Raw genomic sequence first — 140,736 nt, 5'->3', positions numbered from 1 at the left:
CTCATCCCCCTCCTGGGATGTGATCACTTGCTCTTTCTCCCGTGCCTCATTTTCCCCAGCCCCAGGCTGAGCACAGGAGGCCTGATATAGATTTAGAGATTTGGAACCCCAGAACTAGATGCCTGGGGGCCTCAAACTCCCAGAGGCCAGGCTGGTAATGGAAACGAGAGAAGCAGGCCGGGTAGGGACCGTGGGCAACCAGAGTCTCCATTCCTGGCTCGTTTTTGACACGTGGAAATGTAGGCCCTGTGTGGCCAGATCAGATTTTTCCAAGAGAAACCAGAAATCCAGATTTCTGTGTGATTTGTAAAAATTGGCAACTGATTCACATCTTTTTAAAACTGCTGAGCAGGCCAAATAAGCCATTTTGTTGCCGGGTTTGCAGCCCCTGTGTGTGCTCCAGCCTCTGCTCTTACTGATAGGCTCCGCGAGGGGGGTTGCTGGGCGGGGGTTGGGGGACGGGCTTGGGACATCTTCGGTGGCTGGGCTCACACCACCCCCTTGACCCTCTCCATATCCAGCCTGGGTGGTTAAATATCCCCCTCCTCAACCCCGGTGGGTGCCCTCCACCCACCACAGGGTGAAGGAGTCCTAAGATGCATGCCTGAGTGACAGCACAGAACAGGCTGCTTCAGGGACACAGGCGTGAGTCACTGCCAAGCTCCCTTTTGAGGAGAAAAATAAACTGCCTCAGAATTGTCACCCAGGCTCGAGGAAAGAAGGGACTTCCAAGACCTGGCAGTCACTTTCTGGGGTGTAGCCTCTCCCTGGGCCCCTTCAGGGATTGGCTCTGGCTGGCACCTGGTGAGCAGTGGTGTCCTGGTGATAGGCTGTGGCTCAGATGCCAGGGTCCCCGAGGGTGTGGCCAGGGAAGAGGGTTCAGCATGTTTGTTCCGTTATGACTTTTATAATTTTTTTATGTTTATTTATTTTGAGAGAGAGAGAGAGAGAGAGAGAGGGAGGGAGCACGAGCAGGAGAGGGGCAGAGAGAGCAGGAGAGAGAGAATCCCAAGCAGGCTCTGTGCTGTCAGCGCAGAGCCCGACATGGGGTTTGATCTCACAACTGTGAGATCGTGACCTGAGCCAAAACCAAGAGTCAGATGCTTAACCGACTGAGCCACCCAGGACCCCCTATGACATTTATGAATAACTCAGGAACTCTTTTATAAAAATGCCTGTGTTACCAAAATCAACGTATTTTAATAGGACACTCAATTAGAGCAAGATTTCCAAGAAGCTGACACCCCCACGTAAGCTGGCATCCTTTTCCCCAGTCGCTGGCTCCCATCCGTCACTGTCTGATGGGGTCTCCTGTTCCAGCGGGGCATGAGATGAAAGCTGCTTTCAGCCTTCCCTGCACTTGTGAAATTAGGGGAGGGCATTGGTGGGAAGGGGATGCTTGGTGAGTACCTACTGTGTACCAGGCACTGGGGCCTTGTGAAGTTGGTGTAATTGGCTCCATTTTTTTCAGGAGGGGAACTTGAGGGTCTGAGGGTGACTTGGCCATGGCCCGGGGCCCCAGGCCCCCTTGGGCCAAGTTGGCTCTGGCAGTATGGGGTTAACAGGCCTCCCTCCTTGCTGCCCTCCGGCCTTTGATCTAATCAGGGCCCTTCCAGTCTGTACCTCTTCTCCATACCTGCCCCCTTGGGGGCCTGAGGGTCCTGGGGGCAGCCAGGGGCTTTTAAACTCAGTCCAGAGGCCAGCCATAGGAAATGTGGTGTGTGCCAGTGTGTGTATGTGGGTGTGCACACGAGGGTGGTTTATTTCCATAGGCTGAGTGTCCTGCCCTGCCCCCTGCCCTTGTCTGCCACTTTCTTACCTGCCCTGCCATTATGTGCTTTCCAAGACTTCAGAGAAGGCCCTGATTTTACATCTTACTCATGGAAGGTGGAGTGGTTTGGTCTCAGCCGGTAGCAAAGAGAAATCTTGCTGCCTCCGTCAGGGGCTTGGCGGGCTCCTATGAGCTGAGTGGAGCAGATCCCACCCTGGGACACCTTGGACAGGCCTGGGCCTGAGCTGAAGTAGGGATAAGCAGTGGGGAGACTCAGGTCAGACTGACTTCACATGTTTCCCTCCACTCCTCCTCGTCCATTCCCGGTGACGGTGATGCTGTCATTCCTGCGTTCCTTCTCTGGGTCAAGTGTGGTGCCAGCGGCTTTTCGTGAATGGTGGCCCCGTCTGATCCTCTCAAGGACCTTGTGGGGTAGGCACTCTCATCGTCATTTTTCAGATGAGGAAACTGAGGCACAGAGAGGGTAAGCAATCGGCCAAGTCCACAGAGTAGATGGGAAAACAGGGATGTGAGTCCAGGCCCTAGAGGCTGTGCTCTTGAAGAGCACAGAGCCTGGCTGTTCCCTGACTGCCCCAGCCTGCTCTGAACTCCCTCCAGTTCAGCAGTCTCTCCCTTGAAGACTGGCTGTCTTGGCCGTACCTGGGGACTATCTGTGGCAGAGCCCAGCCGGGATTCTCCGTCTCCCCAGAGGCTACAGATGGACCACAGGGGTGAGGAGATGCCCAGGAGAGGACAGAAGAACCCAACTACAGCATCCAGAGAGGACCTGGGTATTGTCTAGTTTGCTTAGACCTCTGCTCTACGGACAAGGGAATGGAGGCCCGGGAGGGGGCGGGCTTGTCAGGGGTGCATGGTCAGATAGTGGCCAAGAGGGACTACTGCACCCCCACCCCCACCCCACCCAGTGCTGCTTTCATTGTAGATTCAGGGCCAGGATGGAAGGTGGGGGCGAAGCCAGAAGGAAAGCCAGCCAAGATCCCTTTTCCTCTCAATTGCCTCTACCCCTCAAACTGTGCGGGCTTGTGCATTTTCAACTTTCCTCCCATCCTTTACCTTCCCACCATTAAAATAAAATTGGGAGGCGAGGGGAGGGGCAAGGCTTTGACATAAATGTTTAAATTAGCCTCACTTTGCTGAAAGCTGGGTGTCAGGATAAATCCATTCCTACAGTGCCATATATCTTTTCCTGAGTGGGAAGTTGGTGAATAAATGAATGTTATTCATATATTATTATGGCCTGACACAGCCAAGGCAGGGAGAGGCAGCCTATGGTGATTAACGGGCAGGTCTTGGCTAACGAGCTGGAGGGGCTTCTGTGCCCCGGAGTCTGTGCCAGGGTGGGGGGCTGAGCCCCAGGTTCTGGGTGGTTCTAACCAGCCCCTGCTTATAGGAGGCCTGTGGCTGTCATTCTTCTCTCTATCCTTCTCTCTGTCTCTAGGGAAGCTCCTCACCCCTTGCTCCTCCTTTTTACCCTGTCTCCATACCCTCTGTCCTTTCCTCTGGGGGCTTGATGTGACATCTCTGCCGCTCAGGGTCCACTGAGGACCCTTGTTGTGGGGGAAATAGAAGATTTCCCTGAGGACACCGTGCCGGAAAACATCACGAGACCCTAATACCTATAGGGCGGTTTTAGGTCAAAAAGCACCTTGACTCGGTCTGCACAATATCCTCATTGAATGCTGAGGAAACTGAGGCACAAAGATGGAAAGGGCTCCCAGAGGGGCCCCAGCTGCTGCCTAAGGGGTACTTCCTCCCCCACCTCAGTTTTATCTGGTTGAGTGGACACTCCTTTTCTGTGATGCTTCATGCCTGAGCCGACTCCCAAGTATGGTCAGTGCCTGCTGAGCCCAGCCTGGCCACTCTTGTTCTGGGGGCTCAGACCAGAGTCAGGACCCAGAGACAGACTGCCGAAGAAAATCATCTTGAAGACATAGTGTCAAACATCGAACCAAGATGATTCCTGGGAGCCAGAGAGGCCTCCTGGAGAAGGTGACCCTGAGACAAGTACACTGGTGGGAGGGGGAAAGGGTGGGTGGCTTGACCAAGGAGAGAGGCAGCAGGGCCCTGAGCATCTAACCTTGCCCAGGCTTGGGTTCCTGCCCCACTCCCCCAGACTGTAGCAGCTGTAGGTATAGATGGCAAGACCTGCATAGCAGGGGTGGGGACCGTTTCCCGGGGCTGGGCCCCTAGGTCTCCCTGAGAACTGCGTGCCTGATCACAGATGAGTGTGTATGAGAGGTAGTCCATGTGAATGTGTGTGGGCAGTGAGCGCTGGGCGTGCGTGCACATGCTTGGGGGTATCCATGCCCTATGGGGAGGATGTCAGTGGGAATGAGGGGTGCAGGGTCATGCCCTGTGCACAGTCCCCTAAAGTGGCACCTTTGCAGTCGCCTTTCAAGTTTCAATACTTAAGAATACCTAAGTATTCTTAAGACTTAAAAATGTACAGAGGTAGGTGAAAGCCAGACAGATGCACAGATGGATGGAAATGGGCATGTGTTCACTGCCTCATCAACCAGGGGTGCTATCAACCCGGGTTGGCCTTCCCTTGATGGTGTGTGTATGTGTTCACAGGTGTGTGGTTGTTATTGTGTGTCAGTGTGTGTTTCATGTGAATATGTGTGTAAGAATGTGTGCATGACTGTTGTCGTGTGTTAGTGCCGTGTATGTGACCGTTTGTGAGTGAGGGTGTCTGAGCCCCTTGGGGCCTGTGTTCCTCAGGGACCCCCGTCAGACTGTGTGCTCCATAACCGTAAAGTGCTATCCACCTGCACACAAGGGGGTCATCTGCTATCACCACACGAGATCTCCATGCAGAGATCAGGACCCTTCAGGAAAGAAGGTGGACCCGGCTGGGCAGGGTGTAGCCTGGGGCCTGCTCTGGCCCTGGAGGAGTCCTTGGTCCCACCCAAGACATGGGAGGAGGAACTTGGGAGCAGTTAAATGTTAAACCACACTGGGACAATCCGAGAGGGCTCCCTGGAGAGGACAGGGCTGGAGTAGGCCATGGCGGATTGAAAAGGGATTTTGCTGTACAGAGGGGAGGCAGGAGGGCCATCTAGATGGAAGAAACAGCAAGAGTAAATGCTTGGCTTCGGGAAGGAGGCCAGAGTGTGGAGGAGATAGGGAGGAAGCCAGCCAGCTGGGGACGGGGTACTTACAAAAGAGAAGAGTGAGAGAGGTGGGCAGCAGAATGCCTGGCACATAGTAGAACCTCAGTAAATATTTGTGCCATGAAACTGAGGGTCTAATTATGGAGTTTTCAGTGTGACCTTAGGGAAGGTGTTAAGTAGAAAATGTAACTATAGCATAATTAATGATAGCAGCTCTATTCGTTGAGCACCTACAGTGTAGGCAGCACTGTTAGCCAGGGGTAGCACTATTTCATTTTCCAGATCAGGAAATGGAGGCTCAGGGAGGCAATGATTTGCTCAAGGTGACAGCACAAATAAATGGTGGTACTAGGATTGATTCGGACCCTGAGTTCCCTTCCGCCCGTGCCTCAGTTTGCCCATCTGCACCGTCAGGGCTGGGAGGAGATGACCTTGGATTTGGCTGCTCTCTGGGAGCGCCTTGCTTTGGGGCTAGAGCCTGCAGGCCCCAGTGTTCCCTCTTGGCCCTGATTCTGAGCCTGGCCTGCAGTGATACCTCCTCTGTCCTGGTCAGATTCCTAGGGCATCTGGCACTGAGGCCAGTGTGGGCCCTGGCCTCGGGTGGGCATTAGGGGCAGGACTGAGAGTTGTTTGGAAGGAGGGGCATCTCCACGCTCCTGAAGGGGACTGAGGAGGGTCCTGGCCCCGAAGGGAGAGTTTGTACATTTGTCTGTGGCCTTCTGGGCTTCTTTCCCACAGGTCTGGCTGGCAGGGGGGAAGGTACACCCTTCTCGTGCACAGCCTTGCTCGGGTCTAAATCCTTCCTACCCGCACTACCTGCCTCCAGCTTCACACTCACCTTGGGAGCTGGGCCCCACCACCTTTTTAGAGGTGAAGATACTATTTCTTGGAAGCTTGTGAGTTTCCCCAGGTCTCCGTTGCCTGAGGGCAAAGCTGAGGGTAGGCTGTCTGTGTGCACATGGCTGCCTGCAACCTGGCCCTTTAACAGGCCGGGATAGGGAGGCTTCACCTTGGGGCACAGAGGGGGCGGCTCTGACCTCTGAGGGGGCAGCCAGAGGCAGAGTCCAGTGCCGGGGGGGCGCTCTTGCTCCTCAGAGCTCCTCACCCCAGGACACCCAACATGCAGCCATGCTGGGACTGCCACCCACTGAGTACTCTGGAGCCAGCTGTGCTCTGGGTGGAGTATCATGTCGCCCTGTTCCAGGGAGGCGGGTGTGCCTAATGAATTAATTAATGTTGGCAAAGCACTTGGAGATCTCGGGCTGAAAGGTGCTCAATGCATGCAAATCAGAGTGATTGTTATTACCCATAATTATGGAGTTTCTGCTGGAGAAATTATTCAGAAGCGGACGGTGGCTGGGCCAGCACAGGGCCCTGCCAAGATCTGCTCCTCAATAGCAGTGGAACCTGTCTTCCTCTCTCCCCTTCCTCCCTCCTTCCCTCTCCTGTCCCTTCCACTCCCCTACCTCCCCCACTCCCTCCTTCCCTCTCCGGTCCCTCCCTCCCCCTTCCCTCCCCCTCCCTTCCCTTCCTCCCATCCTTGTTTCCTCCCTTTCTTGCCTCTTTCCCTTCCTCCTTCCCTTCCCCCATCCCTCCCCACTCCCATTTTTTCTCCTAGCTCTGGGCGTGTTGCCTGCTCTTCCACAGCAAATGCCTTCTTTGTCTCATCTCTCATGAAGACAAGCACCTGGCACAGTTTGGGGAAGAAGGGGATTGGGCGATAGCTTCTCACACTCTGGAAGTGAGAAGGATCCAGGAACCAAGTCTCACTTTCCTCCTCTTTTAAAGGGGTTCCCTGTTCCTCCTTGGGTGTGGGTCAAATCAAGTGTGGCAATGCCTGGGAAGGCACTCTGCGTTGGGAAGCTCGATGCCTGTGACGCTTGGTCACTCATTGTTTACATAAATATTGCTGTGTGTGTACTTGTGTGTGCACAAGTGGTATGTGTGTGCTTCCAGCCTCCCCCACCATCAGACTGTGTTCTCAGTGTGTCTGAATGACTAGACTACTGGTTCCCCAGCGGCTAAGGCTGAACCTCCTCCACCAGCCTGAGCATGAGGCCCCATGCGGACAGCCCCTGGCAGTGCCCAGAACCAGCAATCCAAATAAATTGTCTCTCAGCTGTACATTCCTTCCCTCTCCCTATCCTCCAGTGCTCTGTCTCCATGGCTTTGTTCGCCTTTTGTGCCCACCAGCCCCAGAGAGAGCCACTCCCAAATTCAGGACCACGAATAGCATCTGGCTCAGACTGGGGCCCAGCTGTCTTCTCCCAGTTGAACAGAGAGCCTCAGAGGTCATTGTGACTCAAACCCTGCTTTGACAGATGGGGACACTAAGGCTGAGAGAATGTGAGTGACTTATCCAAGAGCACACAGAATCTTAGCCTTAGAGCTGACTACAACCCTGGTCTCCGCACTCCCCAGAGTGTTCTTCACCGCAGCACATGGAGGCTTTAGAAGAATTTCCTAGTAGTCAGCAAACACTTACCAAGCACCTACTGTGTGCCTGTCTCTGTATCATCCTCAATGACAGGGAGGGATAGAGGCCAGATCTCTTTTCCCTGCACAACACGACCTACAAATCAACAACCACAACCACAACAATGAGAGCTGGGCATGGCAGGAACCACAGAACTATGTGCTTGATTTTGTCGGGCCTGTGAGAAGTGCTCCAGAGACATGAGGCAGAACAGGATGGAACAGTCAGGAAGGCCCCTTGAAAGAGGTGGCACCAAGTCTTGAGAGCAGAAAGGAGGGGGAAACAACATGGTCACTGAAGAGGAGGCTGGCATGAGGCCACCTATGGGGGGGGGGGATGGCGAGAAGCCCGTCCAATAGGCTTAGCGTAGCTGGCAGCGATGAGTGTGGGAAGGTAGGCAGTGCTCCTGCTGAGGGGCTGGTCCCTGTCCTGTGGGCACAAGGGAAGGCTGTCCATCACCATGGACATGCTAGGATTTCTATTTGGCTCTCCAGTGTTGCAGCCCGGCCTGCTACCAGAAGGCCACCCCCCACCTCTCCTGCCCTCCCTCCTTTACCTGGAGATGGCCGATTTCATCTAGAAGTGACAATAGGTGTGAGTTGTCTGTGGGGCCTTTGTGCCTTATTGCTCAGCCTGTAATCTTTCCCATCCAACACAGTCTTCTTTCTCTTCCCCGGCATTTGTCAGAAAGATGGGAACAGAGCCCCGGGCCCTGTGGGGAGGCCGGGCCAGAGCAGCCCTCTTGCTGCCCATTGATTTGCGCTGCTTTTGCAAAAGCTGCCGAAGTGTGTTTGCTGGACACCGTGGGGCTGTGTTTGCCTTTGGATAATGAAATAATGTCTTTGCCGAGGAAAGGATGGAGTCTCTGCTAATTAGCTCAGCTGCCTACTTTGAGGACAGAAAGTCGTCACTGCTGTGTTCGCAGGGCTGGTTGAGTGTGGGGCTCTGTGGGGAGCCACTGGGGTGAGCATCCACCTTGAGGGCAGCAGCAAGAAAACAAGAGGGGCTGGGGAAGCAGGGTGCATAGGTAGAGCTTTCCAGGAATGCTGCCTCCTTGGCCCTGTGTCCCATCGCAGGTCCTTCCTGGTTTAGGGGCAGCAAGGAGTAAGGAGAAGCCTTGAATCAGACAGATCTTGGTTCTGTCCCAGCTCTGCCACTTGCAGGTCTTGTGACCTTGGGCAAGTCACAGTTGACCTCTCTGGTTTCACTACGTCTGAGAATGGGGCCATGATAGTACCCACCGTGTGAAAGGGGTGGCTTGCCTTGAGTAAGGTAATGGAGCAGAGTGCCTGATGCACAGCAGAGACTTAGAAAATGTTGGTGGCCTTATGGTTCACCTCTTGGGGTCATGCGCTTATCTTGGTGTTGTTTCAGACCTGGTTCATCTTGGGCACGTGTCCTGCCTCTCAGTCACCTGACCCGTTAGAAGGATGGAGTTTTCTTCTCGTGCCTGTCCAAGGGCTCAGAAGGCAGTGGAGGCCACTTGAATGCCTGGATTCAAAGGCTAAAGCTCGTGAAGTGTCCCCCACTCTAGTCTAGGCTCCGGGGCTGGGGTCTTCCCATGGCCTGGGAAGGGGCTGAAGTGCAGGCCAGAGAGCAGAGAGCAGAGAAGAGGGGGCTGGGGTGGAGAGGCCTGAGCTTCTCCAGGAAGCTTTCTGGGGACCAGCTGGTGGTATTCCTTCCCTGTGTCGTAGACTTGCACCGTGTCCCTGTGTCCCTGTGTCGTAGACTTGCACTGTGTTCCTCCTAGGGCATCTCCTCCCCCATCTCTTACGGATCTTATGATCCTTCCCATTTCTATGAGGGCTTTTCTAAGTTCTCTCCTACCCAGGATTCATTGACTCAATAGGTGAGGTAGATAATAGTAATACTCATAGTCGTAGTCATAATGGTAATCACAAAAGCAGCTCACTCTTATTGAACTTACTGTGTGCCAGGCACAGTTCAGACCTCTCTCCATGTAATCACTGGTTTACTTTAGGGAGATAGGGTTAGGTTTATTCTCATTTTACAGAAAAGGAACATGAGGCCTGAGGGGGTGAAGGGGCCTCTTGGGGGCATAGCGTGAAAAGTGGCAGAGATGGGGCTCACATCTGGCTCAGGTCAGATTAGGCTGATAGTCACGGATGATGTGTCTACTCTGTGTCTCTACTGCTCCCCCTGGACACAGAGAGAGGATAGGACACTCTTAGGCCCCCAAGGAGCTCACGGTGGGATGAATCCCCACCCCCCTGCCCCCAGGCTTTCCCTGGCCCTCCTGACCTCCTCCTCCTCCAACTCAGGTGGCATCTTTGTCTTTCCCATCACCTGGCCCTGGTCTCTGGCTCTGGGCTTTCTTTGGGGTGGGTTCCACAAGGGCAGAGGCTCAGATCTTGTTGGCTGAAGTATTGCTAGCGTTTACCAGGCCCTGGCATGTAGTGGTTTAATGAAGGAATGAGTGCCTGTGTGTGGATTAAATCAGACTGTGCATGTTAAGTACTTGGCGCTCAACAAGTATTTATTGAATGAAAAAATATCTTCGGGTGGAGTGAAGGAGGTGATGGTGTGAAGTGTCTGGCCTGTGGTAGGCTCAGCACATGGGAACAGCAGTCACAGTGGTTTCCAGTCGTCTGGAAAGGGCTGGGTGGATGGACCGGAAGCAGGGCCGGGGTGGAGGGAAAGAGAAGCCAGGGAAAGGAAGGTACCGGAACTCTGAAGAAGAGACGACAGCAGGGAGGAGGCTGGTTAGCAGCTGGGGCCCTGACACCCACTCTGTGTGGAGCTGAGGATGGGAGCGCGCGTGTGTGTGCACACGTGTAGGCGGGTGTGTGTGTGTAAAACAAATAACTGGAAAATGAATTTAATTATAAGGCACTTTTAATAGCTATTTATATTTAATCCTGCTAATTCTGTGTCTTGTGTAGCCAAACTGTAATTCTATTCTTCTTACTCATTTGCTAGTGAGAATGAAGAGAGAGGCAGAGGGAAACAGCCCCAGAGGAAGGCAGCAGGCATCTTCCCACCCTGGGGTCGGCCAGGCCAGCTGTTGACCCTGGGGGCAGCGGGGGAAGGGGTCACTGGCAAGGTCGTCCCAAGGGGAATCTGGGAAATGGCCCCAAGCTCTGTCTCCGGGGCAATTCCTTCATATACTTGTGTTTACTCAGCACCGGGGTTGGGGTGGGAGAAGCCATAGAGAGAGCCCAGCCTCAGAGTCAGGCAGACCCAGGTTCATATCGAAGCTAAGCCATGTGCTTTAACCTCACTTTTCCCCATCTGTAAAGTGGGCATAGTATAACTCTCCCCAGGGCTGTTGGGAGGATTAAATTAGAGAGAGTGGGCCTGCCCATTGGTGGTGCTTACTAAGTGCTTGTTCCTGTACCTCCTTTTTCCTATCACCAACCCCAAGCCGGCTACTTCTCTGGGTTTCCACCTCTCTTGACGTTCTCAGACAGCCCTCCGCTCACTGGCAGAGAGAAAGTGATTGGCTAACTTAATGGCGGGAGTCCTGCCCCCTTTTTCAGATGTCCCCTTGGTGAAGGGGGGTGGATAGAGGGTCTGGAGGCATGAGGTGAGTTGAGGGTGGTCTTTTGGCAGGACCCCATATGCGCTGGAGCAGCCTCGCTGGGTGGCAGGGAGGAAGCCTGCACAGTGGCTGGGGGAGGGAAGAAGAGACACTCCTAAGGAGGGACCCCAGACCTGGCTGGCCTAGGTGCAGCCGTGGTTGTAAAGGATAGCTTTGGAGAAACAAGGTCAGGAGTTAGAGGTTCCAGCTCCAGGCCTTGCTCTGCTGCGGCGACTCAGGCCAGCAGCCCCGCTGAGCCTCTGTCTCCTCTTCTGGGCTGTGGGGTACAGTGTGGGAGGCCGGAGGGAGAGGACCAAGGAAGAGCTTCAGGGAGACTTTGGCCCAGAGACGGGGTTGGGGAGCTGTGCTCACTGGGGATGGTGCTTGTGTGCTGGCAGTGCTTCCTGTGGTCGAGGTCAAGGCAGAGGTCTCAGAGGAGCCCTGGAGTGGGCCAGGCAGGTGATTCTCCAGGACCTCCGTCTAAGACCCTCAGAGAAAATTGGGCTGGGGCTGGAGCCGGGGCCATGACCTTGTCCTGGGAGGACAGGGTAGGGACCTAGGCTTTCTTCACCCATTGCTTCTACCTGTGTTCTCCTTGTTCTGCTCACTGTGCCTGAGTCCTCTCCTAGTGGCCGCCACCTTAGGGTTCCAGGACCTCCCAGAGGGCTGGGCTCTTGCAGGAAGTCAAGGTGAGTTGCACCCAGAGGCAGAGTGGGCTCCCTTGAGGGCTGACCTTGAGGCAGGCTGTGTGCTGGGCTCCTTCCAGATCTTCTCTAATGGAACCGCTGCACTGAAGTTACAAGGTGGCCGTTGCTCTCTCCATTTCACAGAATGGGAAACTGAGGCCCACAGAAGTTAAGGGACATGATTAGAATTTGGGTCACCCGATTCCAAAGACAGTTCCTTTTCCTGAGTGGTAAACTCTGGTGGCCCCAGGGTGGGGGTGAGGGGTGGCATGTCCAGAGGGGGGCGGGTAATGGGAAAAATGCTGCCTCATTAGGAGAGCTCAGCGTGCGTGTCTGAGGAGGGTTTCAGGTTTGCACACACCTGGGGCCCAGTGAATCTCTGCCCTGAGGCCCTGCAGGGCTGACGGTCATGGCCAGCAGCTCATCCTGCAAGAGCAAGGCTCGGGGAGGCAGCCACAGTCCCTGTCCGGATTGTGTGGAAGCAGAGAACTTGGCTCTGGGCCTGTCCCCGCCTGGGTTCAAATCGTGGCTCTGCCACTCTCAGGCTGAGTGGCATCTATCCAGGCACTTGACCCCTAAGCCTCAGTGCTGCCACAAGTGCCTGGCACATAGCAGGTGCTGGGTGCTGTCCCCCGCCCCCACTTCGTCTGTGACTCGTGGAGATGGGTAATGACTGAGGGTACAATTTCTCTCCAGGATATTTTCACTTTAACAGGAGACGTTAATGCCTCTGAACCCCAACGGAACGATGTTTCCCTTTAATGGTGACATTTCAGGCGTGATGGCGGCTGTAGGGAGACGCTGGGGTGGGGGCTTGCCTGGCTCCTGTGTCATGTGCAGCTTCGTTCTCTGGCCCTTCTCCCACCCCCTCCCACATGGCTCCCATTGCTCTGTTCACAGGCAGGTCAGCGTCTCATTAATTTGATTGAGGGATTTGTTCTGAGCTGCTTGCTCATCAGCTCTGAGGAAACCTGGCCTAGGAATTGGTGGGCATTCTGATGCAGGCAGGCCCGGCTGACCTCTGCTCTTCTAGGAAGTGAGCGGTCACCGGGCAGAGGATAATTAACCGATGCACAGGGGGAGTGATTAACCCAGGGGAGGGAAGCTGGGCGTGTGGTCCTTGGGAAGAGTCTCCAGGGATGGGTCTTATCTGGTCATTAACACAGACCCCCGAGGGCCTGCTTGCGCACCTGCCCTGACTCGTGTCTCCTCATCCACTCAGTCCCACCAGAAGTGTCCCGCACCCAGGGTGCCCACTGTGATATGGTCGCGTTGTAGGAGTAGTGGAGGGGCACAGAAGGACAGAGTGATCTAGCATTGGTGCTCTGGAGGAGCAGTCCTGGGCCTGGGGATGGGAGTGGTTGGGAACTCTTCTTTGAGGACTCAGCAGAGCTTGAAGGCAGGGTTTGGAGGTGCCCCTGGAGAGTGTGCAGCCTTGATGGAGGGGCCACAGGGTCTGAGATCGGAGGCCTGAGTTCTAGTCCAAGTTTTGAAGTTGGCTCTCTCTGTGAGCTTGGATAAGTCTCTGCTCACTCTGGGCCTCCATTTTCCCCATCTCTGAAATGGGAGTTTTGGTCTGGGTGTCTTTTTACCCCATCCCTGATTCTAAAAGAGCTTGGGGCAGGGGCTGCACCTGGGGGTGGAGGTGGGCCCGGAGCATAAGGAGCTGGAGAAGGGTGGGAGGCAGATGTATGTGCTGTCGTCCGCTGTGGCCCTCACGTCCCTTAGGCATCTCTAACATGGATACACCCCCTCCTCCGACCGAGTTCACCTGGTGCATGAGCCTTAGGATTTGTTTCTTCCTGAATGGTGTCATTCGTCATGTTAGCTTTGCTGTCAGAGGGTGCGGCTGGCTCTTGCTTGAGCTTCCTGCGGGGTGGGGTGCCTTGTTATCCTCCGGGCAGGGCTCCCCTCACGCCCACCATGCTCCTGCACCTGGATGCCCTTTACCAGGTGGCATGGGAACAATTCTGCCCTCCAGTCTGCTCCAGCCCCTGGCTGACTGCAGGTTCAGGGTGCGCTAAGGGCTGCTGGGACAGTCAGGGCTGGCTTCTTGGAGGAGGTTGTAATACTGGCTCTAGACCTTTAAAACTAGCTGGGCAGGAGTTGGACAGGTGGAGAGAAGAGTAGGTGCTTTCAACATGGGGCTGGGAGAGGCCTGGGGGACCATGGGACAAAGTGGAAGAGGTCCCTCACTCATCCCTGTTCCTATGGAGGCCACCCAGGCAGGGCTTGTTGACCAAATGAGTGATCCTGTCCCCAGTTCGTATAATCTTCCGTGCTTTCAGGCTCGGGTGCTCTCCGTCCTTCTCAGGAAACATTAGGGGACTCCTACATTGGCCTCTATCCACACAGTACTCCCACGTCCGTCACTGCTAGAGGCATGTGGCCTATGGCAAGTTCTGCCCCTAACCAGCTATGTGACCTTAGACAAGCCACTTCATCTTTTTGAACCTTAATCCTCCTCAATCCTGAGAGGAATCATCAGGTTTCATTGCAGAGAGAGCATTTGAGGTGGGCTCCAGAGAGAATAGAGGTTCTGTGGGCAAAGACAGGTTGGACTGGCAATGACTCTAGATTGTATTTTTTTTTTTTTTTTGAGAGACAGAGCGTTGGTGGAAGAGGGGCAGAGAGAGAGGGGTACAGAGGATCTGAAGTGGCCTCTACGCTCACAGCAGAGCCCCATGTGGGGCTTGAATGCACAAATCGTGAGATCATGAGCCAAGGTTGGGCACTCAACCGGCTGAGCCACCCAGGCTTAGAGTACCTTTCTTTTTTTCTTTTTTTTTTTTTTTTTTTCAACGTTTATTTATTTTTGGGACAGAGAGAGACAGAGCATGAACGGGGGAGGGGCAGAGAGAGAGGGAGACACAGAATCGGAAACAGGCTCCAGGCTCTGAGCCATCAGCCCAGAGCCTGACACGGGGCTCAAACTCCCGGACCGTGAGATCGTGACCTGGCTGAAGTCGGACGCTTAACCGACTGCGCCACCCAGGCGCCCCTAGAGTACCTTTCTTAACCAGGGTGTAGTGATTAAGGGTGCAGGCCCTGCAGCCAGGCTGTTGATCCGTGGATACTGCCTGGCTGCACCACTCACTAGCTGTGTGACCTTGGGCAAGGCACCAGCCCTCTCAGTGTCTTGGTTTCCTCCAAGAAAAGGGGGTACTAATAGTCCATAGCTAATGGTGTTGTATTCAATAAATGAGTATACATGTAAAATTCTAGAATAATGCTGGTACATAGTAACCATTTAATAAAAGTTTGCTATTGTTATTCTTACGGAGACTCGGAGAGACTAAGGGACTTGCCCATGGACACATAGCTCGTGATAAAGGTTCACAGCGGGCTAGAGCCCATTTAATTCCAAGCCTCTTCTCTTTCCTCTACTCCTGGCACTCCTGGTGTCTGTCAGAAGTGCCCAGTGCGCAACCAGTGTGCAGGCCTCCCCTGAGGATATGCCCGTAGTGTGTCCTCCAAGGCCCTTTGAGGGCAGGACCTCGTCTGCCTCACTCACTGAGGAACCCCAGCGCGTGGCCTATGTAGTAGGTACTCAACAATTACTTGCTAACGGGCTGGCCGTTTAAGTCAAGGCAGGGCGGACCACCCCGTACTCACTTCACCAGCTCCTCAGACCTCCGTGTTTGGCCCCTGATGGGAAGAGCCCCCCTCTGGCCCCAGCAGCACCCCCTTGGCCCTTGCTATACCCTCTGGCTGCCTGCCTTGCTGCTCTTCTCCCTCGGAGCCTGAAGGCTTTGGGTTCCACTCTGCTCCTGCGCCCCCACTTCGCCCCGGCCCTGCACATCTTCAGCTTCTCCCTTGCCTTATTCGATCCTCCCCACTTGCTCGTTAAGATGAGAATAACTCCTGAACTTGATGTCTTTGCCTCCGCTTTTATACTGAACTATAATATGTGTAAAGGTACTTAGAGGAGGGAGAAAAGAAGATCACCCTCCACTCTGTGCCCAGAGGAGATTCTATCTGCAGAGGGGATGGGGCAAACCCCGCCAACCCTCTTCAGACCGGGGCTCCTTAGCCAGGACACAGGGCACAGACCTGAGGCCAGGGAGCCTCCACTCTGCCCCTGCCTGCAGGAATCTATACCTGCTCAACCTCTCAACTCCACCTTGGGGGATCAGGTCATGCTCCTCCTTATATAGAGGAGGGGGAGGGCTCTCATGCTCCTGTCCCCTCCCTCTGCCCCAGGGCTCCTCACAGCCCCCTGGCACTGTGGGTGGAGGTGTGTTAGGGATGGACAGGACTGATGGAAGGGAGGAGGGAAGGAGCCCAGGGAGGAGAAGGAGGTTGCCCAAATCCTTTTTGAGACCCTTCCTGACAGGGAGTTTGGGGGGGCTGGGGGAAGGGAGGGGGGCTAGTCAAGAGAGCCAAGGCAGCAGCGAGGCCAGGAGACCTCTGTTCCCCCATCGTCCCTGCCTTTCCAGTCGAGCCCCGCAATCCCAACTTCCCCACCAGAGAGGTCAGTGGTGGGCTGGGTGTCCTGCCTGTGTACCACTGAAGGCTCTTTCTTCATTTTCTCACTGTGTCCCACGCTTTCTTGAGAGCATCTGGACAGCCTGCACTCCACTCCTAAGGCTTCTTACACCTGCATCACTCTCTCTTCCAGCACCCTCTCCTGCAGTCTCTGTCAAAGGCGAGACCATGTGTGGTTGTCACCCGGTGCAGTGTGGTTCCCGATTGCCTTGTGACCTCAACTCTGATGGGCTGAATGAAAGTTAGGATTTTGCACATTCTCTTTGTTATGCTGGAAGCGATGTTCTCTGTGGCTTCTCTTCAGCCTCAGTTTCCCCTTCTGCAAGGGGACATGCTGATGCCCCCCTCAGAGAACTGGGAGGGTAGGTGAGCTGCCATGCCAGCTACCTGGAGGTGGCTCTGAGAGGCTCTCTCTGCCATGACTGCCGTGCAGAGGCTTCCGGGAGAGGGTGCAGGGACAGGCTGGGGTGGCCCTGGCTCGCCTGGTGGGGAAGCTGGGTGGGGTTGCTGCCTTCTTCCTGCTCAGAGGCTTAGGAAAGAATGTTCAGCTCAATACATGCACAGGGCAGCCTCTCTGGCTGGGCCTGAGCTGGAGCAGCTCCTCTGTCCAGCCTCCTATTTTGCCAGTAACTTCCTGAAAGTTCTACATCTTTGTTCAGATCAGCCTGTGGAGCCCTGGACACAGAGGGTGGTGCCCAGCCTTTCCATCTGCCTGACATTCGGGTCAGGCCCAAGTCCCTCTCTGCCCCTCTCCCCTACCAGACTCTCTCCCCCTCCATCTGAACCCCAGTTTCCTCTAAGACCCCCTCTTCTCTGGGTCTTGTGAAGCCTCATGTTGGGATGTTCTGGGCAAGGCTTCTCTGGTCTGCATGCGGACCCTCGGTGCAGGGCGGGATTGGTTACACTGAGCTTCCTGTATCTCCAACCGTCCCTGGTGCCCGCAGAGCCTGAAGCCCCAGTGGGCTGCCTTGAGGAAGGCCAAGGTGGGAAGCCACTTGCTTATAAAACCACAAGATCAGGCTGCATCTTTCCATTTCTCGCCGGCAGTGGTAGGCCCTGGGGAGAGTGGCTGGCCATAGTGTGGTCTGTTTCCGGGGCCTGTTTCCTGGGCTTCCCTGGGGGCTGCTGGGGCCTAAGGGAAGGGTTAGTCAGGGGCCTTCCTAGGCAAGGGACCTTAGCCTCTGCTGTGTCCTCCACCCAAGGGGGATGGGAGAGGGTGGCTCCTCTGGGCGGAAAAGTAGATGATGGAAAACCTGAGACTGGCCAGGGCAGGTTCTGGGAGTTTCCCAGAACAGCCTCTCGGGACAACATAGTGGATGGAGAGGACGTTGTTTCCTTCAGGGCTCAGGCTTGGGTGGGTAGACCCATGTTCCCAGGAGCCCAGCCAGGCGAGAATCCCTGAGGGGCAAGGAAGCAAATCTTCAGGAGGCTTTCTAGGGCTTTGCCCAGGACGTCCACGTGCAATGCGAGTCTAGCAAACATCTTCTTGGAGAGCCGTTTCGGGTGTCTCTTGCTTTCCTAGCCCCATTCGGGCTCCTCCTCCAGGCTCCTGTCCCCCTTGCATTAGCCACGTGGTGTCATACCTGCCCAACTTCTGGTCCATGAGCTCTTCTGGGGAGTTTCGGGGAGGGGCTGGTGGGCAAGACTGTGGTCACCTGTCACTGTCTCCAGGCTGCAAAGCTTGGTGCAGGCAGCTGCTCCCTCTGAGCCTGTTTCTGCCCTCTCCTTTGTGACTCCTTGGGGGCTGCAGGCTGGAGATCAGCCTAAGCAGGCCTCAGCCTTTGGAGACCCACGCCCCTCAGGCCTTACCTGAGCCTCTGTCTCTGCTGCTCTGACTCCATTGTCCAAATTGTTATTTTTTCGAGCCCTGACGTGCCTCTTCAGGAAGCGCTCCATGATGCCTCCAGTCCTCACTGATCTGAGTCTGAATGTCCTGATGGTGTCCCCAGCTGCTTCCTTCTCATTGGCGTGCACTCCTGGCTCTGTGTGGGGCTCTGAAAACACAGAGACTGCTCAGCATGGCCTGTGTGGGTAAGGAGGCCTATAATATCCAGCAGTAGGCCGGTATGGTTGTTCTAGTGTGGGACCCCAGAGTGAGTAACAACTCCTGCACCGGGGCCCATGAGGCAATATTCGAGCTGCACCTTGAAGACAGAGCCTAGGACTGAGGGGTTCTTGGGAACAGAGGTCAGGCTAGGAAGGGCCTTGAATGCCAGGTAAGGAATCTGGGATTTGACCTCCCTCTTCAGGCAGAGAGCACTGGAGAGAGGCTGTAGACTGGGTGGCATGTTCCTTAGAGTAGACCCTTCCCATGATGCCTGGAGCCCTCTACCCACGCCCCCCTGCCTGGTGGTCTCTTACTTGTCCTACAGATCTTTGCTCCAAGGATCGTTCCTCAGTGAAGTCCTCCCTGACCATTGTCCGTGCTCAGAGTCCCCTGGCCTTTCCTTTAAAGCCTTCATTCCAGTGTGCACCCCCCAATCCAGTGTGTTCGTTGATTGCCCACCAGGCTTTATTTAAGACTACTGAAAGCAGGAATCAGAAGGATTTGGTTGTCCCTTGGGTTCCCAGCTCCCAGCTCAATGTCTGGCACAGAGTACGTGCTCAATAAATGCTGACTGGAGATGTGAACGCCTGCAGGGGCACAGAGGCCATGAGCTCCAGACTAGAGGGGCTGCCGGGCTGGGGGACAGTGGGGCTGAGGGGGTGTAGGCATAGGCCTCCAGGGAGGTGGGGGCAATGCCTGGGTCCCAGCAGGAACCATGCTCCATTTGTGTGTCATTAGGTGGCTCTTTAAAGAGCTGTTTGCTGGAACAAAAGCCATCGCTGGCAGCACCTCGGTAGGCGGGCCAGGCCTCGCTTGCTCCCTTTGGAAATGCTTTGAGAACAGGTGGACTGAGCCAACTTGTCACCCCCAGGCTGGCTGGTGACTCTGGGGAGTGGGGGCAGCTGTTGGGGTGGGGACTATGGGCGGCAGGGCGATTGGTGGGTCCAGCCCTGACCTCAACAAAATTATTTTTACAACCTGCAAGAGAAAGGGGATATTTTTCACCTTTGTTCCATCAAGGCATCCCAAGGGAAAAAGAAGGGGGAAGGGGGCAGGTGGAGAGTTTGAAGAGGGGCAGGAGCAGGGGCAGGGGCTTCCATGGGAGAGAGAGCCCTGAGGACAGGCTTTTTTGTCCCCAGCCCTTTTAAATTTTTTAAAAGCTCCAAACAGCAAGAGGGACGGTGGAGTTCATTATATCGAGTTATCTCCTCCGTTTCAGGCGAAGATCAATCTTCCCAGTCTTGCAGCTTCGAGGGAGGGGGGGAAGGGAAGAGAAAGAAAACGGGAGGCAGAGGAAAAAAACTCCCTGGACCAATTTCCGCTGGCTAACACGATTACTTGGCTGCCCAGCAGCAGTGCCAGCTGTTGGCAGGCATCCTGGCCCCCCGCCAGTCGCACTCAGTTGCCGGCTGGCCCCCCAAGGCTCTCTCCTGTGTGGGACAGGTTGGCAGGTGTGAGGGCCCCAGGCCCCTGTGGGGCTGGGGCTGCTGAGTCTGGCATCCCAGGGAGACCTGCGGGCCCCCCTGCTGTCCGCTGTGCAGCCGCTGGGCCAGCTGGCCTTGGCTCAGCCTGGTGCCCCCCATGCTGCCTTGATTCACAGGGTCCTGCCCAGATGGGTGTGCCCCCCGGCTCCTCCCCATTACTTCATATGAGAGGCAGTTTGTGTAGCGAAATAAGGGCCTTTAAAGCCTATTGAGCCAGATAGAGCTGGCTCTGCCTAGCCATTCCTTCATCCAACAAATATTTTTCTGAACATCTACTATGTGCCAAGCACTGCACATAGTACAGAGGTGGCTGTAGAGCCAGACAAGATGGACACGGTTTCTCTCCTGCCTTACAGAGTCTAGGTCATGATGAGGAGGCACCTAAGAAGAGAGAAGACAAATAAGCAAGATAATGTCAGGTGGGCATAGATACAGTGAAAAATGGGGAAGGTTGGGGTGCATGGGAACATTTGTCCTGGGGTAACCAAGGAAGATAAAAGAGGTCCCATTCAAACCAGAATGAAAGGAAAGACTGGGGGAAGAGCATTCCAGACAGAAGGAGCAGCGAGGACAGACCCTGAGCCTGGCCGGCATGGGGCGGGGGGCGTGGGAATGTTAGAAGGGGAGTTTCGAGCGTTGGACAGGCCACGGAGTCTCGATTCTGTCTGCCGTGGAAGCCCCTTGCTTATGGCAGGTAGTGACAGGATCCAGTTTATACCATTATCTGGCTGCTGTGATAGTTTGGTGCCAGGGCGGGAGCAGGGAGCCCATCGAGGCAGGACTGCCGCGAGGCAGGACTCCAAGCGAGGGCTGGAGAGGGCAGGAGAAGATGAGCTGGGGCAGCGGGCAGGTCCTGGATGTGTTGGGGGGTCGCACTGACAGGGTTTGCTGCTGTCTTGGGTGTGGGGTGAGAGAGAAAGAGCAGTCAAGGCCGAGGGAGATGTAATTTGGGGGGTAAGAATGAAGAATTCTGTTGGGACAGGTCTGTCAGATGAGCGAGTGGAGAGGACATGCAGGCCTCTGGACGTGGCAGCTGGCGTTTGGAGAGAGCCGGGGCTGGAGGGAGATCTGGGCCATGGCTGGGATGGAAAACCACACGGCCTGGGGAGACCAGCCAAGGGATGTATAGACAGAGAGAGAATGGAGCCCTGGTGAGCCCCGGGGCCTCAGATGTTTGGAGGGGAAGAAGGCGTGGGAGGACAACCAGGAAAGGCTGAGTCCTGGGAGCCCAGAGATAAAGTGTTTCCCAAAGGAGAAAGCAGCCGTGTCGGAGGATGACCATTGGGTCTGGCAAAACTGAGGTTTCTGGGAACCTTGATAAGAGCAGTTTTGTGGAGTGGTGGGGATGGAAGCCCAGCTGGCAAGGTAGTGAGGGAAACGGGAGGGGAGGTGCGGAGGCTGGGACGCTCAGCACAGACAGCTCTTGCGTTTTGCTACAAAGCGGAGCGGAAAAAAATGACGGGTACGTGGGATCAAGGAATCTCCCTCTCTCCTTCCCTCGTCCCTCCCTTCCTTCTCCCGCGCCTCCTTCTCTCCCTTCACGATATTGAGGCGCATTGATGTGCTCTTTACTAGCTTTGTGACCTTGGCCAAATGGTCTCAACTCTCTGAGCCTCGGTTCTACATCCGCAAAAACTGGATCTGATGCATAGTAGGTGCTCGGTAAATGCGGCTTGTTCTTAAGTTTAGTGTTTGCCAGGCATTGGCGTAGACATTTTCGGAGGACTGTTTGGCAGTGAGTACAAAAATTTTAAATGTGTTTAGCCCTTGACCTACCCTTAAGAAATACTTGCACGTGTGCACCAAGAGGCAGGATGACTTTTTCTAGCGGTGTTTGAAATAAAAGTTGGAACCCCCTAAGCACTCATCCTCCGGGGTCTGGTTAAACAGGTGAAGCTATGCTCCCACGTGGAGTTCCTTAATGTAGCACCGCAGAGAATTCAGCAGGTGCTCTGTTGGGAGTGCAGACGCTGCTGGTTCCCTGGCTCGGCCACTCCCCAGCTGAGTGTTCTTGGACAAGTTACCAACCCCTGCTCTGCACTTTGCGCTTTGATCTGCTCGTCTACAACACTAAGCTAATGGTAGCACCCATCTTAAGGGGTTGTTACGAAAGTTAGGCAGATTAATACCTAAAGTGTTCAATGCAGTATCTGGCACATAGTAGGTACTCAGTGAATACAAACAGTGACTCTTTCTTTTCTTTTCTTTTTTTCTTTTTAATGTTTATTTTTGAGACAGAGAGAGACAAAGCATGAACGGGGGAGGGTCAGAGAGAGAGGGAGACACAGAATCCGAAGCAGGCTCCATGCTCTGAGCTGTCAGCACAGAGCCTGATGCGGGGCTTGAACTCATGGACCGCGAGGTCATGACCTGAGCTGAAGTCGGACGCTCAACCGACTGAGCCACCCAGGCGCCCCTCCCCCCCATTTTTTTTAACAAAGAAGAATAGGAAGTGTCAATTCTTTTTTTATTTTATTTTTTAATGTTTATTTTTGAGAGCGAGAGCGAGAGAGAGAGAGGGCATGAGTAGGGGAGGGGCAGAGAGAGAGGGAGACACAGAATCTGAAGCAGGCTCCAGGCTCGGAGCCATCACCACAGAGCCCGACGTGGGGCTCGAACTCACAAGCCATGAAATCATGACCTGAACTGAAGTTTGTTGCTCAACCCACTGAGCCACCCAGGTGTCCCCAAACAGTGACTATTCTTATCTTTATTCACGGACAGGGAAAATCTCCAGAATCCATTGTTAAATGAGGACCATAGTTATACACCAGCACATAGGCTCTGCTCCCTGGTGTCCCCCACCCCCGTGGTATCCCTCTCTACCTGTATGTCCGTGGTATACCTCTCTGCATGTGTGAGCAGGTGTGTAGTGAAAGATGTACACCAAAGGGGATTGGCAGTCAGGACCTCTGGAGAGGCTACGGGGAGTGAGTGTGTTTACTGATGTCTGTGGTTGAAGCCCTTACCAAGAGAAAGCTTCATGTGTTGCTTGTATAATAAGAAGACTGCAGTATGTAAAAGTGGTCAATTAGGTCTTTACCTCCTGCAGGAAGTCTTCCATGACTACACCAGCTTGTAGCTCACTCCTTATCAGATCTCTTTAGTGGGTAGAAGCCACATTTCCTGCTGTGGCTGCTTTGAGTCAGTGTGTGTGCATGCGTGTGCCTGTGCGTGTGGTCTCCTCAGTGAGCCTACAAACTCTTGAGGGTGTGTGCTGTGCACTTTGCAGTCTGGACATATCTAGACCAGTAGTTCTCAAAGTGTGACCCCGAACGGCAGCATCAGCATCGCCTGGGAGCTTGTTGGAAATGTGGATTCCCAGGCCCCACCCCAGACCCGCTGAAGCAGAAATTCGGGGGGTTGGGAGCCCAGCACCCAGCACTTGTGCTTTCATACGCCCTCCAGGTGATGCTGATGTACCTGCTGGTGCTGTTGGGGGAAATCAGAGCACAGTGAGAGGAAAGGGCTGGCCCAGGGTGAAGGGTCACGACCACCGAGGTCAGAGTCTCAGTCAGGAGTGAAGGTGAGGGCCTGGAGGCACCCTTCTGGCCAGGAGGGAGGAGTTGAGGCTCAGCGTTGAGGCTCAGCGCTGTGTGTCCAGGGGCCGGAGCACCGTCGCCCCTGCCGTGGGCATGTGTGGGTAGCTGAGGGCAGGTGCTCTGTGTGGTGTGCGGGTCTCCTCCGGCTCCGTCTGCTCCAGGGCTTTGGGCAGAGGCTGGGGTGACGTTGATGGCAGGATGGGCCCTGTGGGCAGGGAGTCTGCAGCCCCCCTGTCCAAATGTCTGGCTCCTTCCCCACTGCCCCTCTGCAGACGTCCCGCTCGTCCCTGAGCCTGCTTGTGCCTGTGAGGTAAGCAGCCCCTGTCTGGGTTGGTGGATGAGGTGGCGGTCGAGGGTGTACGTGCAGGATAGGTTCCAGGGCTGCCTTCTCGTCCCTCTTTCTGTCAAGCCCTCTCCTCTTCCATCTTCTGGAGCTGCCTTTTCCCTCTTCCAGCCATGTTCCTGGGGCCGTTGAGTTGCAGGGTGAAGAAGTGGGTGAGGAGGTTTGGGGATGAGCTCTCTGGAGGAAAGGAAGAGGGTTGCTCCTCCATCTGGTGGGCTTAGGGTTACCGGTGCTGGGGAGCCCCTGGGGGCAGCTGTTAGGATCCTGGGGGTGCTTGGCCCAGGCATCAGCCAGGAATGAGGCTTGGGGACCCTGGAGGCCCCTCATTAAGCAGGGTACAGAGCTGTGGGTCCCTCAAGTGAGGTGGGCCAGCCTGTGCTGGGGGGGGGGGCAGGCCAGGGCATCAGTTGAGGCTGTGGGTGTTCTGGGTGGTCGGGCTCTGGCCGTGGAGGCCTGGTTGGGCTCTGTGATGAGTAAGCATTCTGGGGGATATGCCTCCCGTGCCTGGAGAATGTGGTTTGATGAGGGGCTGTAAGGGCAGGCCCCAGCAGTCTCGGGGAGCAGACAGGGCATCCTCTGCCCCCCACCTCCCACCGACTTCCTGTGTCTCCTTGGACTTCAGTTCCAAGGAGGCTTTGCTGAGTGGATGATTTCTGGGAGGGCTCCTAGCTTTAATTTGGTGTCAGGGGGCCTAAGTGCGTCTGCTGAGTCAGCCTCGCCTCCACAGAGGGAGCAGAGGGGTGTAAAGTGGGGGGGGCTGGCACCGTTCCCCTCAAGCCTCCAGCGGCAGCCGCCGCCAGTGGGAAGCAGTGGAGGCTTAACGGTGGGGCTGCCTGGTCCTTCACCTCGTCTGGCCTGGCCCCGCCGCACGGCACAGGGCAGAGGTTGACTGAGATAAAATGGGTTGAAGTTCTGGCTTTGCCCCTGTCTCGGTGACCCAGTCCCCTGCATTGTTTCATCTATTAAAAGAGGCCCCTCCAGGTGCATCCTTCTGGGTTGTTGTGTATAGCGAAGCCCAAGTAGAGAGTCTGGCACTGTTGTGCTCAATAAATGTTAAAACACCCATCAGTTATTTTGCAGCACAGACTGAGTTCTGCGTGTGCAGAGCTTTGCGCTGGGCATCGGGTGGGTCTGATTATGGGGACGAGTCTGCAGGACTCTGGGGGATGGGGAAGTCCAGCCCTTGGCCACTCAGAGGCTGCAAGAAGGCCAGCACAGACTTGTTGCCATTTCGCGAGGAGAAACTGGAGTGGGGGTGGGAGCTAGAGGCTGCATCTGGTCAGTGGGGACACCTGTCAGGACCAGGAAGCCACAGTCAGCAGGGCTGTGAGATGAAGCCTCTGGCCCGGTCTCTCAGGCTCCCTCTCTGGGGCACATCCATCCTTCCTAGATGTGGCCCATCCCCCCTCCTCCATGCCTGCACACTGATTGCCCCTCTGCTCAGAGTTTGTCCCCTTCTAGAAGCTCTCCCACCCCTTCAGCAGAAAGCCTTCTGGGACACCGGGGCCGTGGGGTGGCTCTCCACCACTTCCTACCGGATTGGCATCTGGGGGCAGCTTTTGCACTGGAGCCTGGTGCCTTGGCCTGGCCTGTTCTCCCTCACATGGCTCCTGTGATTCTGTCCAGCCCCGCAACCAGCCATCCTGTCGGGAAGGAGGGGTGCTCAGGCATAATACAAATAATTAGTAGCTAAGACATTATATGCCAGGCATGGGTAAGTGATAATTCTTCTGTTATCCTCATTCTTCTCCTGAAGAAATTGAGGCCAGAGGGGTGTAGTGACTTGCCCAAGGTCCCACAGGTAGGCAGTTATGGGGCACGATTCTGACCCATGTGGTGGGGAGGGCCTGGGGGGGGGCCAGCTCTGGTTTTGCTAAGTGGGCAATCCCAAGAGAGCCCCCCAATGCCCCAAAGGGCCAGGATGTGGGCCAGGCAGGTTCTTACGGTCACCGTGTCACAGATATGGAAGCCGAGGCTCAGAAGGGGCTCAGGCCACTCTGCTATCAAAATGTGGCCTTTGTCCTTCTGTCCTGCTTCCCTAGAGCGTCTGGCGGTCCCCTTTGCCTGTTTGTCCCCTCACTGCTACCTGTGGAGTAAATGCATCCTATCCCTTCCCGTAAGCCTGATGCCTACTTATGTAACTGGAGGGAAAGGGGGAGCCTGGGCCAGTCTAGGCATAAAAGGACAGAGGGGCAGGGTAGGCCGCTGCTGCACAGGTAGGTGTGGGGCGGGAACTGGGCTCTTATTTCAGGCTGGGATGTCATGTTGAGCACCACCCCCTTGAGTCAGAAGTCCTTCCAATGGCCTGAGGCAGTATGAGTCCTTGTTAGGAACCTACACGGCGGCCTCAGACAGCCTGGTGTGAATCCCAGCTGTGTGACCTTCAGCATGTTACTTAAGCTCTCTGTGCCTCAGTTTTCTCATTTGGAAAAGGGAGAATGATAGTAGAACCCACCTCCCAGGGGGTGGGTTAGAGGATTAGCTGGAGTGCTCCCTGCATTAGCCGGAATGCCTCCTACATCACATGCACTCGATAAATTCCAGTCATAGTTGTCACTGTTGTTATTAACAGGGCTGCACAATGTTCTAGGATGAGAGCAGGGCCCTCTCACTCAGGTCCTATGTGCAACTAGAGACCAGAGCCAGGAGGGACAGGCTGAAGCCTGCCTCAGCCGCCCCCTAGCCCCATTTCCCCTCTCCAGTCCTCTGGCGATCAGTTCCCTATTACCTGGGGAGCAGCTCTGTGTGTGCGTGTTGGGGGGGGGGAGGTGCCATTTTACATAGTAAACCATGTATATATTTATACCTGCCTTATTCCATCAAGTATTTGTGAGGGCTTTTAAGCGCACGCGTGATACTAAGATAGATGTAATCCAGGGCTGGGAACATAGGACAGAACATTAGGACGTGGATGCACAGGGCCTGGCATTGGGCTGCATATTTAACCCTGTGCTTCCTGGTGATCAGAGTGAAAAGGGAAATGCCAGCTGTGAGAGTCACGCCGTCCAGTCCTGTCCGAAGCAAAGCAGCATGGGGTCCCTGAGAGGGAGTGGGTTTCCAGGGGGAGAGGTTTGAGGGAATGGGAACTGTCAGGCTTCTCCACACTTGTCAGGCTGGGTCAGGGTAGCCACCGCCCTCCTGACCACAGGAGTCCTGAGACTTGAAGTTCACGTGGAAGCTTGAAGGTGGGACAGAGACCCTGGGGGTGCTCAGTGGGAGCCAGGGGGGAACCCTTCAGGTGGGTGCAGTGTCATCGTGTCATTTGCACTTGGCACCTGGGCCGAGGGAGGCGGAATTTGGTGAGTAGTGAAGCAGGCCTGATCTTGTTACGATCCCCCACCCCCAACGGCAGTGCTGAGCCAGACCCAGAGACGTAGTCTGGTGCGAAAGGGCTCTCACAGATCATCTCTTTCAATGTTCATTTTACAGATGTGGAAACTGAGGCCCGGATGGGAGTTTTGAGTACTTTGCTGTGTGCCAGGTGTTCTAACTCCGGCACTTTCTTCTTAACTGTGTCCTGTGGGTGTGCCTGGAGAAGCCCAGGGCTCACTGTGACTGAACAGCTTGCCCAGGGCCACATAGCTGGGAGGAGCCAGCTTTGAACCCAGGCCTGTCTGGCCACACGAGACAGGAGATGTATAGTGCTCTTTCCTCAAGGTCTTGGCTGGCAAGGTGGGGACTGCCTCTCTGCAGGCATCCCTGCATCCCACAGAAGCCCAGGATTTAGGGAATGGGTGTTAGATGCTGGATCTGGGGCATAGAGCAAGGACCACATGGGGTCAGCCCTGGGCCGTAGCCCCTGATGCTTGTGCCCCAGCCAGGTCCTCAGCCCCCACTCCCCTCAGAGTCTCCTGTCCAGCTGCACCTGTACACCTGCAGGGCAGGGCCTGAGGCCAGCTCTGCTGCTCTGTTCCTCTCCTCAAGAACCCTCAGTGTCTCTCCATTGCCTGGGCCACAGCTCCCTGTGCCTGGCCTCCCAACTCTCAGCCCTGAGCCCAGCTCAGCCCTTGGGGCTTTTCTGCACAGCCTCCTGTGGTCCAGTTCTGCAGGTGTTCATTGGTCTGGGTGCTTGCTGGAGGTGCCAACCTCCCCTCTTCTCCCCACTGTCCCCTGAGCTACTCAAAGACAGGATGGAGTCTCTCCTGCTCCCTCCAGTGCTGCCTGGATTCCCAGAGGAGTGGGGGCTCCATAAAGCCTTGCAGGGAAGGAGGGTTAAAAAGAATGTACTTTCAGGAACCACAGGGGTGGGTTCTTTAGCGTGCAGAATCTGTGCGTATATTTGGCCAAGTCCAGACCTCAGAACAGCCCCATGAAATAGGACACCAACGACATACCAAGAGCAAGCCCAGTTGATGCTTTCATCGTGCCGGCTGCATGCCAGGCGCTGTTCCAGGCATTTTACAAATCTTTATTTATTGAATCCTCACCACAACCCCTGAGTCTATTTCTACAGAAGAAACCGAAACAGAGTGGCTAAGTAACTTGCCCAAGGTAACACAGCCCTTAAGTGGCGTAGCGGAGATTTGAACCCAGACAGCCAGATTCAAAAGGAAGGGAAGGGGCCCACCTTTTATTATGCTTCCATTACATTCCAAGCATTTGACACATGTTATCTCCTCGGCTTCCTCCCAGGACTGGCGAGGGAGAAATGTGACACCCATATTACAGATGAAGGACTAGGGGCTCAGGGAGGATGAGGCCTGCCCGAGGTCGCACAGCTGGGAGGGAGAGGGTGAGGTGGGGTCCCATCTGATCTTGAAGCTGGAGCTTCCCGTCGAGGCCCCTCCCTGGAGGCTGAAGGAACAGACAGGAACGATGTGGTTAGGGCTGCAAAAAGCCTTCTTCCAGGGGGGCCATCACTTGGGCCCCAGCCCTCAGCGAGGCTTTGGTCTCAGTCTGGCTGGGAACTGGGCAGGCTGTGGGGGCCGAGACTTGGACCTCGGTGCCGCCCCCCTGCTCTGGGCTGGTGGACATGTGGTGCGTCCGTGAGGAATGGGCTCCTGGAAGGCTGACTGTTAATCACATTGCAGGGCAGCGGGAGAGGAGACACCAGAAGTATCTGCACTGGGCAGAATCTGCCACCACCAGGCCTGGCTGGATGGGAGGGTAAGGGACTAGCCAGCTACCATCTCTGCTAGCAGTTGGTGAGGGAGGGGGCCCAGGGAGAAGACACAGCCCTGACCTAGGGGTCCTTTCTGAAGTGATGTAGTTTGAGGGGCCTCCTCCTTTCCCCCCATTTGTATGTCTTCTTTGGAGAAATGTGTACTCAAGTCGTTTGCCTGTTTTTGATCAGATTATTCAGTTTTTGGTGTTGAGTCCCGGGAATTCTTTGTATATTCTGGGTATTAACCCTTATTCGATATGGGGTTTGCAAATACTTTCTCTCCTTCCGCAGGTAGTCTTTTCACTCTGTTGACTGTTTCCTTTGATGCGTGGGATTTTTTTTTTAATTAACAAGTTTTTAAAGTTTATTTATTTATTTTGAGAGAGAGAGTGAGCGAGAGAGAGCGAGTGAGTGGGGGAGAGGCAGAGAGGGAGAAAGAGAATCCAAAGCAGGCTGCCTGCTGTCAGTGTGGAACCCACTGCGGGGCTCGAACCCATGAACTGTGAGTTCATGACCTGAACTGAAACCAAGAGCCGGACACTCAACTGACTGAGCCACCCAGCGCCCCAACGTGTGGAAGTTTTTAAGTATGACAATAGTTCCATTTGCCTAATTTTGATTTTGATGCATGTGCTTTTGGTGTTCTATCCAAGAAAGCATTGCCAAATCCAACGTCATGAAGCTTTCCCCCTGTGTTTCTTCTATGAGTTGTATAGTTTTAGATCTTATGTTTAGATCTTTAATCCATTTTGAGTCAATGTTTGTGTATGCTGTAAGAGAAGGGTCCAGCTTCATTTTTTGCATTAGTTATCAGAAACCGAACATAGGTCAGAGCAACTGCAAGTTCGCTTTGTCTCGGGCATATCCGTGTATGTGAGTCTACTGAGATCAGGGTCCACGTACTTTCCTCCTGGGGGATGGCTGTTGCCCCGAACCCGAGCTCTTCCTCCTCCCTTCTTTGGGCACTGCTGCACCCGGGCCAGGTCTGGGCAGGGGCCTGCAGCCCCACTGGAATGGTGTCAGCCACCACGGGGATGCCGGCCTCTGTGCCACCCATCTCCACGGCTGCCGGGGCCTCAGGGTGGGATCAGGAGTCCTGTGATGGGGCAGACGTGGATCCCCGATGGCTGTCCACTCAGAAGGACTCCATGCCCAAAGAGTCAACAGCAACACTGGGAGGTGGGAAGAAGGTCACACTCAGGGTACCTTAGGGCCCTGGCCCATCACGTCCCAATCTTCTCATGGCTTAGATGAGGGCACAGAGTCCCACTTTGGGCAGCAAGAGGCGGTTCTCGCCTTGGGTGCTCAGCTGATGGAAGCTCTGGGCTACCACCCACTACACCAAATGCAAGTTTAGAGCTAGAAATAGGAAGTTCTGCACTTGGACACAAAAACTCAATGGCCAGGGAACGGGCACAGGAGTGGGGACCGGGTGGCCGCTCCCACACACACTCAGCGACAGAGCTGTCCTGTGGCCGGCTCGCACACCTCTCTCACCCGCCCACTGTCACTTGTTCAGGGATGTTATGGGCCGCTTGTTCAACACAGGCCTCCCAGATGTTCTGGCTTTCCCAGGCCTGGCAGGTGCAGGCTGCACCTCTGACGGGGGCTGCATGTAGAGCCCGAGGGCTGACAGGCTCTGCCGCTAGCTTTCTGTGCGACCTGGACAGGCCTTTATCCCTTCCTGGGCCTCAGTTTCTTCATCTGTAAAATGACTGTTGTTTCCTTCTCATAGGGAAATTTTGAAGGTTAAAAAAGATGATGGATGTACATCCTTCTGTGGGGAGTCAGTCACGCTCAGAGTCCTGGATTGGGTGCCTGAAAGGTCCCAGAGAACGTTGCATCCTATAGGGTGAAACTGAATGGCTGATCCGGGACTCAGACTCCAGGCGCTGCAATTTCCCATCCAGCACTCTTGGTCCTACTTATGTCCTGGGGTAGAAAACCAGCAAATCTCATTTAAACTTTTTTTTTAATGTTTATTTATTTTTGAGAGAGAGAGACAGAGTGTGAGCGGGGGAGGAGCAGCGAGAGAGGGAGACACAGAATCCGAAGCAGGCTCCAGGCTCCGAGCTGTTGGCAAAGAGCCTGCTGCAGGGCTGGAACGCACGAGCCACAAGATCGTGACCTGAGCCAAAGTTGGACGCTTAACCAACTGAGCCACCCAGGTGCCCCCAGCAAATCTCATTTAGACCTGCCTCCAGACTGGGTATATCCAAACCAGCTTCAAAGGCCCAGGAGGAAGCCCCACCATGTCTGGAGAGGGTGGAGTATGGGGTTAAATACTCCTGCCACACCTTGTGTGACGAGTGGAGGGTAGGACGGAGGCCAGGCCTTATTTATTCTCAGGCTCTCCAGGGTGCGTGGTAACAGGGTCCACCTGCCACCTGGGGAGCAGCCCCTTGCCATGGACTGGGTGTGAGCTTCGTGGAGACCTGCCAGGGTGGGATGTTGGGGGAAATGGACGAGCCCCTGGCCATGAGAGCTCTGGCCAAGGGAGATGGTAGGAGACTCCGGGGGTACTTCCTGTCCTGGGAGCTCGTGGATCTCTTCCTTATTATGGAATGGGGACTTCATGTGCTTCATGTTACCTCATCCTCACAATCACCCATGAAGTAGGTGCAGACCTTCTCCCTACTTTACAGATGAGGAAACTGAGCTCAGAGAGGTGGGACTTTGTCTGAGCAGGACTTGTCGGTTGCTCTGGGCCTTCTCCATCACCCCCTGAGACTTGTCCATGTAGGCCACCATCGGTGATGCGTGTCTGGCTGTACATGTGTGCACACACGCATGTGCAGGGGTGAGGGGGGTGCCTGGAGGAGGCCGGTGGAGCTGAGCTGACCCTGAGGCAATTGGGCAAGAGGAAGGCCCCCATCCCACTCCCCCCATTCCCTCTCAGCTCCTGCTCCAGGGGGCAGGGAGTGGGAGAAGCCCTGGGTAACAGGGTTTGTGCCCACTATATATAGCTGCTCAGACACGCACACCCAGCTATTTCTGTGTTCTTCCTCCTACTGAGGCAGGGGGAGGGGAGAGAAAGTAGTCCATCTATAAATATAACCCGGGGAAAATATCACAGCGCCTGAGCCCGAGCCTGAGAGATCTGTCTCGTTCTCTCGCCTCCCGCCCCCGCGCCCCAACTTACCTCACAGCCGCCTCGGCTCCATTTGGAACCTTCGGGATGTTGCCTCCTCCGCTACCCGTGCCACCTTTCTCTGGTGCACACCGGGTGGGGCTAGGGGCTTGCTGCCCCCATTTCACAGGTGAAGAAACTGAGGCCCGGAGAGGGCTTGCTTCAGCAGGATTCTCAGGCACAGCCCAGCATCTCCACACCCTGCTGGGCCTTGGGCAGGAGGCGGGGGTTGCTGAGTTCAGGACTTGGCTCTGCATTCACTTGCTGCAGCATCTTCTCCCTGAGCCTCAGTTTCCTCAACTACGCAGGGGACAGCAATGCCACTTACCCAGGAGGCGGTGGTGAGGACTGAAGAGAGGTACAGGTAAAGCCTGTGACACATTCCAGGCATGGCAAAAGCAACTCAGTAAGTCAGCCCCCGTAGCCTCGTCATTGTCATTATTATTAGCCTCACCTTCATCTAGGCCATGAGTCCCTCTTTTCCCAAGGCCCCAAGTTTTCTCAGCCCCATTTCCTGTGGCTTTACTGGGTACAGGGTAGTTTAATAAAGACCTTTTTCCTGGGACGTTCCCGAGGACAGGGATGAATCTTATCAGGTCTGCATCCCAGTGTCCAGCACAGAGATCTGCCTGCCCATCACAGTACTAGTGGATGACTGAGGTTATATTTAAATTTGCCGAGGAAGGGGGGGTGAGTCTAAGGGTGATTAATTAAGCACCTGCCTCAGGCCAGGCTCCCACTGTATGAGCCATGTGGGGGGGGGGCAGAGGAGGGGGGTGTTGCCATTCCCATTTTGACAGGAACGTGGAGCTCAGAGAAGGAAAGCTGTGGTCCAAGGGTCACACAGCTGAAGCCGTGGTTCTGAAACAGAGGCTGCCTGTCTCCTCTGGGCTCCCAAGTGTCCAGGTTATAAGGGGTCCCCACCTGCCTGGCCCCCTTCTGTGGACTGTGTGAGCCTTTGGGGGGCTTCTCTGAAGGCTCAGCCCCCTAATATTTCTTACTAGTGCTTTTCAGTGTCTTGCTGAGGCCTGTCTCCGAATCTTACCACCAGAGGCTTCTGTGGCTAGGAGAGTGCACCTCTGGGTTTAATGAATACCCACTGGGGTCTGTGTGGTGGGTCAGTGTGAAAATGTCAACCTACACGAAAGTGGAGACAGGTCTATTGAACCCCCTGTTCCCATCAATAAGCATAAACTCATGACCAGACCTGTTTCCTCTATGCCTACCGGCTCCCCACCACCCCTGGGTTATTTTGACATTGTAAAATTTTATCCATCAGTGTTTTAGTGTTGTACAGCTCTAAAAGGAAAGGACCCTTTAAAAAACGTAACCATAATGCCATTACCACACCTTAAAAATCAAGTGTTACCTAGTACTTGGTACTTGTTACCTGATTCACTCTTCAAAATAGCCCTGAGGTAGGTAGCATTGCCATTTTATAGATAAGGAAACTTGAGGCACAGGGAGGTTTAGTCACTGGCCCGAGGTCACACAGCTGATGGTTAAGAAGGGATTTGAACTTGGGACACCTGACTACCAAGAAAAGCCAAAGCTCATTCTTTTTTCCCTTGCCATCGCCAAAGCATGGCCAAGCCTTGCCCCATTTTTTGTTAGGGAATGTCTAGTTCCCAGGCCTTCTGGCAATGGAGTCCAGCCAGAGGCTCAGCCTGAGTTTGTGCTCTGAGTGCAGGCTGCAAGGGTGTCCAGGCCGCACGGGGCCAGGAGTGAGCTGTCTCCTCTGGCCAGCACTGAGCTTTACGGGGGCATTAACAAGCCATTTAAAAAGCGCTGACAACACACTTTGTGGCTTCTATTTAAGATGTACTAAAAAATAAGCACCTTTTCAGGGAGGAAACTGCAGCATGTCGGGTTAAAATATGTCCATGGTGTCACCTACGCACATGTCACCGTGCAGGTGCTGGTGGGGGGAGCAGCCAGCACTCAGCTTCACCTCCCTGGGTGGGCTTGGAGGGTGGCAGTTACTTGATGAGCAGGTTCATTTGTCGGCATCTCCAGCTCTGCAGGGGGAGGAGGAGGGAGGTCTGCAGTTCGGGGGGTGTTAGATGTCAGGGCGGGGTACAGTAGGGGGTGTGGGAGGAGGGCAGAGAAAGTTACCTGTTCCAGGCAGCCCACTTTGCAGATGGAAAAGCTGAGGTCTGAGGTGGGGGATGCAAGGTCCAAGGTCACATATCCCGAGAGCTGCCCCCAGCAGCTCTTGGCACCCCCAAACCCAAGGGGGACACTGAACCCACAAAGCGTTCTCCTCCCTTCTCATCCCGCTTCAAAACAGACATTCTCAAGACCTGGGGCAGGCCCAGACTCTGCATAAGTTCACTGTAACCTTAGGCACATCCTGCCTCTCTCAGGGGCCATATCTGTAAAATGGGTAGCCAAATGATGCCCTGGTGGGATGAGGGGAGTGGAGAGGTTCCCACTTTGGTGGGACATCCTCACTTCCTCCAGCCCTTAGCAGACGCGGGGCCAGGACACTCACTCCTATGAGAGTGTCCTGGGCTCCCTCCTCACGCTCTTCCTTCTTTCTTTCCATGACTGTTTCTTAAGTGCTTACCAAGAGCCAAGCACTGTGATGGGCACCGGGGATACAGCAGTGAACAAAAAGTGCAATCAAACGATCAAACACACAAACAAAAATAAGATCTCCGGCTGCTTCGTGGAGCTAGTAATTGAGCGCAGGAGGCTAAAGCTAAATAAAGAACCACAGCAATGTCATAAGGCTGCTGTGTCTACACTACCGAGGGCTGGGTATGTGGCACCGGAAGAGGATTTAAGAGGAGATCAACCATGTCAGGGAGGTCGAGGAGGGTTTCTCTGAGGAGGTAACCCCTGAGCTGAGTGCTGTGGGGTGAATGGACGAGCCAAGAGAGCAGGAGGCATCAGGCAGAGGGAATAGCATGTACAAAGGTCCTGCGGTAGAAGCTCAAGGGGATGAGGAAAGGCAATGTGGCTGGTGTGGAGCAAGCTCTGGGAGGTGTGGCTGAATGGGGCTGGGCCAGGCCTCTGTGAGGCCTATGAAGGGTTTTAAGCTGGGATGGAGACGGGAATGGTGATACACTTAGATTTATGGTATGCACAGATATCTGCCTGAAGGTGAGTCAAGAGTGGACTGGGGAGGTAGATGGGGGTAAAAACATGTGCATCCTGGTAGGAGGGACTGGTGGTTTGGACCAGTTCTGTTCTGGCTGCCTGTTCTCCCCCATTATTCCCCCTAGGCCTGCTGACCCAGGAAAGTCCCCGAAAGTGTTCCGGAGAGGGGGGAGGGGTGGGGCATGAGGTGGGTGCTGTTCTGAGAAGGGTTCCCTTCCTTCTCTAGGAGGTTGGGGAGGCCCTGCTGAGGCCGGGCGTGGGAGGGGGTGGTAGCGTGGGGCCCTCCGGCCTGGGCGGAGCTCCCTCTTAGAAATGCAGCTCTAGAGCATTTCTCTAGAAGCAGCTGGGGTGTGAGAGCATGAGCTGGTTCAGGGTATAACATCTGCCTTGTCTCCGTTCTGAGATCTAACCCAGGGAAGAGCGGGCGCCCGAGAGGGGAAGGGAGCAAGAGGAAAAAAAAAAATAGCTCGCTTTCCTTAATTATGACTGATTGTGACAGCTTGCATCTTTAGTCTGAAAAGTATCTATGGGGTAAGGACTGCTTTTCTCAATCGGGATAATTATGTTAATTAAAATGCTTTCTTTATAGCAGTTCTGATTAATAAAAACAGTTCCACTGCTCTCTTTAAACACTCTAACCTTCTGTTGCACCGGGAAGGAGGTCCTTTCTCAGCAATTTATGGCTCTTCACGCAGATTCCAAGAGGCGACCTGCTGCCGGGGTGGCCTGGTGGCAGGCACTTGGCTCACACACATGTGGGGATGGATGCAGGGAGAGGGGGCAGACGGCTGGACTGGCCGTAGCGGGCGGGGATGGGATGGGGCATCGTGCTGCTGAGTCTGCTGGAGAATAAAAATACCACTTATTTCTCTAATTGCTGTTTATTTGCTCTGGAAAACATGGGGATAATTAATGAGCTCCCAATTAAGAAAAATTACATGGGGTAAAGAGGGTGCCCGGGCCGGAAGTGGTTCTAGAGCTGGAGGGACGTTCCCCCCCACCTACTGCCCTGGGCTTGGTGGGTGGAGGGTCGGGACAGGGGGAAGGAGGAGGGGCCGCTGGGGTAAGCAGGAGGGGAGTCCTTAATAAAGTGGGGGTGGCTGTGGATGTGCAGGGCAGGGACATGCAGCAAAGGAGGGGCGGAGGGAGGGAGGGCAGTTAGGAACAGGGAGGATGGGGTGACACCTGTCTCCTATTCCGGAGGGAGCTGAGCTATGGGATGAGAGCCGGGGCCTTGATGGCAGAAATTTGAGTTCTGGGCCTGGCTTGTCCACTGACTCTGAGCCTCCCTGCCTCTCAGCCTTGATTCCTCGTCTCTGCCTACCTAGGTCAGAGGTCCCAAATGGCGGCTCAGAGGCAGAACCTGCCCCACAGGCGTATGTGAGTATGTGTATGTGTGGGGGCGTGTGTGTGTGCGCAGGTGTGAGCACATGTGTGTGTATAAGTACATATACGTGACTGTGTTTGTGCGAGTGTATGTGTATGAGGGTTTATGTGTCTGTGTGTAAGTGTGAGGATATGGGAGTATTTGTGTGTTTAGGTGTTTAAGTGTGTATGTATATGTGAGAATATGAGTGTGTGTATGTACAAGTGTGAGCATCTGGATACATGTACGTGTGTGCGAAAGCGTATATTCCAGCTACAGAGTGTGCCGAAATGCGCAGTCCACAGATTTTTGGAACGATTGGGCAGTTTCCCATGAAAATGAGGCTTTTGGTGTCTCTTGAAAAGTCGGAAGCCCAGACCCTACGACCCACGAGGAGCTCTGGGTGGCACAGAGCAGTGGCTGCTCCCATGGATCTTACCTGTCCGCCCCCTCCCCATTTTCACTGCAGCCTCACCTGGGGGTGTCTGAGTGTTTAAACTCTGGTCTCAGAGAGGTGCCCTGTGACTCTGTGGTCTGCCAAGGCCCATGAGAATTGGTGGGATGGTCTTGTATGGAGAAGGGCGTTTAGGCCCCAGAGAAGTGGGGGACATCTCAGCTGACCACCATCCCCTTCTCCCGAAAGGACTGAGTGCAGATGGGGTCACAGAGGCCCCAAGTGGGAGCGGCCTAAGTGCTGGAAGGAGACTGTGGGCTTCTCCACTACTTCACATCCAACCATCCCAGTTCTGGTTGCTGCTCAGTCTGGAGTCACAGCCCTGAGGGGCTCAGACAAAGCTGGGGGCTGACTCTCTCAAGGAGGCAGTGAGGAGGGGTTATATAGGGACAGCCTGTCCCCGCACCCTGGGGCCCCAGCTCTCTGCCGGATTCCTCTCCCCAGGTCTTTGTCGCTGCCACTCTCTTGGCCATGCTCCTCATTGAGAAGCCTCCTGTTCTCCTGTTCTTGCCCTTCCTGTTCTATTCATGCCAACCCAGGCCCCGTCCCAAACAGGCTGGGGCCTTGTCCGTCTCCCTTCTCCCCTCCACACCCAGCTCAGTCCTAGCCTCTCTTGCTGCTAGAAATGAGGAAATAAGCCAAGGGGCTTCTTGAATCTGTGGCCTGGTTGCAGTCAGGTAGGCCCTGTAGCCCACAGAGTATGTGGGCCAGGAGGGGTGGAGGCTTGTCCAAGGTCACACAGTCTGGGGCAAGGGACTGGGGAAAGCCCAGAACCCTCACCTCAGGGGGTTATAAAGGTGGCCAAGGCCAAGGGACCGAGGCTGAGGTGTCCCCACTGCCAGAGGAGGTGATGCTGGTGGCTCCCTAGACGCCTGGCCCTTTCTCATGAGAACCCTGCCGACTGGCTCCTGGCTAGCATCTTTGAGACCTGGTATTGGGGTCCAGAGGCTTGCTTGTGCATGTGGGTGTGGGCGCTCACACAGGTGTGCACACATGTATGCATGCGTGTGAGTGTTGACAGATGCCTGTGCACGCACACGGGCACATGTGGTTGCATGTGGACACGCACCCAGGCTCACGAGTGTGTGTCCGTGCAGCTATTTAACGTGTGTGTGTCTGGGATGCAGCACCCTTGCAGTTCTGCCCCAACATCTTTACACGTGTGTGTCTTCCATGTAGGTCTGTGTGTGCAACTGAGGGAGGTAGCCAGCCCCGCCCCCTCCTTAGGCCCTGGAAGAGGGTGGCTCCCTAGGCAGGTGGTGACAAGTTGGAGGTGTGAGCTCTGGTTCGTGCTGGGAGCCAGCCCACTTAGGAAAGATGGTACCATCTCTCTGGGTGCCAGTGAGGGTCCCCTTGAGTGCTGGCTTCTGGGTCCCACTCCCAGTTTGCTGGGCCCCAGGCCCTTGTATGGAGAGAGCATGGGCTGTATGACTTGTTCCATGACTCTACCGACCGGATGTGCTGAGGACAGAGCAGGGACCCTCCTTGTCCACCCCGCTCTGGGCCGTGGCCGGTGGCCGGGGGGCAGGCACTTGCCCACACGGCTGAACCAAACCCAGGTGTGCGGCGGGGACTGAGTAGTTTTGAGAAGGACCTGGGGCCCCCTCCCCTGCAGAGCAGCCTGGGCCCTGGCACAGAAGGGGCTGCCCCCACCCCAGGCTTCCAGGGCTGCCCCTCCCCCTTCCCGCCAACACACGGGCAAGGTCGAAGTCGGCTCAGCTCTCTGGCCCCCCTGCCTCCCTTCCCCACCTCTCTGCCCCCATTATCTGACCCGCTCGGGGGCTGAGCTCCTAACCCTCTACCAGGAGGGAAGTGTTTTCAAAGACAGAGCAGTTCCGACCCCTAAGATGTGGTGTGCTAATGGGGGGGTTTCAGGAACTGCACACGATGCTTCTGGGCCGGGAACACCCCCTTGCCTCAGTAGACACAGTTGGTTCCTGCATGCCAGCGGAGGCCCCACGGGCAGGCTGGGATCTGGGCCTGCCACTCCCACCTCAGCCTGCCTAGGGGGCTCCCCCCTCTCACCTCCATCGTATTTACGTGTCTGTTTTATGATTTCAATTTTTAATGCCTCTGCTCTTTGAAGACGCTTAATGCTTTCGAGTGGAACATTTCCTTCCAGGACCTGAGCGTAGATTGAGGACAGAGCAATAAATCAACTAATAACTGGAACCTCATTTTCTGCTCCACGGCAGAGAGTTAACCCCTGCCTTGCTGCACTCCTCTTGAGGTAGCTTCCTTGGCAGCAAGGGGGGTCAGCGGGGGGGAGGGGGCTGGTGAGCAGGAAGCGGGGGTGCTCGGTGCCACTGCACACCCCAGCTGCTTCCCCCTCTGTCACTTCTCCTGGGTCCCTTTCCTCCTCGGCCTCTCTCCCCTCTTTCTCTTCATCTCTGTTTATTTCTGTCCTGCTCAAAGCAAGTCGGAATAGAGGAGATGTCTGGAGTTGGGGATCATGGGGGGGGATGTGAGGAGGCATCTGTTGGGAACTTCCCAGGCCTGGACTTGCTACGTGACCCCCAAGGAGTGTCCAGCCATTCCTGAGCCACCAGGTCACCACCTATGCAAAGAGATCCCACCCCATGGGCACACCAGCAGTGGTGAGCCACACTTGAGGGGCCTTTTACTCCCCTGCCCGTGGTGGCCTGGGGAGAGGAGAGGTGACAGACTCTCAGGCAGCGGGACCGAGAGAGACGGCTTTTCACTCTTGTGTGCGCGAGTCTGCCTATGTTCACTAATGCCTGCCTGAGCATGTGTGTGTATGTCTTCATGTGTTTTAATCTCCAGGGTCATGGGGCCACCACTGCTGTTCGCCTAGGGTGACTCCTGGCCCCCTGCGGGACTTGCTAAGGGGCGTGCAGTGGAGAGCCGTGTCTGAAATGACAGGCTGAGCGCTACAGGTCCAGGTTAGGAGCACTGACTCTGGAACCACACTGCCTGGGTGCAAATCTGGCTTTGCCACTTATTGCCGTGTGTCCTTGGATAAGTCACTTAACCTATCTGGGCCTCAGTTCCTCTACCTATAAAACAGAGATAAGAATAGTGCCTCCCTCATAACTTTTTTGGTGCGGAATAAATGAGTTAGTTGCCTGTAAGGTGCTTGGTACAGAGTAAGTGCGATGTGTTTGCTGTCGTTATTGTAACACACACACACACAGACACACACGCACGCACACTCACACAGCATGCTCCCCTTCCCAAACCTACTGACCATAAGACACCAGAGATACAGCAGTCACACATACCCAGACCCACCAGCCTCTAGCACCTGGTGTGTACACAGTCTGCAAGTGAGGAGGCGGCCAGTGTCTATCAGAGCAGCCAGGGGGGGCTTCCTGGAGGAGGTGACACCGACACTAGGCCTCAGATGGAGAGGAGGGTAGACCTGGGCACCTGTTGGGGAAGGACAGGAAGGATAGTTAAAGAGTGCCAAGGCCCCAATGGAGGTGTTTACGTTGAGTCAGAGGGAAGCAGGGAGGGGACAGACTATCATTCAGTAGGCACCTACTGTATGCAGACACTTTGTTAACTCCGTGGAGATGAAGAAACTGTATCTAAGCACTACTACGTGACTTGCTCAGGGTCACCCAAGGTGTCAGTGGCAGAGATGAGGTTTGAACTCATGTCTGTGTGGCCCCGAAGCTGTACTCAACTGGTCACCCAAGTCCCAGCCCTGTGAGCCTGGAGAAGGACAGTCCAAACCCCCTACAATGTCCTGTTCCTGCTGGACTCCTCTGGTGATGGAGGAGATCATGCCATCTTCGTATGATTCCACTCCTCCTGACAGTGATATTCAGGCTAAGCCAAAATCTGGTTGCCAAAACACAGCCTTCTTCCGCCCCCATGCCCCTCCTCCACTCCCTGCCTGGTCCTGATGCTGCCTGACGGGCCCACGCGGAGTAGGCTGCACCAGTTCCTCCCAGTGCCCCACGGATGTGCGACAGGAATGGAAGATGCCCCATATCGAGCGCCTGCAGCATGCTGGACACGATGCGTGGCATTGCCACATCCCACCCGTGACACAGTCACCCTGCAGAGTGGGCTGAACCAAGCTCCAGTGCCCAGCCCTGGGACTTCGGTGTCTCAGACAGCCAGGCCCACCGGAGGCATCCAGGGCAATCCAGAAAAGAGCTCAGCGCCGAGTATTTGATTTCCAGAGTATTGAAGCAGATGACTCCACTAGGTTATAATTTTAGCACATTACGGCTGATGTCTTCTTGGGTCCATAAAACAGCAAACTTTTATCACTGGAAGCAGCTCCCAGCGAGACGTGGGAAACCATCATGTCGTCGAGTCATCTGGGTATCAGTTACTGTTTGGGGGAGAGTGGAGTGTGTGGGTATTTATAGACATGCACACCCTCCCCCGTGCACAGGCGAGCCAGCCTCGGCGGTGGGGAGAGAGGATGCTGCTGGGGGAGGGGGGAGACCAGGGAGATCCTGTCCATCCACTCAGCAAGCATTATTGAACACCTACTGTGTGCCAGGCACTGACTGCGCAGGCTTCCTCAGGCTGGTGGGGCAAGGCAGACACCAAGAAATTAAAGGCAAACAGGGAATTCGAAGTTGCTAATGGTGCAGTGATGGGATGAATGGGATGCCTGTGAGATGAGGCCCAGCCCCCTGTCAGGTGAGGGAGCACCTGAGCCAGGATGCTAAGTGGGGAAGAGGAGGTTGTATGGCCAGGGAGGGGCCCCCAATGAGGGCATTTGCGTGGGACTCTGGGGCCATGGGGGAGGAGCGGTGATGTTTCCCAAGGGCCAGTGACCAATGACTGATGGGTTCAGCAGATGGTCAGGCAGGGTGACTGATCTGATTTATGCTCTTAAAAGCTCTCTCTTGGGTGTCTGGCTGGCTCAGTGGCTTAGACATCTGACTCTGGATCTCAGCCAAGGTCTTGATCTCACGGTGCATGGGATCAAGCCCCGCTTTGGGGTCTGTGCTGACAGTGTGGAACCTGCTTGGGATCCTCTCTCTCCCTCTCTCTCTCTGCCCCTCCCCTGCTTGTGCTTTTTTTTTTCCTCTCTCAATATAAATAAATAAACATTAAAAAAAAAATAAAAGCTCCCATCGCTTCTCGGCCTTTTGGCTAAGATCAAGTGTAAAAAAAAATAAATAAATAAAAGCTCCCTCTGGCTGCTGGAGGGGCCAAGAGGGGAAATGGGGTAAGGTAGAAGTGATGGAGGCTGGGGCCTATATGGTGGCCATGGTGACAGAGGCAGAGGATTCTAGACCCATGATGGAGGCAGAACTGGGGGTAAGGGTAGAGTTGGGAGGGAGGTAAGGAGGCCCCCTTGGTTCCTTACTTAAGCCACTATGGCCGTTTTCTGTGAAGGGGAGGACCATTGGACGTTTGGGACTGGGAGTCAGGCAGGAGTTTATTTGTGACAACCTCCTGAAGCAGAGATGTCCACTGGCGGTTGGGTTCATAAGCCTGGAGCTCAGGGAGAGGGTTGGGGGACCGAGGTGTGGGAGTCACCAGCTCTAGGCGGTGTATATAGACATAGTGCAGGTTGCTTAGGAAGAGGTGCGGATGGTGGCCGGAGAGGGCCAAGGCCTGACCCTGGGCTTGCCAGCGTGGAGAGCCCAGAGGGGAGGGAGGCAGCACAAGAGGCTGACAGGGCGTGCCCAGGGAGAGCAAGGAAAACCAGGGTGGTGTGGCATCTCTGAAGCCAAAAGGGGTTCCAAAAGGAAAGAGGAAGTCAGCTGTGCTCAATGATGTGGCGAGGCTGAGCAACATGAAGACACCGATGCTGCCACTGCGGCTGATAACATGGAAGCATCTTGTGAATCATGGGGCCAGCCTTTCTGCATATAAGGAAATTGAGGCTCAGAGAGAGGAATTGACTTGTTCAAGCCCCAGTGGTCCCAGCCTCCCTGCCAGGGCCTGTCCCCCTGCCCCAGGGGCACCCTCACCCGCCACACTGCCATGCCTCCCCCAGAACACGAGTTTCTGTGCAGCGTCATCCTGGACGCTCCAGCAGCCTCATGGAAGAAGCAGGATGAGGGCCTCATTCCCACTTGGCAGATGGGGAAACCGAGGGCAGGATGGCATCTTCTCACCCCGTGTCTCCCGGAGTGCCGACGGAGGGTAGCATCTTTATTATCAGCCAGTCTTCACCGTGGGGAACACAGAAATGACACAGATGCCGTTCCTGTCCCTGTGCCACAGTCTTACAGGGGAGACAGGACAAAATAATGAGCAAAGGTAGGAACATTAAACAAATGGAATACAGGTCAAGAAACAATTGCTCAAGGAGACAAATTTGAGGGCTGGAGGATCTCAGAGAAGGAAAGAAAAGTCTGGTGACTGTAGTGGTGAAGGAGCTGGGTTTTGAAGGGGGGTGTGAAGCTTAGCCAAGTGGAGGCGAGAGAGGTCACTGGGGGTGGGTGGGGGAGGGGAGGCATGTGAGCAAAGGCCCGGAGAGGGCCTTGGGGGGGGCAGGGTATCCCGCTAGAGCAGAAGAGGCAGGAAGACAAGGCCGTGCGTGCTGGCTCCTGAGACATCTCAATCTTCTCCAAAGTCGGGTGAACCAGATGCCCCGGAGGCTCGTGAACAGATGCCAACAGTGGGAAAGTGGCCAGTGGATCCTCCATGGCCCAGCACGGCTGCAGCCGCCAAGAGGTGCGACAGAGGGCCTGCGGGCAGAGGGGCATGGGCCCCAGGGTGCAATTGGCCAGCTGCCGTGTGACCTCGAGCCAGCAAGCTCTGCACTGGGGCTATCGGCACCCCTCGCTCCGCTCCTCGCCCCCCCACCCCCCCGCGGGGGGCCTGGTGGGGTGTCACAGCCCTGTGAAGTCTTCTTCAGCGTAACAAAAGCTGGGGCTGGGAGCGATGGAATGGAGGTGAAGGCTTTCAGCTCCCTGGCAGGGATGCCCAGCAGAAACCCAAGGTGCGTCAGAAAGCAGAGTTTCAGGAGAACCTTTGATTTAGGGAACAAGGTTTTGGCATCAAACTGCGATGAGAGAACAGAGGCAGCCCGCCATGCAGTGAAACTGAGCGCTGTCAGCCTCATTAATCTGATGCCTCTGTGTTCAAAGCAGCACCTAATTAGAAGGAGCCCTGACTCTCCACCGGCTGGGTGGCCCATTGTTCCCACTGGACAAGTCACACCGGGTGACTTCAAAGCCCGCTTCTCTGCGTCCCTCTGCCGCCTAGCAGCAATTAACCAGCATTTAGAGCCGGGCTGCCCTGGCTGGCGAGCTTGGCTGCGTTCATGCTCATTTGGTGCCAGAGCTGGGGGCCTCCACTCAGTTCTCTAGCTCCTGGGGCAGACAGGAGTGCCAGGCACAGGTGGGGGTGAGGGACAGCCCTGCCTCGCGGGGCCCAGAGGCCTGGAAGGAGCCAGACAAGGCAGAGGAACCATTGTTCTCTCTTGGCCACGCTCTCTCCTCCCTTCCTTCTCTTTCCAGGTTGGGTTCATCCTGAGAAAGCCCTAGGAGGGGGCCTCGGATGCCCAGCCAGAGGTCACACTTGGGCTTGGGACACCCTGTGGGTCTCGCTGGTTGGGCTGACCTGCATGGACCCTGGGTCCCCAAGGAGATACAGGGTCCTGCCTTGCCCTGGTTTTTATCCCCATCCGCTAGCCCTGAGCCCAGGGCTTTGCCCACAGCAGGTGCTAAGAAAGGTCTGTCAGCCAGTGTAGCATCTGCCTCATCTGGTGACTGCACCCCAACACACACATCAGAGGCAGTGGGCCAACGGTCCCTTGGAAGCGTCCAGTTGGAGTTGGGCAAAGCTTTTAGCATTGATGGCGCTTTCAGTCTGGAACAGCTGGGGACAGGGAGACTGGATTTTTCTCTGCCTTCCAGGAGAGTGAACTAACTACAGTTGAGGCTAGAGACAGGGAGGGTGCAGAAGGCTCAGGGCAGTGAGCCTGAAAGAGCCCTGGACTGGCAGTCGAGATTCCAGGATTCCTGGGCTGCTGTTACCATTGACTGGCCACCTTGTGCAGCTTATCTGTCTTCTGTGGGCCTCAGTTTCCAAATTGACAGCTTTGTCTTGTCCAGTTTCTTGGATTTCATACAGTGAGGTCAAATGGGGGACTAAGTGTGAACCTGCCCCGGCAGCTGTTCAGAGCATACTGGGGGGACTGCAGACACTTCTGGCTGTGCTTGCACACCCCTGGAGGTGGGGTGATCACCACTTTTGAAGGCCGCCTGTTCCATTGCTGGATAGTCGCACTTGCTGGAATGGTCGTTGTATTAAGTTCCTGGGGCCTGCTGTAACACATTATTGCAAACTTGCTGCCTTAAAACAACAGGAATATACTCTCATGGTTCTGGAGGCTGAACATCTGAAATCAAGGTTTTGGCAGGGTCATGATCCCTCTGAAGGCTCTAGAAGATGAACCTTCTTGTTTCCAGCTTCTGATGGCTGCTGGCAATCTTTGGTGTTCCTTGGCTCGTAAATGCATCATGCCAATCTCTGCCTTCACCTTCACGTGACATTCTTCTGTGTGTCGAAATTTACCTCTTTGTATAAAGACACCAGGTGTTGGATTAGAATCCACCCTAGTCCAAGGGCGCCTGGGTGGCTCAGTAAGTTAAGCGTCTGACGTCGGCTCAGATCATGATCTCACCGTTTGTGAGTTTGAGCCCTGCATGGGGCTCTGTTCAGACAGTTCGCAGCCTGGAGCCTGCTTCAGATTCTGTGTCTCCTTGTCTCTCTTCCCGTCCCCACCTCATGCTCTGTCTCTGTCTCTCTCTCTCTGAAAAATAAATAAACATTAAAAAAAAAAAAAAAAGAATCCACCCTAAACCAGTATGACCTCATTTTAACTAATCACCTCTGCAATAGTTACTAATTACCTGGTTTTAAACAAAGTCACATTCTGAAGTCCCAGGTGGACAAGAATGTGGGGGGACATCGTTCAACCCAGTATGTTCATTTGCCTTCTCCTGAGCCCAGACTTCCATCCTGTGGCTTCCTACCCACCCCCCCACCACGGGTTCTCCCCTGCCTCTGCCCAGCCCCAGCTCTTGTCAGCCTCCCATGCCCCAGCAGGGTTCCAGTCTTCCCCATGCCCTCATCTGCTCTCCAGGGCACACCGGCTTGCTTGTGTCGCAGATGCTTATCTGGCAGAGGGTCTGTCTTACCTCGCAGGGTTTGGAGTCTCTCCTGTTCGTCTCACCTTTTAGACGCAGAACTCCCACGGCGGCATTCCAGGACTCAGCCCCAGTCCCGCCAATTACCAGCTGCCTTGATGTGTAACACTATAAACCCCTTCACCTCATTATGGGAAATTTCTTTTGAATGGCCTTTAAAAACCATCTCATTACACAAGAAGAACTGTAATTACCTTGCTCAAGATGGAGGTTCTGGACGAGCTTGTGCCTGGTGCTGTGAAAACTGCAGGACAGGGTTCGTTACTGGCTGCTTTGGCCACTAGACTGATCTCCTCCTCTCCCCCATTTAATCCTCTCTGGCCCCTTTTCTCCCGGGATCCAGGCACTCTCATCTCTGTTGGTGGCCCCAGGAAGTCAGAGCCTCCCACAGAGAGAGCAGAGCTGCAGAGGGCCCCGGCTGGGGGTGGCAGTCTTGGATTGGTGCTCGTGTTGTGATGGTCAGAGCCTCCCCCCGCTATTGTTAGGGACTGTCCAGCCTCTTCCCAAGCCCACTCTCCTGGAGCCTGGTGGAGCTTGCCTGGTGGTCCCAGAAATCTGCAGCTGGGTGAGACCCCACAGGTCAATAGGTCCAGCCCCTGCCCTCAGCCACTTGCCCAGTCCTCCTCCCCAGTGGCCCCCTGAGAAGGGACCCCAGCCCATCTTCCTGGGATCATCTTCCCGGAATCAAGGTTTCTGTCCAACCTGTTTCGGGGATTTCCTTTGGTTCTGGCTAAAACTCCTGCTGCCCCGTTGCTGACCTCATTTTAGGCCCCTCTCTTCCTGACTGTGTGACTTTGGGCAAGTCCCGTGATGTTTCTGAGCTTGTTTCACGATGATCAGGATTGTTTCTGCTTCAAGGGTCGTGGTGAATTTGGGCTGTGGCCGTGAGTGTGGAATGCCTGGTGTTGGGCACATAGTGTGAAGTGAATCCATGCTGCTTTCCTTTCCCCAGGAGAGGCTCAGAATGGCTCAGTGGCCCTCAGGGGCCCTGGGTAGGTGTGGCTCTCTTTCCCTGTACCCCGCCCCCCTCCCCTGCCTAGGGTGTTATGTGCGTGTGTTTTGGGGGATGACTACAAGGATGGTTGCTCCCCTTTTTCTTGATCCCCATCCCAGCTGTGCCCAGGCCAGAGCTGTGGGTACAGCTGGGGCCACCTCTCAAGCCTCACCCTCCCCTGAGGTTGCCAGCACGTATCAGGGGAGCTGTTGAGGGAGAAGGGAGGGTCTCAGGTTGCCCATCACTCGAGACACCCTCCTGTGGGGCTTTTTTGCTGTCCTGACCTTTTCAGTTTTTGGCATTCTGATAGGCTGCCGGGACCACTTTGGTCCCCACTGACTAGTTAGGTGGGCCACGGCGAGGGGATGGCGGCATGTGGAAATGTCAGTGACGTCTGCGGAGCCTGGCAAAGTGGCTCCCTTGGGGTTGGGGTGGGGGGCTGCTGTGCATGTGACAGGACAGCTCTGGAGAGAGACCTAGTTCCCCATACCACAGGCCTGGTGGTCGGGAGTTGGGGGGAGGGGCTGTGTGAGAAGGCCCTTGGGAGGGATGACGGGGCACTTGGGGTTTAGTACTAGTCTGTCCCAGACCCTCCCTCTCACCGCACCCCTCCCCAGCCTCTGTCAGTGCACTGCATGTCAGTGTAGACACCTTCCTGGGGAGACATCTGTCTCCAGGATCCCTGCACCCCTTCCCAGTCTGGACTAGGTGCCCCTGCTTGTGCCTCCTCCGCCCTGGACTGCCATCAGAGTGTACATCCCCTCTCCTAGTCGCCATTCAGGAGCCTGGAGGCCCTGCGTGGGTGGGCTGGAAGGAGTTACATTTGTGTGGTCGTCTTTCCCAGTAGTTACTCAGGGGACCCTGCCAGGCTTATTCACTCTGGTGTCCCCAGTGCCCAAGTGGTACCTGGTGCCTAGTGCCTGGTATAGATTGATTCAGTGATTGCATGATAGGAGGACTGGACCTCATGGATAAGTCTCCTTGGCCACACCAGTGAAGTCTAAGGGCAGGTCCCTGCCTTGCCTCTGAGACTGAGGCTCATCTGTGGGCAGAAGGGGTCCCCTCCCCCTCCCCCTGAAGTCTGTCCCTCAGGCCTGCCCAGGATGGAGCAGGAGGTGCTGGGCTCTCACAACACACACCTTCCGTGATTTGCTGTAGGTCCCGCTCTGCTCAGTCCCTGGCTGCACCATCTCCTGCAGGGAATCTGCATGGCATCCTGGCACAGCCACAGCCGTGGGCACCAGCCAAGGAGGTAAAGCCATGCCTATTTGATGTCTGTGCCTGCCAACATCCTCTTCTGGGACTCCAGATATGGCTTCTGGGACTGGCTGGGGAAACAGGGAGGGCAGACTCTCTGGTCTGCTCCTGAGTGATGAACCTCAGGGGGGATTCCTGTTCATTGAGCACCTACTGTGTTCCAGGCACTGGGAGCAAGGTAGCCATGGCCCCTCTCTCTCGAAGTTCACAGATTTTGTTGGGGTAGAGGTGGGGACAGATAATAAACAAATAAAAAAAACCAGATGTGTAGTTGCAAATTGTGACAAGTGGTGCAAGGGAATGATAGAGAATGCAGAGGTGGGGTGGCCTGCTGAAACAGCGCACTCTAGGAGGGCTTCTCAGGGGCAGTGTCTCATCCCATAATCAGATGGATGAAGAGGAGGAAGTGGTGTGCAAGGAGGGGGAAAGAGCACTCAACACCTGCAGGAACCTTGGTGTGTTGGAGAGCTGGAAGAAAATTCATGCAGTGGGAGGAAAAGAGCCAGAGGACGTGGTAGGAGGGCAGGTGGCAGGGCTGGGTCAGGCACAATCTGTGGACTGTGGTTAGGAGGGTGGGTGCATTTTGTTCTAAGAGGAGCTTGATGGAGGGTTTTAAGCAGGGAAGGGACCTCGTCTGATTGAGGGCTCAGTGATACTGGGCTGCCATGTGGGGAACAGAGTGGAGAGGCACAGGACAAAGGGTGTATCCAGAGGGTGGGGATGGGGCTGCAGAGAGAAGGTTGGGTTGGAGGGAGGGAGTCGGGAAGGAGTCCCATGGGGTCCCAGGTTTCTGGTGTGCACAGCTGGGCCAATGGTGGAGACATTTATGGAGATAGGAACGCTGGTGGCAGGGGGGATGTGAAGAGGGGTGAGGTGTTTGTGGGGTATCCTGGGGGAGATGACAAGGATGTCAGGATCTTCGTGGTGACAACCAGATGACTGACATACTCTTATCACCATTTTACGGATGATGGCTCTGAAGCTCAGAAGGACCACACAGCTGGTGTTGCTGAGCCAGGATATGAACCCAGAGCCATCACCTTTCGAGGTGACACCCATCCTTGTCTAGCCTTATGTTTGAGATGAGCAGTGGTTTAGCCAGAAGGATGAGTTGTGAGTGTTGGGATTTCAGCAGTGGGTGAAATCTCCAGTGTTGCCACCTTGGTCTTCACCCAGGGCCACATCTGGGTTCAGTTTCAGGCTCTCCTTCTAGTATCACACTATGGTGCCCTTGGTCAGGAGGCCTCAGCTGCCCTGCAGAGGGTGGGGGCAGCTCAGCTCTGTGGCCCCATTATGCCAGGGAGGATCCAGAAAAGTCTTTCAGTTGTTCAGCCTGAGAAGAGGTCTAAAATTAGCCCTGAGATGGGACAGAGGATCCCAGGACAGGATGGCTCCCTGGGGCTCTACCCTCCCACTCCCTTCCTGGACGTGGGAGGGGGCTTAGGGATTGTCAGACCCTCATCTGCTGGGCCCCCCTCACCCACTGGCTGGGTGGGGCGGTCAGAGTGCTAGGCAGAAAAAGCATTGGACCAGGATGAGAGTCCTGGGGCTGCCATTCACCCCCAGTGACCTCAGTTTCCCCACCCAACGGTGGGCCTAGTGAATGAGTTGAGGCCTAAGGCTTTTTCCCCCAGGCATTCCAGGATCTCCACCTTCTGAGGTCAGAGAGGAAAAACACATCAAAGGCTTGGACTTTGGAGTTGTGGTCAGGGGACCGAACTGGTCAGGGGACTTAGAAAACATGGCCAGGGTGATGGAAGTGGAGTGGGGTGGAGGTGGGGCACCTTCAAGGCAGAAGCCACTGGTGTGGGGAAGGAATGGAGAGGGTGTGGACGGGAGGGACAAGGGACTGGGGGCACACGGGAATGAACCAGTTCATGTGATGGCAGATTAACACAGCAGGTTTTCTACAAGAAGATGGGAGCCCAGCCGCCCTCCTTAGGGCCAACTATGACATTGACCTCTGGTATGGACTGGCCATAGTAGCTGGTGCCTGGGTCAGGGCTCAGTGTGTGACCAGGGTCAGGGCTCATGTGAGAGCAGGATCAGGAGTCAGTATGTGTGTGTAGAGTCAGGGCTCAGCCTGGCTCTCTACGTGCAGTCCCACTGGGGCAGGTCCAGTGCCCTCCTCATCCACACTCCTTCTGAATTCTCAGCGCTCATCCCTCCCATGGAGCTTATTGTTTAAGTGCCCAAGGCCAACATCACTTACTCTGGGCCTTGATGTGAAAAACCCATCAGCTATTTCCTGGCCAAGAATCTGGTCACAATGTCTGTAGCTCTTCCAGACCTTGCCATGTACCAGACACTATGTGTGTGTGTTTTATTCTCCCCGTTGTATAGATTAGGAAACTGGAACTCAAAGAGGTGAAGTGACTTTCTGAGGTCAGCCAGCTAGTTATGTGCTGGAGCTGGGATAAAGATTTCTGTCCCTTTCCCCCTTTGCAGGCTCCCTTAGCATCCCTCCCTAGGGCAGAGAGGGGCTCTCAGCAGAGCTCCTCCTGCCCAGGCCCCCCTCCCCTATGGAATCTTACTCCTTTTTCTGTGTATGCTGGGGGCTGTCAGTTCAGCCTTCCTCAGGCTGAGGCTCACAGGGTAGACCAGCTGGGCCTAAGGATGGACTAGGAGACCCTCCTCCAAGGTCCAAGGCATGCCGGCAGGTTCTGTCCTCACAGGAGCTGGGAATGGGTGGGGCTTGTCCGTAAGCCCATAAATCCTAGGAGTTTGGCTTTGCCCTTAGAGGGTAAGGGAAGGTGGCAGTGGAGGCATTTGTCTATCACGGTCCTGGATTTGAGAGCTTTGGAGGCCCTTGCCAGCACCCCTGACATCACCCCCTACAGGCATTTCCCTCTTTTGCTTCCAGGAAGTAGTGTGAAGAGGGCCACCTTGCCTCCTGTAGGTCTGGACACCTCTTACTACAGAGGGGGTGACTGAGGGCCAGAGAGAAGATACTTGTGCCAAGACACACAGTGTGTTAGTAGAGAAGAGGGACCAGAACCCCAGGGCCCTCTCCTTCACTGCCAGTATTCTTAGATATTCCCTTTCTCAGGCCCAAAACCATTGTGGAGGGGCGCCTGGGTGGTTCAGTTGGTTAAGTGTCCAACTTCAGCTCAGGTCATGATCTTACAGTGCATGGGTTTGAGCCCTGCATCGGGCTCTGTGCTGACAGCTTAGAGCCTGGAGCCTGCTTGGATTCTGTCTCCCTCTCTCTCTGCCCCTCCCCCCACTCACGCTCTGTCTCTGTCTCTCTCTCTCAAAAATAAACAAACACTAAAAAAAGACCATAGTGGAAACTGAACACTCATGAGCACACAAAGGAACCATATTCTAATAGTGGGATTCTGAGCACTGTACCCGCTGTTCTCTTGGGGCTTCGTGACCCTTCTATTAGCCTCAGACGTTTCTCAGTGATAAGAGTCTGCCCATTTGTAAGTCATTTGGAAAATTTCATGGGGGAAGTGGTCCAGAATTTGAGTGAAGTACCAGGAGGGAGGGGGGTACAGTGAGGGTCCACAGCAGCCCCTTGTATGGCTTATCTGCACTCTGTCCTATAAACCCAAGCAGGTCTGTGAGATGGACGGGACTATCTTGTTTCCCAGCTGGGGAATCTGAAGCTCAGTAAGGTAGTGATGGGCCTAGAGTTTTCCAGCCCAGTTCTTACCCACATCTGCATGATCCAAAGCCAGTGGGTTTGCACCAGTGCCCTCTGTGTACCCAGACGGTGGCATAGAAAGGAGAGAGGGAGACAGTTTCCTGCCCTCAAGAAGCTGCAGAGAGAGGAGCAAGAGCTACATTAGTGGTGTGTGCCCAGATCACAGCCTGTGCAGGAGCACAGGAGAGATCAGTGTAGCTGGAGCAGTAGGAAAGGCTGGGTGAACTTTAGAAGGAAGAGGGATCCAGAAAGCAGAATCCCTAAGGCTGTGTGTGTGTCGGGGGGTGGGGTCCTGTCAGGAAGGCAGCACCCAGGAGCTATCTGTGGTGCTGAACAAAACAGTCCATAGGGCTTGTGTGCTGTTCTTGCTGGTCGCTTTGGAGTGTCCCTTCTCGTGCCTGAGCCTCAGTTTGCTCTCCCAGCAAATTGGGTGCTGATATCTGCATCCTAGCCTTGTTGAGAGGATAAGGAAAGATCACGGAGCATCATGCCAAGCTCGCAGCCTGTTGTCGACACAGGCATAGGGAAGGGTGGCTTGTTTGGGGGCCTTGCCACACCCCTTAGGTGTCCATCAGCCTTTAGGCCTAAACACCTCATGTTGCAGATGGGGTAGCTGGGGACCAGAGAGAGGAAGACACTTGTGCCAGGAAACAGTGTGTTAGTAGAGGAAGGGGCCGTACTCAGGGTCCTATCTCTTAACGCCATTGTTCCTAGATGGCGCCTCTCCCAGGCTTAGAAGCCTTGTGGAAACTGAACACCTTTGAGAACTCACAGGTATAATGCTCTAACAGTGGGAGTCCAGACACTGTGACATCTGTTCTCTTGGGCCTTCCTGATCCCCTCCCTCCAAGTAGCCTCAGCCCACAGGTGACCATGTCATAGCTCTGGGTTGAGCTTTCATCTCCCTTTAACCACATCCTTACCCACCCCCTTGCCCAGGGCCAAGCAAAGGTTCTTCCCAAGCCCTGTTGGCAGCATAAGGCCTCCTGCCTGGCCCATCTCACCAGGGAGATGGGATGCTTTCGGGCAGAGGTGAGTGGGGCAGAGAGCCACTGAAAGTGAAAGGAGAGACCTCTCTCACCCCTCCTGCCTCATCTTCTCAAACTGCCCCACCAGCCCTGGGTGTGGGACACCTTGCTGTCACCAGGAGGGGTTTCAGGACAAGTTCGCCCCTGAAGACCCCTCCTGCGCCTACTGATTATGCTTGACATGTCCTCCACCTTCAGCCCCATGAGCCCTTTGGGCCTTTGGTGTCTCCTGGTCCATTAGAAACATACAGTCCTAGGTGTGAGTTCCAGCTCAGCCATTCCCATCTGTGACCTTAGGCAAGGGTCATTACCCCCCGGAGCCTGTTTCCTCATTCGTTGGGAACAATATACCTACCACCCAGTGTTGTTGTGCGCTTCCAGCACGGACACACAGCGACCACCACTGCTGCTGTCCTCCTTCTCTTCCCTCTTCCTCCACCCCTGCCTGCTTAAAGCCTGAGAACTTCTGGAACCTGGTATGTGGGTGAGGTTGGTCCTCGGAAGATAGGAAGGGGGAAGCTGCAGGTATAGACTACACTCAGCACCAACATTTTAAACGCTGTGAGGGCCAAACTGAGCTGCCACCACAGACACTAGTTAGTGTCTGACCTTGTTGCCTCTGACCTGGCTCTGGAAGTTTCCCTCCTGCGGCCCCCACCCCCATTTCATTTGCCCAGGCTCAGGAGGGCCACATAGAGTGATGCTGAAAACACTAGGCAACTCGCAGACCTCGGCCACCAGCGACACCCACCTTGTCTGCCACCCGATTCCAAGACCACAGTCAACCCTCCACAAGCCAGTCCAGCCAAAGGGAGTCGGGGGTGGGGGGTGGGGCGGGGAGGCTCAGCCTCATCTCTACCTCAATCTCTCTGGGAACCAAGTGCTCACACAGAGCCCAGCACAGAATTAGTGCCCCAAATGCTTTACCTATTATTACCTATTATTATTGTTAGTAGTAAGAGGAGGAGGAGGATAGCAGTCCCATTTCACAGAAGAGCAAGGTGAGGCCCAGAACAGTTGAAAAGCCACCACCTCTGTGAAGCCTTCCAGGCTCTGCCCCTTCTCCCAGAAGTGGCTCCTCCTTCTTTTTGACTTATTTCAGTTGCTTTCCACTGCTCTAGCTTGGGCAGGGCCAGGCACACAGTGGGTGGATTCTGAGGTGGGGAAGGGGTAGGTTGGAGGAGCAGCTCACAAGGCTGTGGGTGCTGTCAGGGGGCCTGCAGCCAGGAGGCCCATCTGCCCAGGGACGTGCACCCCACCCCCAGCTCTAATTCCCCTCCGCTGGCTTCCCTGCCCGCTTGCCTAATTGTTGAGGAGTCCTACTGTGTGTGGTGAGACCAGGGCCTCTGCTGCATCTGCATGCTGGCTCCCTAGGGCATCTGCCGGGTCCTCCTACAATGTCTGTCTTCCTCTCAGCCCCTTCCCCTGTGGGCAGAATTCTGATCACCTCACATCACTACCAGCTGGTTAGCGGTTAAACTCAGTAAAAGTTAATTGAGCAAAAGTATGTGCAAGGCACTGGGGATGCTGTGAGGACTGGACTCCAAGGGGCCCCGCCACCAGGGAGGGGTGGGGGACAATCGTCTGTGTGCACCTAGCGGGCACTGGGCAGTGCTTTCCCTACCTGACCACCTGAGAGGTGGGGGCTGCCCGGGCTCACTGATGAGGAGAGTAGGGCCCCGGGGAAGTGAGGAACCTACTGGCAAATGCTTGGCTTTGAGGCCTGCAGTAGGACTGGGAACCAGGGGGAAGGAGCCACTCCTATGCTGACCCAGGTGGCTCCCAGGCAGTTAGGTTGCTTCTGGCTTTTCCAGACACATGGCTGGGCCCTTGGGAACCCACACTCTGAGGAGATCTCAGGGCAGCCTGAGGCCACTGCATGGGGCACCTGCTAGGGCAGTCATGGGGCCTGCTCTTCCCTGCTGGGGCTCCCTGCCCTCTTGAAGCTCAACCCTGCCCCTCCCCTCTCCCTGAGGCCACCTCAGAGGGCCCAACCTAGCTCTTGGTCCTCCTGATGTGCCCACCCTGACCCTTCTTACCCTCTGGCCCTGCCTGTGTGCCCCTTCCTCCTTCAGGTGGGCCTGAGGGCCCTGCCATTCCCTATTTGTGCCCCTTCTAGCCTCCTGCCCACAGAGAAGATCAGTCCCCTCCGCCATAAACTTGCCTCTCTTCGACTTAATACTTTCTCTCTGGCTTCCCACCACGTCTTGGAAGAAGAGATGCTTCCATTCCAGACCAAGGCTCATTCCTGCCCCAGCCCGCAACCAGCCTTTCCTCTCCATAGGTCCTATCTGGCTTTGCCCCGTGTATTCCCCCAATTCTGGTGGATATCTGGGTTCCCCAAGCCAGTGGCCATTCCCAGTCGGCCCCGCCGTCTCTTGGGCTGTAGCAGAAGCCCTACACCACCTCTCACTCCTGGAGACTGGCAGCAGCCCTGGACTTGCACCCATCCCATGTGGCCGTGGAACTTCCTGGGCAGCACTAGTGGGTCTCAGGTTCCCATTCTCTTGAGTAGGTCAGAGCAATGCCTGGAACATAGTGGGCGCTGAACAATTCTTGTTGAATTAGTGAACTAAGTAACTAATCCCTGGCTCATCCGACTCACCTGAATGTTGTGTGATCAGCGCAACTACCGGATTTAAAAGGGCTTTGCAAAGTTTGACAGTGTTGTTTGGGCATGAGCATCCGTCATGCTCTGTGGGGTATTGCTGCTGTCTTACCAGTGGTATAACCACTGCCTTCACTCTGCAGATTCGGCCTCCCTAATACCTCTTGCATCCTCCCCCTCCTCTCCATTCCTTTGCCTGCCTCAGGACCCACCTTCTCTCCCTTGGTCACTGTTTCAGTTCTAACTTTTCACTGCTTCCTCTCTTCCCCGGTGTAATCCATCCTCTACCCAGGTGGAAGCTGGAGTGATGTTTCTGAAGCACAAATTGGGCCCTGTCACTCCCCACGTAAGACCCTTCAAGCTGCCCATGACTCTTGGGATAAGAGCTAAACCCCTGTGTCGTGCATACAAAGCCCTCCCCGGGGGAGAGGAGCTGTCTCCCTCTCCACTCAACATTCATGCCCCTGGCCATTGGCACAGGCTGCTCCTCTGCCTGCAAGACCCTTCCCCACTGCTTCCAAACCCAGTTCCTTTTCCCTCAAGGCCCTTCTCAAAGACCCTTCCCCTGGAAGCCTTCCTTCCTTGAACCCCAGCTCTGGATTGGAGGCTCCCCTAGCCTGTTCCCCCAGCAACTTGGGCTCTTAGTCTCACACAGTCCCTGAGTCACTGTCTCTTATCTCCCTGTGGGCTCCCTCTACCCACTTGTCCCATTAGACTGTGAGCTCCCTGATACAGGATGTTGAGAATTTTTGTACTTGAGTCCACAGAAAGTATTAGCATTTGCTGAATGAATGAATCAATGAATGAATCAGTGAATCAATCAGTCAATGAATAAGTTGCCCCCCCCCCTTGCTGTGGAGACTCTCGGCTGGACCTTTGCGTCTGCGGTGGGAAGTGGGCAGTACAGCAGCCTCTACCTGCCCTAAAGGTGGCCTTCCTTTCTGACGTCTCACTGGGCTGTAGTCTCTTGTCCTGGAATCGCCCTCAGGATGGCCTTCCTGGCCCAGCCATGTGCCTCGCAACAGCGGTAGCTGTATCTGCAGTGGGGGGGGTCCTTAACTGTCCCAGGAGTTTACTATAGACTGATTGGCATTGGGATCCTGAGGAGCCAGGGTCTGCAGGATCTCCCCACCTGGCTCTCAGCCCTATTCCCTGGTCCCCACCCAGCTAGAGCAGTTTGACCCTTGTCTCCCCTCCCTGCCCCTCCCCCGTCAGCCCTGCCCCTCTTGACCCCGAAGACTCTTCCTGGCCTGAGCCTCCAGCACGTGAGCACTGTACAGGGAACCCAGCACTGAGTCCTACTTCTGTGCTGCTCTGAGCTGGTCCCAGCCCTGACAGTCCCGCAGATGGTCTGGCCACCACTTTGCTCTCACAGACTCATGTCCTGGGATTTCTGGTTTGCTGGCTTGGCTTCCCTGGTGCTGACTGCCTTCCCATGAGTGTCACCTTGCTATGGATCCAGCCCTGGCTGCCCAGACTGCAAATCGAGCCAGAGTCCTAGGTGCCCTGTCCTAGAAGGGGGCTTGGGGAAGATGGGAAGGAGGAAATGTTGTCCTGTTTGGAGGGAACCCCTAAGACTGCTGTGTGCATGTGGATGCAACCACCAGAAACTGGGAGGGCCCAGAAGGTGGGTTTCTGGCTCTAGGAGATACTCGTGAGTGGGGTTCCTGGAGGGAGTGTTTCCTGGAGGAGGTGCTGGTGCCCAGTGGGGGCCAGTGAGGATGTGGAGGAGGTGACTTGGAGGGGGAGGTCCTCACCAGTGGGTAGAACAGCGTGAGCGAAATTGTCCTGGGTGCCTACTCTGCTGGGCTCTGTGCCAGCTTTGTACCCTGCCCTGTACAGCCTTCAGGTGACTATTATTAGCTCCGTCTACAAGATGGGGAAATAGAAGTTCAAAGAGGCTCAGGGACTCCCCCAGGGTGACCTGCTGTCACCAAGGCATTGTCAGGCCTCTACCCCAGGTCTGGCATCTTTTCAGGCTCCTAAGTGGAGGGAGTGAGGGAGAGTCTGAGGAAGAGGGGGAGGGAGGCTGGCGCCCGCCAGAAGCGTCAAACAGCTGCTGACTGTGACTTTCCGGGGAGGGGGTGTGGATGGGGGGTGGCTTTCTGAGTTGGTCCTGTTCCTCCCTCCCTCCCCCTCCCGTGGGAGAACCCTCACGATGAGAGAGGTTCCCGCCGCGCCCCCTCCCTGGAGAGGCCGGCAGTTTGCCTTTTCAGAGGATAATTCCCCATTATACAGAGATATTTAGCCTAATAGAAGCCGACAGATCATTCAGGGCAGTAATGTACTCCGGCTTCAAGCGTTTAGTTTCCTCGGCCTGAACTCTCAGATTAAAGGCTCCTTGCTCGTGCCCGCCCCACAACGATGCCTGTGACCTTGACTGCAGTGATGGGGTAGGTTTCTCCCTCCCTCTTTCCCTCCTCCTTTGCTGGCTTCCTCCTCCCTCCCTCTCTCTCTCTTTCTTGGGGAAAAAAAAAAGGTATTTTCCTTCTTAAATATTCAGTCGAGAGGCTGTTGCTTAAACCCTGCATGCTCTGGGGACAGGCAGATTGTGCTTGACTGCCAGCGGGGCACGGGAACACCTGGCTGGCCCAGAACACTCGCTCAGCCACATGGGGCCAGCGGGTGTGCTGAGCCTGGTGGGCAGTCTGGATGCTGGACCCTGTGGCTGGGCGTGGGCCCATGGAAGCCGGGCAGATGGTCTTCCCCGGGCTACGACTTCTCCCCTTCCCCCTCTGCCCACCCCCTGCCCTTGTCCCGGGGCTGGCTCCCAGGGGCCTGGCCCAGTAACCTCAGTGAATGGGAGACTCCTAGGGCAGGAGGTTTCATCTGATCCTCGGGCCTGGACATCCGGGGAAGGATCTAGGGAACACTAGTGGCTGGATTTGAGGGGCAGTTGGCAGCAGAAGTGGCGCCTGACAGCCGTTCATTGATCAAGAGGGTGGCTTCCGGAGCTGTCTCGTTCTGGCCCCCGCAGGATCCACTTGTCAATTCATCCATCCAGGCTGCCCTCTGTCTTTCCTTTGTCTTACCTTCTCACCCCTCTCTCTACTGCCCCTGCCCCCCTGTCATCCGCTCACCAGGCTGCCTTTTTGAGCTGCCTTGTGCTTCTGTACAGGCAGCAGGGGGCATGTGAAAGCACCAGGTATCTGGATTCAAGCTGGTCCCGGGTTCAAACCCGGACTCCAGGACTTACGAGCTGTTTCTGTTCTATTTAATATTTTGAATTTGGACAAGTTCCTCAATCTCTCTGAAGCTTCACTCTCTCACCTGTAAAGTAAGAGCATCCTGAGGGCTCAGGGCGTGATGTGGCGAGGAGTGGCACTAGGTCTGGCAGCCCTCCCGGGCCCCTCCCCCAGATGCTTCGGCCTCTCCTACCCAGATGCCCTCTGTCCCTCTCTCTGTCCCTCTTGGCTAGAAAAAGGGAAGGTGGTCAGGAGGGGTGCCTGGCAAGGCGGGCTCTGGTTCTCCCACTCACAAGCTGCCTGTGTAAGTATGAAAGGAAGAATGAGGCCGAGTTGGAGGGACCTTTCATGAGTTCATTTTCTGGGCAAAGCCTAGTGTATGGGCACAGGTCTGATTTGAAGGAATCAACTTAAGGGGCTGTGGCTGGACTGCCAGGGGAAGACAGGGGAGGATGTAGGAGCAGGGGCCTGTGTAGCCTGGGAGGAGAAGCCATCTGGGCTGGGACTCCCCTCCCAGGTTGCCCAGGGATGGGCAGAAAGAACCTGTAGCCATCAGGGATGAGGAGTGTTGGCAGCTGGATGAAACCCCAGGTGGAGGAGAAATTTCTGCACTTTCTGGAGCAGGGGTGGTGGGATGACCACTGGGGGTGAAGGAGGGGAAGTCCCTCTTAGATGTTTGACCACAGAGGGAATCTGGGGCTGATGTGCTATGGGAACTTGGGCTGGTCCCGTTTCTTCTCTGGGCCTCAGTTTCCTCCTCCTATAAATGAGGTTGATCATCCTGTCCTGTGTGCCTCATGGGATGGGCAGAAGATCCAGTTAGAGAATATATGGGCATGTTCAGTGATCTATAATGTAGTACTAATGATAACTATCATTCTGGTCATTACCTTGCTTTCTTTCCACTCTGTGTGACACCCACTTTGATCCACGCAATCTAGCCCCGATTCATATGCTGATAGAATTAAACATGGCTGAAAGCAACCTCTCCATTTAGTGCGAAATCTCCACCCAACATACATGGTCCCCAGACCTCCACTTGCATGCCCCCAGGGACAGGGAGCTCACTGCTCCTCATGATGGGCAAAAGACTGTCTCCCTAGAATCTTTTTTTCACTGGGCTCAGTTCTGCTCTCTGGGCACATAAATGCTAAGTGTCTTTGTCAGAGTCCTGACCAGGCCCTTGAGGCTTCCCCAGGGAACCTGGGTTCCAGGCCCACCTCTTCCTGTCAAGGCCCCAGTGAGCAGATTTCACATTATCAAAGACCTTCTATATGGGTACATAGATGCCTGGGCATGGCGTTCTGGAAGTAACTGCACTGTGCACCGTCTCCAGAGCTGAAGCAATGGGCTCACCCAGCCTCTATGTCTCCTGGCCACTAGGCTCCATGGAGTCTACGACTAGAGTCCTTGGCCACTCTCTATAGTAGTGATTCTTGGAGCTACTCACAGAGTTTACCCCAGGTTCTGGTAACTCTCTCTTATATACTGTTGTCTATTCCTAGGGCACATGGAAGGCTTTGAATAAGAGACCCTGCCTCCCTAATTGACCCCCGTTAGGCTGGACCTACCTTCAAGGCTCCATTCTAGTCTCTGCCAGAAAAGTTGTTCCAGGCAGGGCCAAGGACCAGCCCTGCTAGTGCCAGTGAGAAGCCTCCCCAGGAGCCAGTGTGACCTACTTTCCCACACTCCTGGCTGTGGTTATTTAGCTAACCACTGAGTGACCCAGCCCATGGCTTTCTGCCTCCTCCGCAAGGATGTCATGAGGGCCTTGCTCATGGCTGGCTGGAATGCATTTCATCCTTTCAAACAGCTAAGAGAGGACATGCAGTTATCCCGCGAGATTCTGTGGATAACTGAAGTCAAACTTGCCATTGTCTTTCCTGTGTTCTGTGTAGCACTTCTAGAATTTCTATTAGAATGGATGTGAAGCCTACTGGTCTGAGCCCAAATTGGCTCTTTTAGCCACCCCCTCTTTTTTTTTATTTTTTTAAGTTTATTTATTTATTTTGAGAGAGAGGGAGAGAGAGAGAGAGAGAGAGAGAGGCAGAGAGAGGGAGAGACAAAATCTGAAGCAGGCTCTGTGTTGTCAGCGCAGAGCCCGACATGGGGCTCGAACTCGCAAACTGTGAGATCATGACCTGAGCCGAGATCAAGAGTTGGATGCTTAACCGACTGAGCCACCCAGGTGCCCCCAGCCCCCCTTTTAAAACAAAAGGGGAAGGATGCTAATATTTATAAATGCCAGTTCTTGACATATATCATTTCACTGACTCTTCATCACAGCCTTGTGTGGGAGGATTGTGGTTGCCTCTCGGAAGAGGAGGGAGCTGAGCCTTGGGAAGAGGCAGAACTTACTCAGGGTCCTGCAGCTAGCAAGAGGCAGAGCTAGGGCTCCAAAGCCTGATTTTCCCCAGCCTCTGTGCTCACAGGCCCAGCCAGCTGAGGGTCTGCTCTGGGCCAGCCACCCGCCTCTCTTGTCCTGCCCGAACCTGTCTTCTTTCTTGGACAGTCTTATCAGCCTGGGGGTGGGACCCAATCTCTGCTCCTCCCACAGACCACACACAGGACCAGGGAACAGAGCAGGGGCTCTGGCAGAAAGATGCAGAAAGATGTGAGGCTCAGTATGGGCGGGGGGGGAGGGCAGTTTTCATGGCCCTTGCTCATCTGCTGTGTCAGTTTCTAATGGTTTAAGTTTTACTGGGGGGGTGGTTGTAAAAGCAGGACGTGTGTGTGGTAGAAGATAGGAGTCATCCTTGATTCCTTTCCTTGCCCACTCCCTCACATCCAGCCATCTGTGGAGGGGCTCTGCTACAGCACGCACTCCGAATCTGTTGAGTCCGCCCTCAGCTGGCCCAGGCGCCACGTGACCGGCAGCTGTGACAGCCAGCCCACTGGGTCCTTGCTCTCCTGCCCGCGCCTTTAAACCCAGTCTCCACTCAGCAGCCCCAGGGAACTTTTCACAATGAAGGAAAAGTCGCAGCCTTTTCATCACACTGGAGGGGAAGCTGAAAGCCCTTACCTCCGTCCCGAGGGCCCAGCCTCCCTCTGCTTCATTCCTCACAGTTGCCCACACTCTGCCCACCTCATGCCAGGCCCCTGGCCTGCCTGCTGCTCCTCAGAAACACCGGGCTCCTGCCCACCTCTGCTCCCCTCCTCCTCCTGTCCAAGGAGAGACGGATTTCTTATCCTGTAGGATATGAATATGTGAATTCAGGTCTGACGTCTGCACAAAGACCTTCCCCCGACCCACCAGCTGGAGTAACCCCTAGTCCCACCCCAGGACCTCTCTCACACTACTTGGTTTGATGATCTTATTTGGACTTGTTGCTCTTTGCAATGAACTTGCTCATTTATTTGCTTATCATCTGTACCCCCATCCCCTTGAGAGTATCAGACTTGTCTGTTTTGTACCCCCACTCAATCCTCAGGACAAGCACTCATCCCCCCTCCTGTCCTGCCTATTGTACACCTAGAATATAGTAAGTGCTCAGTAAGTATTTGGAGAAAAAAATGAAAAATAACAGAAACATGGCAAGGAGAAATAGATTACACAATTGTGGATATAGGAGCAGTTAATAATGTCGTGTGTGTGTGTGTGAGTGTGTGAGTGAGTGTGTGTGTGTGTGGGGGGGGGCTTGGAATCATCTGCTCTTTTAATGAGAGGGCTGGGCCTGAGTCTGAAGCACTACATGCATGTGCATACCGGTCACACACACACAGACACACACACACACACACACACACACACGCATGTGCACACATATGTGTTTCCCTGTTGGGTAGCAGCATAATCTCTGGTGAGTTTTTTCACCTTTTAGGCCTCAGTTGCTCCACCTGTGGAATGGGGCTGCTGGGGCTGGAGGTGGAGGCCTGGATGCCATGGCCTCTGGATGTCAGCCCTTGCCTGTGGAGGGACACCATGGGCAGTGTGCCCGCTGGCCTGCCGGGCTGTACTGAGCAGGCTGGGAGGTGTTTAGATAAGTCCGCTCCTCACAGGGCTGCTTCCCGCTGACCTCTGAGGTGAGGATCTCGTCCAGGCAGGAGGGAGTGGGGGGGGGTGGCGGCAGGAAGTGGGCACAGAGGCCTGAAGACGTGAGCTTTGCTGCTAGAAGGTGGATTGCGTTCACAGTTGAGGTCTCTTGGATGCACCAGTAGCTTGACCTTGATGTGTTTTCATTTTTGTGTGCGTGCTTGCGCTTTAAAAAATATTTCAATACATTCATTTTATTTCTTGAAACTTTTTCTTGCAATTGCCACAGAAAGAATTTTTATGAAATTTAAAAGGGAAAAAAACCACACACACACACACCTGTATTTTCACCAACCCAAGACAACAACTGTCCCCTGCCTGCCTCCTTGCCCTTTTCCTGTGACGACAATACTGGGACCTTGCAGAAAATGTTGGGGGGGGGGGGTAGAAGGGGCTCTTGACCTTAGACAAGTTACTTCATCTCTCTATATAGGCCTTAGTTTCCTCATCCAAAAAAAGGTAATGCATCATAATTGTGCCCTCTTACAGTTCTTATGCAGATTACATGAGTCAACATTTATAAAGCACTTAGAAAGGTGCCTGGCACTTAGTATGTGTTTGTTAAATAAAAGGAGTAAATAAATAGAAAGGAAGGGACACTCATAATGCTGCCATCATGGCACGAAGAGGCAGCTGTGGAAGTTTGTCCTTGGGGTCAGAAATCAAGAGCTTAAGCCCTGACTCTGCCCTTAGTCCCCCATGTAACCAGGAGCACATATGGCTTCTTTAAGACTCAGCTCCTCCGTCTGTAAAATGGGTATGTAATCTGCACCCCATGATGCTGCTGCACAGGGTGAGGGGTAACGGATGCACGTGGGCTCAGTGAGCACAGGGCCCCTGCACAGCACTGCAACCCAGCCCCCACCTTCATCCGTCTTCTCAGTTTTCTTGCTCAATATTGTTATAGCTCCGTGTTGCTACCAGCCTCTGTGTTTATCATTTTTAATGGCTGTGTGATATTCCATTGAGCAGAGGTGTCACAACGCACTTTGTCATCTCTATTGTGGGATGTTTAGGCAGCTTCCAGTATCTTGCTGCTATAAATAACCTTTCCGTGAACATCTCTGTGGCTGGAGCACTTCCCCTCTGATGGATGATTTCCCCAGGCAACTTCAGTGACATTCGTTGAGGCTGCTTTATCGGGAGGACTGAGGGGCGGGCAGTGGGACTAGGAGCTGGGGGAACAAGGTTCTGGTTTTTCCTTTGTCTGTCTGCCACTCTCTCACACACTCTCTCTGTATGACCTTGAGCAAATCCCTTCCTTTCTCTGGACCTCAGTTTTCTTCAAGTGTTGTGGCCAGGGACTGAGACAGGCTTGGTCCAGAGCTGTGCTGTCCCCTGTGGCAGCCACTAGCCATCTGTGGCTATTTTTATTTAAATATAAATTAATTAAGGGGCACCTGGGTGGCTCAGTCAGTTAGGCGTCCAGCTCTTGATTTTGGCTCAGGTCGTGATCTCACAGTTCATGAGTTCGGGCCCCATGACAGGCTCCATGCTGTCAGCACAGAGCCTGCTTGGAATTCTCTCTCTCTCCCTCTCCCTCTGTTCCTCCCTGGCTCGCGCGTGCTCGTGCTCTCTCCCCCTTTCTCTCTCTCTCTCTCAAAATAAAAAATAAACTTTAAATAAATAAATAAATAAATAAATAAATAAATATTAATTAAATAAACTTTAAAAACCAGTTTCTTAGTTAGCCACACTGTGCACAACAGAACCCAGTTGTGGCTGCCGGTGGCTACCACATTGGGCAGCAAAGGTATAGAACATTCCCATCATTGCAGAAAGCTCTGCAGGACTGTGCCAGTCATCATGCCTTCTTCTGGAACTAAGAAGAGGGCAAACAGCCCTTAGCTCAGAGGACTCATTAAGGACCTAACAAGACTTAGTGGCTTTCCACAGGCCAGGGCCTCTGGTAGTGTCCAGAGTCTGAAATATCCATGTCCTGTGTCTTTCTCCAAGAGAGAAGCTGGGCAAGAATATGGGCCCAAGAGAGGTGGCCCCAGCAGGGGACAGTGCCCAAGGGAGGCCGGCATGAAGACAGAGTAGGTGGTCTCCTGATTTCTCAGCCGGGAGGGCAGCTGGAGGACAGGTGCCGCAGCTCTCTGCGCTGTCCTCTCTGGATTCTTTTAGAAGTCTGGCCTAGAGAGCAAAGATTGCTGCCTCACTCATCTTGCCCTGCGCTGGCTGCCTGGGGCCCTAAGCCCGGTTCTGGGCACTTGCTGGGAGAGGAGCTGTGAGAAGCGAGCCCACGGCACCAGGAAGAAGCTGCTTCCCTCCCCACCACCACTTGACATACCCGCTCTGGCCACACCTGCCCCCTCCTCTCCCCTTCCACCTTCTGCAGTTGCTTTTCTGCAGCCTGGAGGTAGCACGGGGGCGGGGGAGAGGTACCCAGGGCAGGGGAATAGAGGAAGTAAGCGGAGAGAAACTTGGCTGGCTTTGGTCTCGCCTTTGCCGAAGCGTGGCTGCCTTCTGCCCTGCCCCTGTGCCCAATGCTCCTCTGTCCCCATATGAACCCTACTGCTCACTCTGGTTTCTCCTGTTTTCCAGGGATCCCATGGCCATGTCCTGGCTGCCTTGAGTCTGTGAGGCCACACAGCCTCCCATCTGCATCTCCAGGGCTCTGTCCCTGTCCAGCCCCTGGACCAGCTTCCGAGTCTACTCCTCACCCCAGCCCGGGGACGCCTCAAGCTTCAGGACTCAGTGGGGCACAGTAGCAGTCACGGTAGGTGGCGACCCCACTCTGCTCTCTCTTGGCTCCTGGGAATACTTAGCTGAGCCTTCTTGGTCTCTGGAATAGGAAGGATACCTTTCTGAACACCATATCTGTCACCGTATCCCTTTGGTTGCACATCGCAAAAAAACTTATTTCAATAAAATACAAGTATCAGCTCATGTAACTGAAGTATCCAGAGGTGGATGGGGCTTCTGGCAGGGCTTCATCCAGCGGTTCAAACAGTGTGGCCAGGACCTGTTTTCTGTCTGCATTTCTCTGCTCCCTCTTCCTTGGTGGTGGCTCCACCTCTATGAGCATTTCACATGACATGGTCACAGGATGTCTGCCAACGGTTTCTGGGGCAGTATGCTTCCAGGTTTAAATCTGGGGTCAGGGGTGGAGACAAAATCTGCTTTCTTGATAGAACAAATAAAAGCCCTGGGGTTGATCTCTTGGGCCCTGTTGGCAGGATTTGGATCATCCTGACCCCTTTGGCTGGGTCCACAGGTCTTGGAAACTTAAAGGGACTGGGGGTCAGGGTCTGTCCTTCCCCAACCATGTGACCAGGAATGAGGACAGGGTGTTTCCCCAAAGGAAGCTTGGGGTCCTGCTGGTAGAAGGAGTTGCCCCCAAGTGAGGGAGGCAAATAACAAATGATCGGTGGAGTCTCCCCAGCTTGGACAGCTTAAAGTCAGTTCCAGATAGATACAGATATGCTGTGGGTCCTTGGGCAGATCCCTATGCCTCTCTGAGCCTCAGTTTCCTTACCTGACGATGAACCTCACCTGGCAGGGGTGCTATGAGAACTACCTGAAACGATGTGTGGGAAGCACTGGTGTCTATAGCAGGTGCTCAGTAAATCCTTTTCTGTGCCCCTTCCCTTTCTCTCCTGGGGAGTTTGGAACATCCTGTTTCCTTCAAACTTGGAAGGAGCTGCGTAGGAAGTATTGTCAGGATCCCTAGAAGCAAAGTCTGAGACAAGGATTTGTGAACATGAGGTTCACTGAGGGTGGGCTTTTGGGAAAAGGGAGGAAGAGAAGAAGTTGGGGCAGGTATGAGAGCCCCATGAGTGAGGTCGTGGCCTTGGGCTGGTCCAGGGGGCCCTGGTGTAGAGTTGACACCACAGAATTGTCCCCTAGACAAGGTGGCCAGGCTTTTGTACCCCTGTATCAATCAGTCACTGACTGTGGGCCATGCCTGCGGTGCCTGTGGGTGGCCCCCATTTGCAGAGGGCAATTCTCTGGAGAAGGGGGTGCAGTGAGCTGAGGAGGGGCTCTGGGAAGGCACCACTTAATACAGGAAGGCAGGATCCGTGTCCCTGGCCTGGCCAGTCCTAGAGGAGCCCTGCTCTGCTGCCTCCTCTGGCTTTTGCTCCTCTGGCCCCAGACAGCAATGCCAGTCCCTTCCACTCGCCTTTCGAGAATCTTTTTCCACCCCAGGCCTCCGTGTCCTCCCTGTGCCCCCTGCCTCTTCCCTAATCGTTCTTCTTTCCTCCCTTCAACTTTAGTCAGTCATGCAGTTCCCCCACCTACTATGCCCTTCCTTGCTCTCTACCCCATCCTCTTTTTCAGGCCTGTGTGGGTCCCTCCCTCTCTGCTCACTGCTCCAGCCAATGTTTATCTCCTTTAGTCCTTCCTCCAGCTGCACCCTTTTTACAGATGGAAAGGCCAAGGCCCAGTGTGTACTTCCTCACGAATACTTTGTGGGTTCCTACAGCAGTGCCAGAGTGTGTTGCTCTCTTTGCCTTGGCCACTAGGAAGCTCATAGCTGGTTTGTGGCCCATTTCTGAGAAGTGCTGAGGATGCTGGCATACATACAGTTGCTCAGTCGCCTTCCCTCTGACTTCTCTCTCATTTTCTCCTTTTTCTGATTTCTTTTCTTATTTTTCAGCTTGTGCTTTCTCGGCAGCCTCAAACTCTTTTAGAAGGTGGTGGGGTATCAAAAACCAAGAGTGGCCTTGGCTAAAACATTCAGCCAAATACTAGGCTTTCCCCTTCCTAAGGGTAGCTGGGGTGGGAGAGTCTCCCCCAGGCCTAGGGCTGAGCCTGTCCCCAAGGAGACACCAAAGCCTGACCACGGTAGCCCCGGCATAGCACCCACCCTGCCCTCCGTGGGTCGGGAATGACATTGTTCTGCTTCCTACCCTTTTTCCTCCCCCCTTTTCATCTTATCAGAAGCTAATGAAAGAGGCTGGGAAACCCAATCCTCTGGTAATTAAATTTACTTAACGGGTATTCAAGTGGAGTAATGAGAAGTTTAATGCAGTGATTAGATTTTTCTTTAATTAATTAAAATGAGAACCATGTGTCTTGCCAGCAAACCAACTTGACCCTCTGCTTGAAGAGTAGCAGCCAGGGATGGTGGGGGGCTTGGCTGCGTGGCTGGGGGCTGCAGGGTGGATGCGGGCCCCTGCCCCGGCACCATAGCTCCTGGAAGTGAGCCTAGCTCTGATGTCCACCCAGGGCCGTCTCTGACCCCGCTCCCATTTCTGAGCCCTGCGAGTGCCAGGACCGGGTAGGCCCCGAGTCTCCCAGGGCCAGGGGATCCAACAGTCCCCACACTCAGGCAGCTGAAAGCGGACCCGGAATGGAGGTTTCAGAGGGGGGTCGGCAAGCGTGGCTTAAAGCAAAGAGCACAGAGGAGGGATTTGAGGCACTGCGACAGATGGAGGCATTTTGGGATCACATTTCAATGCACGGGCCAGTGGACACCTTCACCTGCGTGTTGTCAGACCTGGGTTTACCTCCGTTGGCTTTATCAGGGCTGATGGAGTGAGGGCAGTGGGGTGGATAATCGAGAAATCTGAGATAACCCACAAAACACTTCTGGCAGTGATGCCAGAAGGCTGACCATCCTTGCTGTGTTTCTGAAGGCCAGTTAGGAATGCAAGGAAGTACTCCCCCCACACCGGCCCCTGAGCTGCCTCTGCAGGGGTCAGGTGGTGGCTCGGGTAATGGGAATATGAGAATCCCGGCATAGCTGTCTGGAATGGAGCACAGAACGGTCCTCGCCAGGGTAGAGGGTGGGCATAATGAGGACTGAGAAGACAGGCTGCAGCTCCCCAGGGGCAGAATATGTTGTTTTCAAGCAGTGGGTAAGGCTAGGGGGAGTCCTGAGCCCTTCATGGTGGAGAGGCAGAGAACTTCCTTTATTGAGCCTTGACCCTACACCCACAACTGAACCTTGATCCTGGGCAGACTGAACCTTGATCCCAGTCCTAGACTGAACCCTGATCCCAGCCCCACACTTAGCCCAGCATTGTCACGCACATGCCAGCTGAGTAACAGGTGCTGGGGTGGGAGGGGTGAGGGGCCCTATTTGTCCATCCTCACTGCCAGCTCTCCTGCCTGTGGGCAGGACTCCTGTGCCAGGCCCCTCACTAGTCCCTGGAACGGCCGAGATGAGTCAGACATGGTCCCTGCCCACAGGGCCGGTGGGGGAGGCGACAAGCAAACAGGCACTGAGTGATCAGAACTGAGGTGGGGGAGGCCCAGAGGGCTGAGGGCCCAGGATCTGTACTAAGAGCTTCCTCTGAAGGCAGGTGGGAGGGGGAGGTGCTGGAGGCGGGCCAGTGGGGAGGCTGACACTGGTCTGCAAGAGGTGAAGAGGATGGTGCCAGCGGGGGGCGGCGGGGGTGCTAGGGTGAGCGATTCTCCCCCCCCCCCCACCTCCCGTAAGAACTGGCTGTGACTCCTCCAGGCCGTCCTCAGCTCTGGAGGAACCAAGGGACTCATGTGTGGGGAGGGTTGATGGGGTGCCCGGCACTGGGCTGATAACGTTACCTTACAAGGAAAGCATGTTTATCCATTGCATGAGGAGGAAACGAGGTGTGCAGGGACTGCCCTAATGCTACACGGCTGGCCGGGTGGGGCGGGTTCCCAGTGCTCGCCTGCCTGCGGGCCTGCACACTGCTGTTCTGTGGTCTGCAGGGGAATGAACTTACCCTGGGGGGCAGGAGTCAGCTTCTGACTCCTCCACTCCCACCTGGGCGAATACAGCCCCAGCACTGGTGGGGGCTGGGGGTTCGGTGCTTGAGCCCGGGCCAGTCAGACTGGCGTGTGGGGCTTCCTGATGCGGCTGGAGCAGGAGCAGGGAGTGAGGGAAGAGAGGAGGGTCCTGTCTGGGTAGGGGACTAGCCCCAGGAACGAGGGTCTTCTGCTTTCTTCACCCTCCCACTCCTCCCCTCTGCTAATCCCTCCCTCTAGATTCCTCTTCCGGCCCATTTCCCCTCTTCTTCTTTCCTTTCTGAAAAACCAGGCCTAGAGAAACCACCCAGCCAGCTGCCCACTGCTCCCATGTGGGGCAGGGACCTGCTCAAGACCGTGGGGCTCTGCCTCTCTTAGGTCTTTAAAGTAGAGTCTGAAATCACATTATCATGAACGTAAACACAAGGATTGCATTTGCATACTTCTCCTGGCCATGCGCACACACCAGTTCATGCTGCACAGGTAGATGCACCCAGGAAGCCACCCCTCTGTCCCAGGCACCATGCTGCCCCAGACGTGTTCATCTCTCCTGCCTGGATTCTGGGTGCGGTAAATCACTGCCTCATTTAATTCTCTCAACAGCCTGGGAGGTTATTTATACAGGTGAGGGAACCAGGCAAGGTCAGGAACTAGGCCCCAGTCACACCACCAAGTGCAAAGGTGAAGCTTGCCTGACAAGCTCAGATCCTAGGCCAAGCCACCCCTCCAGATTACCCCCACCTCGCCTCTGGGCAGTTCCCCCTCCCTCTTTCTCTCCCCAAACCTCCCCCCCAAACCCCTCCGCATCCACTGCCCCTTCGCTCCTTGCTGCATCCTCCAGCCAGATCCAAGGACTCTTTCCCAGGGCTCCCCACACGTTCCCACCTCCAGGCCCTTGTCCAAGCTGTTCCAGGCCCCTGAATTCCCCTCCCCAACTCCATCTGCTCCGGCCCCCTTCGTCTTACTAGGCTGGGCCCAAATGATGCCACTTCTTTCATGGAGACACCCTGTCTGCTCTCACTCTGATCAGAAGTCACCCCCCCACCCCTGCCCAGCACCATCCTCCAGCTCTTTCCTACCCACCCCCCCCCCATCTTAGGCTCTTGGCTTTCCTGTGTCTGACCTTGCATCTGTGTGAAAGGCAGGGCCCTGGCTTCCCAGGCCAGTTACCCCCAGAGCCTGGCGCACAGAAGCTGCACAGGAGGTAGCGGGGTCCTTGTCTGGGGAGGGGCTGCACCTCTACAAACTCATCCCTTTCCTCGGCAGTTCTGGCTCAGACGGCCTCTCACAGCAGTGGCCCCAGCCCCCTGAGGAGACCAGCCCCGTGGCCTGCCAGATGCTCACTGTAGCCCTGGCTGGTGAGGACGGGGGGCAGGCTTCTGGCCCCAGCAGACCTCCCTGTGCCCAAGTCCTGGAGGGCAAGAACAAGGCAAACCCACCTTTGGGGTTCACAGGAAAGTCTTGGGGCCACCAGGTACAGGTACCAGGGTAGTCCAGTGCTGGTGGATGGCTGCATGGGCACTCTGCCTGGCTGTACTCACTGGCTCTGCTGATGACTGGCTGTGTGACTTAGAACAAGTCATGTAGTCTTCCCGTGCCTCAGTTTCCTCATCTGTTAAATGAGGTGATGACAAACCTACCTAGCGTTGCTCTAAGGATTAAGCGAGTCAATACAGTGTAAAGCACATAGCACAGCCCTAACACAGACACACTGCGTGTGCATCCTGGCAGTTGACTGTCACCATCACTATGGGAGGGAGCCTGGAGGCTGCGTAGGGCCCAGCATTCAGGGAGAGTTTCCAGTAGGTGGTGACACATGAGCACCAACTTGAAAGATGAGGCTCAGGGGCAGTGAAGGACATACCCAGACGAGGGAACCACACAGATGAAGACCCAGAGGCAGTTTGGGGGACATACGAGGGATCTGGCTGTGTCTAGACTTAAGGTCGGAATAGACCAGGAGGCGATCCCAGCTGGTGGTACACAAAGGCTGTGTCCTGAGGGACCCTGGGTCCACACTGAGGGGTTTAGTCCTACTGCCTGTGAAGGGCCATGAAAGGGGGTACTTTTTCCCCTTTCTTTCTTTTTTAATATTTGCTCATGCAAAAACATTGAAACAGTACAGAAGTGTGTCCTGTTAAGTATGGAAGTTCCCTCTTTGCCCTTAAATCTTATTCTGTCAAGGTCTGGTGTACCTCCTTCCAGAACTTTTTCTGTGCCTTACAAATTTATTTATTGTATATTACTTTTTTTTTAAAGATTTTATTTTTAAGTTATCCCTACACCCAATGTGGGGCTCACACTCAATGCCAAGATCAAAAGTTGCACACTCCACCGACTGAGCCAGCCAGGTGCCTCCGTATATTACTTTTAAAAAAATGGAATAGTATTATGCACATTATTCCATAACTTCCATTTTTCACTTCCCAGTGTGTTGTGGGCATCTGTCAGTGTCCCAGCATACGGGTGTGTGGTATTTTTAATGGTTGCCTAATATTCCCTTGTTTGGACATAGTGTAATTTATGTAACTATTCCTGGGTTGATGGATCTTTAGGTTGTCTTCAGTTTTTCACTCTTGCAAATAATGCTTCAGTGACCATCCTTGCGTATCTGTCTTGCTGACATGTGTAAGCATTTGTGTGGGATTGATTTCTAGGCATGGAATTGCCCGGGTGAAGGGTATGTTTATTAAATTTTGCTGGGTAGTGCCACAGTGCTCTTCCAAAGGGCCAGGCCAGGTTATGCTCCCGCTCTCAGTATCTGTGGGTGGCCATTTCCCCATGCCGTCCTCTGCACTGAACATTATCAAGCTTTTTAATTTTTGCTAATCCAGGAAATCGTCTTGCTGTGGTTTCAGCACTCACTTGCCTTCTCCCCAGCGAGGCTGAGCATCTTTTCATGCAGTTATGGACCATTGTGTTTCCTCCTCTGTGAATTGACTGTTCATATCCTTTGCTCATTTTTCTTTCTTTTTTTCCTTTTCCTTTTTCTTATTGATATAAAGGAGCTTTTAGATTATTAGGAATTTTAAAACTTCTTGTCTGTTGTGCGTGTTGAAAATATTTTCCCTAGTCTGCTGTTTGTCTTTTTAACTTTGTTTATGGTCTCTTTGGCCATATAGAAGCTTTAGATCTTTATTTAGTCAGATCTGTCAGACTTCTCCTCAGGGCTTGTGAGTTTCACATCCTGCTTGGCCAGCCTTCCTGGAAGGGTTTTAAGTGGAGGTCAGATGGGTGACTGGGTAAGGTCACTCGGATTGCCACTGTGAGGAGCACGGGTGGAGGGGGGACAGCAAGAGGATAGGAAGCAGCTGAGACCTTTGTGCTGGGGTGGGGGTAGGGGAAAACGGGAAGAAGGTGAGTTTGGGAAATATTCTGGGATCGACTGCCCATGATGATAGGATGCGAGGATGAGAGAGGGAGAGAAAAAGGACTTTGGGGTGATGCCCGGGTGTATGGCTAAATCGGGGACAGGATTAGGGAGGGAAATGCCTGCAGGTGCACACGAGTACTCACCTTGGCAGGAGCACGGCACATATGAATACACATACGCACACGCATATACATGCTTCAAGTTCTGGAGATTGGTGTCTAGACTGTGGCTCCATGGAGGGGGTATAGTGTGGGCTCTACTCTGTGGATTATCTGTTCTCTGCCAGGTACTGTAGGCAGCATCACACACGCGCACTCTAATCTGAACTACCATATGAAGTATATTTTACAGATAAAGAACCAGACCCAGAGAGGTTAAGTAACTTGCTCAAGGCCACAGAGCTAGTAAGTAACAGAAAGGGGATTTTTCTCAACAACTTAGATCTGACCACCCACGCAGAATACCCACCAACATCATTGAGGAGCCTTTCATTCATTTCTAACCTGACCAACCCAGTTTTATCGGGACTCTTAGGATGAGTGCTGGAACCAGACCGCATGGGTAGGAAATGCAGCCCCATTCCTTACAAGCCAAGTTACTTTGCCTCTCCGTGCCTCGGTTTCCCCATTCTGAAAATGTAGATGATCACAGTACTCACCTTGTGGGGTGTTGGTGGAGATTAAATGTGTTAGCACCTATGAAGTGCTGAGCCCCCTCGGGGCTCATTGGATGCTCTCCACAATGACTCCGATGATGATGATAGCAAGGTGTTCACCTCACCTGCATCTGTCCCTCTTTTCAATCTTCTTCCTCCTCCATTTTCCCTCCACCTGTCACCTCTCTCCTATGCCAGCTCTTCCCTGTGGGAACTTCTTTCAACATTTGCCTTTGAACCTCTGTCCTCTGTTTTCAGCCCCCAAGCCCTCCACAGACAGTGAATTAAAGTCCAGTCATTCAGCAAAAACCATTCAGAGGAGAACGATTCATTCTGCACTCAGGGAATCCTCCCCCAAGCAGTTCTAGTCAGGCATTTTCTGCAAGCCCATGCATTCATCCCAACATTATCCGGTCTCTGAGAACCAGACCATAACATCCAGATCTAAAACTCCTTCCTCCCTGAGTATAGACGCTCAGGTGCACTTTCGAGGTGGGGGTCTGAGCTGACCCCAGTCCAGCCAACTCTCCACTCTAGCCATGAGCCATCACTGGATCCCTGACCCCAGGATGAGTCATTCTCAGAATCGTTGGCCAGAAAACTTGCCCATAGGAAACAAAAGCAGAGAGCACAGCAAATTTTGAGCACATTTTCTTCCCACGAGCATATCTAAGCACATCCTGTGGCTGTGAGGGGTGGGTGCAAGGTGTTCAAACCAGGGTAAAACCTCAGGTCTGCACCCAATTAAAAATTTATCACTGAAATCACCAAACTCACCATTAAGGATTTCTCATCATTGAAATAAGCTCCCAGGTAAAGAAATCCTTGTGGTTAAGAATGGAGCAGTTATTGCCTGTTTCTTGTAGGATTTTGTTTTCATTTGCATAGTATCAGTCACACCTGTTTATTTTTGACCCAACGGATGGCAGAACTCACTCCAGTCCTTCCCAGGGGACTGTTACACCTGACTACAGACCCGCCCCCCCACCCCCACCCCAAGGCCCTGGCAGAAGATTCTTTATGACTGCTTTGGGGAAGCCTGGTCACCATGTCCCCAGGGTCCCACCAAGCCTGTCCCCAGGTTCCACCAAGCCTGGCTTTGTCCCAAGGGCTTCTTCAACACCTTCCCCCACCTCCAACCCAAGCCCCCTTCCCCAGCATACCATAGTACCTCTATAGGGTGCTGTGCCGTGCTGTGATTTCCAACTAGCCTGGCCAAAGTTCAAAGCCAGATGAGCCTTTGGATACACACTGACACCAGCATCGGTGCTCACACTTAAGAACCTTCTCAAGTTTGCCCTTATGATAGAAGGGTCTTTCTAATGGCGTCAAGGAAGCCATGTTGTACCCTTTTTGTTTTTCAGGAGGGGTGGAGGGAAGGGAGTATATTCTACTACAGCCAGATCTTACTTCTTGGAAAAATTGAGGAAGTTACAGGGGCATTTGTGGACATTAGGGGATTTCCCCTCAGGTCGCTTGACAGAGCCTGTTATCTTGAGGGACTGTCTCTTCTCCCTATTCCCTGCATGGTCCCACAGAAGCACACAACATTTCAGGTGATAATTGCCAAAGTAAAGTGCCGATAAGTTCAAAATATAAGTGTATAATTAAGCTTGAAGCTTGCTGTCATTCGTGGTTCCAGGGCCACGAGTCAGAGTCCCCCACCCCCAGTTGTCAATCCAGGGCAGACTCATAGGGGGCCCCAGGGCCTTTCTAGAGCTGATCCTAGACCAGAGTCAGGGGCAGAGCTCTGAGGATGCCCCAGCCTTTGTTCTAAAGTGCGTTTCAAGCCCTTGAATGTAAGCCAAGGCCCCACTGTCATGGAGATGCTACCGCTTGCCTCTGCTCACACGTCCCTTCTCCAGATGGGAATTGCCCTGATGGTGGATCCTGCTATAGGCCCTGAAACTTCCCCCTTTTCCTTGTGGATAGAGAACCCTTCAAACTGGGGGTTGACATATTTCTGCCCCCCACTGAAATCCTAGTTATTTAGGGGCTCCCAAATGGAGCTTAGTTCTCTCACTCAGAAAGTCATCAAGCATCCCCTCAAACCAAATACAGGTCATGTGCCCCAAGTGGCCAGGGGTGATATGGTAGGAAAGACAAGATTGTGCTAAACCGACAGGTTTTTTAGGAACTCTTGGTGATTTAGTGCAACAAAGCCTCCCTTATTCTTTCTTCCTTTATTTACAGTATATCCTTTGTTTCCATTATACATCCAGTGTGGGAAGTGGGGAGGGTGGCAGACTCTGGTCCATAGTCATGTATGGGCCCAGGCTGATAGAAGCTCCACCATCTTGTAGCTGTCCTACCTGGAACACATGGTCTCTTCTAGTCACTGTGGCAAAGAAGAGAAAGTGGTAGAGTCTTAAATGCTTTGGCCCAGCAATGACACACACCACTTTTGTTCCTAGCCCACCGACCAAAACTTCTCATATAGCCTCAACTCACTGCAAGGGGGCGCTGAGAAAGTGTAGGGGACACTATGCTGGGATGGAGGAAATGCACCCAGACGTTAGTGAGCAGTAAAATCCTCTGTACAAGGGATATTGTGGGACCACTAAGAGCAAGGGTTTCAGAAGACCCAAGGCCATGACTTTGGCTCATTCTTTCCACTTGGGGTGGCCGAGGCCAGGGAAACCCAGAGTGTCTGGCAGGGCCTGATGAGAAAAGCTTTGGGATACTGAGCAACCAGAACTCTCATATGTTGCTGGTGAGACTGCAATATGGGGCACAGCCACTTCAGAAAACAGTTTGGCAAAAAAAAAAAAAAAAAAAAAAAAAGAGAGAGAAAGAAAGAGAAAAGAGAAGACAAACCGTTTGGCAGTTTCCTATAAAGTTAAAAATATGTTTATCATATAACCCAGCAATCCTAATGCTAGGGATTTACCCAAGAGAAGTAACAACTTATGTTCACATAAAAACCTGTATGTGAATATTTATAGTGGCTTTATTCATAGTCACCAAAAGCTGGAAACAGCCCAAATGTCCTTCAGCTAGTGAATGGGTAAACAATTGAATACTATTCAGCAATAAAAAAGAATGAAATTTGGAACAACAGAGAAACAACAAAGGTAAATCTCCAATGCATTATATGCTAAATGAATAAAGCCAGGCTCCAAAGGATACATACAGATAAAGCCATTTGTATGCCATTCTGGAAAAGGCAAAACTATAAAGACAGAAAATAGATCAGTGGTTGTTAGGGGCTGGGGTTGGGGAGGAGTTGGCTACAAAAGGACAGCACGTGGAGACTTTTCGGGTGGTAGAATTGTTCTAGACCTTGAATGTGGTAGTGGTAACATGGCTGCATGCAGCTGTCAGAACTCACAGAACTGCACTGGAAAGTGTAGATTTTACTCTAGGTAAATTGTAGCTCAATTAACCTGCCTGGAAAAAAAAAAATGCTCGCTGTGAGGTTGTTGAGACAGGGAAACTGGAGTGACATCAGTCAGAGTAGTGTGACTCGGGTTAGGAGGGCCGCCCTCATACAGAGGTCAGGGAGGGCTTTCTGAGGAGGTGTCTGGAACTGAACCTGGACACTTGGATGAGGAGAAGGAGCCAGGCCTGCGAGGATCAGGAGGAGGTGGGGGCCAGGCAGAGAGAGGCTGGTGCTGTGCCAGGGAGGAGGCGAGGGCAGGAGCTTCCATTCTCTCTGGGCATGATGGCACCACTGGGGGGCATATATAGAGGGTGACCGAAACTCTGATGTGGGTCAGGCAGCCCAGGGAGCAGGGCAGGGTGAGGGGGGCAGGCAGGAAACAGCAGCTTGTGACCACGTGCAGGAGGAGGGCCATGTGATGGAGGGGTGCCCTGACAAGGAGGAGAGGGGTCAGGGAGCCTCCTGCGGGGAGGAGTGGTCAGCCAGCCAGAGACTTGCAGGCTGGGACAGGGGACTGGCACGGAGGGCCCGGGGGTAGGGGGCCTTTGGGACCTTGCTAAGGGTGCTGTGGGTGCTGGTGAGGCAGAGGCCAGACATCCTGGGTTGACTAGCAGAAGCCCATCATAGTTGCACTAACCTTCCTGCTCTCCCATTGCAGTGCATGCTGGGACCGCGACCAATAGGCTGCTGCTCCCCGGGCCCCCAGAGGCTGATCTGTTTGCCTCCCGGCGCCGTCTGACCCAGGTAAGGGGAAAGCAAGGGGACTCATGTCGCCTCACGCCTCTGCTTTGGGTGGGAGGGCTCTGGGAGTGAGGAGCAGGAAGGCCCTCTGTGGATGAGCCCCTCTCAGGGGCAGTGGTGTGGGGCACAGGTGTGGTTTGAAGGCCCTGACAGTAGCAGGGCCTCCTGGGGGACTTGGGGACACTGAGAGGCCCCAGGACATCTAATTCTGCCAGCCTCGGTTTTTCTGACATGGTTGCTGTCTGCGGTTTGTTCTGTGTCGTTTCACTGCACACACTTGCTAAGTACTTTGGCTGTGGTACTTCTGTCTCTGTGGGGCTCCCTTTGCTGTCACTCTGGCGTTTCTCTGCCAGAGTCGCCATGCTAGCCCTGTGTGTGTGCTTCCATGAGTGACAGCTCTTACTCCATGCAGGACCCCTCCAGGGCAGAGGTGTTCCTCCTGGGCACCAGGAACAGCCCAGCTGACTTTTAAGCCACTTGGCATTTCTCTGCTGCTCCTGGGCACCCCAGATGAAGGCTTTCTGCTCAGGGCCAAGTGCCCCAAAGGTGGGATGGGTTTGGGGCTGGGCTTGCCAGAAAACTTTACAGGGTATCCAATTAATTTTGAGCTTGAGACAAACAACAAATCATTTTTTAGCATAAGTATGTCCCCAGATTTTTGCTAAATCTGGCAACCCGAGTGGGCCTGAGGGGGCCCCAGTGCCCCTCTTCTCCTGCGGAGTCCTCCCTGCTGGGTCCACCTTGGCCCCTTCGGATCAGCTGTCTCCAGTGCCTGTGGTGGATGTGTTGGACCCAGGGGTGGCCAAGCCTGAATAGGTCACAATCAGTGGGCATCTCCTGATCCCCCAGGTTCCCATAGGCCAATCTGGGGCAGAGCCCTGGGGGTTCCCGCTGGAGGCTGTTGACTGTGCTCTCAGGATGCCTGTCTTCTCCTCTCTGGCTCTCTGACAGCAGAGTCCAGGCCAAGGAGGCCATGAGGTAGGGCTGGCTGGGCCTCTGTACCCGTGAACAGAGCTGTGAGACGGGCCTGGAGCTGCAAAAAGAACCAAGAATAGAAAATTGTCTCATGTGCTTGGAACCCAGAGTGCATGGGGTGTGGGGCTGGGGGGGGGGGGAACAGGGAAGAGGCAGGGCCAGATAATGGAGGGCTTGGAATGTCCTATTTCTGTATCTTTCAACACTGGGGTGACAGAAGTGTCTTCTTGGCAGTTGGAGTCATTTTTCTGACTACTAATGTAATATATGTTCTCTATATGTTATCTATCTATCTATCTATCTATCTATGTACCATCTATCCATCCATGTACCCACCTATCCATCCATCCATCCATCCATCCATCCATCCATCTACCCATCCATTCACCCATCCATCCACCCACTCACCATCTATGCATGCATGTATCTATCCATCCACCCATCTATTCATCCATGCATCCATCCATCCATCCATCCATCTATGTATCTATCTATGTATCCATCTAACAATCCAGCAGTATGTAGAGCATGCAGTTCGAGGCCTGTCCGTAATCTCTTCCTCCCCACGACTAAACACTGCTAATTAGTTCAATATTTATTCCTCCAAAATTTTTGTCTGTGCACTTATAAACATATTTTAAAAGCAAAAGCATGGGATCATCCTAATTATACTGCTGTGTCATTTGAGTTTTCATCTAACAACATACTGTGTAGGTCATTCCAGAGTTCTTTCAAATCCTTTTATGTCCAGTTGTTTGGCTGGTCTTTAAGCCTTATATCAATTGTTAATCCTGTCGGTGGCCATTTAGATTGTTTCCAGTGTTTGGCTGTTTATATATCTCCTTCAGGGAACCTCCCAGTTCGTACATGGCCATGCACTGGGGTTATGAGTCCTTAAGGAGTGTCTCTGAAAGTGAACTGCCTGGGTCAGAGGGCATGCACATTACAGGAGTTAATCTGTACAGCCAGGTCAACCTCCAGAAGGTTGTGCCGACTTACTATGTGCAAGAGGCTTCATCCCCTCATCCTTGCCAACCATGGGCATTAGCAATACCTTAAATCTCTGCTGATCTGTTAGGTAAAACTGCTTTTATTTTACATTTCTTTGATTGCTGATGAGGTTGAACATGTTCATATGTGTTTGTTGGCCATTTTAATTTCTTCGTTTGTGGATTGCCTGTTCATGTTATGTCCTCAGCTCATTTTTCTATATATCTGTTCATTCATTCAGTAGGTGTTTATTGAGCACCTACTATGTGTTGGGCACTGTTTGCATTGGGGACCTAGCAGTAAACAAAACTGATGAAACAGACCTGCTCCATGGAACTTATAACAGATAAATGAGTGTGTGTGTGTGTGTGTGTGTGTGTGTGGTAGTGTTAAGTGCAAAAGAGGAAAAAATAAAGCAGGGCAGGGGTGGGGAATGTTGGGGAGCCTGGATCTGGTAGTCAGACTTTGCTGGGAGGTGGCACTTCAGGACACGGGCAGGAAGCAAGAGACTGAATCAGGTGGACAGCTTGGGATCCTCAGTGCCAGGCAGGCCTGGTCCGTGCAGGGCTCAGTGAGAAGGCCAGAGTGGCTGGAACATGGGGAGTGAGAGAGAGTGGGAGGTATGGCCAGAGAGGGATCAAGAGCACATGACACAGGGCCACATGGGCCACCCTGAGGACTTGGCTTTTACTCAGGATGAAGAAGGGAGTCATGGAAGGTTCTGAATAGTGACATGACGTGATCTGAATTTCATTTTAACCAGATCCTTCTGGCTGCTGTGAAGGCCAGGGAAGCAGGGAGATCAGTCAATAGGCTGTGGTAGTGATCCAAGGAAGAAACAGTGGGGGCTTAGAGCAGGGGGGCTTGGCAGAGGTGGGGAGAAGTGAAGAGGTTCTTGGTGCGTGTTAATGGTAGAGCCAAGAGGATTTGCTGACACATTGGATGAGGTGGTGTGTGAGACAGAGAGAGCCAGGGATTACTGTCTTAGTCATCTTGGGCTGCCATACCCAAATACCATAGGCTTGGGTGGCTTGAACAACAACATTTACTTCTCACACTTCTGGAGACTTGGAAGTCCAAGATCAAGGTGCTGGCAAACTCAGTTCTTGGTGTGGACCCTCTGTTTGACTTATAGACAGCTTCCATCTGTGTGCTCATAGAACCTCTTCTTTGTGCACCACAGAGAGATAGAGAGCCCTGGTGTACTCTTCCTCTTCTTATAAAGACACTAATCCCATCACCAGGGCTGCACCCTCATGACCTCATCTAATCCTAATTACCTCCCAAAGGCTCCACCTCCAAGTACCATCACATTAGGGGTTTAGGATTCAGCATATGACTTTTGAGAGGCACATTTAGTCCATAGCAATGACTCCAAGCATTTGGGCCCGAGTATCTGGAAGGGCAGCGACAGACTGGACATCAACAGACTGGACAGCGAGGAGGAAGAATGAGTTTGATGTAGGGAAGGAGAAGAGCTCACCTGTGGACAGGACTGGATATGTAATGTGTGGGGCCTGGAGCAAAATGAAAATGGAATGGTGGCCCTTTATTTTAAAAAATGATTAAGAATCGCCAAGTGGTAACAGTAGAGCATTAAACCACACTCAGGGACAATGTGTGACTGCCTAGGTAGCACACCCTGGCTGGAGACATGCGAAGTAGACATTCAAGAAGTGTGGAGTTGACAGTTGGATGTGTGAGGCTGGAGTTCAGGTGACAGTTTGGGGCTGGAGACACAATCTGGGGTTATCAGCATAAAGGTAGTATTTTAAGCCTTGAGATTGGTTGAGAGCATCAAAGGAGTGAATATAAATAGAAAAGAGAAGAAAGACCAAAGACCTGGCCTTGGGGCTTCCTTCAGTTAAAAGTTGGGGAGCTGAGGAGGAACCAAAAAAGGTGAGTCAGAAAGAGCAACCAGTGACGTGGAGGGGAACCAAGCAGGTATGAGGTCCTGGAAGCCAAGGGGTCAAGCATAAGTTTGAGTAAGGTGCAGAGGGAGCATTGATCATGCATTAGCTGTGGGAGATCACAGATGACCTTGGCTTCAGTGATTGGGGGTGGGTGGGCGGTGGTTGTGTGAAATACATTTTATTGACTTGCAAGAGCAAATTGATTTATAAGAGGTTAAGGGATTTAACCTTTTATCTGTAGTATGTTGCAAATGTTTTTTACAGTTTTGTGTGTGTGTGTGTGGGGGGTTGTCATTTAAGTTTATAGAGTTTTTCTTAACCCTGAAATGTTGAAAACTGTCCTGTAGTCAGGGTCTGCCACTCTTTTCCGTTAGAGTTTCTGGCCTTGGCCACTGCAAAGCTTTGAAAATGTTGTCTTATGTTGTTTCTAGTCGTTTATGATATTTGAAAATATTTAAATCCGTAGTTCACCTGGACTGTTTTTAGGTGTGTGATTTGAGGTAGGGATCGAAGTGTTTTTCCCTAAAAGACCAGCCAGTTGGCTTTGACACTTCATCGAGTAAGCTTTCCTCCCTGCTCTGCAGCTCCATTGCCGTCATTCGATTGCACTGATCTTTGTGAGAAAGTCGAGGCTTGGTGATGGATGAGGGTGGAGTGTGCAGGGACAGGAATGCAAGCTGACACAGTCGCCTTCAGTGAGGGAAGAAGTGAAGGGAAGTTAGGGAGGACGGGAGCTGTCCAGTATTGAGGGCCTCCTGTGTGCCCGCACAGTTCTGCGGGGTTGGTATGTATGTCGTATACCCGTTTGCAGACAAGGAAACTGAGGCTCGGCAGGTTTTCATCACACATGTCCAATGGCATCAACTCTTAGGAAGTGGGGCCGAGACTGGGAGGCAGCTTTCTGCTCCCGTGCCTGTGTTCTATCCACCCAGGTGAAGGGAGAGGGGAAGGGGAGTGGTTTCCAGGAAGGTTAGAAGGGCTTCCGGCCCAAAATATACCACCCCGCCCAACTCTGCTTCCCTGCCTGCTATTTGCCTAGGTCTTGAAGGTTTTCCCATTTTGAAGAGGAACCTGTTAAAACCAGAATACTCCTGGCAGGGAATCACACTTTAAGTTTACAGCTCACATCTTAATTATCAGTTAACACCTCTGCAGGGATTAGCTGACAGCCAGCTGAGGACACTGAATGGGGGCCGGTGTGATGTGTATCTGGGCTGGGAAAGGCCAGGAAGGGGGAGGGGTGATGGGGGGGGAGGCCAGTACCCAGCAATTCACAGCTTTCTTCTGGGCCCTGGGCAAGAGAGGGAGGTGGAGCTGGATCCATGTGGGAGGGGAGGGGGGTAGGGGAGTGGCAGCTACTGTGTGGAAACCCGGGACTGGGGCTGACATCTATTAGATACTTGCTGGGTCCTGGTATCAGAGGAGGCTTGTCACATTCTCAGTCTTGGTCTTGAGAAGGTCAGGAAATCAGACACCCATTAGCTACCTTGGGCACCAGCTGCCAGCAGTCACTCAGAGCTGGAACTTGTCTGTGACACCCGTAGACCAGATCTGTCACCAAGCCTTGAGGAGTAGTAATAGGAGAGAGGCTGAGGTGTCTAGAACCTCTTCTAGGTTTTTGAGGGCCAGTCTACCCTGCCAGGGTCAGGGCTTGGTGTGTGACCAGGGTCAGTGCTCAGTGTGTGAGCAGCATTGGGGCTCCATGTGAGACCAGGGTCAGGACTCAGTATGTGACCAGGATTAGGGCTTGGTGTGAGCAGGGTCAGGACTTAGTGCGAGGCCCCAGATAGGTACCCGACAGCCTCCCAGCCCACTGGTGCATGAGGGCAGGAGGTAAAGAAAGATGTGACTGTGTAAAGCTGGCCTTTCTCTCCCATAAGGGCCTCCTTCCCCTCCTTTAACCTCACTCTGCGCATGGGCAGTGATCTGTGTCTTTGGGGGATATCATGTATCTGAAGGTGACTGGCCACCCGACCACTTTAATCACCGTGTGGACTCTGACAGCCTTCTTGGAATCCTACATCTCCCCTCTTCCTCTCTGTCTTTTCCCTCCCCTCCTCTCCTCTGTAAGCCTCCCCCTGACCTTACACCAGTTGCTGGCACTCAGACCCTGAGACTCCCAGACACCCTTCCAGCGGGAAGCCGACCCAGGTCCCAGGTAACCTGCGTCAGGCACACACCGAGCTCTTCCCTCATTCTCTCCTGTACCCGGGGCTGCTGCAAGGGCTCAGCTGGGCAGGGAGCCCCTTGGGAGGGGTGCAAATAGTGATGAAGGAAGACTTCCAGGAGGGGAGGAGCTGAGCTCAGTATCTGTGAGCAGGTTCGAGAGCACCTCCAGGTAGGGCACCTGCTGGGGTCTCTGCGGGTGCTGGGCTGGGGCCTGTCGTGAATTGGGGGGTGGCTGAGAGGTGTGAGGGGTCAGATGGAGGAGGCCTCCATGGCCACTTGAAGACTTCAGAATTTATTCCCAAGGCCAGGAGTTTCCCCTCTTTTATTCTTTAGCACTTCGAAGAAGTGGGGGAAGCTTGGAGCGGAAAATAGACTCAGTCGTTCATTCCGCAAATGTTTACTGGGCACCTGGTCTTCTGGAGACACAGCTGTGAACCAAGTAGAAAACAGTTCCCTGCCTCAGGGAGCTGATGGCTCCAGGGTGGCTGCAGACGAAGGAGGGATGAAGGGCCTTACTCTATTGGCCCCTCCCCACCGCATCCCCGCAAACACATGGGATCTCAGGGCTGGTTCTGGAAACTGCTGTCCTTAAGGGACCTGAAGGAGATGCTGCCAGGGAGGATTCCTTTCTGCTGATGGAAGGTTCTGGGAGTCAGGATGGCAGAGTAAAAGAAGGTGAGCAGGAGAGGAAGAGAGAGAAGGACCTTTCAGGAGAAGAAACCCCTCTCCCTGTGGCTCACCCACCAGGGCAGAGAAAGGGGACGAGGCCCTTCCAGGTATGGTGGCCAGTTGTCCTGTTTTGCCCAGGACTGTCCCACTTTAGCATATATGTCAGTCCCAGGATGGCTGGTCACCCCCCCGGTGCCACTCTGCACCTGAAGCTCGGCCTCTGCCCATGGCCAACCCTGAGCGTCCAGTCACGTCGTGCTGGGCCTCTAAGAAACTGGGTGTCTAGGTCATGGTGCGGGCTGTGCCTAGGGATTATGGGAAGCAATTGTGGGCTGGCTGGGGGTGCTGACGAAGGAGTGAGGGAAGGGGCCTCACTGCTGTGGCTGAGCTGCTTTCAGGGCCCCAGTGGAGACTGGGGACAGATCCAGCAAGTGGACTCAATTCTGAGGCTTGGGGAACCTGGGGGGCTGTGAGGTGGGAAGCAGCAACAGAACTGCCTGCACGGTTGTGCCCACTCGGGGCTGGCCACCTGCTGCCCTGTGGAGGCCTGGCTCCTCTGCCCATTTCTGCCTCCAGCTTGTTGTATGACTTTAGGACGTCAACTGACACTGGGCCTTAGTGGCCTTGCCTGAGACCCAGCTGTGACTCTGGGCCAGAGCCACCTGAGGGAGGTTTTGCAAAGCACAAGATGTGTGCTGCTTTGGCCACTGTTGTGGATCAGTGCCTGCTCTTGGGTGCCCGCTCTGGGGACCACAGAGGGGCCTCAGGTAGGGCCAACTCTCTATTCTTGTGGGAGAGACAGATGTGTAAACTAGGGGACAGAAATTGGAGGCCCCAACCAGGGATGTGGCTTGTGGATTTGTTTTGTTCCATTTCAAACAATTTTGTTTTTTAAAATTGAGATACAGTTCACATACCATAAAACTCACCATTTTATTTTATTATTTTATTTTATTTTATTTTTATAACTTGTTTTATTTTTTATTTTTTTAAATTTACATCCAAATTAGTTAGCAAATAGCGAAACAATGATTTCAGGAGTAGATTCCTTAGTGCCCCTTACTCATTTAGCCCATCCCCCCCCCACCACCCCTCCAGCAACCCTCAGTTTGTTCTCCATATTTATGAATCTCTTTTGTTTTGTCCCCCTCCCTGTTTTTATATTATTTTTGTTTCCCTTCCCTTATGTTCATCTGTTTTGTCTCTTAAAGTCCTCATATGAGTGAAGTCATAGGATTTTTGTCTTTCTCTGACTGACTAATTTCACTTAGCATAACAGGGTCCAGTTCCATCCACGTAGTTGCAAATGGCAAGATTTCATTCTTTTTGATTGCCGAGTAATACTCCATTGTGTATATATACACCACATCTTCTTTGTCCATTCATCCATCAATGAACATTTGGGCTCTTTCCATACGTTGGCTATTGTCAATAATGCTGCTATAAACATGGGGGTGCGTGTGTCCCTTCGAAACAGCACACCTGTATCCCTTGGATAAATGCCTAGTAGTGCAATTTCTGGGTCGTAGGGTAGTTCTATTTTTAGTTTTTTGAGGAACCTCCATACTGTTTTCCAGGGTGTCTGCACCAGTTTGCATTCCCCAAAACTCACCATTTTAAAGTGTACAATTCAGTCTTCTTCAGTGTATTCACAAGAGTGACAAAAGTCATTGCCCTTGTTTCAGAGCACTTCCATTACCCTAAAAGAAAACCCTGTACCCATTAGTGGTTACTCCTCCTCTCTCTATGCCTAAAGCCCTGGCGACCACTAATCTACTTTCCTCTCTTTGGATTTGCCTAGTCTGGACATTTCAAATAAAATGGAATCATACACCAGGTAGCCTGTCAGGTCTGGCTTCTTTCACTAAAGATAATGTTTTCAAAGTTCTTCCATGTTATAACACATATCAGTATTCCTTTTTGTGGCCCAGTAATATTCCATTTTATGGATATACCACATTTTGTTTATGCATTCATTCATGGACATTGGGATCATTTCCTCTTTTTGGCAGTTATGAATAATGCCGCTGTGAACATTTGTGTAACTGTCTTTGTGGGGACATGTTTTCTGTTCTCTTGTGTCTACCCCGGGAGGTGGATCGCTGGGCCATGACGTCACTTGGCGTTGCTGCCTCCATCAGGGCATGTGCTCTCCATTTTTCTCAGGTCCTGCCATTCCCGGTAGCATTACGGTGCCCATTCACGCTCTGTCACCTCCTCTCTGGCCCCTGTGGGCATCTGCGTTTTGAGCCCTTGATTACAGAACAGTGATGGAGGGAAATACAGGGGATATGGGGGCTGTAGGAGCCAGAGAAGGCTTCTGACCTGGAGAGGGGTCCTGGAGGGCTTCCAGGAGGAGATACCACCTGAGGTTACCTAGGCCCAGTGGACATCTTTCTTCTAGGGCAAAAAGGGTAAGGGAGAGTCCTCCTACAGGTAGGTGTGAAGCTCCCCCTCTATCCCCACCCTGGTGGGCAAACGCTGGGAGACGAGGGGGGCTCCAGGGATCAGCCAAGATACCCTCTCTCCCTTCTCTCCATCTTCTGTCTTGCTCTTCTCTGCCATTTGTTCAGGAAACTGCCAGAAGTTGAGAGAAGAGGAAGATAAGGGAGTGAGAAAAGCCAGCCGCCCCTGCAGAGAGGTCCTGAGTAGGGCGGGCAAGAGGATGGGAGGCTTTGGCACTTCCTTAGGTGGGGACAGAGTCTGAAGACCTAGGGCAGAGGTGACCCTGGGCCAGGACACCTCGTGTCCCAAAATGCCATCTGTTTGTCCCTCCCTCAGAGGCAGGTGAGAGGTGGGATGGGCCCCGCTGGGCCAGACCAGGCGTACGGCAGAGGCAGAGCGAGGGACCCAGACCTGGAGCTGCACGCACGTCCTCCCAGGTTTCTGCTCTGCTACCTAATGGGTAATTATACCCTGACATGCACGGAGGCGAAGAAGGGATTTTCTGTGAAGCAAAATCTCCCGTGAAATATTCAGGCCACGCTGGGCTGCACTTCCCAGCCGCCTAATCGCTGCTGCTTGGCTTGGCCACAGCGTGAGAGGCCACGTGTGCCTGGAAGGCCACATGGGGCTTTTGATTTCCTTCTCGACAAGGAGAGGTTTCCACAGGCTAGGAAGAGCGTTGGCTCTGGGCCTGAGACCCTGCATGTGTACACGTGTGTATACCTGTGTGTGCTTCCTGTTTCTGGCCTGTGCACATTGATTTATGAACTTGGCCACACGTGTGTGTTCTGAGTGTGCGCGCTTATATGCGCCAGCGACTGACAATACTCTGGCATATACAGGGCAGTTCACACAGCTGCCTGGGTTGCCCCTGAAGGTGCTTCTCCACGATGCCGTGTTCCTCTGATTCTCGGGACGATACCTGCGTACGACACCCTCTTGGTGGGGGAAGGGCTGCCCTGTGTGTGAGTGCTGCCTGTGACTGGCATGGTACTCAGGGTTTTGGGTGTGGGTTGAAAGCCGCGAAGTCCTCACAGGCTCAGGGGTGAGGGACACCAGACGGCAGCTGGCCTGCTGTGTGTACATTGGAGTCAGGCTTTGCCTCTCTTCTGACTTTAGTGTTTGGTTTCTACCAAGTTTTGAGTGCTGGATGTGGGGCTGGGAGGGTGGGAAGGATAAGTGCTTCTGAGAGTTCATTGAGCTGGGACCTGTCTGTCCCTTTGTCAGCGCCCCCCAGCCCCTCAGCTACCCCACCTGTCTCCTCCAGCCAATAAAAGTCTTGCATTTGCAGTTCACTCTCTCCTCCACGTTGCACGAGGTAGGCAGGACTGGAATTATCATACCCATTTGGCAGAGGAGGAAACTGAGGTCCAGAGAGGCAAAGAGGCATGCTTGAAGTCACTTGGCGAGCCAGGGCTTTGAGCGGGAGGACTAGCCCCTCCTCCCTGCACATGGACCCTTTGCCCTCAGCCCCAGCCCTGGGCCGTTGGTGGGGGGGAACAGAAGAAACAGGCCCCACTTTCATGAATGAATCTAGCTGGAGGGTGCTCCCTTCTCCACAGGGAGAGATGGCCCCAGGGCTCTGTTCATCTCTAAATCAACAGGTGGGGACAGGGAGGTAATAATATTGATGTCCATCGTTGATATTTCCTTATTGTGGTTGGAGTTAGCAATTCCTCCACGGCTGAGGCCCGATCTGGCAGACAAGTGGAGGAGCTCTGGCTTAGTAATGTCAACCTGGTAATGTCACACTGACAAGGCTGATGGGGGACTGGCCTTTAGTAGGGAGAAGGAGAAGCAGGGGGCTGAGCAGAAGGTCGGCAGCTGTCCCCTTCTCCCCCCCTGGGAGCTTGCTGTCCTTGAGCACAGCCCTCGAGAGCACCCTTCACCCCGTTCATCCCCCTGGGAGCTCACTTCCCAGGTTGTCTCCTTCGCTCCATGGCCCCTCACCCCTCCCTGTTCTGCTAGGATGGCTTCCTTTAAAGAGTGGCCTCCGCACCCCTGGGGAAAGCCCACAGGCATCAGCCACAACCCAGGAAGGCTCTGTGCAAGCCCTCCCGGGTGGCCAGAGGCAGGAGAGCAGCTCCTCAGCCCTCTGCCCTCCTCCATCTGGGAGAACCTCCCAGCTCTGCCACATTCAGCTCTGCATATCTCCCCAGGTGCCAGTCTCCACAGCAAGGCAAGCATAGCCCCTTCCTGCAGGCCACTGCACATGCCCCCTCATCCGTGCGCTGTTTCAGACAGAAGGGCTAAGATGAGCACTCAGATCCCTGGGAGATTCCTTGCCCACTGCTTCAGGCTTCCCTCCCCCCTCCAGGGAGTTCTCCCCTCAGTGTCCCTCCACCCAGATCTCTTTAGATCCTTTGGTTCTTAAGCAGAGGAAGCCAAGCCTGCCATTATCGAGGGAGAAGTTACTCAGTCCTTGACATCTCTCAGCTCCCTTGCTGCCAACCTGCCTGTTTGCTGCACGCCTAGTGTAGGGCTGCTCTGAACTAATGATAAAATAAGCAATAGTGGCCACTCTTGCTTCTTGAGTGTTTATTCTATGGTAGGTTCTGTTAAAAGCCTCTTACAAGAGGGGTGCCTGGGCGGCTCAGTCGGTTAAGCATCTGACTTTGGCTCAGGTCGTGATCTCAGCAGTTTGTGAGTTTGAACCCCACGTCAGGCTTTCTGCTGTCAGCATGGAACCTGCTTCGGATCTTCTGTCTCCTTCTCTCTCTGCTCCTCCCCTGCTCATGCTCTCTCTCTCTCTCTTTCAGTAAATAAACATAAAAAACACCTTACAAGAATTTGATCCTCATAACAACCCTCTGGGTTAATAAGTACACTTCTTATCCCCATTTTACAGATGAAGAAAACTGAGATTCAAGGAAACTGAGCCTGCCCAAGCCCTTCTGCTGAGCCACCCCTCCTCTGCCTCTTCTGTCCATCAAGTCATTTCCTCCAATTGTATCTCTCTTCCATGAGAGTCCCAGAGCAGGCAGGGGCCATCATCATGTCTTCCTTGCCCCCCCAGTCCCCAGCCCAGTACCGGCCCCACAGCAGGTGGCATAATTGGCAAGTGGTTCCCCTTCCTTGGCTCCCTGGAGTGTGCGTGCTGCCCTGGGAGCATTGTGTGCTCTCTGAGGACGGGGGTCTCACACATTGACTGCCCAGCCGGTGGTATTTGCTGAATGAGGGCCCAGTGTCTGACTGCAAGGCTCCCTGAGGCAGAGAGGCAGCCCCGCCTGCTAAGCTGCCCACCCTCGAAAGAGACGTTCAAAGCTGTGTCTCAGCTCATTCCGGGACTTGGCAAGTATGTCCCTGTGTTCACATCATTTATTCATTTGTTCAACAAGCACTTGTTGGCTACTGCGTGCCCGGTGCTGCATCCTGTGGAGGGTCTTAAGCACGCTGAGATGATCTGGTCCTGGCCCTGCCCTGGGGGTTCACGGCCTTCTTAGAACTAAAGCAAAACCTCACCTGACCAGTGCAGGATAAAGCTTGCCCAGTGGAGGCAGTAGCAGAGCATCGTGTGGGGATGGGCAAGATGGGTGAGGAAGGTGGCACGGAGAAGGAGCTATTTCAGGCTGGTAGAGAGGAAAGGGCACCGCAGGCAAAGGGGACAGCCTATGCAAAGGTCGGCCTCAGGAAGAGGCAAGTTCAATTACAAAATACCCAGGTGGGTGGGCCTGCTCATAGAGAGAGGATGGGGGTGGCTGTGGTAGGCATTGGAAATATAGGTGCACCCCCACCTCCTGCAGATGCTTGGGACCCCTGGAGGGGCCTGTGAGGACAATCCCTAATGTTGAGGGCTTGTTGTGGAGGAGCTGAGTGCTTCTCCTTTTGTGCCCAATGTAGGGTGATGTGTGATAGACCAGTGTCTGTGGGTGGGTGGTGTTGCCCAGCATGGTGACTGAGCCAGCCAGGGAGAGGGTGAGGACCAAGGGCGCCCTGACCACATATGCTGGCAGGCTGCCTTGGGCTCAGGAACCAGATACACCTGGACCGTGACGGCATTCACCTGTGCCACACATCCCAGTGATCAGAGCTCCCAGCCCTCCAAGCAACCCCCTCAACAGGGTCAGCCTTGGTGGGAGGAGGGAGACTGAGGCCCCACGACGCCAGAACCCCACACAGGGTCACGCATAAGCAGTGGGTGAGATAGGGTACCTCCTGTCCTTCAGTGGGATATTGGGGTCCTCGGCAGGCACAAGACCCTCAGCTCTCAGGGTCCATGGCAGAGCCAGGGTGCTACCGTGCCTGGTGCAGAGAAGGCCTGGCTGGCGAGGAGGTGGTGCAGGGCCCACTGAGGGTAGCAGGCAGGCAAGGAGCTGGGAATGCTGGCAGAGAAGGAGGCTTCCCTCTGGAGACTTATCGCTAGAAGCTTCTCCAGGATTTGACTTGAGCACCCAGTGGCCAGTCTCAGGGGAAAATTTCTCTCACATGCCTCCTGGGCCCAGAGTAGACTGGGAGGGAACCAAGCACTGCCTAGCCCGGGTTTACATGTGCACAGGCATGAACACACATGTATCCACCTGTGTGTAGAGCTCACACTTACGGGTGTACAGGCATGCTTCTGTTTGTACATGCAGGTCTCTGTGTGTATGTCATGAGTGTGTCCTTGTATATACATATATAGCTGTGTGTCTACATGTCTGAAGGAGGGTGTCCCAGGGAGTACAATCCTGCATCTGTACGGTGCACGAGAGCCTCTGGCCAAAGTCTGCAGCCCCACGGGACACACCCTTTTCTTCCCACTGGGGCTGGAAAGCTCCCAAACTCACTGTTTCCAGGCCTGGGCCCACCTGTGCCCTGCCTCTTACTCATAATGCCTGCCCCTGAGTCCTGACGTCTGGCCTCCTGGCGACAGGCACTGTGGGTGGAGGTGAGCATCAAGGGGACAGCTCAGGCTGAGAGGGGCTATCCATCCTCTTTTTCGTGTCCCCCACCAAGCCCTAAGTACCTGCCATGGGATCCTGACAGGTAGGTTCCCCACCTCCACCACTTGCATAGCCCCCTAGATGGGGGGCTCACTGCCTCCCAGAGCAGGACCAGAGGAACCTATGGGATATAACCCAGAAAGGAGAGGTCAGGAGGGCCAGAGGGTGGGGTCATGGCTCAGCCCTGACTACTAAGGGCCTGGGGCTCTCCTCCAACAGCCAGGCCTGGGGCTGCAGCTCCTGGCGGCAAGGTCAGGCCCCAGGATTCAGGGCCTTTCACCTTGTTGTCAAGAGCGAATTCCAGCTATTAGTGACAGAAGCAAGGGATTTGGGGAGGATTTCTCTCTCATTTCCCAGAGCTTTCAGCAAGCCTCCTCCCTTCCCACCCTTCAGCCTGCCAGAGCTGAGAATACACACACACACACACACACACACACACACACACGCACACACACTCAGTGTTCTTGTGTGGCTGAGAGAGGGAGAGAAATCTGGGTCAGTCTCCCAGGGAAGGCTCCATGGCATCTCCCCACCTTCCCCAGCAAATGCTCAGGGTTGCAAACTTGGGCTGTGATCTGACGGCCAAGGCCTGCCCCAGTCCTGCCCCAGCTTGCCAGAGATGCCCTGCAGAAGGACCCCAGGCCTGCCCCTCCTGGGCCCTCCCTGGGCTTTCCCGTCCTGGCAACCTTGCACTCCAGCCTCAGTGTCTTCCTCCTCCAGATACCAGGACTCACAGGGCATTTTTGCCATATGCTCCACTGATTGTATGGAGGGTGACAGAGGCTTTCTACTGGACCTACTGGACCCTCAGCCCCTGAGGTTTGGGGGATGGGGGCAAGGACTGGTCTTAAGAAGCCTCTGATAGCAACACTATGCACAGAATGCCTGAGCTGGAGGGGAGACCCCCAATGGTGGAATTGCAAGCAGATGGCAAGGGCCTGGGTCTGGGTAGGATGCCTCAGGGAAGCAGTTTCTGAGAGAAGGTGGACTGAGAAACAGCTAAAGATATCACTGCCATTTCAGGATGGAGCTTGGAGTGGAGACTAAGTGAGAGCCCGAGGGGTTAAGTCAGTGCCTGAGACAGGCCTGAGGTCCAGAGTGGGCCCCACCGCACCCAGTGACTTCAGAGAGACATTCACCTGACTGGATGGTGGAGAGAGGTGGTGGAGTGTCCCCTTTCTCTGGGAAAACTGGATCATGGGGAATTGCCATGCTTTAAGTCACCCAGGGACACAGGCAGCCCCCCCACCCCCACCCCTGGGAGACACCGAAGCTACTTCCTTCTTCCTGCCCCTGGTTCTCAGGTGACCTAGCAGATCTCTCCATCCTTCTACAGGGTGACTGTGGGGTCCTCAGTGCCTGCCTGTGAATGTCTGTTGAGTGAAGGGATAGAGAATTGATTTGATTTAAGCTAAATACAAGGAAGGACTTCTTGATGCCCTGGGGCAGCCTGGGTCTCCAGCTTGATGCTAAATGGAGGTGAGACAGATCCTCAGAAGGGCTGACGGGTGGAGGGAGAGGACCCCAGGCCTCCCAGCTTCCTCCGGAGGCCAATTCCTGCCAGTGTGTCCCAGAACCCCCAGATCCAGCGCATCCCAGCTGAGATGCCCATTTTATTTTCAAGTATAGGAGGTGTGCACCCTTGTGAGGGTTGGCTGTTGAATTGTTGGAGTCACTTGCATGTGTGTATATGCCTGTGATAGGTGAGGGCACACATGCACAGCATGGCTCAGGAGTCACTTCATGGACTTAAGAACTCTTTTAGAGTATGGAACCAGAGACCATTCAGCTTTAGAAGGGGCTAAAGGGATTGCTTTTTAGGCCATGGAGAGGGCAGCTCACTTCCCCTTCCTCACCAGCCACTTGTGGAGTGGCACCTGGACTCCCAGGCCAAGGCGTTCAAGGAAACGCTGGAAAGGGGAGCTAGTCCCTGACCTTGAGGCCTGGAAGTGAGGAGCTGAGGGTCAGGGGAGGCCTGGAGGAGAGGGTGGAGAGTGTTGGAGTTTGAGAGGCAGAGCGGACGGCAGGGTCATGGCCTCCTCAGATGGGGCACCAGGGCAGACCTGGGTCTCCCGCCTCAAACTGGGGTCCCTGTGGCACTAGCTAGGCTCCTGGACAGTCTGCCCACCCCCTTGAGAACCTGTGGAAAGGAGTTTCCCTGCTCCCTTGCCCCAACCAGGCCAGGCTGCAGCCCTGTGCCCAGGGGTCCCAGCCCAGCCCAGCTCCTCCCAGGGGCATCTGAGCTGCCAGCATGGCATCCCTCTGCTAACCTGACTGACCCAGTCCATGTGTGGAGACCCCGGACCAGGGGCACACACACATTCACATACGCGCGTCCTCCCTGATCAATAGGGTTAAGAAACTGGAAAAGGTATAATTCAAACTGTCAGCCTGGTTCTTATTATTGTGCTTGAGGTGACTCCCGCCTCAGCCCTCACCTCCTCTTGGCTCCATTTGGAGGGCCATGCAGGGTCCCGGACTGGAAAGAGAGTAGGGCAGGATGTGGTGTGGGCAGTGTCCCTGGCAGGAATGGCCCATGAAGATTAGGGCAGAATCTGAGATCATCTCTCCCCAACATTGGCCCTTGGTTCAGCTAAGCTGGTTCAGCTAAGCTATTGTGCAGACAGGGAAGCCGAGGCCCAGTGAATGTATAGGCCCTCTACCTCTTTGTGTCCCAGCTTGTTCAGCCCCTCTAGGAAGGGCAGAAGGGAAGAGAACAGAGGTGGGGAGGTCAGGAAAGTGGGATGCAAGCTCTAGGGCATGTGACCCAACTGTTTACCCAGCAAACGTTATCTAAGCCATTGGCCAGAGAAGGGCTTGTGTCAGCCCTGCCCTCAGCAATGGTGGCCTAGCTGAGAATGGACAGTGACTTGCACTGTGTCTCATTTGGATCCTCACATGGCCTGGCAAGATAGGTGCTATTATCCCCATTTCATAGATACGCAAACTGAGGCCCAAAGGGAGGCCTTCCCAGGAATGTGGATAGGTAGGGAGAGTGCCTGCCCAAAGGGGACACAGACCTGCTCCTGGTGAGGGGATCTCCCACAACTGAACGCTCTCAGCAAGGCTTTGCTCACTGCCTTAAGGCAGAGCTGAGACCAGCCCCTGTGAGAGAGCTAGTCACTTGTCTTTCGGACTTCAGACTTCCTGGTTTGTTCCCTGCGCTAGCCAAGAATGTCTTCTGTAAGTCTGACCACAGTCCCTCATGCTTTTTGACCCTGTCACTCTTGTGGGATCTTGTCAGTCCAAAGGCCCCACTGGCCTCTCCTCTGTTCCTCTCTCTTCTTGGTTCTGGGGAGGTCTGGGGGTTTGGGCACTGGGCCCTACAGCCCAGCCTCCCCACCAGGCCTGTTTGCGAGTGCCCACCTGTGCCCAGCATAGCCGTTCTCATCATAGCCCCTGCCCGTCTCATTTCTACTAAGCTTATTTGCCACCTGAAGGGCTTCCTTTTCCACTCTGTTTGCCCATAATCACCCCCTAAATCCGTCACTGTCTCCCCAGTCTCTCCCTGCACTGCCCAGCACAGTCGTGAACAGGCAGCCAGGCTCAGGTACAGCTCAGGGTCCTTCCTTCCTCCCTCCTACCTGTCCTGGGAAGGGGTGGGTGTTGCATCCCTGTCTCTGTGGATTTCCCTGCTCCGAAACCAGACATGTGGTTTGGTTGAGAACCAGGGGCAGGCTCTCAAGCCCCTGAAAGCTTTTCCCTCCTGTCTCTCCACCTTATCCACCTGGACTGGGAAGACCTAGGTTCACCCTGAAATCTGATGCTCAGAGGCCCAGATCTTGCTTCTTATGCACCCCCACATACACACACACACCCACATCCCAAGGGAAGCTGACCTTTGGTTAGGGTGAGCAGGGAAGCAAGGTGGCTTTTTAATTTTTTTAAATGTTTATTTATTTTTGAGAGAGGGACACACACAGAGCACAGATGGCCGAGGGGCAGAGAGAGAGAGGAGACACAGAATCCAAAGCAGGCTCCAGGCTCTGAGCCGTCAGCACCAAGCCCAAACCAGAACTCGAACCCACGAACCACAAGATCATGACCTGAGCCGAAGTTGGATGCTTAACCGACTGAAGCACCCAGGTGCCCCATCAAGGTGGCTTTTTAAACTAATTCATACTAACGTGGGAGTGACTGATAGCAATTTATCCTACCTATGGTATTTGGATTTGAACAGAGGAGCATTACAGCAGTAATGTTGATAACAAAAATAACCACTAACACTCAGTTTTTACTCTGTGTCAGGCACTGTTGTTAACACTGTACAGGTATTAAGTCACTTAATTGATCCAGTAACCTAGATGAATTTCTAAATTGGTTAGAAGATAAGGAAAGAATATTGAGGGGCAGGAGGAGAATGAGGAAGCAGGAGGCAGACCTCTCCCTCCTCTCATCCTCCATCCCGGCTCCCACTTGGTATAGAGAAGATTCTAGTTGTTTGCATGGCAAACCATGTCAGGCATTGCTTGAGGTCACCTTGGCAGGGCAGGGGAGGCTCTGCTTCTCCCTGGAGCTCACAGTTCTCCCATGAGATGGCTAGACAGCCTGTCCCCCCTCCCACCGATCTCCAAGCACCCTTTAGAAAGTCCCTTGGTGCTAAGAGTCATCACACAGGCCCCCTGAGGAGTCAAAGGCAACGTCCTCTCTGGTCTCTGAACCCCTCCAACTCTCTTATGGCTTAGCAGCTGCCTGGCCTTCTGACCGAACTCTTGACCCTGCTTCAGCTAGATGTGCCCTGGAGCCCGGCTATAAATTTGATTTAATGTGAGCCTCAAATAAACCCTACAGGGTGAGTGGAGCTGGGATGAGGATCCCCATTTTGCACGTGGGGAGACCGAGGCTGAGAGAAGAGAAATAACTGTGCTGAATCTTCCTATCCAGAAGGATGGCCTAATGAACTGCTTCTGAAGTGAGGGGTGAGGAGGGTCTATCGCACCCTAAGAGGGACGCTCACCACTTCAAACAAATGAATGTGAGGTAATGGTGGCATTTTAGGCCCTGCCCGTTTGCATCTTCACCACGCCCTTCCCTGGGTCCTCTGGGTACCTCTGGGCATCCCTGAGGCTGAGTAGCTGCTCCTAGACTGCCCCTCCTCACCCCACCCCAGCCTCGCCCACCTGCCAGCTTTCAAGGTCACGCTGTCTGGAAATTCAGCAACTGATCTGGGAGACTTCCATTGTAAATCTCCCAGCATGGCCCGCTTCTACAATACAGCCAACTGCCACACCCCACGGCCCATTCCTCTCAGCCTACCCTGATGGTGACCAGTCATCTATCCTCTGTGGGAGGGTAGCTGGCCATTCGCTGCTTCTCCCCACCCCAAACTCCTGAGGACAGGGCCCCAGGGACTCCGAACTCAGACAGAAGTAACATAATTCTGAGCTGAACTCAACCATCAACTGCTGTGTGGTCTCAAGCAAACCACTTCCCTTCTCTGAACCTCCGTGTCCACACTCAGGATGTGGATCAAGGTCACATGACCTTGACGATCCAGTGTGACGAAGTGTGGGAGCTGACAGGGTGGCCACTCTGATGAGGGTTCCCATGGGACCCATCCTTGGGAATCCTCAGGGTGGAGGAGCCCAGAATAAGGCATGATTATACCTGCCTCTCATCAAGTCAGGGAAGACTTCTCAGAGGAAGTGGTATTTGGTTTGGCCCTGGAAGGATGACCAGACTTCACACATCTGGGGATGAGGACACTGGTGGATGGTGTTCTGGGGGTGGCAAGAAGGGGCCCTCCATGAAGGCATGACCAGCCTGGGGCCTTAGAGTCTCTAAGTTGCATTTCTTACTTGCTTGAGCATATCAGGCCCCAGCTTATACCCTTCAGTGGCTCCCTGATGCCCTTGGGCTAAAGCCCCTACTCCCTCAGGAAGCTTCAGGTACCTGGCAATATCTGGTCCCTGCCAGCTTCAGGACCCAGGGCACTGCCCTTGCCCCAGGCCTCCAGCCTTGGTGAATTTCTTTTTCTCTATAGAATGTGCAAGCCGATCCCTGATTTGACTCTTTGATCAAATAACCCCCCACCAGGCGTTATGTGATCTGCCTCTCCCGCCCCCCACCCCCGAGCCTACCCCCTCCCTCAGGGTCCCAGCCCCTCAAGTTGAGTCTGCCTGTTTGGGATTCAGCTCAAATGTGCCCAACTTAAAGTACCACTTTAAAGTAGTACAACTGAAGTACTACCAGGTGACAAAAATCCCGTTTTGCCCAGGCCTGGGGCTTGCTATTGGAACCTGGACAGTGCCAGGCGCCTCAGGGTGGTTGGTCACGCCAACTGACCTCCAGCCCCTGCCGCCTGGCCTGCCTGTGTTTGAATTTCCTTACCACTTTCCCTTTGGAAGACCCGTCTGTCCCTGCGCTTTTCCTCATTGGTCAGCCGTCATGCCCACCCCTGGCCTTGAGCTACTGGAGAGCAGAACAGGGCCTACGTGTCTGTCCAGTGCTAAAGCCCTTGTACCCAGAAGTATGCTGGCGCCAGACCCTGCTCAGCTAGTTTATTTCGGTGAACGAGTGAGGGGTGTGGACTCGGACGCAGGAAAGTGTCGTTTCCTCTCTGGCTTGAGTTTCCTTACCAGGAAGGTGGGCTCTGGGCCCCGTGCCCCCACACACAGCAAGTAGGAGAAGAGGGGCAGAACGCGGCTTGGCGAGGGGTCCTGAGTGGGCAGGGGTGGTGTGGCCAGTGGCGGGGTGGGGTGCTGTGGCTGGGAGTGTCCCAGCCCTCACCTTCCTAGATGTGCCACTGTCACCTGAGGGCCATTTCTGGGGCAGGCTGTTGGGCCAGCCCCGGGGTTGGGGGTGTCCGAAGTGATGGCGCCGACTGCCAAGCCCCACTCCCCTCCCACCCCCGGGAACAGATGGCCCAGGCTTGGGCGGGCGGCAAAGACGGGGACTGGCATTTGTGTATGTGTGTGGTTTTTTAAAAATCTGACACATTTTTGTCACGTCTTGGTGCATCAGAACAGTAAAGGAGGCGGGAGTGTGAGAATGTTTTAACTTGCAACTTTGTATCAGCTCCAGTTTCTCCAGGCCTCCTCCCCCTCCCCCGGGCCCCCGCGGCGGAGCCTCAGAGCCCATCTGTTCCTGAATCCCTGCTCCCCCCACATCTATCCGTCCTTCCTCCCTTCCTTCCTTCCTTCCTTCCTTCCTTCCTTCCTTCCTTCCTTCCTTCCTGTCAGCTGAGGGGAAGAGAGAATCAGAGGAAGCAGCTTGATACTCCCAAGAGGACCCTGGGCAGGAAGGCAGGGGACCTGTTTTAGGGCCTTAAGCTTGACCCCAGACTTGCTTTGTGATCTTGTGCAGTTCCTGACCCTCACTGGGCCCCATCTAGCCCTCTCTGGGCTCCTAAGGAGTCAGGCCCATCCCCTTTGGGGCTCCATGACTCTGACACTCAAAGAAATGTCTGGGGAGAGGGATTAGAATTGGGGAGAATACTGGAAGAATCAAGACAGGGAAGTTAGGGGTTCAGAGCATCCAGGGATAATGGGCCCAATGGGCCCAAGGTATCAGAGGGAACCACATTCATGAAGCGAGACTAAGTGGGTCCCAACCTTCACTCCCCTCAGGTTTGGGGCTTGGGTTCCTCATGACCTCAGTCCCTCCTCCACCTAGCCCCCTCAGGGTGGTTTTTTGATGGTGACCCAAGGCTGGCCAGGTCTGAAGCAGCTGCTTCAGGGAAGAGCTGGGTAGAAAGAGGAGGAGCCAGGTAGTAATCCCAGGGACCTAGACGCCTCTCTGCTGCCCTGCTGTGCTTGTCTGTCCTGCAGGTCCCTGGGAAAGGAAGCGGGGTGAGTGCCAGCTCCTAGAAGATTTGCTTCTCAGCCGCCAGCCCTGCTGTCCCCAAGCCTGCCTGGCACTAGCTTCCATTTCATTAGTCACAGACATGCCAACTGGCCTGGAAAACCAGGAGTCCACACGGCAGGCTGGTGGGAGCTGCCCTGGGCATTGGGAACTGTTAGGAGCATGAAGGAGCGATGCCCGGGGCAGCTCAGTCATGGCAAGGGCCCAAGCCTCACTTCCTCATTCTGCCGCTCAGAGACCGGAGCTGCTGGACGCCTGTGCTGTGGCTTGGGATGGCGCGGCTCAGGTAGCTGGTGTGCCACCACCTGGGGCACAGAAACCAGCCCAGCGCCATCCCTGCAGGTTTGCTCCCTCCACACCTAACACAGAACTCACGAAGTCCATGGCATATATCAGGGAACAAGGGCAGAGGGAATGGGAGACAGAGGGGGTTGTCATCATCTGTCCCATGACCCCTGTTCCCCCTCCCCCCATCAAAGACTGCACTAGATCACTGCTGACCACAGAGGTCCCCCCAGTCAGGGTTGAGGCAGCTCCTGAATATTGCCCTCACCTCTCTGCTCCTTGGGTAGGGCCTGGGAAAGCTGGACAGCCAGCCCCCTGTGCACCGCCCCCCATGAGAGTCCCTGTAGGAGATGGACTCAGCTACTCAGGAGCCCTGGCTCTGGCCAGGGCTAACAGCAGCCAAGTAAACCAGCATCACCCCTTTGCGGCCCGGGCCCCGGACCCCAGGGCCCAGCTGAGTCAGTGCCATTTGAATCTCACCATATGGGCGCGGGGTGGGTGCAGGGGGAGGAGCTGGGGTTGCCATGAGAACCCGCACGCTGGCATTTCCTCTTTTGGGGAAGCTGAACCATACTTTGCAGGCGGTGTAGGCTTATGAATCCCATTTCTCTGTGTTTTTTAGGAAGGGAAAAAGGGCAGGGGAAGGGGGTGGAAAAGACAAGGAGGGAGGGAGATGGAGTGAGGCAGAGGGAACAATGGGGGCTCTCTGGAGCTCTTGGGGGTTGATCAGGGGCCTGTGTTCCCCAGAACCGAGCCCAAGGCCAAAGTGGGGCCTGGTGTCCCCTCTGACCCCTTGTCCAGGCCTTTGGTAAACCTTTTCCTTTCAACCCACATCCCCACACGCTGCCTGGTTTCAAGTCAACTCTTTGACCCCTTTCCAGGTTCCCTATCTTCATCCCTGTCCTCTGAGTGCCCCCTCTATGGACAGTGACACTGGGGCAGAGGAGGTCAGGAGGCTCGGGGCCTGCTCTTGGGGCGGGGCCTCAGTCAGGGGCAGGCGTCTGTTCTAACCCAAGTATGTCACAGGTTCCTTGGGCTGTAGTAGCTCAGCAAGTGGGATTCCACATGTCTGGGTGGATAGACGTGGAAGGCTGTGTGGAGAGCAAGGAATCGTGCTGGGGTGGGGCTTGGGAGGGGTGCAGGGAGCTGAAAGGAGAGGGCTGTTTCCACCCATCCATCTGGTAAGGGATTGGGGGGTGGATATGCTAAGAATACAGGCTTTGGGGGCAGACAGATCTGGGTGTGAATCTGGCCCCGTCTCTTCATACCTGTGGCATCTCTGGCAAATGAGCCTCCTCGAGCCTGTTTCCTTCTTCTGTGAAATGGGGATGCTAGCGCCTGCCTTGCAGGTTTCCCGAGGTGCCCACCACAGTGGAGGGACTGGAGTAGACCTTGTTAGATGGCAGCTGCCGCTGGCATTATCACTCAGGACATGGTCCCTGGCGTTGGCTTGGGGCACAGGGAGGGATGAGTTAATGTGGTCCTGGGCCTGGAGGGGTGCGCACCCTGAGCAAAGGTGTGGTGGGGCCCCATGGCCATGTTCTGGGGAGGCGGCCTTGTAGAGAGGAGCTTTACTGACGGGGAAGAAGAGTGAGATGGCTGGAAGAGGGCTGTGGGTGACAACTAGGGGGCTTGGGGTCTAGGGGCAGAACCAGGCTCCAGGCGGGCCCAGGCCACGTGGGCAGCTCTACAGCAGAACTACCGCATCTGCTGAGTCTCTGGCTCTCCCCCAGCTCCTTCTCCTGGAAGCCTTGCCTGTCACGTCTGGGGCACCAGCCTTCCTTCTGGGGAGGTCCCTTCCAGATCCTTGGAAAATGAGGCTGCCGAGTCAGGGGACCAGCATTGTGACACCAGCTCTACCAGAACCTCCTGAAGTGTGACCCCGGGAAAGCCCCTGCTCTCTGGACCACCCTTTCCTGACTGTAAATGGGGTTATAGACTGCTATCCTTCCCTCCTCCAGGGGCTGAGTAGGGCCCCAGGAGACGAGGGGGCGAGCTTCCTTTAGGATGTGTCTCGAGAAAACAGAGGACGAGAGTCTGGCTTCATCCCCATTGAGCAGGGGGTGGGGGAGGGGCGGCGGGGGAAGCAGGGTCCTCCTCAGCTCTGGGTGCTGCCCCTGCCTATCATGAAGCCCAAGCATCAAGTCCTCCTAGGTGCCAAGTGTTTACATCTTGTTTCAGTCTTCCAATGACTAGGGGAGCAGTTGACACCCGAGAAGACCCAGGCTTAGAGAAGGAGGGATCAGAGCCCAGGCCTGCCTGGCTCTGGAACCCTATCCATGACCCCTCCAGACCTCTCTTTTTCAACCCTTTCCACCCCTCCCAGACCCAGGCCCTCGTCTGGCCACTCCGATGGGCCACCGTGAGGGGTTGCAGGGACACTGCACACAGCAAAGACAGGAAAATGAAGACGAATGGATGCTGAGCACCAGGCCCGAGTCCCCCCTGGCTGGAGTCTGACCATACCTAGCCAGCCTGGAGCCGTCCCAGGACCCCGGCTTAGGAAGAGCACAGTCTTGGCATCGAAGGTCTTGAGAGTGATTCTGAACTTTGCTGTGAATTCACTCTGGCTCCTCAGCAAGTTAACTGAACCTCTCTGAGCCTCCTTTTCCTCATCTAGGAAACGGGCAATAGCGCGGCACTGTGTCAGCCTTAAAAATCTCAGATTTAAAACAGCTTAGGTGCATTTTTTTTTTTTTTGCCCTGATTGCAACAGGGGGAGGGGCATCTATTCTTCATTGTCACTTGGGACCCCAGGCCGAAGGAGCTGCCCCCATCCCAGCATGAATACCAGGCAGCAGGAAGAGGCCTGGCCGAGGCTACTCCGGCTCTTACAGCTCCCTCTTCTAAGTGATGCAGGTAACTTTCGCCACATTGGCCAAAGTGAGTCATGTGGCCATGCCCAGCCTCAGAGGGGATAGGGAAGCACCGTTCCTTACCACCTACCTAAAGGGGGAAGACTGGGATCTTAGCAGACATCCCAACCTGATGACCACAGGCGCCTGCCCCACAGGATTGCCACAAGCGTACCGTGTGCCGAGGGGAATGGGGACCCTGGCACACAGAAGGCACCAAATCAATGTTCAGCTCTCTTCCCCTTCACCTCCAGCTCCTAGGAGCTCTACATCCTGTTTCCTTTCCTGGCTGCCTCCCCAAATGGGTCATCAGAGTTGATGGACAGCCCCTACCTTGCGGGTGAAGACCTTTGCTTCTGTGACAGAGGGGGTGGTGTCTTTCCCAGGGGTACTTGGCTTGGTGGCAGCAGAGCCAGGAATGGGAAGACAGACTCCCTCACTCCCAGCTGAGCTCCGCCCCCCTCCCAGGGCATTTGTTTTGTTAAAAAACAAATGAAAAAAAGCAGCAGATACCAGTAATACCTTGACTTTATTAAGGGCTTCATAAGACCCAGATCAAATTACATCTCCTGCAATCGAACAGTAAATTCAATTCTGTTCAACAAATGTTCTGTTCTACACTGAGAGGGCCCGGGGTGGTCTGGGTGGCCCACTGGGCTTTGACCCCGCCTCTCCCTCAGCATCTTCCCTCATCCTTCAGGAAGATGCCATCCTCTCTGGCTGGAACTTCAAGTCGGTCCTAGAGCCCAGGATGAACCCAAGATGAGTAACTGAGGCCTGGGGAGGTGGGTGACGAGGGGAAGGGGACACTGAGCAGGACAGTGACTTAGGCCTTGGGCCACTTGAACTACATAAGGCTGTGTGTCCTTGGGCAAGTCCCTTTCCTTCTTTGGGTTTCAGTCTCCCCCAAATAAGAGAGCGGCCTAGGTCCTCATCCCTATGCCTAGCGTAGGGTTCTGAGAGCTTCTTTACCAACCGGCATTTTCCCCTCCCCAAAGTGAGGTGGCTGGTGTGAGGGAGAGGGCCTTACCCATTCACCCCATCCTTTGCTCTACACTCAGTGGGCCTGTCAGACCCCACCATCCCCTGCAGTAGCTCATATTCAGAGGAGACAGACAGATAACTAGGTAAATACCAGGTGGTGTGACAGAGGCACACTCCCTCCAGGGAGGCTCACTGGTTACCAGCCACTGGCACAAACCAGACAGGCTGTAAGGTGAGCCCAATTCCTACCTTCTCCCCTTTGGTCCCACCACTGACCATCAGGCACTGAGCTGGAGAAATCCAGGAGGACTCCCTGGGGAAGAAGGGACTGGAGCTAGACCCTAAACCACTTAACTGGGCAAGGAAGGGGAGCAGGTTCCAGGTGGAGAACAGAAGCAATGGCTTGGAGGAGGGGTGTGTCTGGAGTGCGTATGAGTGATAGACACTATCGGGGACATATATTGACACGGGGAAATGAGATTTCTGTGTTCTAGCAACACACACACACACACACACACACACACACACTTACACACACGCGCGCGCACTCTTCGTACAGCTGCAGCCACAGGCAAGAGATGTTGGGGTTGTTCAGGAGGACAGAAGAGCTGTCAGCCAGGATTTCATAGTGCGGAGAAGGGATGCTGCTGGAAGGCCCAGAGAGGCTTCTGAGGCCCTCAGGGACTGTGGGAAGGGACCCCTGTCCCCGGTGAATCAATAAAAGCAACAAGAACAGTAGTAACTCTTCTTGGCACTTTACCATTAATGAAGCACTTTGGTCTCTGTCGTCTTATTCGATCCTCACAATGGCCCTGTGAGGGCTGCTCTGGGCCACTGATGCCCTGATTCACAGAGAAGGCAAGATTTGCCCAAAGCTGGTGAGCCCATGACATGCGCTCACACTGTTTGACTCCATGGCGTCTTTGTGCTGCTTTTCAGGAATCACATGGGCCTTTATCAAAGGGACATCTCCTTGGCGGATAGATGGACCAGGGTTCTGGCATGAATGGGAAGCAGGTTCTAAATTTCCCGCTCTGTGGCTTCCCTTGACTTCTCAAGTTTGAGAGGCTTCCCGAGGCCACTCTTGCTCAGCCTTCTGTGCGGACTCCCCGGGGGCCTGGCCAAACCCAGAGACCCAAAAACCTTAAGCCCCAAATGATGGTGGGGCGTCTTTCCCCCTGAAGTAAGACTGGGGCAGTTCCCGGGGTCAAGGGGTCAGCCCCGGCCCTGCCCCACAATCTATAGGTCGCTTGCTGGAGTTTCTCATCCATCAGGGGCTCTCTTTGTCTGTGCTTGTTCTTCACCTGAAGCTGTTTAGAAAGTGTGGCTTCAAGCTGGGAGGCTAGTGCTGCTTCAGAATCCTGGCTTATTAAGTCAGAGCACAACTTAAAGAAATCTGAACACCTAGGTGCAATGTGGTACTTCCTTAGTAGAAGTTGACTGTCGTCAGTTACTACTTGATACAAATTTGGGCTTTTGTCATTTGGCCCTAAGAAGGAACCATTAGCACATTTTCCAGATTTGGGTTGCTGGAAACTCTGCGTGTGCTTTGGCTTCCTGGGCCTGCCACTTCCTCGTCTGTGTTTTTAGGTTAGTTTGGTTTATTTCTCTTTTTTTGTTTTTGGTTTTTTGGGTTTTTTTATAGTAATGTCTATACCCAACATGGGGCTTGAACCCACGACCCCGAGATCAAGAGTTACACGCTCTTCTGACTGGCGCTCATTCGGTTTGGTTTCTTTAGCTGCCTGGCTGTTTCAACACCAGCCTGCAAATTATCAGAGAGGTGTCTCCTGAGAGCTTCCGTGTCGGTTTCTAAACACTCTTCATTCAGTCTTCTGTCATTCATTCATTTATTCAAAAAGTCTGTCTTGAGTGTCAGGTACCAGGGTTACACAGTGAAAGAGGCGGTGAGCGCCCAACTATCTTTCCGCAAACGGAGGACTCTCTCTTCCCCCCCAGCTCAGCTTTCCATCAAAAGCGGCCTCTGAGCAGGTACCCAGATGCATGAGTCTGCCGTAGGTATTTTTTTCCAGTTGGTATTTTCCTTTTCCACATTCCTCTCCTGCCTGACCCCTGCCTTTGAAGCTCACCAGTGAGGCCAAATTCACTCTAGATTCAGACTCTAAAATGTCTACCTGCCCTCCATTAACATGGACTCAGGACAGCTTGAGAGAGCCCCTAGCTTCTGTACCGTGCCTTGTCCGCTCCAGCACCTCGACTCCCCCCCCCCCCCCCCGCCACTGCTTACTTAAACACCTCCCAACCCTCACCCTGCCATCTGCATGAGCATGCATGGCTTTTCCCCTCTGTGCCCAGGCCGTGTGCCCACCCTGCGGGACTCCCTTGCTGCCTCCAACAACCCTTCAACCCTTCACTTCATCCCATCCCTGTCCTGAGACGTCAGTCTTCAGATGTGCCTCCCAGGCTAAACCTGGCCTGCCCCGCCCGCTAGGCAACTCCAGTCTGTCCTCTCCCTGTTGTGATGGCTTCCAGGGCAGGAGGAAATGATTGTCCAGGACAAGACCCTCTGGAGTCTGCTGGGCTAACTTGCCCTGCTGGAACCAGACAGAGTTACAGGACCCCGGGGCAGTCCCCTGCCGGATGCCCCTGGTTGCTATGGCGACCCTCTGCCCAGTTTCCCTGCATGGAGACCACTAGAAAATAACAGAAATAATGGCGAAGACTGTTTTATTCTGTGTCCCACCTGGGAGCCATTTAAGTCTCCCAATTCCTTTTGACACGTAATAATTTTTTTTCACTTTAAGATTATCTTGAAATCTCACTTCCTCCTCTTCCACCTTACTTCTGCCCTCCGTGGCAGAGTCTCCTAGAGCCTCAGGTTTTATGTCACATACATGCACGTGCTGTGCCCATGCTTACACACCGTGTAGCCAAATTGGACTCTTGGTTGTTGCCACTTGACAGCAAGGCCCCAGAGGCCAGGAGCTCTGCACCCGTCGGCCTCGGGAATCAATGTCAGGGTCAGGATCGGGCCAGGTCCTCCTGTGATTAGAATTGTTATCTAACGTTCCTCGGCAGTAGCAATCAACATGGGAGTAGAACCCAGCCTTGGAACGACCGTGTCGACAAATGTGGGTTCAAGTCTCGGTTCTCCCACTTTCCTGCAGTGGGGGGAGGGGTGCAGTTGGCAGAATGGCCGCATACATGGTTGCGTGAGTGGGATTCCAGCTCTACTGGCCCAGGTGTGTGGCCTTGGGCTAGTGACTTCCCTTCTGTGAGCCTTGGTTTTCCCCCCTATAAAACAGGACCGGTAATGTACCTGCCTCATAAGGGTCATTGTACCCGAAGTGTCCAGCACAGTGCCTGGTGCACAACAAGTGCTCCTTAAATGCTAGCTCTACGGCTGATGTTAATATTGTAATTATTTTTGTGTCTGGGTGATGTTGGTGCTCAGTCTTCTCATCTGCAAAATGGGGTTTATGATGCTACTGGGGGCCCAGCTGCCATCTGATACCAAAGTCCCCCCAACTTACCATCCCCTCTCCCCCTCTGCTGTCCATTGGCCCTGTCTTTCCTAGACATCCTAGAACAGAGAGAGGGAGGGAAGAAGGAAGCAAGGAAATAAATCTCTAGCTGTCCGTCCATCAGTTAGCAATGGTGGTGTCAGTTTTCATAGAGAAGGGGATTCTGCAAAGTAGTCAAAAAACTATTTCCTCCATGACTCCAGCAGCCCAGCTGTTCCCTTTCAGAAAAAGTGCTGAGGGCTGAAAATCAAATAAAGGAACAATGATAGAAAGACACAAAGAAAGAAGGGTGGGGTGCAGGGAGGGAAGGGCAAAGCAGACAGGAAAGAGAAGGGCATGGGGCGTGGCAACAGAGGACTGCCAGGTTTTACCAGGGCGTTTCCTGGGCTGCTTGGAACAACATTCAGCAAGACCGCCATTGACCCAGCACCTGCTCGGAGCCACCAACCACTGCCTGTCCACCAGAACCTAGGTTCAAAGGCAGTGCCAATGAAAGAAGGCATCTGAGCCATCTGAGGTCTTAACAATGGGTGTATTTATGAGTCTTCCTGGCTCAACCTGAGGGGGCCCTTAGGTCCCTGGGCCTTTTAGAAATTGATGCATCTCAGCAATGAGTTAAACACTGGCCTCGGTGCTGGGGAGGGAGACCCTGGAGAGGAATTTCCAGGCTCCCACTCGGCCTCTGGCATATACTGACTCTGACCCCGTGCTGGGCAAGGGTAGGCACTCTGTGGGTCAACGTTGTACAGACCCCACTCTGTCCAGCCTCTGTATCTTACACCTTGTTTCTTCCTCCCAGAATGTCTGTTCCCCTCTCTGCATGTCAGGACTTTACCAGTCCTGCAAGACTGCCTGCTCCAGGGAGACCCCTGGGATTCCCCCTTCCCAGGGTTCATCTCTCCTCCCTTCCTGTTCTGATCACTACCCACCTTGTGTCAGCCCTTCTTGTGAGCTGGGCCTCCCTCTCCTCTGGCCTGTGCTCTGGCAGATGGACCAGAACCCTGTCAGCTCTGGCTTCCTAGTACCTCCTACCGGGGGGCAAGACAGCCTGGAGACCATAGCAGGGCCTGGTCTGAGAGCCTCCACCTGGCCATTTGCCCATCCCTGCGCTCCCACTAGGGAGACAACCAGGGAAACTGGCCCCTGGCTTCAGCATCAGTGCCTGGAATATAGGCAGTAAGACTATATGGGTTCTAAGTCCCCTGCCACCAGCCAGGGGCCCTGCCCACAGCTCCACACTCTTCAGCTAGAGTGTACTCAGAATGCCAGTCCCAGCTTTGCCACCTCCTCCTCTATGACCTTGGGTGAGTTACTGTGCCTGTCTGTGCCTCTGTTTCCTCACCTGTAAAATGGGGACACTCCCAGAGCTTTCCTCATTTTGCTCTTGAGAGTATGAAACAAGTTAATGCCTGGAATATAGAAGGGTCCTGCTGCCTGGTGCAGAGTAAATGCTTAGAAAGTGTGAGGCATTTTAATTTTCCCCCAGGGTCTGTGGCTCCCTTCAGGGCCCACTTTAGAGGAACACACCCTCCCTGGCTGGTCAGCTAATCCCAGGCCAGGCACTTAAGGCCATCAAAGTCCCCACCCTTCCTGGGGTGATCCTGGAGACAGAGCTTCCTCAGAGGCCCAGTGGAGGAAATCTTTCCTGCTGGAACTTCAGGTCATGTGGAAGATGGGTGAATAATCATGGGAGGCTCAGCATGGGGTGATGTCTGCGCCAGGGGCTGGCCCTCAAATCTTCCCCTGAATGTGGGTTTATGCTCCCAGGAGAGAGGGCTGGTTGGCCTCTGCCCTGACTCTCCTGAAAGTGGTTCATGCTCCGCTCTACCTGCTCATAGATTTGTGACCTAAATTGGGGGCACGAAGAGGAGGGAAGGAGAGCTTGCCCTCTTCATGAATTGTGAGCCACAGCCCATTCCCCTCACCCCTCTCCTCCTTCCCCGTCCCCGCCCCCGACTCAGCTCTCTTGGTTGCCATGACAGCAGGGCACTAGGGACAGGCTCCTTATGGGGACAGAACCAGAGTATGCCAGCATGTGTGCCCAGGGTGGGTGGTGCCTCTGTGTGCATTCCCAGGTCCTCCTGCAAGCTGGTGTATGGTGGGGTGGGCTGGGGGCTGTGCATATGGGTGGGGTCCCTTCAGGGCCGCAGGCCTGGTCCACACACACTTCCCAGACATGCAGCTTAGAGTGCGGGCAGGAGCAGTCGGCGCCTTTACTGACCCTGGGGCCGTACTGCCTCTGCAGGTGTGTTCGCCCCCTCCGCCGCTGGGGGTCTGCCCTTTCACACCGCCACCGAGCTCTTGCAGAAGACCCTACACCATCCTCATGTCGCTGGCCCCTGCATGAAGCAGGCAGGCTAGACCATGCTGTCCCAATGTACAGATGGGGAAATGGAGGCCTGCTCATGCACTAGCTCATTCACTGGCTCCCCTAGGCCGTAGAGGCATCAGAGGGGCATTTGGGATCTTATCTTCCTGGCTGTCTCTTCTTCCACACCTGAGTAAGGCTGGCCAATGTCCACCACAAGGGGAGAGCTATCAGCAAGGTGTTAAACTTTGCTTCTCTTTATTCTTTAGTTCTGAGAACTAACTTCTTGCTTAAGGAACGGCCATCAGCCTCTCTAAAGTGGGTCTGGAGCCAGCTCTCTAGTGCGACCCGTGAGGCATGTGCAGGTAGAGAGTGAGTGCAGGCATACAGACTTGTGAAGACAGCAGCTCTGCAAGTGTGAGGGGCCAGTTGAAGCCGCCTGGGGATGGGAGGGCCACCAGGAGGCCTGAATTTGTTCATGATGCTTCCTGCACTTCAGACATTAGCTGGCATTTATCCTCAACCATGACATGTGCAGGGACACACCCACCCCACCCCCTAGCCTCCAGCACGTTAACTAAATGTGACAATGTTCCTGCCAAGTTTGAGTGGGGAGAGAGCTGGGCACCGGTGGTCGTGAGGTCCACCCTTCCGCCTACTGCTTGGGCAGACTACAGAATGACACAGCGAGAAGGAACCAGCCTCAGGGTCAGCCCTCCATCCCACCCCATCCTACCCACCCCATTGTGCGCCCTGGGCATCCTCCCTGGTCCCTGCTTCCCGGGCTGTGATACAGGAGGTCTTTGCAAGCTGGCTGGCCAGGGCTTCTTCCTTCCAGCCCCCTCAGCCCCCCTGATTTGGGGAGTGGGTGGGTGGTCTTCTTCGCCCTCTTCTCTTTGGGAGGAGGACAGAGGCTCCCAAACAAGTGAGTTCCAGGGGTGTGTGCATGGGGGAGGAATGTCTGGGTGTGCACAGAGAGGTCCACAAGTCTGTGAGTCACTGGGAAATTTCCTGAGGGCACACCAGGCCTCTCTCCCCACTTGTCTGATGAGCCACCACGACAGTGCAGGTATTTATGGCTGGTTTTCACGCCCTAGCAGGTGGTGTGAACACACTGCCTGAATGTATGTGTTTTGGTTTGAGAGTGTGGGGGCTCTCCCATTGTCTGCCTTCCAGATCTATCCACCTAGGGCTGCCAGCCTGAGCCTCACGTCACTTAGCCCATGGAGAGGATTCCACCCGAGGGCCCCCCATCTGACCCCAAGCCTCTATGACTGTCACGAGCATCAGGCCTGGCTGCTGGTTTTGGCGTCAACAAGGCGAGTCACCTCACCTGTCTGAGCCTTAGTTTTCTCATCTGTGAGATGGGCACAACAGCCCCTTCTGCGCGTGTTGCTGAGAGATTGAGGGAGCCAGCGTTGTGTCCATCAGCTTCAGGAATGGCCAGTGAGAAGTCGGCCAGGGCTCAGTCTGTCCCCTGCTCAGCCCTGCTCTGGGGCTGTCATCTCAGGGGCACATGTGCTGGGCTCTGTCTTACCCTCTTGGTGTCACTCACACTGCCACCAATGTCAGCCTCATTTCCCAAGTAACAGAAATGCCACAAACAGGTGGGCCCAGAAGGAGCAGATAGATGCTCAGGTGTGCCCTCGGGACCCCGGGAACCAGGGTACCCCCTCACCAACCTGGCCTCCTGGGCTCCTAGGACAACATGGACAGAGAAGGGACAGAGAGGGAGGGCACTGCCTCCATACAGACCCCGGACACTGCTCCAGCACGGCTGGGAAGCCCTAAACGAGGCCCTGCGTTTTCCGTCTGGGCTGCGGAGCCTTGGCGAATGGAGGGAAATGCAGAAGAGTCCCACTCAGGACACACACAGCTGAGTGACATGTCTTGTTTAACAGTGGCACACCCAGCACAGATCTACAACACAACACAGTGACACTTAAACAACAACAAAAACCGGATCCGCACACAAAGCACCACTGCACCTACTAGACTCACAGTCATAATGGCTTGCCCTCTCGAGGGCTGAGTGTATGCTGGGCCCAGTTCCCAGGGCTCGGAATGGATTATCTATCTCAGTAATTTCACGACCCTTTGGAGCAGGTGAAGGGTCTTGCCCGAGTGCTCTGCCCAGAGGGGTCCATTATCCAGAAGATTCTCCCGCTTATCACCGTCACCGTTTCCCTGTTCGCAGATATCATCCCCCCCCCCCACCTAGCCCCATATACTAGAGAGAGATGAAGTGGGGGGGGCAAAACCCCAGGTATCCTGCCGGGGGGGGGGGTGGCACCAGCCTCTCAGGAAGGACACCCCTTGTCTCCCAAGTCCCCGCCTGAGATTTTCCCTTGGCTTGCTGCCTCTGGGCCAGTGCTGTGGCTCCTCCCAGGGTACAAACCCTCAACCATGGCCTTGGGGTGGGCCACCTGCCGTGCTTCCCTCCCTGCACCCCCTGCTATGACTGGCAGGGTGGCACACACCCAAGAATGGCAGGGAAGGCAGTGCAGGCTCACATAGCCAGAAGTGGCCCTGCCGAAGCCCCGGGACCTGAGGCTCCCGGGCTTTCCTCCCTGGGTGCCCACCTTCCGCGTGCCTGTGGGCCTCTCACCCTTCAGGGTAACCTGACCACTGCGGGTAGTTCCAGCAGTCCTTATCAAGGTCTGACCCAGATACGGGAGGACGGAGGGCCCTTCCTGACTTTGAGGTTGTCCTACCCTCGGGGTCTCGGTTCTCCCCTGAAGCCCTGGATAGCCTTGCCTTCCCACCTGGTCCAGTACACGAGCCTTCTTGCTCCCCATTCCTTCTCAGCTTCCAGCACCATCCAGGGGGCCTGAGTAGGGCCCCTGTTCCCTGTCCTGGGGTCTAGCCTGCCTTCTCTCCCCTTGGCCCTCTGCATGAAGGAAAGTGACCCAGAGAGGTGGAGGGAGAGAGAGAGACCGAAAAGGATGGATCCTTGACAGGTCAGAGAAGGGCTGATGCTGAATTCTGGGGGCCCTGAGGAGCTGTGGCCTGACCTGACCAGCCCATCCCCAAAAGTACACCCCCTGCTCAGTGGTTTGTAACAGTCGGTGGCCTCATCCCTGCTCTTGCTGTCTGCTTCCCCCTCCCCACCCATTCAGTGCAGGCTTTGAAGCCAGACACACATGTTCCAGCTCCCCCACACGTGACCTGTGTAATCCTGGGCACAAGATGTCCCCTCTCAGAGGAGACTCAGAGCGAGCACCCAGTCCCAAGAGCTGTCCCTCTCTGCCCAGCCATTCAGCTGTCACTACAGGCACCTGTCCCATCTGTCCATATCCCACTGGTCAGGTGATGGGTGGGCAGGTGCCAAGGACCGGGAATTCTTGGGCAGGAGGAGAGCTCCTGAGAATGCCACACCACAGTGGCTGTCAGAACGCTTGTCCCAGTTGTCACAACATGACACTGAGCGTGGAGAATGAGCATGAGTTTGAGCATCTCCCCACCTCCTCCCGGGACTGAGTCCAATATGGGGAGAGGCAGGAGGCCGAGGCGCCAGCCTCCGGCGGTGACCTGCTGTGTGCCCTTTGGCAGCCATGGTGCCTCTCTGTCCATGTGCAAAACAGGCTGCTGTGGGACAGACCACGGCTGCATAAAATAAGGCAAGGGGTGCAGAAAGGACCCCCAGAGGAGAGGCCCAGCCCAAAGCATAGCTGATAAGAACTTTCGGGATTCCCTTCTTTCCTCTGGGAGAAGGAACCCACTCACAGAACTAATGTACTCCTGGGGGATGGTTCAGGACTGGGGAGAGGAGCCTGTCTGCTGCCCAAAGCCAGGTGACACGCCCAGCCCTGCTCCCTGTGTGGCCTCCAACAGGTTGTGGGTGACCTGGCTGCCTCATTTAGGGCCAGGCTGGGGAGAGGGGGCCTTCCTGGGCCTGGACTGCCTCCTCTTGCCCTGTGTGGCCCTCAGCAGAGCTGAGCACAACACGGGCACCCGAGGCCCCGAATCGGGCTGCGTGGTTCCACTTCCCTAAAGGAAGTATCCCAGAGACTGAAGACCCCCCAGCCAGAGAGACAGTGGGGTGCCAAGCCTGTCATCCCTGAAGAGCCAAAGTGCCGGCATTCCCATCCATCCCTCCTTTCCCTCCCCGTCCCGGGTGAGGCCTCTCTCTGTTGGCAGCTGTGCCTCCAGAGCCTCGCCTCCACCTTCCTCCTCTGCTCCCTGGGGGTGTGGATGCCCCATGTGTGGCGGAGCCTAGGGCGGGCCAGGCGCCGGTGGCTGGACACCTTCCCCCTCCTCAGCTATCTTCCCCGTTCTCCTAATGTCCTGGATGCAGGCCTTCATGGAGCGGAAGGAGAGTCTAGCACAGGGAAGCCTCGTTAGGAGCTCCCGCAAGATTGGGGTGACGAGGCAGCGCCCTCTGCACCCAGAGTGTCACATACAAATTCTCCTAGGACCCTGCTCCTAGTCCTCCCGGGTAGGCTTGACTGTCCCAGGATGGTGTGAACGGAAAGTGGCTCAGAGAGGGTAGGTGACTTGCCTAAGGTCACAAGCCAGCAAGTGACTTCCCTGGGCCGTGCGCCATGTGGATCTGGCCCCGGCATCCAGTTCTTGCCAGCACTGGCCTCAGCCCATCAGGCTGGGCGGGCCCTCAGGGCTCTTCAGCCTCCCGTAACGTCCTCCACGGCAGGTCCGGCCAGCCTCCGCTTGCACGCTGCAGTGATGGAGCGCTCCTGGTCCGTTTCTGGCTCTTCGTGGCTGTGGACCTCCTCAGTACCGCCTGACTCCCCAGTGGGTCAGGATGAGGGAGGGGGTGGGGAGCGGGGCCAGCCGGTCTCTCAGGCTCTCTCCATACCCACCCTCATCCATCTCCCTCTACAATCAGAAGGGGTGTTGGGGAGCCCATGCAATGCCTGGCGGCCAGCCGCCTCTTTGTTAGTCTTAGCTAACAAGCTGTTTATGGGTGCGACATGACACCCGCTTTCTCTTTTATAACTTCAATAATTTATGGGCATATTAGTGGCCAGGCGGCCGCCCTGGGTCCCAGCCAGACGGGACGGGGCGATGCAGCCGGGTGCCTCTGCCGATATTTACTCTCTCCCACCATCAATTATTAAGGAGCTCACCTTCATTTTTGCACATAATTACATGCACCGTGATGGTTCGAACTCCCCTGCTCTTAGTCCCTCTGGAGGGGGGCCCAGCCTGCCTGACAGGGCTGAGCTGGCAGAGGGACCCAGCTGGTTGGAGAATGCAGCAGAAAGACACCATACCTGGGAGACAGATTGTGGTAGCCTCAGCTCCGCACCCCCTCTCAGCTGAACTAGAACTGCCTTGGCCGGTGCTGGCCTTCTTAAGAGCCAGCTGTGTGTCCCCACCATCCCAGGGTCAGGGTTTTGCACCTGCCAGACACTGCCAGACTGCTCAGACACTGTCCCCGACTCTCCATAGAGCTGGTCGACTCCTACTTAGCCTTTGGATTTCAGCTCAGCCATCACCACCTGCTGGTTATCTGTCCTGCCTCCTCTGTGTGTGTGCATCTCCTCACACTCTCCTTATCTCCACCTGGATCACACTACATTAAGTCTTGCACAGTAGACCATGGGCTCTTTGGGGCACAGAGAATGCTGTATCAAATGTTTATTGAGTGTAGGAGTGAATGGATGGGTAAAGGGATGGATGGATCCCCCACCTCCCTCACCACCAGTGGGCCCACTGAAATGCCCACGCCCTCCCCTCCAGGAAACCTGTCTTGGTTGCACCCACCACACATCTCCCTGTCCTTGAATCTCCTCCAGGTCCTCCTGGGCTGGGTTGGAATCCCCCAAAGGACAGAAAAGCCTGGGCCCTCCATCTAGCCCCCAGCACCAAACAGAGGGCAGGTGAAGATGGAGAGAGGGCAAATTCTGACCATCTCAGCTCTGTTGCTGACCTGGGGAAGTTACTGGTCCTGTTTCCTCACTGGCCATATTGGATGTGGAAAGGGGCATATGGAGATAATAACGGTTCCTACTTTGCTGGGTTGTGGTTGAGGCTTAACGTGAGATAATTTATAAAAGCACCTAATACAAGGCCAACCATGTCATAGGTGCTCAAGCAATATTCCTTAATGTCAGCCATTGTCTGTGAATCGAACTGAAATGTGTTGAATCGAATCTTCTTAGTCACACCTTCTCTTGTCCACACCTGCTTGTTTTTAGTCTCCTCTGCCATGTAGCGGGCCCCAAGCTTGGCTCATGAGAGCCCTGAAAATATTCCAGATTGATCAATCAAGACTCCCAGCACCTCAGTCTGTACCTACGAATCTCTCCCATGCTACAGAAGAATAGACCGAGGCCAGGGAGGTGATGTGGCCTCCCCCAAGTTGACGGCAGAGTGAGGAACCGAGCCCTGGCCTCCCACTGGACTTGAAAACCCAAGAATGTCTCCCCAGAGACCCTCCACTGTAAGAAGGAATAATAGTGGAATAGACCCATGGGACTGTTAAGGGGATTAAATGTGTTGCTTAGAACCACCGTGTCCACTCAAGTTGAGTGCCTCAGAGTGTGGGGTTCGGGATAGGCATGTCTCTACCTCTTCCCTTCTTCTCTCTCCAGAGGGAGCACTCCCCTGGAGTTGGTATTGAACACATGCATGTTTTTAGACTTTGCCTATATATATGTAGTGTCCACACACAGTTTATAGGGTTTGGGGCTTGTTTTTAAACCTGTATGAACAGTACCATCTTGTACATATCTTTGGGGTTTTTTTTCTCGGCATCGTGTTTGCGAGATCCCCACGCCGGCGCGTGTAGCTCCAGCTTGTCCGTCTCGGTGCTGTGTAGTCTTCCAGTGTGGGGTTACATGGCATTTTGTTCATGTTTTCTCCTAGTGGTGGGCATTTAGGGTGCTTCTAGTTTCTCACTAGTACATTCTGCACATTTGTGAAAATCCCTGTACTTGTCTTGTGAATGTTTCTCCAGGGTATATACCATACAGTGGGCATCTTTTCAACTTCTCTTGATAACCACTAAGTTGCGTGCCGCTTCTCAACTTGACCTGCAGGACGCACTTGGCCTGAATTATCTCAATGCCCCCAGCCACGTTGGGAGAAAGAAATTTTTTGCCCATCTCACGCATGGAGTATGTATTAGTTATCTATTGCCTCATAACAAATCACCCCAAAACTTAATGGCTTTAAACAACAAATCTGTATTATTTTACAGTTTCTGTGGGTCAGGGATCCGGGTGAGGCTTAGCTGGGGGCCTCTGGCTCAAGGGCTCTCACAAGGCTGCATTCCAGCTGTTAGAGTGTCAGTCATCTCAGGACTCGACTTGGGCAGGGTCTGCTTCCAAGCTTACTCATGTGGGTATTGGCGGTTCTCAGGGCATCATGGGGTGCTGGTTAGAGACACCAGTTCCCTTCCATGTGGGCTTCTCAACAGGGCAGCTAATAATACTTGGCACCTGGGATCTGTCATCACGAACAAGCAAGTGATGGAGAGAGGGTACCCAAGACGAAAGCCAGTCTTTTTGTAACCTAATCTCAGAAGTGATATGCCATCCCTATTCTCTTCATTAGAAGTAACTCAGTTAGTCCAGGAGCACCTGGGTGCTCAGTCGGTTAAGCGTCCGACTTCTGCTTAGTTCATGATCTCACAGTTCGTGAGTTCGAGCCCCACGTCGGGCTCTGTGCTGACATCTCAGAGCCTGGAGCCTGCTTCGGATTCTGTGTCTCCCTCTCTCTCTGCCCCTCTCCCGCTCGCACACTCTGTCTCTCAAAAATAAACATTAAAAAAAAATTTTTTTAAAAGAAGTAACTCAATTAGTCCAGCCCACACTCAAGGGGAGGGGATTGCATAAGGTGGGGGAAATGCCAGAAGGTAGGGACCATTGGGAGTCATCTTAGGGGCTGCCTATCACAGGGCGACTGAGGCTCAGAGAGGTACAGTGACTTTCCCAGGGTCACACAGCAGTTAGAGCCAGAACTGGAACTCAAGGCTCTAAGGCTAGACACCCGAGCCACCACCGCTGCCTTTGGCTTAAGTTAATAACAGGTTCCGACTTAATAAACAAGTCTGCTGCACAACAGAACTCAAGACAGGCACTTAATGAATGGATTTGCTAATAGTGCTGCCTGTTTGCACACATTAGCTCAAGTGCCCCCCTGACATGATCCGTGGGGACAGCCGAGCCCAGGCTCTCAGGAGAGGCTGCTCTGCCAAGCCCAAGGAGCCAGGGGGTGGTCCCTTTTTATAAACTGCTTTTTGTGTTTTTTTGTTTGTTGGTTTTGTTTTTGCTCTCAATTTCATCATTTGGGTGTCTTCGTGGTTTGGGTTTTTTTGTTTTAGTTTTCTAGTGGAGTGCACATTTCCCTGGGTTTTAAGGAGAGCGAACTGCAAGGTCAGGAACACCAGGTATTCCCCTGGAGGGACTTCGGGTCAGCAGGGCTGATGAGCCCCTTCACGGCCCCAGACGAATTTCCTGCTTCTCAGCTATTATGGGGGCAGCAAGCGGGCACCTAGCCCAGCAGGGCCCTGTGGCCAGGCTGAGTGAGGGCCGGTCCCCAGACCTTAGCTCCTTACAGGGCTTCTGCCTTGGGTCTCCCAGGAGCCTTTTGGTTTCCCCCAGTTCTCAGGGCGATTCCAAGCAGTGGGGGCTAGTGCCTATATTGCTGCTAGATAAGTGAATGTCACGGGTGCTAGAACATTTCCAGTGGAGGCATGGGTGACCAAGGCCCCGAGATGAGGGGAAGTGAGAATTGAGGACCCGTGTGCCCCTGCTCCCATGCCCTGGCCTCCTTCTGCAGGAGAACCATTGGTCCTTCCTGATTAGTGGATTTTAGTGGAGTTTAATTTGCACACATCAGCCCCTCTGGAATCAGGGCTCTGGGCTCTCTGCAGAAATTGGAGGAGACACAAGATCAATCCCTGCCTTCAGGGTGTTCCTGATTCTCAGAGGACGAACTTGGTTGAGGCCTCTCCTAGTGAGAATGCTGAAAGGAACCTTAGGGTGGACCCCTGTCTTTACAGAGGAGGGGCTGCAGGGTCAAGGAGCAGACAGCAGCCATGACAGTGTAATAACCATTTATCAAGCACCTACTGCGTGCCTACATTTATCAAGCACCTACTGTGTGCCAGGCCCAGCATCAAGTACTGGATATATATGAGATCCTCACACCATCCCCCATGAGATGAGTTCTACTGATATTCCATCTTCCAAAGGAGGAAACTGAGACCCAGAGAGGTACTCAAGGATACAGAGCAGGAGACTGAGGTGCTCAGAGTAGGCTTCTGGAAGGAAGGGGCCACACAGAGCCCTGAATGGAAAGGGAAGAGGGGAAAGGTTGGAGGAAATGGGTTGGGAGCCTGAGAAAGCTGTCAGCGGTAAGACGTGCCTGAGTTGGGGGCTGCCATGGAAGAGGGTACCCAAAGGAAGTGATGGAGGGCTTTCTACACCTCTGCCCTTGGAGTCTTGGCCTCGGCCTTGGCCACAGTGGGTATCCCTCCATGTCGATTAGCACATGTCCACATCCAATGGAGCCAGCCACTGTGCAGAGTCCCCTCCAGCTGGGCCCCAGTGCCCTTCCCTGTAGTCGGCTACCCCATGCAGGACCCAGAAGACAGGAGCTGGGATGCACCGGGACGAGCGTCCTTTTACTTGGAGGTTCCTGGGCCTGACCCTCTATAACATGCCTAAGTGCGACCCTGGCATCCCTGAGTCCCTTCTGGCTTGGGGAGGGGCTTAAGAGGGGGCAAGGAGGTCCTAACCCTGGCCACAGCTCCAGGCCCACCTCCTAGGGGGACTTTCCTGCCAGCCCCCCCACAGGCCCCCCGTCTCCCACCCGCTTCCGCAGCTGCACCAGCGCAGGGCTCTGACCTATGGATTTTCTGCCACTTCCTGATCCACTTCACTCCAGCCTGAGTCTTTAGGACTTCATTATACCTGCGGCCTCAGCAACCCCAGCATAGAGGGCTGCCATTGCCAGAGGGGAGTATGGGGCTCCCGCTATGGCTCCCGGACGGCTACAGCCTTCTAGAAACTCAGAGTCCTTCAAGAAGCTCCCTCTCAAGGCCACATCCCATTCACCCCACTGTCTAGGTGGGGCCACAGAGCCCTGAGCCCAGAGACACCACCACCCCACCCCTGCCAACCCCTCATTACCCAGCTGGGAAAGCTTTCACCCAGGAAGGGGCAGTGGCCCCTCAAGGTCACACAGCAAGTTATTAAGAGTGCTTAGCATCAAATCTGTGGCATTAAGTGGGACATGGGGTCCAGCGGCTCCACAGGGACCTCCTGCTGGATCCTGGCTCTGTCCTGCTCCCAACCCTGCTCCATGCCCTGTGCTGCCTGCCCAGCCCCCACCCGCCTCCCTGGCTCCTGGTCTCCGTTTTTCTTGCTAATTAGAGGTCTCAGCAATGACTCCACTGTCCCAGCCATTTTAGAGCTGTCATTAATTTCAAGTGGCTTCAGAAATAATCATCATCGTAAAACCCCGCGAGCTGCTGGGATACAAGCAGGCAGCACCAGCACAGAGCAGGCATACAGGCAGGCCTGTGTGTGCCACCCGTTCCTTCCTGGGCCCTGGGGAACTGGCCCTTCCTCCTGCATCCTCAGCCTCCCAGATTGGGGAGAGCAGAGCTTGCGCTGTGACATCAGACACATGCTGAGCTTCGAGGCCCAGCTCTACCTCTTACGAAGTGAACTGGGGCAAGATACCATCCCTCCCAGAGCCTCGGTTTTTCATCTGTACAATAGGGATGGCAGTACCGATCTTGAAGTGACAAGTATATAAGTATAGCTCAGAGCCTGGCTTACAATAGGAGCTGAGTAAATGTTAGAGGGTGCTGTCCCCTCCTCCAGAGTCCCCTGGCAAACCCATTCTAGTTTCTCTGCTTTGCTCTTACACTTGGGCTACTGCAGGCTGGCTGCCTCTCCCAGCCAGCAGCTCCTGCTTTATTGGGACCTGCTGAGTTTTCACCCTGAAGCCGGGATCTGCTCTGTGCCCACCCAGGTAGTTGTGAGACAGGTAGTTTCAGGCCTGCTCTTGGGAGCTCCGATTGTGAGGACAGAGAGGAAGGACACTAGGGCCTTGCTTCCAAGGCCATTTCAGTTTGGGGAGGGGAGACAGAACAGAAGAGAATGGCCTTAGTCTGGTCTTGAAGCACAGGTGGAATCCAGGCAGAGGGCTCACCGGGCAGGTGAACCAGCAAGGACTAGGGCCTGAAAGTGTGGGTGAACATTCTTCAGCTGTAGCTCCAGGGTATAATCCCCTGGTTGTGTCAGTGAAGCCTTGGACCAGGCCACTGCAGTGTGTCACGTTCTCCATGGCCCTGAGATCCCTGAGAGGGATCTCAGTAGGAGCTACTCCGACAGCTCATGCAGAGACCTCTGACTGGGTGAGGACCCAGTGACAGACCTCCTCACCCTTTTATGGGGTCTTTGAGTGACAAGGCCAGGGGCCAGCACCCTCACCAGGCCCATGCTGGACCCTCAAAAAGGCCTTTTCTCCAAGTTCTTCCCCTAAATCCTCCCCCACCCCATTGTTTCCATTGATGAAATAAAACGAGTGCTGCGAGGGGTCACTTCTCTTGGAGAGACCGGAAGGGGGAATGGCCTGGATACTGTGTATCATGGAGAACTAAGGCTGTGGGGCAGTTCCTTCCAGACGCAGCTCTCTGGTCACTCCTGCTGCCTCAAGGCTCAAAGGGATAATTGTGGGCCCCAGAAGACCCCGTCCCCGGACGCTGACTTCCTTAGCCAGTATCTGGGGTTTGGGGGTGGGGGCAGTGGGCTCTCCCCCATTCCTCCTCCGAGATCACTGAGGCGGGGAGCAGGTGAGTCGGGGGCGGAGATGCCGTGGCCGCGCTGGGCCTGCGTCAGTCGCCGCACCAGGAATAGCCCCCGCCCCCGCCCCCGCCCCCCAGCGGGTCTGCGCGCCCGCCGGGCGCCTGGCGGAGCCTTTACGCAGGAGCTAGAGAGCGTCTATTCCTGTCGGGCTGGTGGGAGGAGGCGGCGCGGGAGGGCGGGAGCTCACGGGTAACTCACCAGCAGCCGGGGTGGGGGAGCCAAGGAGCCTGGGAAGGGGGTCCAGGCAGCTGAGAGTTGAGGGGCAGGGAGCCGCCTGCGCTGGGCTCTTGAAGGGACAGGACACCTGTGCCGCCTCCCCTCTTCCCCGCCCACCTGTAAGTCCTTCTGCCAAGCCTGCCCCCTACTGGTTTACTTAGTTCTGGAAGGCGACTCGAATTCCCATTCTAGGCTTTACTAGCTGTGTGACCGCGGGCAGGTCCTGTAATCTCTCTGAGCCTGGGGTTCCTTCTCTCTGTCACCGGGGAACAACAGCGCCTCCTTGGAGGGTTGTTGGAGGATGAATGTGGAGTGCGCGCCACAGCATCCGCACCTGCTAGGAGGGGCTCCAGCTAGGCCTAGGATGAGGATGGACATAGTACGGAAGACAGGGGATGGTTTTTCAGGCAGGACTGTCCAGACAGTGGTGTGGCAGTGGGACTGAGAAGTACCCAGCATCTGTTTAGCTGGGACAGAAGGTCTGTGCAACTCTTTGGGCTGTGTGTGTGAGGCTGAACAGTGGAGATACAAGATGGTGTTGGGAGTAAGGGGAGACTCCTAGCCCCTCCGTGCCAGCCAGTATCTGTTGAATGTCGGGCAGGCTCTGCTGGGGGCGGGGGCACTGGGAGCAGGATCCTGTGGTTTGTCTGAGAGACTGAGAGGCCTTGGGTCAGCCTCTGCCTCCCCAGACTCAACTTCCTTCTTGACGTGCCAGAACCTCTACCCCTGTGGGGTACACAGCGTCAGGGGCACTAATGCGCTAATGGGCTGTGAAGAAACAGTGAAGAAGGGTCGAATGTGCCTGGTGGTGTCAGCATGGATGCTTATTCTAATCAAACTAGCTTCGTGCGAAAGGACAAATGGCTTTCAAGGAGGTGGAAGGGACGTGGAAGCTGGCGAGTTCCTAAGGGTGGTAGTTAATTCTGCAGACTGCTGAGACACCACCTCCAGTTGATTCTCTTTGCATACGCTGATCAAGAAGGATCTGGATCTCTGAGGAGAGGTCCCATTCTCTGGGCCCATCTAAGTCTGTGGCCCCAGCCCAGAATCCCCTGGATCTTTGGGATTGGAGGCACAGCGGGCCCAGACTGAGGCTCTGCGCTGCCCTCTGCTGGTCTCTGGATGCAGTGCGGGTGGCCAGAGCCGGCCATAGCAGCCTGCTGCCCTCTGCTGGACAAGAAGCCAGGTTGGGCGGGGACCCGGGCTGCAAAGGGCGGGGCAAGACCCCTCTAGGGGCAAAGCAGCGGAGCTGGCGCGCCTTCCTCGCGTTCCAACGGAGCTTCCCTCTCTACCTGCCTGGCCCCCAGGCCGCCAGGATGTGGACCCTATAGAGATTCGCGAACATTTGGAGAAGAGGGGCAGGACAGAGGCTCCGGGCCTGACCCTTCCCACGCCGTCCTCCAAACAACCCTGGCTGGGTGGGGAGCCTTGCCCGTTCACGTGCTTGTGTCCGTCCACACGGCAGTGTGCAGTGACCCTGGTTAACACGTGTGAACACACTCACGTGCTCACATGCACACGTATGTGGCCACACAAGAGGGTGCGTGCACATACTCAGGGAGGACCGTAGCCCGGACTCCCCTGGGTCGGGCTGGCCCGGGACTCGGAGGGGCGCGGCCGGTGCGGGGCTCGTGCTCCGGGGCGCGGGCTGAGGCGCGAGCCTGGCGCGCCCCTCGCCTGCGTCCCCACTGCCAGTTTCGTTGCCCCATCCGTGCAGGGCAGTGGTTGGGGCGCTCCTCGCTCTCCGCCCCCTCTGCTGAAAGAACACTGGCCCCCCACCCCACCTCCCCCCTCCTTGGTTTTGCGGCCGCGCCTTCTCCTCCCCCGCCCGGCTCCCGCCGCTCGCTTGCTCCCTCCCTCCCTCGGTTCCTCCTCCCTCCCCGGCTCGCTCCTCGCTCCTCACGCTCCCTCCCCGCGCCGCGGCAGAGCGCGGAGCCCGGGCGGGAGCCGGTGCGGGAGCCGGAGCGGGCGGCCGGCGACAGCGCAGGCGGCAGCGGCGGCGGGTCCCGGCCCCGGCCCCGGAGCGCGCGGAGTCCCCACCCGCGCGGCTCCGGCCCCTCTCCCGGCGCGGGGCTCCGAGCAGCATGCGCGGCCGCTGCCTGCCGGCCTCAGCCCTGGCCCCGGCCCCGCTGCGGAGCGCGCCCGGCCTCGACCCCGGCCCCGGCCCCAGCGGCAGAGGCGGCGGCGGCGGCTCCAGGCCGGCCCGGGGCGCAGAACCAGGCTCTCCGAATCCGCGTCGCGCGTCCTGAGCGCGCCCGCCCCTCCGCCCGCCGGGGCCGCGGCCTCCCGCCTCCCCACTCCCTCGCCCTTGCCCCGGCCCCGGCTCCGGCTCGGCTCCCGCCCGCCTGGGGCAGACAGACGGACAGACAGCCCCGCGAGGGCGCGTGGACGGCCGGGCGGAGGTGTCGGACGAGGAGGAGGAGACGGAGGAGGGGGCTGGGCAGGGGCTGAAGCCCGGCGGGGGAGACATGCGATTGGTGACCGAGCCGAGCGGACGGACGGTGCGCCCGAGATGCAGGTGAGCCCGGCAGCCGCGGCCCAGCCCCGAGCGGGCAGCCCCGCGGCACGCTCCCGTGCGGGCCGCCGTTGGCCCGGTTGCGCCCTCCTGGGGCCGCGGGGCACCCCAGCGCCACCCAGATTCCTCTTTGGGGTCACAGATCTGACCCTCCTCAAGCCTCAGAAATGGAGACTCTTCCTTTCCCTTTTCTCCCACCCCAACAAATTCCTTGTTGCCTAGCTGGGATCCCAGAGCTGTGGAGGGGCCCTGCCGGGTTCCTAGTCCGGCTTGTCCAGCGTCCCCCTTCCCCTTCTGAGCACCATTCATCCTGGAGGGTAAGCTCCTTGCTCAGCGGGGTGGCTGCCCCTCTCCTTAGATCCCAGGTACCCCCCCCCCCCGCTGGTACCCCTAGCCAGCGCTGGGCACTGGCTAGCTGGGGGATGCAGGCGAGGGACCAGTTTTCTCCACGGGCTCCAGCCTGGGCACCAGCTCCGTCCCCTGATCAAGAGCAACCCCCTTCCAGCTCGTGCCCAAGGAGGGGGGGGGGAGGTGAAATGGGGGGTAGGAAGAGTGCAGGAGAGGGAGTTGGGATTGTGGAGGACCCAGGAACCCTTTAGGGGCCTCCCTTTGTCTGTCTTCAGCCCCGGTTTCTCACCTCCTCCTGCCCCACTTTTCATTCTGAGGCAGCCGGTGGGAGGTGGGAACCAGCTGAGAAAAGGGAGGTGAGGAGGGAGTGTCCTGTTCTGCCTCCCCACTCTCTGTGAGGTGGCCAAGGCACCCACAGAAGATGTGTCCCTCCAGGTGGCTTCCACTTTGAGGAGGGGTGGGGCCAGGCCCAGTGGACAGTCCCCTTCCTGTTCCTGCCTGGGATCCCAGCCCAGAGCCATCGGTCCCTGGTTGTGCTGGAGGCATCCCCCTTTGTTCTCCTGGTCCTGAATCTGGTGGGGGAGAAGGGGCGGGTGGGAGTGCTGTGTGAGTGCAGGACGCCCTGAGGTGGGGGGCAGTGCCATCTGGGCCAGCCCCTTCCCTGCCAGCCCAGACCACCATCCGGCCCTCCCCTGCGTGGCCTGGGCGGCCAGAGGGTGCTCAGCCCAGCCTGGCCCGTGGCTCTGGGCTCAGCCCTGCTGGCCATTATGGCAACAGCTCCGGCATCGGTGCCTCCCATGCCCAGGGAGCAATGAGCTGGGGCACCCAGGCGGCAAAGCGCCTGGGGCTTCCCCACATCCAGGGAGGAATGCCGGTGAGGGAAGAGAGGGTCAGCGGTTTCCAGACCCTTTGTCCTTATGTGGGACCTGGTCTGCCAGGACAGCTTGCCTGCTTTCTCCCCACTGCCTGAGGCAGGAGAGAGGGAATGAGGTTCCAGAAGGGAGAGACCAGGAACTCCCCGGAACCCAGATAGGGACTCCGGGCAGCACCCCTATGCCCCTATTGGAGGGGGGCTTAGCAAAGGTGAGGGTAGCCCCCCCTATGATGCGCTCTTTGTCTCTGTCTCCTCCCCTACCCCCTGCCAATGAAGTATGAGATGGGCCTTGGTCAAGGCTGCAGTGCCTCCAGGGCCTTGAGTTAGAGTAGGTCTTCAATCCCTGGGGCCAGATTTGGGGGGATGGGTGTGTGCTCAAAGCCCAGGAATCTTGGCTTGTGGGCTGAGAGCTCCTGTGTTGACTAGGGAGAGACTGCTCTGCCCCTGGCAGTAGTCCTCTTTGATCCTAGTAGTCAGATGCTCTATCCCCTGCCTCTGAGCACCCGTTTTTTCCCTTTACTAGATATTGTTTCCTAAAACTCAGCATTCCAGAGGGACACCAACAAAACCCAAATCGCAAATGACCCGAAACCTCCTGTGGCGGGGCAGGTGGGGGGGGCGGGTCATTGTTCTCATAAAGCCAGATGGGATCCCTGGTACCGGTGATGGCTCATCTGGTGCTGCTCTCCAGGTGCCACCAAAGCAAATGGCTGGAGGATCACGACTGGGGCTGAGGGTACGTTCCAGTGGAGAAGTGAAGCAGTGCAGTGATTTACACCGGGTCCCATGGAGGCGTGAGGCAGTGTGTCATATAGTCCTGTGGGGCCAGTGAAAGGCCAGGGAGGGGAGGCAGTAGATGATGGTGACTTCAGTCAGAGCCTCGCCTTGCTAGCCAGGGTCTCCTGGTCTAGCTGTCCTCTGTGCGGCACTCTGGAAAGATGGCACCTCCCGGCCACTGGGTTCCTCCCCACCCACCCACCCCACCCCACCCCACCCCCCGCCTTCCCAGTGGTTACCCATTGATGGCTCTCTGTTCCCTGCCCACCAGTTCCTCTATACACCCCCCTATGACCTGTCTTGCTGTCTTGGTCAGGCATCCCCACCCAGAGGCCCTCCTCTCTTCTTCTCCTGGCCCCTCCTCGAGGGAGCCTCCTTGTACCTCAGCATCTCTAAGTTACTGATCCCCCTCCTCCAGGCACCCACAGTGAAGAACCACATTGGTTTGCACCTAATACTATACCAGCCAAATTAATTCATGTGTTTATTTTACACATCCTGGCTGAGCTGTTTAGCTCTGGACTAGGCCCTCTTATGGCTCCCTTGGATTGCCTTGAACACCCTGGGCCATCTTGTCCCCATCCCCTGGGCTCCCCTGATTGCCCCTGGGATAGGGAAAACACTGGGAGGCACCGGGGAGCAGCTATTGACTGGTGGCAAGGACTGCCTGGAGGGGACACAGTGTCCTCAGCCTGTATGGATGGACAGAGCTAGGTGACATCAAGGGTGCCCCAGGTGGGGTACATAGCACACACAGACACTCAGAGAAGGATGGGATTTGTTTGTGGGGTCTGAGGTAGTCAGGGGTCCACCAGAAGGAGAGAGACTGAGTAGGTCCTGAGGTGGTAGCAGACTTTACAGAGACACAGAAAACAGAGGATTCCAGAACTGGGGACGGTTCTTTGTAGAAAGAGTGTGGTAAGGCAGGTTCATTTCCAAAAGCATTTGAGGCATTCTTGATACTGACCTCTGTTTATGCATTGGATGGATGGATGGATGGATGATGGGTGGATGCGTGGATAGATGGATGGGTGGATGGATGGATGGATGGGTGGATGGATGAACGTCCTTGGGTGCTGTGGGCCCAGTAGAGCTCTGCCGCCCAAGAATCTCATCCTCATGTTTGCTCGGTTCCTTTGATGTCACTTTATAGTGAACTTGTTGAGTGTGGACCCTGGGGCCAGATCCCTGGGTTCAGATCTCAGCTCCACCTCTGCCTAGTTACTTAATCTCACTGGGCTTCAGTCTCCTTAGCCACAAAGTGAGGATAGCAAGGGTATTTACCTCTAGGACCGGCAGGAGGATTAAGTATGCTAACATGCCAAGCGGTTAGAACAATGCCTAGTATACAGTAAACTCTCCAGAAATGCTCACTACTCATAGTTTAGATCAGTGATTTGTTCACAATCTTTTCCCTGTAACTGGTGCAAAGATTTGATTTTATAGCTGAGAAAACTGAGAGCCAGAGAGGTGGCATGACTTTCCCAAAGCCCCCAGCCCACAAAGCTGTCTAGAATGCCTTCCTTCTGACCCCTGGGGCTCAGGGCTCGCTGGTCTGGGCATGGCCTGGTGACTAGTTAACGTGCGTAGCGTTAGTGATAATGATAATAGAACAAACATGGCAGCCCTACTCCCCAACCTGAACAGCAGCACTTTAATAATGATGTACATCTTCCATGTGCTTCTCCTCACTTTATTCCTGGCCTCTTTCTCTGAGGCAGCCACTATCCTAACGGTCTGTTTAGCATTGCCTTGCCTTTTTAAAAATCATGCATTTTAATAGATAGACATTGTTCCGTTTGTATTACTTTTGAACTTTGTAAAAAGAACCTGAAACTGTTTGCAGCCCTCTAGAATTTGCTTTTTTTCTTCAACATCGTATTTGTAAAGCTTCCTCTATATTGTTGCGGATAATGGTAATGTAGTTCATTTATTTCCACTGATGCATAATGTTATGTGGTTTGAACATAACACAGTGTATTTATCATTCTTTTATTGATGGGCCCGTGGGTTGTTTCCCTTTTTGTTCTTACAAACAATACTGCCGTGAACCTTCTTGTCCTGTCTCCTGAGGCAGCGTGCAGAGTGTCTTGGGGCACACAGCTAGGAGCAGAATTGCTGGGCCATAGGGCATGTTCATATTCAGCTTTACTAGAAAATGTGCTGAAGTGTTTTCCAAGTTGGTTGTACCATTTATGCTTCCCCCCCCAGCAGGAGAGGAGTGTCGCCACTGCTCCCCACCCCTGCCAGTACTCAGTATGGTCAGCCCTCTCGGTTTTTACCAATTGATTGAGTGTAAAATGGTGTTATGTTGTGGCCTTGGTTTGCATTTCTGGAATTCAAGGTTTCTGGTGTATGAAATGGGGGTTGAGAGGGCAGCAGCCAGCGTGTAACAGATGCTTAGGAAGCGATTGTCCCTTTTGTACGTCAGCATCTCCAGTTGTGGGGTGCTGTCTGTACAAGCCCTGAGCTCAGGGCGGGGCAGGAGCAGTCAGGAGGACTCCCCAGGGAAGTGGCGGTGAAGGAGGAGGGAGCAAGGAGAGATTAAGTTCTGCACAGTTAAGCCAAAGGAACCCCTGTGGTTCTGTGTTCACTCCCAGGATGGGCACGGGGTGATCCTAGCTTTGGAGAGGGGAAGAGCCCGTGCTTCATTATTTTAATAATGCACAGTCCATTTTAGTAATGGCATTGGTGAGTGCTTAATAAGAGATTGGTGACCTGGGGGATGAATACTGGATGGAACAAACGTATATTTGTTCTTCTTCATTCTCACCTCCTCGGGGAGTCCTCCTTGATTGCTCTTGCCCATTGCATGAATGAAGGGTGGCTGAGCAAGGTCGTTCCTGGATGTTAGCAAGGTCCCCCCAGGAGGCCCTCTGCGTACCCACAGAGGCTGAGAAGCTTGGTGCTGGCAAGGTGATTTGAGGCTGCTCCCTCTGCCAGCCTGGTGCACCAACGATTGATTCCAGGCCGCTTTCCCCGCCCAGACCTGGGCCCCTGGAGCTGGTTAGAAACGAGCAATGGGGCTGGCGGAATAATTATGCCTATTTCATGTGACACCCAAATTGATTGCCGCCAGGGTGACATTACCAGGCCATTGTTCCTTGTCTCCAACCTCTTATTACATGTTATTAGGGTGTGTGGTGTGTGTGTGTTTTTCTATTTTTTCCCATTTCAGGGAATTAATCTCTCTCTGCCACCTCCTCTGCTTCCCCCTCCAGAGAACCTGCTCATGTCTCTGAGAGGGAGTGGGGCCCTGGCCATCATGCTTCCTCTGCCCGGCCCAGCACAGGGCTGGAGATGCAGTTGGGAGGGACTGGCCATCTCACGTCCCTTTACTTAGGTGCGAGATGGGGGTATCTCAGAGGTAAGAGGGGCTGCTGAGGTGTGGATCCTAGCTGGCAGAGGGGTTTTCCTGCAGTGTCCCTGATCCATAATGCTCTGCTTGCATACCTCTGATGGCAGGCTACTCACTCACTACTCCCAAGGCAGATCTTCTATCCTGAGCCATCTGGTCTTCCGTTCGATACCTCACACGGAGCTGAGTGGGCCTCCCCTAGGACTCTGCCCGTGGGTTTTGACTCCACCCTCTTGGCTTGCACTGGACTCTGCACCCTCTGCCTTCCCCTTAGAGATTTGCAGAGATGCCTCTCCCCACGCGTGGGCTTCTCACGAACAGGCAGCTGCGTGATGGCAGCAGTCGTGCCTGAGCAGAACGTGGAACCTGTGTGTGTCTGACCAGAGGGGCGCCCCACCCCTTGATTCTGACTTCCTTCCGTGTACCAGGTTGGGGAAATGGGTTTTGGCAAGGGGTTGGACAAGACTCACTTGAGCAGAGAGGGCTTTGAGTAGTCAGTGGTGATAGAATGGCAAGCGGTTTTATTTATAAAACTGTCCATGTTATAAAAAAAAGATTCACTGGGCCTCAGTTTGGATGTATTGGGGGTTGTTTTTAAATCTTTTCCCCTTCTTGAGGCAGAAATAACTCAAACCTTCACTTATCCCTGATCTAGCCCCATTGTGGTATCCTGTCTGGCATTACGTTGGGGAGAGATGCTGTAGTCAGGAGGCTGGGATTCTTCGTAGGCCTTAGTCCTGAGATGCTGTGGGACCTAGGACAAATCCCTCAAGTTCTTGGGCCAAATTCCCCTCACCTGTGTGGTGGTCTCTGGGGTTACCATGCCTATAGAGGCAGACAAGTTCAGTAACCTTGGGCAGGTGAACTAGTGGCTTGGAGGCTCAGTTTCCTCATCAGTGAAGTGAGGTTAATGGTTCCTCCCTCACAGGGTATGTGGTGAGGGTTGGCGAGGTCATTCCGCAAAGCACTCAGTATATGGGTTCGATATAAATGTCTCTTTCCTTCCCTCTCTTTGAATTCTCTGCCTCCAGCCTTGAGAGGGCGGTGTGAGGTCTGCTGTCCCCTTTTCTGAATAAGGAGTTTGGAGCCCTGAGATATAAAGCCATTTGCCCACAATCATACTGCTCAGTAGGCCCTTGAACCTGAATCTGGGAAAGGCAGTATGCAAGCCTGGTCAGGACAGCCTTGGGTCCAACTGCCTCAGTCCTAATCCCAGCTCTGCCATCTGTTGCTGCGTAATTTGTGGCAAACTGCATCACCTCTCTGTGTCTCAGTTTTCTGATCTGTAAAATGGGGATAATAATGTCAGCCTAATAAGATTGCTGTGAAAATTGAACCAAGTTCACGTTTGAGTTCATATTATGCTAGCTGTTTGACCTTGAGCAAGTTATAGAACCTGTTTTTGCTTCTGGTTTTCCCATCTGCAAAATGGGGATAATAACATGGCCTACTTCAACAAGTTGTGGTGGCAGAAATGAATTATTTTTTTAGTTTATTTGAGAGAGAGAGAGGATATGAGAGAGGGAGGGAGAGAATCCCAAGCAGGCTTCACACTGCCAGCACAGAGCCCGACACGGGGCTTGATCTCACGAACTGCAAGATCGTGACCTGAGATGAAACCAAGAGTTAGACACTCAACCAACTGAGCCATCCAGGCACCCTAAGAAATGAATTTTTATACGGCAAGTGCTTAGAATAATGCCTGGCACACAAGAGGCCCTCATTATCATTATATTTATTAGGTCTCTGGCCTTCCAATGCCATACTGTTGCTCTCAGCAAGCTGCTCCCTGCCCTGGGCGGGCCTCTGAGGCTGTGAGCTCCTCCTCATTCAAGCTCAAGGCTGATGGCCCTCCCAGGTAGGGACTGGCTGGTTTCCAGGCTTCCAAAGCCTGAGACGGGCCAATCTGAGTTGTTCCCAAGGTAGAGGAGCCCTGAGGACTGGGGCAACCAGTATGCATGAGGGGATCTGCTAGGCACCTCCCAAGATGGCCTGGGTGGGGGATGGAGCCAGAGGCTTTCTGGGGCACCTCCTTGCCCCTTTGAGCCTATGTTGGTATCTTAGACTCAGAGAGGAGGTGTGAAGGGAGATGTAGGGGTACGGGACCTGGGTTTTCCTTGAGCCCCATCAGGTCACCACATGGGTGCTTGTCTACCCCTCCTCGATCCTGGGACAGCTCCAATCCAAGTAGGGGTGCTGTCCACTCAGGTGACCTCAGTACAGACAACTAAGAAGCTTCCTAGAACCAGTGGCTTCCTCCCACTTCCCCCAGGACAGCTCCTAGCTTCCCGGCTGGACTCTCACCTCAGAAGAAGTCTGTGAAGAGACAGGCAGCGCCCAGAGTGGTCCAGGGTCACCCAAGGTCATATGGAGGGCAGGTGCACAGTGGGCCCTGATTGGAGCCCAGGCCTGGGACCCGTGAGCCCCATGCCCTTTGCTTACCCAGAGGAGGGCTCTTCTAGGCCTTGCCCCACCCCTGCTCCTCCCCACCAAGCCGGCCAGTCCTGGCGGGCAGAGCCTATACATAGAAACCTTTAAACACTAAGATGCTTTGACAATTAAAATTCATAATTTATCCTAAAAACGGCCTGGAGCTGTGGGCTGGCCGGAAGGCTAGCGGCTCCTGAGATCAGCTGTGCTCCGGCGGGGTGGGCTGCGGGGTGGGCAGAGGCATCCCTCCTTCACATGCAGGGGGCAGGTGCTTGCCCAGGGGCACACACAGAGGCAGCTGGCCTAGCCAATGGGCAGGCAGTCACCCCGTGCCCAGTCAGCACCCTCCAGCTCGGCTGTGGCTGAGAGGCCGGGTGAGCACCTTTGGGAGAGGCTTGAGTTTCCAAATGCGCCTAAGAGATGGGGCTGGCGGCACTGGGCAAGGGAGGGTGTGGAGTGGTGGGAGGAGGGACAGCAGGCACACACCCCTACACACACACACACACACACACACACACACACACACACACACACGCCCCAGGAGCCCAGCAGCTCTGCCAAAACCAAGAGCAAGAGGAAAATAAAGAATTATACACGACAAAGGACATGACCTCAATTTTCTTCCAGGTTGATTTTTCTCTCCCTGTGGGGGGCAGCTGCAGGAGGAGGAGAAGGGAGAGGGAGAGGACAGGCCAAGGTGGGCAGACCAGCCCAGGAGGAGACAGACAGAGGCTGCCATGCTGCCTGCCCGCTGACCGCACAGACAGGATTTCTCCTGCCGGAGGCCAGCCTGGGCACCGGAACCTTCCTCTCTTAGGGTTCCCTGTCCACTCAAACTCCCTGTGCCAGGGGGCAGCCCTTGCCCAATTAGGCTGGCCAGGGACTGGGTTTCCCCCATTAGCTGCTCACACCTTAAACTATTATCAGCCATTCACACCTCAGCAGGGATTAGCCCTAGAAAGCTAGAATGGAGTGGCTTTAGAAGGAGCCGGGGAGGAACCATCTGGATTTGGGGTAGGAGAGAAGCAATTAGGAGTCCCTGGGTGCTTTCCACCCCTGCACACCTTTGCTAGCATATTCCCTCCCTCAAAAGTGCCTTCCCCCTGCTCCCTTCTTGGCCCGTGGAAATGTATTTGTGTTCAGCCTGAGCTCTCATGACACCTCCTCCTCCAGGAAAGCCCTAGGAGGGGCTGTTCTCAGGAGTTGTTTGACTGGCTCTCTCTGCCCCTTTGAGGATGGGTGAGGTTCTGTCAGCCCTGGCCCTGCCCTGGGGGTTCTCAATCTGGGGGACACAGAGGAGGCTGCAGAAGCTCCAACAGGGAGGAAGGGAGAGAGCGAACACAGCAGTGGCGGGTGCTCCTCGGACACCGGACCCGGCAGAGATCAGAGGGGTTCCCAGGAGGGTGACCCCTTCTTCAGCTGGATTCTGAAAGCTGAATGCGAGAGCTCTGGGCACGTGGTGGACAGCCAGCCATTGCTAGGGGAGAAAGACCCCGACCTAGGGTGACTGTCGAGGGCTTTGTAGCCAAGCCTCATGCCACCCCCACCTCCACCCCTCCCCCGGCCACATGGCCACGGCTGCCTCTGAGCCGATACTACACTTCCCACGAACACACTTCATCCTTTCATGAAATGGATCCAGTGGCTCCATGTCCCGGAGCTGAAGGCAAAGAAGGGACCCCAGGCAGGCAGGGACTTGGGGACAGGGCAGGCCACGAGGAATCTGCCTCTGTTCTTTGGTCACCCTGCATGAGTGCCTTCACTTTTCTGAGTAATCCAACCCACCTCATGGGGTGGTGGTCAGGACAGGAGATGTAACGGGCCCAGGGCTTGGGACATGCAGAGTGTGCACAGGAGCTCAGGAAATGGGAGTCGAACCTGTGGGGCAAGCTCTCGCTCCGTGTTCCCCTGACCCGGGCCAACCTTCCCTGCCCACTGTCCCAGGTGCCCGTCTTTCTCCTCCGTGTTCTCTGACTCTCTCTTCTCCTCCCTGTCTTTCCTGCATGGCCCTCTATGTGTCTTTTCTTCTCTATTGCTGTCACCTTTCCTCTCCTGCTCTTCCACGCATTTCTTGGTGGCAGAGCTGGATAGGGCCGTAGGCAGACGTTCTGATGCCCTCAGCCCCCTCAGGTCCGCCAAGTCCCTCGTCCCTCCTCACTCCCTCCTGCTGCAGACCCAGTCGTAGTAGGATGTCAGGACAGGAGGTGAGGGGGCATATGCCCACCTCATTTGCACGTGGGGCAACAGCCCACCGCGATTGCTCAGGTCATAAGGCCAGGCTGACACCCAGAGGCCCCGAGCCCCCAGCAATGACAGCGGGCACCTCCACGCCAGGGACCTTGTGCCTGTGTGTTCTGGGGAGGCCTGCGCTCCCTGAAGAGTGCTGAGTGGAAGCACCATGAAATATTGATACCATAAACCTAAAATGACAAAACCTTCCATTCTGTGCTGCAGCCCACCCCAAATTAGGTGAGATTCTAGCACGGACAATGGCAGCAGGCACAGGAGAAGAAACTCAGTGTGTTCAACGTGCACAGTCGAGGAACAGGTCGGGTCTGGGGGGCAGGGCGCCTACCTGAGCTCTCTAAGGGCAGGGCCCCCCCCCCCACAACCCTGGGGCCTTCCCCAGCACTGCCCTGACAGGCCTGCCCCTCCCTGCTCTGCCTGTGTGTCCAGAATTCCCGCTTCACACCAGGCAGCTCTCGGGCAGGCAAGCTGACCAGGGGGAACAGAACTCTGCTGCCCCCTAACTTTGTGCCTAGGCCTGAGGGCGAATGAATTCCCTTCAGGAAGGCTGAGTTCTTATCTGTCAAATGGCTACAAAATAATCTCTTTTGAATGCTGCCTTAGGAGATGGAATGACCCTCACCCTCTCCCCAAGTCTACTCATGGGTGATCTGATGCCCCTTCTGTCCCCACCAGTCCCCTTTCCCATCCTGAGCCCCACAGGGGACAGCCCCACTGGGGAGCCTTTCAGATAGATCCTTCCGGGCCCGGTGGAACTGCAGTTTGGGGCCTGAGCCCCCACTCCTCCTCTAACCAGGTTTGAGAATGTTGACTTTCTAGCTGGTGAAAGTCATTTTCTGTTGTGGGCTCCCTCAGGGAGCCTGGAATCCAGCCCCTCACTGTACCGGGAGGAAATAGACCAGAGAGGGCAGGCCTTGCCCAAGGTCACACAGCAGAGTAGGAGTGGCCGAAGAACCACTTGGGGCCAGAGTGGGGAGCAACTGAGCCAGGCATATATGCCCCAGGATAGGAGCTGGAGTGTGATGGTGGAGGCAGCCCTTTGCAGAGCAGGTCTGACGGCTCAGCTTCTCTCACCACTCTGGGATCGGGAGGGCTCAGGCTGCGGTGGGATCTGAACATTGTGCCCCGGGCACAGCTCTCCCTTTGCCTGCCCACCTGCCTGCTTTCGATGTTTATTCCCTTTGTATTTATTGGTCCAATTTTTAAACTCTTGCCCTTGTGGGAAGCCCTTCAGGGGGCAAGGATCCAAAATAAAACGCTGATTAAAATGCATAAAACACTTCTCTGCAATTGCAGGAGTAACCAGCGGGATTCGCCCTGCCAGGAAGGCAGGAGCACACTGCCCACTCAGCAGTTCTGGTGACCCCCTCAGACACAGCCCTGTCAGCACCCCTCAATGACAGGGGCCCCCTGGGGGTGCCAGGCCAGGGGACTAGGCCCCGTGTGCTGTGCTCCTGCCGTGCCAGCTCGGGCAGGCTTCTTAACCTCTCCAGGCCTCAGTTTCCCCACCTTTCAGGACAGCCACATGTAAAAGGTGAGGGATGAGGCAATTAGGAGGATGTGCCCTTCTGAAGCTATCTTGGTCCCGGGGAGCATGGCCTGTCGGTCGTCTGCGGGTCTAACTGCCAGGCCGGAGTGTGGCAGCCACACCAAGCAATGCTTTTCCATCGACGTATGTGAACTCTCCACTCTGTCATTGCTCAGCGGGCCTGCTCGCTCACAGGGCCTCAACCCCTGCACAGACTCTTGCATACATTCTTTCAGAGGACACCCCTGGGCCCTGCTCTGTGAGACAGAAGCACCCGTGACTGTTTGACCCAGGATTAAGCATACATCACGGGCGCGGCGCCAGGCGCTGAGGATCTGAGCGTATTTGCCTCTTTGTTCAGGTTCCCAGGAAGCTCTCACCTTTAGTCGTTATGCATGACTTCGTGGGATTCTTTCCTCACTGGCTGGCTTTATCTTTTTATCTTGTTGCATAATGTTTTCTGTCAGTTGTCTCAAGTTATTTTTAGAACAAGGTGTGCTCTACAGCAGTTATGTAACGTCACTACTAATAAGTGTAAGGTGCTTCAGTGTCGTGGGAAAGAGTTGATTTCTGACTGCATAGGTTCCGGATGGCTTCGTGGAGGAGGCGACATTTGGAAAGGGAGGTCACAAAGACTGCTAGGGCAGGAGGCTGGGAGAGTCCTCCAAAAGCAGATGGTTTAGAGCCAGGACAAGGTGGGGACACCTGGGTGGTTTCACGGAGCAGACTGGTGGCAGAGGAGTACGTGGGTAGGTTGAGGCAGCGTGGTGGTGGCTTTGAATGCTTTATTCTCGTGTATGTGAGGGACTTATCAGCGTCTCAGGTGCCCTGTGCCATTTCTGTCCCCCCTGTCAGTCCTCAGCCCCCTCTCTAGCAGCCCCCACTTCGCCCATCAGCCCAGCCCTGCGCTGGGCGCTAAAAGTCCTATTTACCTCTCCGGGTCCCCAGCCTCATACCCGCGCCGGCCCCAGCTGCCGGCACAATTACTTATTGATCGCCTGTCAGGATGTTTGCTTTTCTGGTGGGTGACTGGAGCATGTGTGACTGTGGAAAATGGCCTGGTGGGGGTGGGGTGGGGGAGGCTGAACCACAGGAGTCTGGAGAGAGGATGAGAGGGGCTGAGGGGAGGGGGGGTGGGCAAAGCCGTTGGGGATGACAAAACCTTGCAGATTCCATAACATGTCAGTAACACCCAGAGCCCTCTCCGGTTAATCAGTCACTTAGTCGATCAACAACCAGGGAGCACTGTCAGTCCTGGGAGACTGCGGGAGCACCGGAAGTTGTGTGGCATGTCTCGCAGACTAGAGCTCTGGTCCCAGATCCACCCCCTTCTACAGGCTGGGTTTCCTTGGGCAGCCACAGGCTCTTTGAGCCCCCCTTGCCTGAAGAGTTGAAGTGTGGGTGACAAGACCTGTGGCCTTGAAAGCAGAGGCTCTGTACAGGTGTGTGTCGGGGTGAGGGTGTGCTGGGAGAGATGGGAGAAGGGCCTGATCAGGGGCAGAGATGTGGGGCCCTCCCAGCCTGGGCGTCCCCTTCCTGTGGTGAGCCCCCCTTGGCACCATGTGTGTGGGGTGTGTGAACAGGGCAGAGGCCCAAGGGTGGCATGTGAGCAGTTGGGCTATTGTTTGGCCCCCAGAGACCACCTGGCCCAACCCCTGGGGTTTCAAGAAGTCCAGACTAGCCCTCCTAGCTCCCTGCTGACCTTGCTGTTCTATGGGGTGGAACAGAGGAGGGAAGGAGGAGGTGGCAGAGGCAGGCTGGGCACAGGTGGGAGCAAGTAGCCTCTCAACACAGCTGGGGGAGAGTCACGGGGGTGGAGGGGGCGGGGAGGCTCACTCTCCCACACCCCTTGCTTACTCCACCTGCAGCCTGTACTCAAGCTGGGCCCCCTCCTGGCGCCACTACCCCTGTCACGGCCACCCAAGCCCGTCGTGTTCCTCAGGGCCCAGCTGTAACGAGCCTTGCGTCCTCAGTGCCACAGTGTGGACGGGCGCCTCCAGCTGCCACTGCCGTCCTGGGCTATGGGAATCTGAATGCTCCCACCTCAGACTAGCAGCCTCACAGAACCCCAGCTCCAGGAGGAGTGTGATCGGAACCCCCAGAGACAGATGGGAGGCATCAGGGTAGAGTCCTGGGTTCTGGCGGGGGTGCCCTCCACTGATCCAGAAACCCCATTGGGAAGCAAATTAATGCACACTGACAGGTGCCACTGGGTTTGCTGATATCCCAGGACTCTTGGGCTGGGGGCTCAGCTGAAGTGCTGGTGAGGAGGGCGCCGTGGTGTCTGTGCCTGAGGAAGTTCAGGCTAAAGGCTGAGAGGGTGGCCCCCAGCAGCCTCAGAAGCCCTGGCCTGACAGCCTGGGGACCAGACATGCTCCTCTGCAGGCTGTTTCCAGAGGCTTCAGCCTTTGGGCCCCTTTGATTCCCTCGGTGAGCCCCGAGGCCACTCAGCAGGTCCGGCTTTCTCCCTGATGAGCACCAGGGGAAGCTGAGGCTCGGGGCGTGGGGTGGGGTACGGGGTGTGTGCCTGGATCACATTGCCTGTAAAATGTAAACTGTAAAGGAGGCGGATGCCACCTGGGGTGCCGATGTCAGGCTCCTCTGAGGTGACCCTGTCCTTTCAGGGAACCCCCTCAACCCCAGGGGTGCTGGGAAATTCCTTGGGAGGGCTCTGGGCAGGATAGGGAGCAAGGAGGAAGCAGCACGGGGTGGCAGGAGGCTCTCCGGCTTGGGCATCGGGACCTCACTGTGGGGTTCCAGGAGCGACCTATACCACTGTGGACCCCCAGCTCTCCGTGTCGGGGACATTCTAACAGGGGCAGGAGGGCACAGACTGGGGTCCAGACAGACCCTTTCCTCTAACCCACCCCCTCTGTCCTGTGCTTGCTCCTGGCTGCAGGTGAGCGAGAGGATGCTGGCGGGGGGCGCGAGGAGCATGCCCAGCCCCCTCCTGGCCTGCTGGCAGCCCATCCTCCTGCTGGTGCTGGGCTCGGTGCTGTCAGGCTCCGCCACGGGCTGCCCGCCCCGCTGCGAGTGCTCGGCCCAGGACCGCGCCGTGCTCTGCCACCGCAAGCGCTTCGTGGCGGTTCCGGAGGGCATCCCCACCGAGACCCGCCTGCTGGACCTGGGCAAGAATCGCATCAAAACGCTCAACCAGGACGAGTTCGCCAGCTTCCCACACCTGGAAGAGCTAGAGCTCAACGAGAACATCGTGAGTGCCGTGGAGCCCGGCGCCTTCAACAACCTCTTCAGCCTCCGGACGCTGGGGCTGCGCAGCAACCGCCTGAAGCTCATCCCCCTGGGCGTCTTCACCGGCCTCAGTAACCTGACCAAACTGGACATCAGCGAGAACAAGATCGTCATCCTGCTGGACTACATGTTCCAGGACCTGTACAACCTCAAGTCGCTGGAGGTCGGCGACAACGACCTCGTCTACATCTCCCACCGAGCCTTCAGCGGCCTCAACAGCCTGGAGCAGCTGACACTGGAGAAATGCAACCTGACCTCCATCCCCACCGAGGCGCTGTCCCACCTGCACAGTCTCATCGTCCTGAGGCTCCGGCACCTCAACATCAACGCCATCCGGGACTATTCCTTCAAGAGGTTGTACCGGCTCAAGGTCTTGGAGATCTCCCACTGGCCCTACTTGGACACCATGACACCCAACTGCCTCTATGGCCTCAACCTGACATCCCTGTCCATCACACACTGCAACCTGACCGCCGTGCCCTACCTGGCTGTGCGCCACCTGGTCTATCTCCGCTTCCTCAACCTCTCCTACAATCCCATCGGCACCATTGAGGGCTCCATGCTGCATGAGCTGCTACGGCTGCAGGAGATCCAGCTGGTGGGCGGGCAGCTGGCTGTGGTGGAGCCCTATGCCTTCCGCGGCCTCAACTACCTGCGTGTGCTAAACGTCTCGGGCAACCAGCTGACCACACTGGAGGAGTCAGCCTTCCACTCGGTGGGCAACCTGGAGACGCTCATCCTGGACTCCAACCCACTGGCCTGTGACTGCCGGCTCCTGTGGGTGTTCCGGCGCCGCTGGCGGCTCAACTTCAACCGGCAGCAGCCCACCTGTGCCACGCCCGAATTCGTCCAGGGCAAGGAGTTCAAGGACTTCCCGGACGTGCTCCTGCCCAACTACTTCACCTGCCGCCGCGCCCGCATCCGGGACCGCAAAGCCCAGCAGGTGTTTGTGGACGAGGGCCACACGGTGCAGTTTGTGTGCCGGGCAGATGGCGACCCGCCGCCCGCCATCCTCTGGCTCTCACCCCGCAAGCACCTGGTCTCGGCCAAGAGCAACGGGCGGCTCACAGTCTTCCCCGACGGCACGCTGGAGGTGCGCTACGCCCAGGTACAGGACAATGGCACGTATCTGTGCATCGCGGCCAACGCGGGCGGCAACGACTCCATGCCGGCCCACCTGCATGTGCGCAGCTACTCGCCCGACTGGCCCCATCAGCCCAACAAGACCTTCGCTTTCATCTCCAACCAGCCGGGCGAGGGAGAGGCCAACAGCACCCGAGCCACCGTGCCTTTCCCCTTCGACATCAAGACCCTCATCATTGCCACCACCATGGGCTTCATCTCTTTCCTGGGCGTCGTCCTCTTCTGCCTGGTGCTGCTCTTTCTCTGGAGCCGGGGCAAAGGCAACACGAAGCACAACATCGAGATCGAGTACGTGCCCCGCAAGTCGGACGCAGGCATCAGCTCTGCCGACGCGCCCCGCAAGTTCAACATGAAGATGATATGAGGACGGGGCGGGGGAGGGGCAGGGACCCCCCGGGCTAGCCGGGCAGGGGAAGGGGCCTGGCCGCCATACGCTCGCTCCTCGATCCTTCCCGCCTCTCCCTGCCCCTCCACACACACTCTTTTTCTTCCTCCCAGCCCCATTCCCTGCTGCCCGCCCCACCCCCCCGCCGGCCCTCACCGCCTGCCCTCTTCCTAGCAGGACCTCAGCAGTCCAGGCCTGGGGACCCACCTGCACAGGGGCACTCGTTGACAGACTGGAGTCGGAAGCTGACAGACCGACATGCAGCACAGTCAATAATTCAATAAAAAAAGTTACGAACTTCCTCTGTAACTTGGGTTTCAATAATTATGGATTTTTATGAAAACTTGAAATAATAAAAAGAGAAAAAAAACACTATTTCCTATAGCTAGTCGGAATGCAAACTTATGACGTCCTGATTGCTCCAGGGCCCTCTTCCAACTCAGTTTCTTGTTTTTCTCTTCCTCCTCCTCCTCCTCCTCCTTCTCTTCCTCCTTTCTCTTCTCTTCCCCTATGGGGAGGGATCACTCAGGAAAACAGGAAAGGAGGTTCGAGCCCCACCTGCCCCGGGCGACCGACACGAGCAGGCAGCAGGGCAGGTGCGGGCCCAGCTCTGGGCTGGCTGTTTGCAGGGAGCAGGTGGAGGAGACAGGGCTGCCTGAAGGGGGTGGGGGCTGTCTGCCAAGCTGCCAGGAAGCACTACTGCCAGGGGTTGG

At 55.0% G+C, this 140,736-nt stretch overlaps 1 protein-coding gene across 2 annotated transcripts; it reads left to right on the top strand.

Annotated features, from left to right (window-relative positions):
- Positions 1 to 65,122: 65,122 nt before the first annotated feature.
- LINGO1 (leucine rich repeat and Ig domain containing 1) lies at positions 65,123 to 140,398 on the top strand. 2 transcript variants are annotated; one of them, XM_030317643.1, is made up of 3 exons: positions 65,123 to 65,254; positions 77,279 to 77,364; positions 138,146 to 140,398. In XM_030317643.1, the coding sequence occupies exon 3, from the start codon at positions 138,158 to 138,160 to the stop codon at positions 140,000 to 140,002; it is 1,845 nt and encodes a 614-aa protein (XP_030173503.1). In that variant the 5' UTR covers positions 65,123 to 65,254; positions 77,279 to 77,364; positions 138,146 to 138,157; the 3' UTR covers positions 140,003 to 140,398. The 2 variants fall into 2 exon arrangements, with proteins under 2 accessions (XP_030173503.1, XP_030173502.1); XM_030317642.1 differs by lacking the exons at positions 65,123 to 65,254; positions 77,279 to 77,364 and adding an exon at positions 123,501 to 123,687.
- The last annotated feature ends 338 nt before the right edge of the window (positions 140,399 to 140,736 follow it).

The sequence above is a fragment of the Lynx canadensis genome, chromosome B3, assembly GCF_007474595.2.
Source record: "Lynx canadensis isolate LIC74 chromosome B3, mLynCan4.pri.v2, whole genome shotgun sequence".
Lineage (NCBI taxonomy): Eukaryota > Metazoa > Chordata > Mammalia > Carnivora > Felidae > Lynx > Lynx canadensis.
Note: the sequence above shows the minus strand (reverse complement) of the source record. Positions and strands in the feature narration are given on the sequence as shown.